At 43.6% G+C, this 144,179-nt stretch overlaps 1 protein-coding gene and 1 long non-coding RNA gene across 3 annotated transcripts; one reads left to right on the top strand and one right to left on the bottom strand.

Annotated features, from left to right (window-relative positions):
* Positions 1–63,273: 63,273 nt before the first annotated feature.
* On the bottom strand, positions 63,274–64,999 carry LOC120750884 (uncharacterized). Its single transcript, XR_005700190.1, has 2 exons — positions 64,904–64,999; positions 63,274–63,595 (listed from the first exon to the last, which is right to left on the bottom strand). It is a non-coding gene; the product is annotated as an uncharacterized LOC120750884 (long non-coding RNA).
* Positions 65,000–78,365: 13,366 nt separating this feature from the next.
* Positions 78,366–135,587, top strand: SYNDIG1 (synapse differentiation inducing 1). 2 transcript variants are annotated; one of them, XM_040059181.1, is made up of 5 exons: positions 78,366–78,690; positions 84,761–84,885; positions 88,207–88,772; positions 103,832–103,969; positions 134,034–135,587. In XM_040059181.1, the coding sequence occupies exons 3-5, from the start codon at positions 88,293–88,295 to the stop codon at positions 134,190–134,192; spliced, it is 777 nt and encodes a 258-aa protein (XP_039915115.1). In that variant the 5' UTR covers positions 78,366–78,690; positions 84,761–84,885; positions 88,207–88,292; the 3' UTR covers positions 134,193–135,587. The 2 variants fall into 2 exon arrangements, with proteins under 2 accessions (XP_039915115.1, XP_039915114.1); XM_040059180.2 differs by lacking the exon at positions 84,761–84,885.
* The last annotated feature ends 8,592 nt before the right edge of the window (positions 135,588–144,179 follow it).

Raw genomic sequence — 144,179 nt, 5'->3', positions numbered from 1 at the left:
TTAGCAACACATACACTTTTCCTTACAAGGGTCTGGAGCATCACTTCTTGGTTTCTGTTCTGTGATTTCAACCACGTCACACTAAATACAGAGGGATGCACACTGCTTAAAGGAGCAATTTAGTGAACTCCCAGAGCTATAAGCCCAGACTTCTGCCACAGAATGGCTTGTGAGATTTTTTTAAAAAGAGCATGTGGGTTAATTTTGTTTTGCCTGCCAAATGCCTCTTAAGGCTTTTGTCTGTTTTCTCTCTCTTGCCAATTTTGGGCTGTGACAACAAAGCTAAAAAACCAGAACATAAAGCTTGCCATTGATTTCTACAATGGTTCCAAAGGAAAGCTCGGGAAGGAAAAAAAAAAGCACATTGGACAAAAAAGCAGCTTCAATTATGTATTGCTGGTGGCACCTATGGAGCTGCCCCAACACAAACAGACCTTTTATATCACCTGATATGAGACAAAGGCTCTGGAAGGGATGGTCCGAGCAGCTCATCACATCTTCCTCAGGGATGAGGCTGAGGTGTGTTGGTCTTGTATTTGCTACTGCACAACCAGCCCAGCCATGCCCCTCTAGAGGAGGAAGACAGAGGAGACATGACTGTGGGAAAATAATCTATATAGAAAAAGGGAAATAATGGATAGCATTATGATAAGGAGACAAAATAATACTGGATAATACATGAAAGGCAAACAAAGTTCTTGTGATCTGAACATCAGGAAAGGAGCAATTTCAGTACCAATAACATTGTCATCATAAAAACATTTTATAGGAAGGGCAAAGAAAGTCTGGGATACAAAGGTATTTATGAAATCGGATGCAGTGTGTTCTGCATCCATCCAATAAATTCAGATGCTTCTGTCACAGTTTTTGTTTTTTAAATCTTTGTAGTAAATAATTTACACGTTATTTCATATTGTCTGCTAGTTAGAATATGGTTCAAATTGAAGCCCAGTACCAAGTTATTTAATAGAAATTTTTGAGATGAAAAATTCTTCAGGTACTGACAACATCCTTTACATGAAAAATGAGGAAGGCATTTATGAGGGGCTGCTCTGTGGTTTAGATAATAATGGTAATGATTATCTTGCAGTCTTTCCCCACCCTCACATTGCTATATGTTAACTAATGAACGAAATAATTAATCTCTTTTCCTGCCAAGGAGAGAGGCTCTGCATGCACAGCTGGAGGAACCATGGAACTGCAGTGGAGTTGAGTATGTTCTTCCTCTCACGGATTACTCACCACCAACTTTGACTTTCCTTTCCTCTCCTTTCCTCTCCTTTCCTCTCCTTTCCTCTCCTTTCCTCTCCTTTCCTCTCCTTTCCTCTCCTTTCCTCTCCTTTCCTCTCCTTTCCTCTCCTTTCCTCTCCTTTCCTCTCCTTCCTCTCTCCTTCCTCTCCTTCCTCTCCTTTCCTCTCTCCTTCCTCTCCTTCCTCTCCTCTCCTCTCCTCTCCTCTCCTCTCCTCTCCTCTCCTCTCCTCTCCTCTCCTCTCCTCTCCTCTCCTCTCCTCTCCTCTCCTCTCCTCTCCTCTCCTCTCCTCTCCTCTCCTCTCCTCTCCTCTCCTCTCCTCTCCTCTCCTCTCCTCTCCTCATCCTCTCCTCTCCTCTCCTCTCCTCTCCTCTCCTCTCCTCTCCTCATCCTCTCCTCTCCTCTCCTCTCCTCTCCTCTCCTCTCCTCTCCTCTCCTCTCCTCTCCTCTCCTCTCCTCTCCTCTCCTCTCCTCTCCTCTCCTCTCCTCTCCTCATTATCTTAAGATAGCTGTTTGATTGCTTGTAATGTTTTTGTTTTATTTGCTTTATTTTGCAGGCTAAACATCAAAGCTGGGAGTACTGGAGAAGTCAGGCTGAAAAGTGACATTCCTGGTTCAGAGTTACTGGCCACCCAAACCTCTCAATTCTGATGAAATGGTTTCTTAGAGGAGAGAGGAATTTTCTTGGATACCTCTCCACAAGGCTGGAGACAGATTCAAATACTACATCAGGACACCATGTTTTGTCTCTAGAGCTGACATCTTTGTCTGCATGAAGCCCAGCTCATGGTGATATTCTATAAGTAAAAGTTTCTTCTTACTATCTCCATGCAAAGACAGGATAAATATTCCCTCAGGGCATTTTGATAGCAGAAGAGAGCAAACAAATTCAATATTTTATAAAGTACATACATTTAGAAGCCAGATAGCTCCACACACTGTGGGAATAACTGGTTATTTGCTCATAGACCTTTAAAATCTGCAGAACAGGACCTGAATATTTCTCCTTAGAACCCAAATCTTGACTCCTTTTTTACAACCACACGGGCCTTACTTGAGTGCTGGGATAACTGTTTTTGCTGATTGGAAAAATATTCACATTTGAGACAAGACAACTTAATACTTCTTTTTTGTGTTTTGAACTTCACATTTGAACTGCTTTCTATGCTTTCACAGAAAACAATTATGTATAGCCATAATTCTATTACTCTGCACCCCCTCTCCCAAGGGTTTGGGATGTACACAGATACCCTATCACAGCACAGCATTGCTCTTTGATCTGCCAAAGATCTGACTGCGACAGCAGAGAATTATACTCAGCTCTCTCAAGTCCCAGCACTTCACCTATTATTTCAAGAAAGTTAACCCTGGAGGTATTAAATAACCACAAAGTGCCACTGCAGCAGAGCTAAATATTTACTAATAATGTTAAACTAACACATCGGGTTTTTTTGCAAGGCAACATTGGCTGAGCTCTGCTGTAAGCCATAAGTACGTCTCAAGAAACCTGTTGATGCCAATGGGGACATAATGCTTAACAGACTGAAAATTTGCCTCCTCTTGCCTGGTGTTTCTAAAAACCTATTTGGAGCTCCCCAGATGCTCCAGCTGGATCTCTAATGTTGAGGAAGAAAAAGGTTTTTTAGTAGCTCCTGAGGGTAGATCCAGTTTGTAGAAAATGTCAAACTGGAAATTCATGTGTGTGGTACAATTGATGTTGGCACCTGGACGGGTACAAAATTGGTGAGGATTTTCCCTGCTGACCATCCATCTGCTCTCCACAGGAAACATCTTCATTTCTGGAAGAGAATAGAGTTTTTCTCCTGTGATTTGTAAAGGAAGGCAATTATTTTTTGTCTTTTTCCCACCTATCTTTACAAGTGGGCAGTTTTGTATCTGCCCTGCTCTGGGCAGCATTGCCAGTCATTTGAGCAGAGAAATAAGACTGAGTGGGTGAAGGGTTGTGGAGAGGGACAATGGAGAGGGATCAGCACTTCCTGAGAAATGCCAAAGGGAGAATACACATTTTGTTTGCTGCAAAGGCTGTAAGATGGGAAGGAATATCTCCTTTCTTGCACAAAAGAAGAGGGCTGTTTGTGAACCTCTCCTGAGTCTTTCCTGCCACTGTCTGGTCTTGCTGAGTCTTACCAGGTTGAGGAGTCTCAGGACACAAAAAGCAGCAGGAAAGGAGCTTCACTCATCTCAGGATGCCCAGAACAATTCCCAGTGATGCTGTTGGTGATCCAAGTAATACTGAACGCCCCAGCACAAAGCAATGCAGAAGAAAGGGAATGCAGCATTGAGGGGATAAATAATTAGAGAATGCAAATAAGGTTTAATGACAGCCACTAAGGTTGTGTGGAAAATAGGCTTTGTCATAGAAATGCTGTTTTTTCCCTCATTTGGGTTTTCTGAGTAAAGCAGAACAAAGGAACCACATGGACGAAAAAGTACACTCTAAGCTGAACTGGAACATCTTAGAGGAATCTGGTGTTGGATGTCATAAAATAGGAGCTTAGAGGATTAGTCTAATGCTCAAAACACTTTCATATTCTCACTAAAGCTTTTAAAGTAAATATGAATTCATGGCTAATATTTGCCATGTTGTTGTATTTTCTCCTCTCTATCCACCCACTTATATTCATGGTGTTTGACAGAAATCAGCATTTTTGCATCTTTCATATCAAACCCGCTTGGGACACAACACTGGAAAAATGTTAAAGTAGGGAAAATGACACAACAGTGGCTACTGACAGACGCAAAAGTGTTTCCTCGGGAAAACTGGGCAAAAGTCTGTCCTCATGTATTCTGTGTTACGTTCTTGATGTACACACTAAAATATGGAGCACTTTTTGGTCTGATTGGCTTTTTAGCCATGTTAATTACATCCTGCCATAGTAAGGCAATTAAGAATAATTAAGCTAGTGATAAACACTGTGTAGTTTGACATGGTTGCAGCAATAGATTTTAAAGGTTTGCTTGTTTACATTAGGACTTTAAAGTGGAGCCAAGTTACAGACAGGAAAGCAAGGAGGGACCATTATCAACATGACCCAGCAGAGATTAGGATGGAGGTGATTATGGTCTATGGAGCATTTCAGGGCATGCTCCAAGGCTATCTTCTCTTCTTGAACACCTACTAGCTACTTCTGACTCAGGTCTGTGCTCCAGGTACTGCCGAAGCCTTTCCAGCCCTTCCCAGCTACACCTCCTGTTGCAGTCTGTCTGGGAGCAAGGCACCTGTGCCTGCCAGGAGCTGTGTGTCAGAGATCCTGACAGAGATGCCTTTGCAAACCCATCTCTGTCATTACAGCGGCCAGCTGATTAAATGAAAATTGCAAAGGCATTCTGATGCTGACTGCTGCAGCCAAGTGTTTCATGGCTTTACTTAGAGCTTCCAGTAAGTTACTGTCTGCAACATTGCCAAAGAGGCAGGGAGGTGATGGTCAAAAAAAGTTAATTTAATTTTCATCCAAAATATTTTTCTGAGTGCCTACTGTTGCCTATACAGTTTCCAAAGGTAGGGGCACATTGTGGTTGCAGGTGCTGTCATTTCCTTTGAGAGCTGTTGGAAGTTTCCGCACAGTTCACTTGCTACTTTGCTTCTCAAGATAAGGAAATGCTCCAAATCAAAAGTAGAACTTTTAATGACAAATTGTATGAAAATTAAATCCCCAGATCTCTTCTTGCCCAGCTTTGGTATGTTGACCATGGCATTTGGCCAGGTGTGCTACTTAAAGAGACATTTCTCACAGTACATTTCTGTCATCCTGAGGGCAGAAAGCAAAGCCTAGTGCTGTCTGAGGCCTTCCACATCCTTAAATTCCATTACTCATCAAATATTTTTGTACCCAGCAAAACATTGTGGCAGATGTCTTGTTTTTCAAAAGGCTGTACTACACCTTGCAAATTCTACCCTGAGTGACAGTCACTGTGAAGGGTGGGACTGTGAGAGGGAGAGTCACCTCCTAGGAGATGGGCATAACTTATATTAAACAGGAGATTCTGGTGCATCCTATGCAAGACAAGATGGATGGCATAGGGAGGGGGTTGGAGAATTTCTGCAGTGGACCCTTCTTTACTGCCCAAGCTGTAGATCACACCCCTTTCTCCACCCCCTCTTCAAGGAGAGAAAGTAAAGCTTCTCCAGCTCTACTTTGAGTGTGGAGGCTGAGCCTGTTTTCACAGCCTGTTCCAGATGTTTGCACCTACTCCAGTAGATGTGTCAGTCCTGGAGCAGAGAGAGGCCCTAAAGGAAGGAACATGGGCACCTGACCCCTCTGGGATGCTTGTCCCATGAGTCAGTGTGCTGGGGATCAAGGAGGAAAGGTGTTAACTTCTTGTTCAAGTGCATGTGAGGGTGGACATGCCATTGGCAACCTGGGATTGCTGCCCTAAGGTACTTGGTGGTGTAAAGGTAGAATGAAACCTCAGAAAAAGGCAGAGGAATAGAGTCTGAGTAAAGGACATAAAGGCTACAAGCCATTGACTAAGCCATCTTTGTCCAAAATTTGTTTCAGCAGCTGTTTCCAACAGTGGTTTGGCTGTAAATGACATTGTGTCTGCTGTCACCATTAGCTTCAGTGCTCTCTTTGCCTTAAGTGAGAGTTGAATGTGACAGAGAGGAAAGAAGAGCCTGGTTTATTTATTCCACACTTGCCAGCCCCATGGCTGCAGCCCTCTCTGAGTAACAAGATGAGAAGTTTCAGGTCACTGCCACTATCACAAGCATCTGCTCTGACTAGTGGCATAATGGTGTAGCCCTTTTGGCTGTGTTCGAGGTTGCAACACTTTGTATTCAGTCTGTCACCAGTCCTATCATTTGCAGCATCTCTCAGAGGAAATGCTGCTGAGCCATTCCCTTCCCCAGCCTGTGGGCTGGAGCATGCTCAGCCTGCAGAGCCCAAAGCCCTTAGGCACCCCTGGGGAGCTGTGTGGACCCAAGACTGGACTGATGACTACAGCAGGGACACAAGAGAGAACGTTGAGTCTTGCTGCTGGCCTGTGGCTGCCCTCTCCTCCTCCCTCACTATGCTTTGCTTGCAGCTCAGGTCAGCTCTTCAGATTCCCACATGCTGGGCTGGCATTTCACACTTAGATTTTCTCAGCAGCAGAGGTGCACCAGCAGTGTGCCCTGGATGGAGGGCTGGGTGTCTCTCCAGTTCTGCTATCCCATCCCACACCGTTTACTGTGTCAGTATCAGGAGCAGGCCAGGCATGGCACAGAATTTTTGTGCTGCATGGCACCCTGGTGAGTGTACAAGCCAAAACCCAATGTTGATTCATCTCCCTTTAAATGCGTTTTATCTGAGGCACAATCTCCATTCAGTGTGGAGGCTTGATTGCTGAGAAGCCTTTCTGAAATCTTGCTGGGGAGTTGGTGTTCCTTAGCTGGACCACTTGGCAAAGCTCAGATTGACATTCCCCTATCTCCCCAAGAGGCAAGAAAAAATAGAAACTGTGGGGCTTTCACATTTCTGTCTTCATGTTGTGCCTCTTAAAAGGACTTAAAAAATAGAGCTGCCTGTCTGAAAACAGTCAAAGCAGAAGGAACTTACCATAAGATAAGCCCCCACAGAAGCACCTTGAGCTAAATACAGATGGCAGAAATTCACAGCAGGGAGGTGCTAATTGCAGTCCCAGCTGAGCTGAGGTCTGGTGAGCACACCCTGGCTAATGCATCCAGACAAAAACTACTGTGTCAAACTGTGGGAAAGGAAGCAAACAGCTTATGCACACGTCACCTCAAGGTTTGGGGAACATTTGTGGATACCCTGAACTAAGGCTCTAAAAAGGTGACACTTCTAGGGTGAAGAAGGACCAATGGGATGCCACAGGGGTAGTGATTATTTTATAATCTTCTGACTGATCTCTCTCTCTCTCTCTCTCTCTAGCTCACATTTAGTGCTAAATAAAATCCATGCAATTGAGTTTGGACTATTGTCTGATTTACACCTGGATTTGGGCAGAGGCATCTTCCATGGATCCTAACAGTCTCACATCTGGGCTGCTCTGCACCTGAGCACTGTTGTTCACACAGCACAGCACTACTTTGGGAAAAAAATATCTCTTTCTCAGGTTATTTTTACAGATTAATCTTGCAGTAGCAAACATCAGGCTCAGCCCAGTCCATTTCCCCCTAAATTTGCATCTCAAGTCAGATTTTTGTACTAGAATACAAGAACTTCAAGTGCTTTTTGCTGTAGATGCATGATAAAGTGTCCCTCCTACTTGCCTTCTTTCCCAAATGATTTTTTTTTTTTTTTTTTTTTTTTTTTTTTAACTTAGGATTTCAGTACTTGCTCAGCTATCTCGGTACTTTGCTCCGCATGGTTTCCTATTTGCAGGAAGCACAGGAGGAGGGTAATGACCTCAGAGACATCTGATACTGTGTTGCTTGGGCTGCAAGGTGATAGGGAGTAGAGACTCAGTTAAGTAAGTGGCAGTGCAATAAAATATTCTTCTTTTATCAGGAAAGAAGGTTGAAAGGAGGTGTTACAAATTGCCAAGTCTTTTAGACACCCAGCTGAGATATCCTGAGGAAACCTGATCTATAAAAAAAACCTGAAAATTTGATATCTGAAAATTGGAACCTTTAAAGCACATCAAAATTCAAAACCTCAAGACTGTTATGTGAATCATAAAACATTCTGGAAATTCTTAGCTGATGACCTTCTTCAGGAGGTCCCTGCAGGAGCTAGGGCAGCCCTTGGCCCTTGGCATTCCGCAAAAGGCTGAGGAGCAAACGATAATTTCGAACACAAGAGCCTGATGGATTTCTCTACTGGAAGCAGTGAAAAATACTTGTTAAACAGTCCAAGTAGTTTCTTTTCATGTAAGTTCAGTCTAACTTATTGATTATGATTTTATTCATTTGCTGCATGACTCTGGCTGGTCACTAGATGTCACTAATAAAGAATAAGAAGGAAGAACCTCGAGGGAACTTTTTGGGGAGGCAAAATTTAACGGACTATAGTTCCTGGGAGTGCCTCAGCTCAAACTTCGGTTAGCAAAAGAGTGATGCTCAAGTGTTGCTGTGTATTATTTGTGTTTATATTGTATTTCATTTCCATATTGGGTTTTATAATGGTTTGTTCTGTACTCCCCTGTTCCCCTGGAAAATGTATCATCCCGAGGTTTGTCCCTGCCCCTTTTCCCTGCCCATTCTCCCACACTGTTCCCTTCCTGGAATGTAATCCAACTCTGCTCCACTCCCACCTTATCCCTGATTGGGTAGTGGCTTGTCCCCGTGTTTAGCCCCTTCCTCTGGATATAAGCCAGAAAACCAGATGGAAATCTCTCTTGGCTGGGGGACAGGGTTGGGGGTCCTGACCCAGTCAGGGGCAGGGCCACAGAAGAAAGACTGAATAAAGCCCTAATTTCCGCCCGGATCAAGTGCAGACCTTCCTTTGCCATTGACAGGGACTTGCTCTCTCTAAAGGAAAAGGTTCACAGCTACTCCTAGGATTTCTGGGGCCATGAGGAAAAAATCCTTCCAACTGTGGCTTGTCTCTCAAGCTAGCCAAGCAAAAAACAGAGCCAGGGCTCCGAGAGAGAGACTAACCACACTCAAGCATCAGGATGGTTTGAGCAGTTGCCATTGTAGGATTTGCAAAATACCGCACTTATCATTAACCATTTTTTCCAATGCATGGAAACCTTCCTGCCCTTTTTCCCACCACTGGAAGAAAAAAGAGTGGACTTGAGCAGGCCAGTGTAAAACGCTGCCACATCATCAGTCCTACAGCTTATGGGGTCTCCTGAGGAGCAAGGAGCAATCACATCTGAGACTTTGGCATGCAGGCATGGCCAGCATTAGTAAACTTTTGATCTGGCTTCTTTACGATATGTTAAAAAGTCTGTATTACATTTGATGGTGCATCTTCTGACATAGTGTCCACTGCTTTTGGAAAAACAACTAGTACACATCACACACTTCAAGGACTTTGAGGAGCTTGTTGCTTGTTAGCATAAACCCATGGCTCATTGAGGATTTAATCCAATACGCCCAACTACCATCTCACCATTAGTTTGATGAATAGATACAACCAGAGCCTTAGATGTGTTTAGCTCAGGAGTGAGTCCATCAGGGAGTGAAGGTCATCCAGCTTCCCTCATCCACATGTTAGTTCCATCCAGCTCACATGTTTGAGACACTTTGTAATGTTTGTAATTCAAGTTACATTTCTTTTGGGTTGTGTCTTCACTGGGCATATTTAAGTGAGTTGTGCCAGAAAGACAGACAACAGAGGAATTAACTTTCTGTGGGAGGTAGCTTGTCAAGCACAGCCTTAGGTCAGACAGCCTTGGGTTAGATATTTACAGGACTCCATGAAACACCTCAGGCCTGCTCAGTTCCAGCCTGATGCCTCACTCCTGCATGCCCAGCAAATTTGGCTGTTTATGGGGACACAAGCCTGTCCCTCATCCTGACCTGCTCAGCAGTGTGCAAAATGTTGGAAAGCCTCATAGCAAGTGTGAATGAGATGACATTCTCCCAGTCTCTCTCTCGGGGCAGCAAGAACTCAAGCAATGTCATTGTCACAGGGAAGGGAAAAAAAATGGCAATAAGATGTTGAAAGAGAAGTTGAGACATTTAATTTGTAGAGCTGAGTACCCTTATTTTCTGACATGCTACAGTGGCTCTGCTTCATCTACTGACCTGCAAGGAAACCTTTGCAGTCCCCAAACAGGACCATCAGCAACCACTTTGTTAACTTTGTGCCTAATTTTGTCTGCTTCTTTGTTTCTTGGCAGAAATACCTGCCAGATGCCAGCATTTTTAGCCAGTGATAAAATCCCAGCATTTCAGAAGTAATTTTTGTTTTAAATCAAATTTCAACATAAAATGCACTTCCATCTCCCTCCTCTAGAAATGACTAATGAGAATAATCAAATTGAATGGTCTTGAAAACATCAAATAATTTTGTTTCAAGAATATTTAAATGCACCATAAGGTGCACACATTGTTATTCTATAATAACAAAGCATTATACCAGCAAATATTAATAACACAACTGAAATATAATATTAAAATTAATGTTTGATAGTATCCTAAAAGTTCAAGTGAAATGAATGGAAATGAGTGAATTGAAAAAGGAATTTATTTACATCACAAGGATGAGACCATTTGGCATCAAAACCAACTTACCAAGAGCTTTTTTCAGGGGTTTCCTTGTTCCATAATGTTGCATTGTGTTCTGTGTTATTCATTTTCATATTGTATTTTATGTTATTTATTTTCCTTATAATGGTTTGTTCCGCAACCCATGGTCTCCTGAGAAATGTTGTGTTCCAATATTTGTCCCTGCCCCTCTTCCCTGTCAATCCTCCCATATTCCTCCCAGTCCCCTCCTATGGGCCCTGCCTGTCATTCGATTATTCCTTCTGGCTTCTAGAGAGTTTGGGTAAGGACATCAAATGATAGGGCCGGAGCCGAGGAGGTTCTTCCCTTTATGTTCTCATTGGTTTCTTTAAATGACACTACAACCCTGTTCCCCTCCCACCTTGTCCCTCATTGGATGTTGGTTTGTCTCCTCCCTTAGTCCCTCCCCTGCATTTAAGCCCAGAGCTCATTGCCCTGGGCGCTCTGCTGGAGCAGCTCCCCTGAGGCTCAGAGGTCCCGGCAGGGACTGGATAAAGGTCTTGGACTTTGCCCTCAACTGAGTCAGGCTCCTCACTCCATCTTTGGCGAGGTCTCTCCCGTGACAAGGGGAAAGTCCCCTTAGCCGCTCCTCTGGTTCCCAGGATCCAGAGGAGTGTTCCCCATCTGACCACAGTGTCAGGCTAGCTCAGGTGGATGGAGCCGCTGCTCCGTGAGGGACACTGTGATACCATAACCTCCGTTGAGGAGAATAATATTGCATTTCAGTAAATATGAAGTTATAAAAAAAACCCCAAACAACAACAACAAACAACAACAAACAAAAACAAACAACCCCAAACCAACAAGAAAACCCAAAAACCCCATGACTCCAAAACATAAAAAGACACTTACTGGGCTTCCCAATAATCTGTTGGCCAGTGAGGGGCTGACAAGCAATGCATCACTCTTCCTACCCAGAATGAATTGATTCTGTCACCAGCAAACTAAATGCAATCAAGCTCTTGACTTGAATCATAAATCCTATGTAAGTCACAGTTAGAAGTAAATTGAACTGCAGCAGATAAAAGAGTCTGACAACAGACTGGTCCAGCAAACAGTCTCTGTGATATATGTGCTAAAGTTAATTCGTGTTATCAAATTATAAAGGGTAAATGTTCACTGTATAAATATGAGTGTTAAAGATTTGTTCAAACTAATATGGGTAAAAGTAAAATGGAAAAACCAAAATAAAAGAATTTCCTCAACTTGGGAAGCACGGGAGGGACACGAGGAAAGTATGATTGGAATTACCAGAAAGGGGGCCTAGAAACTATCGCTGCCGGGAATCCCTGAAAGGATACAAAAGACAATGGAAAACGGAGATACAAGTCCGGAGACCAAGATAATCACTTCAGATGGATATCTCTACTCGTCTCCGTCAAAAATTAACATATCCACGACACACCCGGGCCCAGCCATCAGCTGCATTGTTCCACCCTACCGGTCCATTCAAACTCCCGATACCGGGACTTGCATGATTAATGAAGACGCCTCGGAGGGAAGAATGTCAGAATCCCGGACTTCACTCCACAATCCAGTGTATAAAAAGGGGCGTCTGGAGACCGAAGTTGTGAACTTGGGGGATAACAGACTGGCAGAGTGTGTTATCGTTGTTCACCCGGCGCCGACCCCGGGCTCGACGCTGTCCTTTTAATTGTGGCTTTCTGAGACTGATATTTTGTCTCACAATAAAATTCTAAATTTCTGATAAATCAAATCTGGTTGATTTTATTTATAACAATTCTGGTGACCCCGACGTGATTGGAGTGATACCGGGACCCCCGTGGGACCCCCGTCTCTGACCAGGAGGCGCCCTGCTGAATTCAGCGGCCTGGCAGAGCTGGGGTAGCCGGGTGGAACCGATCAACCACACGACGAACAGAAACCGCAAAAGCCACACTTAAAAGGGAGATAGGCGAGGTCAGAGCTCTCGGGGAACTCGGGGAGGTTTTTCTTTGGAAGCAGAACCTCCGGAGCTGCGGCGAAGAGATCTACTCATAAAAATCTACGTGCACGAAGAGCCCATGCAGGAAAAGGATCGTAAGTATTGCGTGGTTGAGTGGGGGTGACCGAGCGTGTGAGTGAGACGTGATTTTATCACGAAGCGAGTGGGACCCCAAAATCGCAGTTCCATTGTCCCGCGAGGGGCGTGGTCGGTTGCGGGGGAAGCGAAAGTTTCGGGGGTAAAACGCACCTCACACGTTAAGCCCTGAAAACTCGGGGAGTTTTCGGAAAGGGGGGATCGGTCACAGGAAGGCTGAAAGGGAAGGTTACGTCCTTACAAGAGTTCCGGGGACTGGTAAACCTTTCAGCCTTGGACCAGGAACGGTCCGGGGAGGAAGTAAGGAGAAGGGAGAGCTCGTACACACCAGAGAAACCCCGGGGGGGGAGCGATCACCCACAAAGGGCAAGTATCTGGTAAACCCACACCATGGGGCAAACAAAAAGCAAAACTAGTAAAAGGAATTTAAGAAAAACAAAACAGGGAACCGGTAAAGGAATCCCCGAAATCCCAGTTGGGAGCCCGCTGGGATGGATGTTAGAACATTGGGAAGAATGTCCCATAAGGGAAAGAAAATCCAAGAAACAGATGATACACTATTGCATAGAAGTGTGGGGAGGGGTGGAAATACGGGATCACGTAACTTGGCCCGTGTTTGGAACATTTGAGGAATGGATGTGTAAGGCACTGGTGCTTTATGTCAGAGAGAAGGGAAATGTGGAGGAACAGGAATATGCTGGGGTCTGGGGAAAAATAGATGCGAGGCTGTTACCCGTGAAGATAGAAAACCCTACCGCTGCCTCAGGGGATAAATGGGAACCCTTAGACAATTTACCCCCACCTTACATCGTGCCCTCGTCCCCTCCCCTCCCAGAGCAGAATAATCCGCAAAACCCTGGGAGATTGGGACCTCCTTTAGGATGAGGAATCCCTATGCCTCCGTCTCTTCCATCTGCCCCTCCGCTAGAATCACAATCAGGGGCCCCGTTCCCACCGGTTGGGCTCCCTCCCCCGCTAGAACCTGTACAAGCCCGTCAGCCACTGGGAGGGAGGACACAAACTACACACACCCCTGCACCAACACGGGATGACCTGCTGCCTGAGTTAGATTTGGCGGCTTTCTTTAGTTCCCCTGCAAATACACAGCAGGGTTGGGCAGAAGCAAAACACACCCCACCCGCTAGGAGGACAAGGAGACAGCTAAAGAGAATGAATGAGGTGGAGAGTGAAGGGGAGGGTGAAAAGGCTAATCTTCTCCCCCTAAGGGAAATACCCACCGCTCCGGGAATTATCGGGTACGTAAACGTCCCGATTAATACCAGTGATGTAAGAGCCTTCAAAAAGGAGATGGGGAAGCTTATGGATGACCCTTTAGGGGTCTCCGAAAGGCTAGACAAGTTTTTGGGAACTAGCATCTATTCATATGAGGATCTCACAGCCATTCTCAGGTCTTTGTTCAATACGGAAGAAAGAGAAATGATCAGACAAACGGGGATAAGGGAATGGGAACGGAGAAACCCTCAGAGCACTCCCGGAGATCAGAAATGACCAAGCCAAGATCCCCGATGGAATGCTCAGACCGAGGAGGGTAGGAGAAGTATGATTGATATGAGGAACATCATCATACAGGGAATCAGAGAGGCCGTGCCCCGGGGACAAAATCTGAGTAAGGTTTTCGGGGAATGTCAGGGGAAAGATGAGACTCCCACCGAATGGTTAGAAAGATTGAGAAAAAGCCTCCAGATATATTCAGGGACAGACCCCGATTCTCCCGTGGGGGAGGTACTGTTGAAAACCCAGTTTGTAGCAAAATCGTGGGAGGACATCAGGAAAAAGCTGGAGAAGATCGAGGGATGGCAGGAGAAGGGACTGCAGGAATTGCTGCGGGAAGCCCAGAAAATCTATATGAGAAGGGATGAGGAAAAACAGAAAATACAGGCTAGGGTGTTAGTGGCTGCTGTAAGGGAAGCCCAGAAACAGGAACGCCCACAAGCTTCGGAGAAACCCTTAAGGAAAGCACCACCGAAGGGGCCAATACGTCCACAGAAAGGAACCTCAGGGAATCGAATGGAGGGGTTAGAATGTTTTTATTGTAAGAAAAAGGACACATGAAAAGGGATTGTCCAAAGAGGATAAGGGATGAAAAGATGTTTCAGGAGGACTAGGGACGTCAGGGGCTTTATCTTTTGGGGTCCATAACATCGGGGGAGCCCTTGATAACATTGAAGATAGGACCCAAAGGAACAAAAATGGATTTTTTAGTAGATACTGGGGCTGAGAAAAGTACATTTAAACAGTTGCCCCCAGGGTGCCAAATAAGCAAAGAATCTATGGTGGTTATAGGAGCTAAAGGGGAACCGTTTAAGGTCCCCATTGTAAAGAATGTGGAAATAGAATCAGAGAATAAAATTTGCTTGGGGGACATGTTGTTAGTAGAAGAAGCTGATTACAACCTGCTGGGTAGGGACCTGATTGTTGCACTGGGTATTAACCTCATTGTAAGGAATTCACAGATAATGGTTAGCATATATAAACTAACCTGTGAAGATGAGGACAAAATTAACCCCAAGGTATGGCATACAGGGAAAGAAGCCAGGAAATTGGTTATGGAACCCATTTCAATTGAAATTGAGAGGCCTGAAGATCCCATAAGGATCAGGCAGTACCCAATCCCTTTAGAAGGGAGACGGGGACTGAAACCTATAATAGAGGATTTAATAAGGAAGGGCATTTTGGAGCCGTGTATGTCCAGGCATAATACCCCAATTCTGGCTATTAAAAAGGCAGATGGGAATTATAGGTTAGTGCAGGATTTAAGAGCCATAAATGAAAGAACAAGAACCCGGTTCCCTGTAGTGGCTAACCCCTACACACTTCTGAATAGGATATCCCCGGAGGATACTTGGTATAGTGTTATAGACCTAAAGGATGCATTCTGGACCTGCCCTTTAGCTGAAGGCAGCAGGGACTTTTTTGCATTTCAATGGGAGGATCCAGACACTAATAGGAAACAACAGTTAAGATGGGCCTCCCTTCCCCAGGGATTTGTGGACTCCCCAAATTTATTTGGACAAGCATTAGAATAATTATTAAGTCAGTTCTCCCCTAGGAAAGGGACAAAGATCTTACAGTATGTAGACCATTGATTTATTGAACTTTCTAGGGGAAAAGGGATTAAAGGTAGCAAAACAAAAGTTAAAGTTCACCGAATCAGGGGTGAAATATCTAGGGCATTGGCTGGTAAAAGGGAAAAAGAAATTAGATCCTGCAAGAGTAGCTGGGATTATAGAATTGCCTCCCCCTAGAACCAAAAGACAAGTACGTCAGCTATTGGGGCTGTTAGGATACTGTAGACAATGGATAGAAGGGTATAGTGAAAAGGCTAAATTTTTGTATGAAAAACTAACTGCAGAAAAGATAAAATGGACTGAACAGGATGACAAAGAACTGGAACAATTAAAGGGTGCTTTGGTAACTGCCCCAGTATTAAGCCTCCCTGATATAAATAAGAAATTCCAATTATTTGTAAATGTAGGGAACCACACAGCACATGGGGTGTTGACACAAGAACGGGCTGGAGATAGAAAGCCTGTAGGTTACCTTTCCAAGCTATTGGACCCTGTAAGCAGGGGGTGGCCTACATGTTTACAGGCAATAGTAGCTGTTGCCTTATTGGTAGAAGAAGCCAAAAAGATTACTTTTGGGGCTCCCATTACAGTTTATACCCCACATAATGTAAGAACTGTTTTGCAACAAGAAGCTGAGAAATGGCTCACGGATGCAAGGCTTTTGAAATATGAGGCCATCCTTCTCCATGCTCCAGAATTAGAATTAAAAACAACACAAGCAAGTAACCCTGCTGGGTTCCTGTTTGGGGAAGCATCATCTGAGCCTATACATAATTGTACGGACCTAATAGAATTACAGACAAAGATTAGAGCGGATCTGGAGGACGAGGAACTTGAAGAAGGGGAAAAATGGTTCGTAGATGGATCAGCCAGAGTTATAGAAGGGAAAAGAAAATCAGGATATGCTATTATAGATGGGAAAACTGGGAAAGTAGTCAAATCAGGCCCCTTGGGTACTTCTTGGTCAGCCCAGGCATGTGAATTGTATGCTGTATTACAAGCTCTCAAAGAACTTAAGGGAAAAATAGGGACTATTTTTACTGACTCAAAATATGCTTTTGGGGTACTACATACTTTTGGAAAAATTTGGCAAGAGAGAGGACTAGTAAACACCAGAGGGAAAGGTTTAATACATGAGGATTTGATAAGACAAATCCTCAAGGCAGTAAGGGAACCCGAGGCTATTGCAGTAGTATATGTAAAAAGTCATCAAGCTGGATTACAATTCAGAATACGTGGCAATAATCTGGCTGATCAGGAGGCCAGAAAGGCAGCTCTCCTCACCCTAGACATCCCGGAGTGCAGAACAGAAAACCCCAGAGAATTTTCTCCACATCCTACAGAAAAAGAAATTGAGGAATTCAAGAAAATAGGGGGTATTTTAGTAAATGGGAAATGGGAATTGGCTGACGGTCGAGAATTGATTCCAAAGGCCTATGCCAGGACCATATTGAAGAGATTACATGCACAAACCCATTGGGGAACTCAAGCCTTAGCAGAACAATTTCTAAAGTTCTTTGGATGCAAAGGTATTTTTGAGTTAGCAAAGCAGGCAGTTCAGAGTTGCTTAGTGTGCCAGAAAATTAATAAGTCAAGGGTTAGGCAAAATGCATTGGGGGGACGCCCCTTAGCATATCGTCCTTTTGGGAGAATACAAGTGGATTTCACAGAGTTACCCAAAATAGGGAGATATAGATACCTGTTAGTAACAGTAGATCAATTAACACATTGGGTAGAGGCATTCCCTAGCCCCAGGGCAACAGCTCAAACAGTAGCACACAGGTTACTAGAGGAAATAATACCCAGATATGGGATCCCTGACTCCATAGATTCAGATCAGGGAACCCATTTTACATCTAAGGTCATAAGAAACTTGGCAGAAGCCCTGGGAATCAGATGGGAATATCATACACCTTGGCATCCTCAGAGTTCAGGTCAGGTAGAAAGAATGAATCAAACTCTGAAAGCACAGTTATCAAAACTTACGCTGGAGACTAAAATGTCATGGATTAAATGCCTCCCTCTAGCCCTCCTAAATATTAGGACTCAACCCCATTCAGGTTCGGGATTATCTCCATTCGAGGTGCTATATGGAATGCCCTATGAGCATGGAATGCCAATTGGACACCCCCGGGTAGAGGATTGTCAGATCCAGTCTTATATTGTCTTGATTAACAAAAATTTACAGGAACTACGGAGACGCGGACTGATAGCACAAAGCACCCCCCTAGGATTTGCTATCCACAAAATCCAGCCGGGTGATCGGGTGCTAATCAGAGCGTGGAAAGAAGCCCCGCTGTCATCGCATTGGGAGGGACCTTTCCTCGTCCTCCTCACTACAGATACTGCAGTGAGAACAGCAGAAAAAGGCTGGACCCATTCCTCCCGAGTGAAAAAGGTGGAACAACACAGCAGCTCTCCGCAGTGGAAAATCACCTCAGCGCCTGGAGATTTAAAGCTGAGAATCCATCGAGACACCCAATGACCAGCGCTTATCGGATAAGTTGTAACCAGGCAGGATGTCCCTGCTATCCTTTTGTTCATTTTAAGTGCGGGTATTGTTAGCAAGTTTGGGTGACTCATTGTGTCCGGGGAGCTAGGCCTTGGAGTTTATGTGTACCTTGTTACGAGGAGGAAGCCAGGCTTACCAATCTATTCCTATACGTTGCCACAGAATTGGGATTGTTCGAATTGGATTCTCCTGAGTGGTTCCACTATTTCACTAACGGGATAAGGGGAGGATTAAATAAAAGGGCAGATCCACTCGTAATTGAGTGCAGGAGAACGTTGAAAGTACCCTGTGGAGCGGATCAAATAAAAATAACTAGGTGGGAACAGTACGAGAGGCGATACGCTCAGAGGAGCACCGGCAGGGACCCGGAAGAATATCCCTGCTGCCAGGAAGATGGTTTACCCCGCCGCTGGTAGCAACCCAACGGGCGAAGGGTTGAGCAGAGGGATAGGCCCATGGGTAACTCTGGTGATCCTGAGTCTAGCCATGTACCCCACGAATGGCCTCCACAACCCCCAAGAGAGAATGGGGGAGGGAACTAATCCCTCCAAGGTTCCTTCAAACTTTACCAGGAACGGAGTTTTGGAATCCAGGGTACGAGTAGACTGGTTTACACTAAAAAGGGGGGAGAATCACAAATGGAATGAAGGGGCTAAATTGAACAGATCCCATCACCCGATGGCAATATCTAGGAGGAGAAGGGAGGTAAGCAGTCTTCCTCTGATCCCCACCTGCAAAGAATGTAACAAGACTGTCTGGATTGGAGGAAAAAGAGAAAGTACTTTTGTAGGATATTTACAAGTTAACCCCTTATGTTATGATAAGAAGAAACTGAAAATGTGTGCCCTGAATGGGAAAACATATTGGGTGGGACAAAATGAGAAATTACAAACAGCTGCTTTAGCCAGTGGACCTATATTACTCGATATGTTGGGGGAAAATGATGAAAGGGTTTGTTTAAGGATGGACAAGGTTTTCTGTTTTTCTAAAGATGAGGAAGGGTTAGACCCAGAGAACAAGATACAGAAGGTAGCCTTAGAATTTAAATGACAGGAATTAGCGGCTAAGAAAAAGAGAATGGAGCAGGAAAGAATGAGGACACTAAGTGAGCAATATGAACAATTAGAAAAACAATCTAATGATTGGAGCCTGGCTACCTCCAGCAAAAACCTTTTCCTGGATTTGGTGCAAGAAATTGCTACTGAATTAGGGCTAACTAATTGTTGGATCTGTGGAGGATTGAAATCCGCAGAAAGATGGCCCTGGAAAGGTGAGAGTTTAACCCCTGAACAATTGCTAAAATGGGATAACAAAATCTTAAATACTTTGACCCGACCAGGAGGATGGACACTAGACGAACGAGTAATAGGGACAATCTGTATAAGCAGAGAAGGAAATGTTTACAATGATGTAGTGGGATACACTCCTTGTCTATCCACTCTAGCCGTAAATTCCAACAATAAATCCAAGATATGGCAACCAGAACCCCCTAATGGGTACTGGGGAAAGAAAAAGGAAGAGAAATGTAGTTGGGTAGAGGAAATTGAACTCTGTTGGCATGAACTAGCTAACGCTAAACCTTATTACTCCCTAACTGAGTTGGTAGAATTTTGGGAAAAGCCTGAAAATATAAATATTAAATGGAAAACACCCAGCGGAATTTATTGGATTTGCGGGAAAAAAGCATATAGTGAGCTACCCCGGAGATGGAAGGGGTCTTGTACCCTAGGTATGATTAGACCCTCTTTCTTTACACTCCCCAGAACTGGCAGCAATTTACTAGGGGCTCCTTTGTATGAGACCCTCAGCAGGAGAAAGCGAGAGGTAAAGAAGGAACTTCCACAAGTGGGAGGGAATCAGAAATGGGGAGAGGAAGAATGGCCTGCAGAGCGCATCATAGAATACTATGGTCCAGCCACATGGGCACAGGATGGGAGCTGGGGATACAGAACCCCAGTATACTTGCTGAACCGACTAATTAGGTTACAAGCCGTAGTAGAAATAGTGTCTAACCATACCTCAGACGCCTTGGAATTGTTGGCCAGACAGCACTCACAGATGAGAGTTTTCGTGTACCAAAATCGAATAGCTTTAGACTATTTATTAGCAGAAGAAGGGGGCGTTTGTGGAAAATTTAATGACTCAGAGTGTTGTATCGAAATAAATGACTATGGAGAAACTATCAGAGATTTGGCTGCAGAAATCAAAAAAGTGGCACATGTCCCAGTGCAGAAATGGAATTCGATACTCAAAGCATCATGGTGGGATCAAATATTTGGAGCAGGAGATTGGTGGAAAAAGGTGGGATTCTTTATCCTGTGCTCTGTAGCTGGATTAGTATTCTTGCCCTGCCTAATACCCTGCCTAATAAGGCTAATTCACACAGTAGTCCAGGGAATGCAAGTAGCAGCCCTTCCTATGGACCCTGAATTAGCCTCAGGGGGATTAGCCAAAAACAAAGCTACCTCGAAAATTATGAACCTAACTGAGGAAAAGAGTACTGCTGCCCAGGTGTTAGAAAGATTTGAAGCCCAAATACAGGAGGGAAACATGGAAAGAACATATTGGAGTAAAACAACAGGGGAAAGGTTAACAGAATAATGGTTAAGAGGCTTTTTTATCTTGACAGAGAAAAAAGACTATAACCGGAACACGAATTAAATTGGTGAATTTGGAAGAGGGGGGATTGTGATATATGTGCTAAAGTTAATTCGTGTTATCAAATTATAAAGGGTAAATGTTCACTGTATAAATATGAGTGTTAAAGATTTGTTCAAACTAATATGGGTAAAAGTAAAATGGAAAAACCAAAATAAAAGAATTTCCTCAACTCGGGAAGCACGGGAGGGACACGAGGAAAGTATGATTGGAATTACCAGAAAGGGGGCCTAGAAACTATCGCTGCCGGGAATCCCTGAAAGGATACAAAAGACAACGGAAAACGGAGATACAAGTCCGGAGACCAAGATAATCACTTCAGATGGATATCTCTACTCGTCTCCGTCGAAAATTAACATATCCACGACACACCCGGGCCCAGCCATCAGCTGCATTGTTCCACCCTACCGGTCCATTCAAACTCCCGATACCGGGACTTGCATGATTAATGAAGACGCCTCGGAGGGAAGACCGTCAGAATCCCGGACTTCACTCCACGATCCAGTGTATAAAAAGGGGCGTCTGGAGACCGAAGTTGTGAACTTGGGGGATAACAGACTGGCAGAGTGTGTTATCGTTGTTCACCCGGCGCCGACCCCGGGCTCGACGCTGTCCTTTTAATTGTGGCTTTCTGAGACTGATATTTTGTCTCACAATAAAATTCTAAATTTCTGATAAATCGAATCTGGTCGATTTTATTTATAACAGTCTCCAATAAGGAAGGGGAATGTAAATATTTTATTTCAACATCTGGAATACTTTCTAGTTTTCAGAACTTGATGTAGTAGGAATGTAGGGAGTTGTAGCATGTCAATATGACAGATCCTGTCACCCTGGGCTTTTCCCATAACACCAGAGTGACTGACCAGGTGACTATCAGGATGTTTAGGTCCTGGGGGCCTGTTAGGGCTGAATCTGCTGAGAAATTGTTTCCAGTTTTTTGTTGTTGTTGTTTGATTTTTATTTTTTTTTTTTTAGCAGACCAGTCTGCTGGGTAGACAGACACTGAGACAAAGGAAGCCAATGGATGTGATCTTTAGGATTTCAGTAACGCTTTCCATACTGTCTCTCACAGGATCCTTCTGGGCAAAACATCTATCCCCCAGATGAGTAAACACATCCTGTGATGGGTGTCAGGGTAGGTTTAGGTTGGATAGCAGGGAAATGTTTTTCCCCCAGAGGGTGTTTGAGCTCTGGAACAGGCTCCCCAGGGCAGTGGTCACAGCACCAGCCTGACAGTCCAAGAAGCATTTGGACAATGCTCTCAGGCACGTGGTGTGATCCTTGGAGATGGTCCTATGCAGGGCCAGGAGTTGGGGTCAATGTTCCTTGGGAGTCGCTTCTGTGATTCTGTGAAAAGTCCTTGCAAAAATCCCTCCACACAGGGAAATTCTATAGAGTGAGGTACCTTCTGTACACAAAGCAGTTCACACAGCTTCATACAGCAGCTCACCTAACACAGATCTAATTGTCTCTTTTTCTGAAAGTTGTGTCTGAAGAGATGTGACCAGGCACCTTGTCCTAGAAAGCGGTGCAGAGGAGCTTCAGTGTGGTAAAATATCCCTCCCTCACCAGCAGCAGCCAGACAGCGATGGCATCCTCCAGCTGGAAGCTCTGTGTCTCTGTGAAATGGCATTGATGAAGATGGTGTTTGCAATGGGTCAAAAGGATAGGAAACTCTGGATCACAGCACAAGGAGTTGGGAGAGAGAGGCAAACACACACAGATGCACTGAAAAACTTTGCCAAGGCTTCCTCTGCTCGGAAGTCAGGCAGCGCCTGACCCACCTTTGCTAACCATAGATGTGTGCACTGACACTGAGTCTGCTTTTTATGGCTTGGCAGGGCTCAAAAAAGCACCCAGTGCTCTGGTGATGTGAAAAATTAGAGTAAGAAAAAGGTGTTGTAAAAATTGACACAGGCATTGAGCATGGGCAGGCAAACAGTTCCCTGAAGATCTGGTTAAACACCCAGAGATCACCAGCGCAAGAGTTGAGATGGCAAACACCAACCAGATATGTTGATTAACACAACCTGAGCATTGACCTAAAGGCTGCCATTTAACAAGGACTTTTACATTAAACATCTTAGGCCCAGCCCTTGGAAGGAGATGGCACAGCTGAGACTTTCTGTGCTGATCATGTAGTCAGATTTTATCACCAAGCACTGAAAGGCTCTTGATTCACTTGATTTGTGACAAGTTCAAACATTTTCTAGACTAACTGCTCTCAGCAAAGATAATTATGAAATCCCCCTTTCATTTAGTTCTACCCAAGATCAGTTAAGGTTCCAGTGTTTAGTATTTTAAGATCTATTGAGACCAAAGTCCTTCACAGTCAGAGAACAACAAACCAGGCAGCATGATTAGGGGAAGTACAAGCTTCACCTCAGCTTTACCAAACAAATTCTTCACCTCAGCTTTACTAAACAAAACAAAATGAAAAATACTGCATTATTCCCCAAATGAGTTAGGGAGAGAGCAGGTTAAAAAGTGTGTGACAGAACAAATTTCTCCTTGAAGATGGTATTTCATCAAAATGGGCTAATTCTGAATGCATTAATATTAAAGAAAATACATTTTTTGAAACAACGCTGGGAGGAAAAAAGGTTCAAATATTCCTTTCTAAACTTGTTGTCTCTGAGATCTCCTGGGGCATAGCTGCAAGCCCACAGCTCCAGAGATGGTGGGGGTTTGTGGTTGGTGGTTTTTTTTTTGTTTGTTTGGTTTTTTTTTGTTGTTTTTTTTTTTTGTTTTTTTTTTTTTTTTTTTAAAGGAAGGAGGTAGACTCTCATAAACTCATCAGTCTAGCTGTGATGCCCAGAATGACACTGATATCCACTCATTTCTTTCACAAGCCCTTAACAAAGACTAATTGGAGGGTTAAAAGCAGTCAACTCGCATTTATCAACTCGTGCCAGAACAATGGCAGTGCCAGTGATGGCATTTGTTTTCCTGGGTGACCTGCCTGAAGGGGAAGGGGAAGTGGTGGATATCAGTGAGTGTATCGGCTAACATGACTGACATCTTCTGATGCTGCCTCCAGCAAAGCAAGTTAAAACACAGTGTGGGTGAAGTCAACAGGAGGTGCAAACAATGTGTGATTCTAATCAACAAATTTATTAAATACAGAAATATTTAACTGACATGTCCCAGAAAAAGTCTGAGAGGTTTGGGATGAGATCTCTGAGGGAGAGGATTTGGTCAGATTTGCCTGGTGAAGTAGGAAAATGGTTTGCAGCCTTTCAGGTGGCATTGGCTAAAGACTTGGTGTGACACACAGGGCAGGAGAATTCAACAGTCTGAGATGAGGGCATGGATTATAACACTGAGAAGTGAGACAGACATTTAAAAATTCTGGCTGATCTCTTATAGTAAAACTCAAGAAAATGGTATTTTAGAAGACATTTAGTGAATATCGAATGCTGTCACCCTTTGCATACTTTAAAGAACTTTAAGCATCTGGGACCCCTCAATGATAATAAAAGGCTAACCCAAACGCAACAGGATAACCAAGCTAAGAATGAAGATAAGGAGAACTCAGACTTTTAGCTGGCAGAAACTGAGTTCTCCCTTGAAAAAGTGCCAAAAGGGCCAAAGCACATGTGGGAGAGATAAAGGTGAAGAGTTCACTGAGGAAGACTCAATTTCCTTCATCTCTTGGAGACCCCCAGAGACCACCACGATGAACTGAGCATGCCCAGAAAGGTGAGGAGTTAATTACCATTCCAGACGAGGATGGACGGGGCCAGGGAATGAATAGCTATGAGGCGGATTGTGCAATGTCATGCATATATAAGACCTCAGGGAATAATAAGGGGGGCAAGCTCTCTGGTGTTCATGCGTGTCTTTTATGAAATTATTCCCCACGCATCTCAAAGTTGATTAAATACATACCACTCTAACAACTATTATTAGTTGTGGAGCTTTTTCCACCCGTTTCAAGAAAAAGTGAGATGCAAAGGACAGACACTCTTACGGATGCAGGATGCTCTAGCAAAAAGGCAGAACTGATTTGGAACAGTGAAAATGGGAGTGGAGCTTGAAAGACAGTGTGTTTGCTCTGGTCACTTCAGGGATGGGAGGGTCTTGAATCAAGTGTTGTACCTGATGGTGAAGCTGTAATCCAAGAATGATGCTGGGGCACTGCCAAAATGCCAGTGCAGAGAAAGGAGCAAGAGCGAGACAGAAGCTATCTGTAACACACAGTATGAGAGGAAAGAACTGGTTATCTGAGAAAATAAGAGACTGAGCGGAGACTTCAAATTATTTTTTAGTGGGTAGAATGTGGTAGTGAAGAGGTAAGAGGCTAATTGCTCTCTTTGTTGGGCCTAGGAGAGGTAAAATGGAAAAACCAGCAAAAGCTTCTCATTTCCACAAGAACTTTTTGCAATTTCTGTCATCCTAACCAGCTGATCTCAGAGAGGGTGCTGATCCCATTAGAATGGGTTAGATTTATTAATCTGCAGCAATGCAGTCCTGGTTTCTTTCCAGTTACATTCCTCTTGGGTGTCAGAGCTGAGTGTGTTTCAGAGTGCCAGATTAGCTGGAGGTGACAGCTGGTCTGCTAGGAGTTTCTGTGAAGATGTGCATCAGCCCTCTCCTGAATCAGGGAAGTGCTGTAACGTGTGAGGGTGGTAAGGATGCCTCAGAGGTCTCAGTCTTTGTGGAACTCTGTGTTTGCTGTTGCAAGAAGTGGTAGAACAGCCCTGAAGAGAGGCTGCCTACACAGCTCCCACAGTGGGCATTCTTTTCTCAATGTCCACTGCAAATACATCTCACTGTGTAACACTGTTGGGAACCCTAATTTGTCCTTGGTGCTTGAGAAAGGGAATGATCTGAACCAGCCCCCTTTTGTTTGGCATTTCTTGGCATAACCCCAATTAGTCTTTAATTATAAGATATATTCCAACTTCCATGGCATGCCTTGGTGGGAACAGGGATTTGATTGTCATTACCTAATGCATCCATGCTAACTCATCTGTGTGAAACTCAGACCCACTATGATTCAGACAAGCTGACAATTCCCCACAGCCAAAGGCAAATTTTCCAATATACATAACTGTGAGAGGTATTTTTAACATGGAAGATTGCATCAATTCCAAGTATTCAGAAGTATATCAGATTCTCTTGTCTGACACACTTCCCTTTGAGATGAGCATCAAATGAATTGTCCACAGCTTCAATCTTCCCTCAGATTACCTGCTTCTTTGGAGAGGCATAATGAATATAGATTGCATTATAGCTCTGACCTCTGACGCCTCTAGCCAGTCAACTAACACATGGTGGCAGTCCAGGTAGAGCCTGCCAGTCCTTCTTCTGCAAGAGGAAATAAAGAAATGAGAAAGTGAGGAAAAAAAAACAAACCTGAAAGTGGGAAGAAAGAAATAATTCACAGGTGTTGAAAGGCTACTCTGAATTGCAGCAGCACCGCTGGTGCACCAGGACAGTGGAAGAAAGGAGAGTTTCTGGCTTTCAGCTGGAGTTCAACATGTGAAAGCTTTTTCCACTTCAAAAGATGCTTTTTGGACAGGGAAACAAAAAAGGAAGAGACACCAAGAAACCCTGCTTCTGCTGCCTTCTCACAGAGCATGTGGCCACGCTGTGGAGCTCTGTGCCACTGTCAGTTGTGGCTACTGAAAACATCAGGGCATTACAGAAAGAAAGTTGACAATTAGAGCATTTACCTTAAGATTGCAATCCATATTGCTGAAGAAAGGTTGGTGTACTCACATTAGACATTGTTTCTGTCCAGCTAAAATTAATATTTCCCTCCAAGTTAGAACACTTTATTTTCTGCCAGACATAATGTGTGATGTACAACCCTGTCAATTAATGAAGAACTGTGTCCCTCCAGCCTAGCTTTTCCTGCTGAGTCTGATAAGTGAATTTAGTCTTCATTTATATACTCAGTTAAGGTAAGCTAGGAACTGAGAGTGTGACTTCATTTATTCTTTGGACAGCATGTATTTTCTTTGTACTACATCAGTGGTAAAGTGCATAACCTTGTTTCACCCTGATCTTTTGAACCTCTCTTATTTTCTGAGAATAGGGAAGAGAAATGAATTGGCACAAGCCAAAGCTTGCTGGAAACAGCAAGGATCTTCCCATGGGAGTCAGCATGCTTTCATTCCGCTCTTTTCATAGCAGATTTTCTGCAAGAGTTGAGTTCCCCTGCAGGGACCAGACTTAGAAAAGAGCTGAGCAGGTGGGACACCACCTGGGAAAATCTACTAATAAACCTGGAGCAGAGAGAGTAGGAAGCTGAGATCTCTTGAGGGGCTGAGAAGAGATTTTTCTGAGATCCTCTTTCAGGCATCCCACCTGTTTTCCTGCTGTCAAAGTGCAGTGACCCCTGAGAGATACTCTGAAGACTTGTTTTGGAGGAGGAATGTAGAAATTGCTTCACTGCTGTAGACTCCAGGACGGTGTGGATGAATGTAGGTGAGAGATCTCTGAAGTTGGGTTTTAGAAGATGAGGTTTATTGTAAAGGATATGAGGCCTTGCTTTGAGCTGCAAGGCGCAGCTCGTGGCAAGGCCTAGGGCGGTGGGGGAAGGGAGAGGTAGGGAGGGGAAATTCCAAGAGAGGAAAGTCCTCTGGGAAGGGTGCCAGGCAAAGAGGGAGAGGGGTAAGAGCAAAGAGACCAACCCACCCTCGCAGCCCCCTGATAAGGGGGCTTCAAGGTGGGCTGGAACAGGACTTGGCCCAATGGGGTTACAGATACCTGATACTTCAGGGGAGGGGTACAGGTGTCATGTAATCATGTGTACATGTGTCATGTAATCATGTGTACAGGTGTACATGAATCATACATTGGGGGTGAGACAGAACATTCCATTTGACCTCTGGGTCTAGCTGCAGGTGACCTTCAGCTGGTCACATAACTGTTCTCCCAGACATCCAGTAGCTCTCAAACATCAAAACTTGCTTTCAATTCTATCTTGCTTACAGGTTTCACATTCTCAGAGTCTAAGCAGTCATATTTATAGGGTTTTATGGCTTCATCCTCCCCAACAGAGGAGTCCAGCACAGATTTGTCTACCGTCAGCTCTGCTGAAAGAGTGCAGCTGCAATCTCACTTTATTAATTACCTCATCTCTAAACAACACAAGGTCTACATTTACCTTCTGGCTTTACTTATTGCTCATGCCTAGTCCAAAGGTCAGGACAAAAGTCCAAAATTGTTGGATTCTGAGGGTGACTGACACAAAACTCCTTTTCTGTTCTTCACCACTGCAGTGATGATGTGGTCCTAACCTTCATCAGGGTGATTCATCCACAGCTCCAAGTAGGTGCGAAGCCCTGAGACACAGGAGTTAGTGTGCACCTTCCTCCAGAAGAGGGTCAGCTCATCAGCTGCACATCCCAGACCAATTATTACATCCTGGTTCACTCCTCACCATGGCTGCCCTGAGTAAGGCTGAGAAACCCACCAACCTGAAGATTTGTTGCTAACTCTCTGCTTGGAGGATTTGTATTTCATAATTTTTCCAGGCTCGCCTCCAGGTTTTTTTCCTCTCCCCTTCTCTAGGATCCTCTGAGGGCAGTGAGGTGGTGGCACCTGACATATGCCTGTAGTTTAGGATGTAACTTCCCTCACACAGGTCACCACTGAGCACTGCTCTCCCAGGAGATGGAAAAGCATTTATCCATCACTGGCCTGCTTGCAGACATCAGGTTTGGACCCACCTCTCCCCGCTCTGGGTGCAGCATCTCTTGTGACCAATTTGCGCAGAACTACACATGGAAGGGGCTGCTTTCCCTGACTTGTGGCTACAGGGCTGCTAATCACCTGTCTTTGCGGAAGTCCAGCCCAACACTGTAATTATCAAAGTTGTTAATAATTACAGAATATCTCAGAGGATGGAAAACCGTGCATACTGTTGCTGGGAAATTCACCTTCTGTGGAAGGAAGGAGCCACTTATCTGTTTTTAAAGATGGATTTCTATGTCTGCAGTAGCATCTTGGATCTCTCCTGGCCTATGAAAGCTCCCCAACCAGATAATTTAAGGGAAAAAACCCAACAACAAAAACCCAAGCTGAAAACCAACAAGGCTCATAATAGAATGGAAACAATTTGCAATAATACCAGTGTTACTGAGTAAGGAAGGTTCAGCAGCTCAGTGCTTGCTCTGGTGCTCCTCACTGTTCTTTCTTGCTGGTGCATTAGGTAGAACTCTTACAAAACAGTCAAAAACGGTTTCCCCTTAGAAAATCTGTTCAGCAAAATTATCCATCCACGAATAAATGTCAAGACAAATCTTTTCACCTTGCCCAGGTCATTCTGATAATGTCAAGCCAGTGTGTTTCAGTCCTCCTGATGATTTGTTCCAGTGACAAAATATCCTGCTTCACAGCTTTCTCTGTTAAATTCCATTTTGGCTTTACACAAACATATTAACATTCATTTTCATTTAAATGGACCTTACAATTTGCAGCATTAGTGTTTTGGCTTCAACATTTTTAAAGCCAAATTTGTGCTGCCTACTTTGCTATGGGTTGCTTTGGCATTACTGGATGCAAAACAACCATCAATATTATTATCAAGTTTGTGAAACATATTTGTCTGGCACTGAGCTGTACTGAGAGCTTGTAAGAGGGATTCTGCAATAAAATTTCAACCTTTTTGACTGTTTCATTTATGAATTAAAGAGAACTTGGAAACAATAAACCTTGCAGGGTGATGGAAGATTCTTCTTTCATGTCCCTTCAGTTGCAAACACCAACAAGCGCTTTGGCATTCAAAAGTCTTCAACAAATTAGCATATTGGTGCTAATTTAGCAAAGATTTTTAGCATGTCCCAGTTCTGCTGTCCAAGCCTTCCTTTGCTGCCTTCAGCCTGATTGCCTCCTGAACTCACTGCTGAGTACTGCTCCCAGAGCCATGATTCATTCCTCAGCTCCTTCATGGTGGGGTCACCTCCCTTCCTCACAGCTCCCTGGACATTCTTTATATCTGTCTCACACCCAGCTGGAAAGTGGCACATAGGAGACACTTGGTCCATCTTACTGCATGTTCTGGGTGGCAGGCAGTACCAGGGTATACAGCTCAGTGAGTTGTTTAGGGGAGAGCATTTTCCCTTTCTTCCTTTTCTTCCCTTTGGCAAGCCCTGCACTGAGTCACCAGCTTGACACTGTAAGAAAGGTTCCTCACAACCAAAGTATCAGATGCAAAGCTATTCTGAAACACCAGCTAAGGAGGTATCACACAGCAGGTACAGAAGGAAATTTGCAATCCCACCCTTGGCCTTTTCAAGTCTCTGCCCTGGAAAGCATCTCTGGCCCTTGTGGACCAGAGTTTGTTAGTTAGATGAGAGGATTTCATCCCATGTAGGCATTACATATATGTCTTGGAAAAAGACCCCTATCTTCCCTTTACTGCACTCCCATGAAATCCCCAGTCTCAGATGGGGAGGGGGGACACAAGTCTGAATGCTTACGAATAACACCACTGGAGGTGTATTCCTCCAAAATGGAGATCTACAGAGGCACAGCTTTTCACACTAATAAAGCACCCTTTCCTCAAAACCAATGCTCTGGAGAGGCAGAGGAAGTTAATGCCTGTGCTTCAGACAGGCTGGGACATCCATTTCTGTTAAGTACATGTGGGATATATTTGATATGAATGCAAACTCTTTCTAGCAAGCAGCAATGTGGTCTTAATTAGCAAGATTTAACTCTGTAAAAATTAAGAAATTTATCTTCCCTGCTCAGTGCTTACTGCACAGCTGGCTGTGATAAGTTGCCTGCATTTTAAGACCAACAAATTAACTTTTTTATGGAAGCTACTCTTGTGAAATGCCTGTGCTGATGGCAGTGAGACACTTATTTCTCATGAAAGCACCTACTCCACTCCTTCTAAGGGATGGTGCAGAGTTCCAAACAATTAAGGGTTTTTTGCACTTTTCTGTGCACCACCCGCCCCCCCCAAAAAAACAAAAACAAAAAAACCCCAACAACAACAAAACAAACAAACAAACAAACAAAAAAACCCAACCCAACAAACCCCCAAAAAACCCCACAAACCAACAAACCCCAAAAAAGTATATCTCTGAACTTGAAGAGGTGATCTCAGAAGGCAAAATCCTCTTTTGCCAACCCAAAACCCAGAGACATGTGCTGAAAATGTCTCTGCACTCTTGATCAGCCCATTGGACTGGATTTGCCTCCTTTCTGGCCATTTCTTTTGCTTCTTGGCCAGCTGGGACAGTAATAGATAGAGCTGGAAATACTTTGGCAGCCACCCAGGTGCAAAGTGTGGGGTGAGGATGTGTGAATCACATCCTTCCAGGAGCAGCAAATTTCCTCCTGGCCCCTTAAACAATGCGGGAAAGTAGGGATTTAGTTTATATCAAAACTTACCCCTTCGACTTGCAGCTTAGTGGGGACAGCCTTGGAGGTGAGCCAATCCCTGATTTGTTCCAGGCTGTCTTGGTTTGAAAAAGAGAGGTGTCTGCTAAGGAGAGACAGGCCTCTCTAGAAAATGAGGAATTCAAATCCTTCCCTCCGTGTTATTATAATTTGGAAGATTAAAAAAAAAACAAAACTTTTCAGTCAGAGCTATGGGGAAAAAGAATAACAGTCCTTTACTAGTAAATATAACAGGACAGACAAAAACCAACAGCAATTATAATAATAGTAAAACAGAACCAAGAACCCCGAGGGCAAACGGTGGAAGCTCCGGCGCTGATGGCTGGAAGCTGGGCGCGGTGGACTGTCCTCCGCAGGCACGGGGAGGTGGCTGGGCAGGTGAAGTGGGCAGTGCCAGAGAAGCCGCAGCGGCTGGACCTGGGCTGACCCAAAATCCAGCAGGGCAGTGAAGAAAACTCCAAATTCCTGGGCGCTCCAACAGATGGTAGAATTCCCAGGACCAGACTCCTCCGTTAACCGTGGACTCCAGGCAGCCAGCAGTCACCCGATCTGTGCTCCCCGGAAGACTGAGAGCCGTGAGACTACCACCCTCAGCTCTCCGGGAGCTTTCTCCCTCCCCCAAAACTAAGTGATCAGCTTCCTTTGTCCAGGTTAAGCACTCTCTAAATATCAGTATTTAGTCTCCTAGCAACTTGGGGTGGGGGGGGGTGTGTGTGTGAAATTCTACAGGAAACTTAACCCTCAACACAGACTATGATGAAAATTGCTATGCAAGTGCCAGGGGTTCCAGCTATTGCATGCTCCTCCCTGGAGAACGCTGCTGGATTTCTCTCTGCAGCATGTCAGGGTTTGTCTTACACAAACCTTTCCTGCAGAGATTAATGCAGAGTGGGGCTGACTTGGTAATGTTGCTTCTGAGCCTTTGGTAAGGCTTTCCTGAGCGTAAAAGATTAGGTTAGTGAATATTTGAATATGTAAACTGGGAGGTTTCAATTGAGAAACAATTTTCTCCTGCATTCACATAAATGTTTTCCCACATGGGTTCCTATTCATGTACCAATGCATTTCCCCCTGGGAAAAGCCAGTACTGGCTTTATGACCCATGTTCTTTTGCTAAGCAAGCTAATTTTCCTCAAGATACAACCGGGTGGGCTTTTTAATGCAGATGCCCACTTAGAGTTTTCAGCCTTCTCTGTATATTTAAGAAATCTCAAATGAACAAATGTGTTGTGACATTCCCTATGTTCACAACAAACAGCACACCCGCTGAACTAGAACTAAGTGAGCTGGCAGACGAGATTTTGTTTTGTTAAAAAAAAAAAAAAAAAGTTTGAACAAAAAAAATGGAGCTTTGACGGAACAAAAAAATCTGCTTATGAATTTACTTCAGCAGAAAATATGGGAAAATATTTTAAGTCACAAAAATACTTTCACAGTATCATTTCAGCTGCATCAAATGTTGACCATTTCTGAATTGCATTTGGAGCTTAGAATTGTCTTTGAGGAAAGAAGAAAAAAGAACAGAGGAGAAATGAACTGGGCTGAAAAGCTGTCAATCCCTTCCATCTGAGATCAAGCAAAATAAATTCAAGATAAGCTTAATTATTTTGTGCATTTTTTGTTTCAGGCACTAAGCTGAATGTCTCTTATTCATACACGACAGCTTCTTTCTTCAATTAATCATAAGAAATTGGTCTGTGTGTGTTGGGATTGGACAGCAAAAGTGAGACACACAGGAATCCCAAAAATCAGCTCTGGACAAGGGGACCAATGTCTCCTGTCACCCTCAGGCAGGATGAGCTCTGTGTTGTGTCCAGATGAGTACAGAGGGGCTTTGGGCCATCTGTTGATACTGCCCAGGTCTATCTCTGCAGGCTTGGTGGGGCTGCTTGTCAAAGCACTCAGGCTCACATCCCAAATCCTCCTCAGATGTATCTATCTATGTGTGCCAGCCCACTTGGGGCCAGCAGTGCCGGAAGAGGGAGGTCTGTAATGCAAGGATGTGTTGGATGCACTTCCAGTGATGTGACACAAAAGGCCCTGACTCCATCAGACCACCTCTGGAGCAATATCCCAGGAATGCCTAAGAGTCTCAGGCAGGGGGGAAAAGCAGCAGGAAGAGGCCATACATTGTGCCAAAGCTGCCCTGTGGATTATGATTCTGGGTGCTTCTGCTGCTCCAGCTCTGATAGCTCTTGGTGGACTCAATGAGAATGGCAAGACTGATGAGGGTAGATCCATGGGATGCAGAATGGCACCCCTTAGAAGGTTTTGGGAATGCAAGGAGAGCCTAATGTTGGGCCCAGGAGGTGAAGGAAGGGATGCCACAGTTTGAGTTCATATTTTGTGGGCATTGAGGTGAGGAAACAGTCACAGTGAAAATTATGCAGGAGGCTTGTCTTGGTTTGAAAGACAGGTATCTGCTAGGGAGAGGTGGGGCCTCTCTAGGAATGGGGAATTCCAATCCCTTCCCTCCAAGTTATAATTTAGAAGATTAAAGAGACTTTTCAGTCAGAGCTATGGGGAAAGGAATAACAGTCCTTTACTAGTAAATATAACAGGACAAACAAGCGACAACAACTACAGCAATAATAATAAACAGAACCAAGAACCCTGAGGGGCTTTGTCTCACAAGCCCCAGGCAGTCTGATCTCTTGGGACCCCTAGAGCACCAAGCTGAAACGGTAGAAACTCTGGGGCTGATGACTGGAAATGATGGGTTGTCCCAGCAGGCAGGGGGGTGTCCCGGCAGGCAAAGTGAGCAGTGCTGAAGAAGCCGCGATGGCTGGACGAGTCTGACCCAGATCCAGCAGGGCAGGCGAGGAGCTCCGAATTCCTGGGTGCTCCAGCAGATGACAGAATTCCCAGGACCGGACCCTCCATTAACAGTGGACTCCTCATGCAGCTAGCAGTTGCCGGACTGTCCTCTCTGAAACTGAGAGCTGAAGAAACCACGCTCAGCTCCCAGAGCCCCTGAGCCCTTCCCTCCCCTCCAAACTAAGTGATCTACCTCCCTCACCACTTCTTTTGTGTGGGTCAAGTACCCTTTAAGCATCAGTGTTTAGTGTCTTAGCAACTTATGGGGGGGCAAAATTCTATAGGGAAAGAAAAAAACAAAACTAAACTTAACCCGCAACAGGGATGCAGGGTACAGAGCTCTGTTAAGAGCTGTCCATCTCCTTGTCTCCAGATTCACACCTTCCAGAAGAAAACTTTTCCTGATGGACGCCACCACATTTGGGAATAAACCTTTGGGTCTTCCAGTAAGGCTTCACCAAGTGAAGGCCCCCACTGAGCAGGGATTTCCCTGTGCAGGTGTATCCCTCAGGTATAATGCCTTTGATCACACACCTTCTGGCTTCTGCTTTGTCTCTCTCTGATTATTGCTTCCCTCATGTACATATTCTATGTAAGACACATTGGGGACACAGTGGCAGCAAGATACGCAGGATCTGAAGAATCCATTAACACTGACAACATTAATTACACTGCAAAACAAAGCATCCATGAAAACATATCCCACGGGATCTAAAGCAAAGATTCATTAGTTCAAGCTAAATAACTTCTCCAAGCTGTCTGCCAGGGAGAACACTCTGTTAAGGGCAGCCAAAGAAATCTAAATTTATCCTGGCCATGAGGAGCCACTGCTCCTCTCAGAGTCTGTCACCAAAGAGGAACAGAGAGACTGGAACTTCTCAAGTCATCAACACCACTGAAAGTATTGGGAAAGGTCCTGGAAACAGAAATTATATTTGGTTTTGCATAAAGTGCCTGTTGGATCAAATAGGGACTTTAGCATAATGCCAGGCAATTAAGCAGCATGAGTCCCCTGGACACAGGTAATTGTAGCTGGAAATCAGTGTAAAGCATGAAATGCTAACGAAAGCAGAATTGTTGGATTGAATAACTGCTCGTAACTGTTTTGCTACTGGGAAGGCATAAACCTCCCCTAGGAAACAGCAATCTGTCAAAACCAAAATTATTTCCTGACTTTCAACAACTAGTAGATACTGTAATACTGGGAGCTCTAGATTTCTAACCTTTCCAAAGAGTTATCTAAATTTTCTTTGCTGAAAGTCAGCACTTTCTCCTTAGCCGTAAAAGCAGCTAATGAGGGCTTGTCTCCTATTACATTATTGGCATTAATAGTATCTCCTAGTTTCAAAGGCTTTTTTGATGGGAAAAGGAGAGGGGCAAGGATGAAATTTATAGTTTTTGTAATTGTGGCTGTTCTGCTTCTCAGATTGTCCAGTGAGCAAAAAGCTGAAAGTCTGGCTTAAGCTTCTACAAAAAGCTCTCCTAGAGCCGCAGAAAAGAACCAGCTCTGAACTCTCCAGGCATTGAGGAGGTGTCTGCAGAAATCAGTCCTACAGGCAGAAGCATCTCTGGGTCATACAACAGGAGCACCTGGGTTATGATTCAGCTGTAGGACGAGCATACAGGGAAGAAGAAATCCAGGCTGCAGGTGTTTTCTCTGAGAGAAAAGCAAAAAAGTTGCAAAGTCCAGTGACACAAAAGACAGGGCTCAGCCTGGGGCTTGAGGGAACAATTCTGGACATTTTTTTCCACAGTGCTCAGGAATACGTAGTTGGTTGGAGAAGTTAGTTCTTTCCATGGCTCTGTGAGTGACAGAACCAATTATTTTTAACTTTATTTTTCCAAAGAAAGGAAGAACCTGCTTCTCCCAAAAGAAACTTGGCATTAGATAATCCAGGTTTTCTTTGACCCAGATATAGGGGGAGCAAAGCTGAAGGTGAAAAATGTATTAAAGCTTGCATGGTGTGGACTTGGCAGGAAGAGCTCTTCCAAGGCTATTTTTACCCTTTGCTACCCACATTTTCTTGCTGTGGGTGTGATTCTTTTTTCTTCTTCCTTAGAGAAAGAAGCTGAACGAAGATGATGGGCATTCAGAATGGGCTTGGAAAAGTACCTTACACCAAAAATACCCAAGAAGGGCCAGCTGACGAGCAGCCAGTGTGACAAATTCCTTGGAAAGTGAGGTAAGGGGGAGGAAAATTGTTTGGTAGTGCCATTTCTTTTAAACAATTCTGTCTATTTTCCAGTCACCTGCTGGGATGGCTGGGGCTGAAGATCCTCAGATATGTGAAAAATATAAGAGAAAGAGGGGATAAGTGAGGAGGTGGATGGATAAAGGGATGGGCAAAGCCATGATGGTCTCGAACTAGTGCAGGTGTTTTATTCATGGAAACTGATTTCTCAGAGTGCCCCAAAAGCACTGCGTGGGAATGTTAATGCAAAGTGCATAAGTAGATATGAACCATGGAACAAGGCATGGATAGAGTAGAGACATTTCCATCACAACTGAGTGGGTTTAGTGGATAAGAAGTAACTTTAATCTACAACCCCAAACTGCAGCAAATCCAGGGTGTGCTGTACCTCTGGCTGGCTGAAGCAGGAGGTCAGAATTTCCTGTTCTAGCTGGGAGAGGGGTGCAAGGCTGAGGATGCAGAGGGTCTGTCAGCCCCTGGATTTCATCTTGCTGTTGAAATGGATGGCAGCTCGACATCTTCCATCTGAATATCAGTCCAATTCCTTGCTCTGCCACTTGTGTAAAGCAGTCTGAGAGGTGACCTGGCAGCCTGGACATGAAGGGTATAAACCCTGGGGATGAGATGGGCCATGATTAAGGGCTGAAGGGACCACAAAACCTAAAATCCACCCAAGCCCTTGTGCTTCTGATTACCTTGTGGTATCCTGGAAACAGCCAGGAGGGAACAAAATGCCTGTCACACTGATGGAAATTTGATAGCCTAAGTCGGTGCCATCCATATGTCAAAGTTGCTTATGCTACTCCTTGAAAGGATTTCTGAAAGGATATTTGTAGGAAGCTGGGAGCTTTCCTGGCACTTGGGGAAGATGTAGAAATGCATGAGATTGCCAAAAATAGCCCAGAGGCTTTCCAAAACAAAAACAAGGAGACTTCACTCACCAGGAAAGCAAAACGGATTTTTCTGCAGATGGGTTTGCAGTTTATGAACTCGTTGGAAAGACAATGATGGCTGGCCCATCCATCCAGGTCAGAGCTCCTCAATACAGATGAATAGACATGTAAAATGGCTTATTTCCAGAGGCATTCACAGGAAAAAGAGGGTCTGTCTTCTCTCAGAGTCCATTGCCTTGCAGTTTGGTCTTAAGACTTGGGCAAATTTGCCAAGACGGTGGGAACGATCCTCTAGGATAAGTGCTGATGGGACTGGTAGATGATCTGGGGAAATACTCAACAAACTGAGCCTCAGTTTCCTGACTCTGAAGAGTTTCAAGCCTCATTGGAGCCACTGTGGGAAGCAAAGTTGCATCTGCCCTTTGTGTCAGCAATTTACTGTGTCTGAATAGAGGTGCAGAGAAACTTGTCTGTCCAGAAAGCCTGAGCTGCTGTGACAACAACTTACACAAATCAAATTCTTTGACACAATTCTGAACAAGCAATTGGGGTACGTTATTCCAGCTTCCTTTACTCTGCAACAATGACTAATGCAAGGTTTAGGTGATCTTTAAAACAAGGCTTTCATACTGCTGTCCATGCCACTGAACCCACTGAGATTGATTGCAGATGCAGCAAGCAGCCTTGAAAAATGAATGTTCCAAGTATAAACATTTGGAAAGTCAACAAAGGTAATAAATCTGTGCAGCATATGGGGAAAAAAAGAGCTGAATAAAGGTTTTTGGGGATGCTTGGCCTGGACACTGCAGAGCTCAGACAGTTCTGGAAACAGCTATCATTATTATACATTGCTTTTGATTGCTTTATTTCATCACACAGACCCACAGGCAAAGCATGATGTGCTGCAGTGTGCATTTAACTGGGAGATGGAAAAGAATATGGGAGATTTTTTTGCTCTTCTCCTGCTTGCTTTGTCTAGGAGAGTCTGCAAGATTTTTGAAACAGGATATTAATGTCCAAGTTCCATTTTTGAACTGATCTATGAACAAAGCTGATAAGATTTTATAAATGTCCAAAGGTGCAGGTAGATCTGCATCCTTAGGCTTTTGGGGTGCCCAGAAGGATCAGATGAACCAATTGGTATCTAATCTATGGATGCCTTTTGGGTATCTCAAAAGCTTTCCTGCATCTTACAGCATTCTTAATGATCCAAACTCCAGCTGACCAGAGTCAGCTAATTCCTGACATAGAGGTTTGGCCATCTTCAGACCTGATCATAAAGCTGCTCTGCAAGCCAGGATTTCTATGCAAGATGCAAAGGTTCAAAAATGCATATTTACAGTTCCAGATCCTTGCATAATTTCTCAGAAGTGGTCAGCTATACAGATCTTCCCAGCAGAGCCAAGGAAAAGTGAAGTTGCACTTGGTAGCAGACTCTGTCCCAGTGAGAGGAATGACAGATTTGTCCTTACAAACAAGCCCTGCGTCTGCTGGTAGGTAAAACTAGCACTGAGAGATAAGAGAAACAATGGGAAGGATTCTACTGATTGGTGAATGGAAAAGAAAATATTTGCCTTTACAAACAAACTGTAAGTATGCTGATAAATGAAATTGGATATTGAAAAATGAAAGAAACAATAAGAATTGAAAATTAAAAGGGGGTTTATACATTAAAGGGAAATCTTAGGTTTTAGGCACTCCGGGAAGTCTGTACCTCTCAAGTACCTCAGCCAATGGGGAAAGAGAGAGGGAAATGTAGCTGGGAAATTAGGATAAAAAGGAGGCTTCATCCTCTGAAAATTTGAGAAACCCCAGGGGAAATTCCCCATGGCCTCTCCCGTTATTGAAATAAAGTAAAAGGACTCCTCTGTCTCCTTTTTGGACATAAAACTCTGGCATTTGTGGATAAATATTCCTAACACCAGAAATTTAATAACATTTATTCTTATGGGCATATCAAAAATTATAGGCTCCAATCTGGTGCTCCTGAAGTCGCTGGAGAGAGGACAATAAGCACTAAGCTGTCTCTGTGAGCCCAGCATTCCATTGTTAAAATCTTCTTTGCCTCTGGATTTAGGTACACTGCCTTGCCGTCATCTTAGTGATACAAAAATCTTGACAAATGTCAACAAACGGCACAGAATTAGAGTACTTTGTTAGCGACTTGTTCTAGTTTTTATTTTGCTTCTCCCTGTTCCTCCCGTGTCGTCCCGCCGCCCCCAAACCCTGCATGAGTTTCCATAGAAACAGGATAAACGGGTTCCTCTGCATCCTCCAGTGGGATTCAGGCAGCAGCAGAGATTCTCAGCGTAGAGCCATTGTTGTAAACAAAAAGAACACCTTTGTCAAAATCAGTGTTTCACCAGAGAAAAACAAGAGCAAGCTGCCACCCTCTCCATGAAGGAGTTTGTGTTTTCTGCCCCAGCTCAAAAGGTGCTTCCTCCTGTAAAAACAGGCAGTGTGGGTGCACACAGTTACTGACCCACGCCTACCTCTCCACACATGCCAGGATGCACAGAGCAGTGTGACACTGCTGTGGCCTGGCACTGAGCACAGACATTCCCTCCAGAAGCCAGGAGCCAGCTTGGACAAGACAAACATTGCCAGGGTTGTTTTGTAAAAACTCATCAAAGCTGGAGATGAAGCAGCCCTCTTTCCCTACAAATCCATGCAGGGCCACAGCAGGCATTGCAGTGCCTTCAAGATTTCACTTCCCATCTCTTCATACAGCTCTTAACTGGCACATTTCTGGGTATTTTGAGACAAAGCTTCAAATTATATTTTTATTAAATTATGATAATTGCATTTGAGCTGGCATCTTAACCAAGGAAATAACCTGTAATGTTTTAAGATTCTGTGTAGCACTTTAAAAAAATCATTTATTCATAAGATCTTTTTAATATATTGATGACTCTTGTCAAGATATAAGCTTTACAGTAAATGTCCGCATGGCCAAAGATTTGAGGTCAATAGCTATTCTCACAAATCTTTGCTGCCACTTTTCAAAGCCAACAGGACCTATACATTGATTTTTAAAATTTCAGTTAATTCTGCTGGTTTAGGATAAGTATTCTAAGTAACTTTTACTTCTTCCACTTCCACTTCAGTTTTCTTTAAATGGAAGGGTTTTTTTTCTTTTAAAAACGTCTGTTAATTGCAATGCACTATGAGATCAACCTCTGCAGACTTGAAGGCACCAGTTCATCCACTGCAATACCTACAAAGCACAAAGGATTCCACTAAAAAAATTTAATCATTACATTCTGCCAATTATAGTTCCTTCAAAGCTAAAAACTCCAGTTTTCTGGGTAATGCCAGGAATGTTTACAGGGATTGGACTCTTCATGACTTATCAGCTGCTACAATTTTCATATTTTTCACTGGGTGCAGAAATAAGCCTTGTCTCTCAACAGAAAATTTACATGCCTGATAAATAGAAAGGGAAGTAGGAAACTTAATTAATTAATTCTGATTTGTGACTCTACTTGGAGGTCGTGAGCTTGCCAAAGACATCTGACAGCATCACAAAAAAGAAATAACCAACTCTTAAAATGCAATCTGCCCAGAGTCCTGACCCCACCTTTGATTTTATTTTCTGCAATCCAATATATCCATTTGCTATTGACAGTCACTCCCTCAGAGAATGTCCCTGTTATTTCAGGGACACCCCAGACATAAGCAATTCTAGCAGACAGAGCTCTATGGTTTCTTTGCAGAAGGATGAATGAAGCTCTCACAGAGCTGCATTTCCTGCTTTCTCTGCTGGTATCTCCAGCTGCCTCCAGTTGCCTCCAGCTACCTCCAGGTTTTTCCACAGCACTGTCCCAGACCTAATAAAGTAACCCAGCTGAAAAATCTCATGACACGCTGATGGAATGCTACAACTGCCTTCAGCCGTGGCTCCATGATGACAGCAGCTTCCTCTCCTCTAAGGGTAGGAACCCAAACTTAGTTTACTCAGAATCCAGGCACAGCTGCTGCTCAGATTTTTTTCCATTTTCCCCCAGTTCTGTGTCTGGATGCAGACTACTGCTCCTTCCCTAGACAACCTGCTATGTGGAGATCTCAGTTCTGTCAACCACTTGTGCTGTGTTTGTAAACTGCAGGTAATTTCTGTTCCTCTCTCTGTGAAGGTTTTAATATTTGGAGGCCAACATTTTGGTCTGGATTGACTGCTAAAAACCATTTTGCTCTCTTTTGCTAAAAAATCATCTGCAGATGACAGATCTGTTCTGCATTTCCATTATCTGTGCGCCTGCCAGGTGACCTCCTTTGACAAATGCTTTACCATGGCTCCAGGACAAGCAGAACATCCCTTTTGCTCTCAGATCCCATTCTGTCTGTGAACCTTCAGCCATTGTGCCTTGCTTCCCACAATTCTTTCACTTGTTAAGGTTTTATCTCTTGATTATCCAGTCTAATTTTAAATTTAATCTGTTGCAAATTTTCCAGGACATCTCATCCCCTTATAATATAATAATCTGGGAAAGCTGTGACAAGCATGTTTATCCAGAAAAAGCATCTGATTCCCAGGAAAGTTAATGAGCATTTCCAGTTTTGCCACAACAGCGTAATGAAAAGTACACATCCCACTGTTAAATGAGCTGAAATAGCTCCATCCTGATAAGAGAACACTACAGTGGTGTTCAGCTTTCCTCAGTAATATTATGGCTAATGATCCAGTTCTTTATAAGGCCATATTGATATGAGAACATCCAAGATATCACCATTTTTATTTACTGGAACATGGATTCTTCCATAGTTCGCCAAGAGATTTGCATTTCATTGAGAGCTCTAAGATCAAGCACATGCTTTATTCTCTATAACTGCTCCTATTGGCCAGTGAATACCGTGATTAAAGATCAAATCCCTTTTTACAGTGCTTTGTGGATGGAAAGCCATAAGCTTTTATTTTACTGAGAACACAGAATGCCAAACTTCTTTTCCCAACTAATTTGCCTACTCTGATTTCCTGTTCAAATGACAAAAATCAGCCCAGCATTTGCAGAGCTCTCAGCTTCCCCTTTTCCTTCTCCATGCTGGAGGAACTGCTGTGATCTTCCCAGCTTGTATCCAAGGCCATAATCACAAATGCAAGTATCACCAGACCTCACTTACATTTCACATTTTCTCTGTGGTTGCCCCATTCCAGATGCCTCACATGATTATCACTGCCTTGGATACCTGTGTGGTCTTAGCGTGCTTTTAACAGGCCAAGTCATGATTTTGCACCTGTAATTGCACCAGAGTCGGGTTGCCTTTTGTTCCCATGTCATCTCTTTCACTGGATTTCCTTTAAGGATGATTGCTTTGCAAGAAAGTTCAGCATCATCATCCAGCCAGCATTTCCTCCCCATGTAGAGATTGTTCCTCCATCTCATCAATAACTGATATTTTTTTTCCTTTTTTTTTTTTTTTAAAGCATAGTAATTTATATTGTGAGCATATTTGTTTGTTTGTTTTTTTGTTTGTTTTTGTTTGGTTGGGTGGGGTTTTGTTTGTTTGGTTGTTTGGTTGGTTTTTTGTGCAGTAGGTACTACTTTCTGGCCCAAATCAAGAACTTTGAGCAGGAAGCTGGTGCTTGCAGTCTTCTGGAGAACAGATGCCAGCGTTTGGCTGTGTGTCTTGTGAAACAAAAACCTTAAGATGTATCTTGGCATCAACAAATACATATCAGTTTTCCCTCTTTAAGGAATGTCCAAGATTCAGCCTAAAATACACTGCTGGATTACAACTTGCAGAAGGCCTTTGGTTTGAAGCATCCTGTCACACTCACTTATCACTTTTAAAACACTCACAAAACTAGTCTGCTTCCCAGGCTAGCACAACAGCTTGCTCACAGCACTTTGGGGTTTAATTTTGATCAAGATTCCTTGAAATTAATTCAAGCAAATTTCATTATTCATGCTACTCTTTGTATTGTCACTACATAGTTTATACTCTGTTCATGAACAATAAAATACAGCTTTCTAGTTCCAGCAGTTTAGGCAGTTGCCACTCTTATCTATTTACTCTATACTGCAATTACCATTTCTTGTAATTTCATTAAAGCACAGGAGGTTTGTGGGGGTGCTTTATTTTCTGTTATAATGCTGTTAAAATCTGTTCCAGAAACTCAGTGTCAGATTTTTTTTTTTTTTCTGGTGATTTAGTTGATGGATTTTTTGTTGTTGTTGTTTTTGTTGTTTGCTGCTTGCTTTTTTTTAAAATCCCTTTATCTTTAATCTGCTCTAGAAGTTCTCCCAGCTCCAGGTGAAATTTCTTAACTCTCTGCCAGCAGTCCTGCTGGCACACAATTAAATCTTCCTTAACCAATGTACTCCAGGGCTTTTAGAGGTCAGATGTAAAAAGGATCTTCTATCATTCTCTTCTAAATTGATTGCATTTCTTCTCTCAGATAGCAGAGAATTTTTTTTTTTAACAAACCCCTATTTACTTTCATTGCTTGCTGAAGCTTTCCTGGAACTGTAGTGTCTACGCTAAGTTAATTTCTTGGACAGCTGAAATCACAGTGGTTCACTCCTCTCCCCCACTACTCTATTACACAGTTAAAATTTTACTACAGCCTAGCAGCCACAAAAGGCTTGTCTGGAGCCAGTACTGATGGTTCTTCCAGGAACCACCCATTTTCCTGCAAACTTTTTCCCACTCCTGGGGGGTGAGCCCTGTACCAGCAGACAACACCCAAAGGTTTCATTATATTCCAAAATGCTGTAGTTTCATTGAGGCTCTGTCTCAGGCTCCCTTAAGCCTGGCTCCCAGCCTACAAATGGTTTCTGTGTATATTTATTTACCCTGGAAGGACTTCACCTTCATCTATTACCTTCTTCCCTTGAAAACCATACAAGCACATTGCTTTCACAACATTCTGCAGCTTGAGCTTCACCACCCATGTTGGATGAGGTTTACATCCTGATAGTTTTTGCATCTACCTCCTTTTGGCTTCATATGTTACTTCTTCTGCAATTTGAAAATTAAGGGAAATTCAGGCAATCCCCACTCACATTTCCATGACCTGCCAGTCATCTCTCACTCTCCCTGCCCTCTTCCTCAACCACCAAATATCACACTCTGCTCCAAAACCTCCAGAACCTTTAGCATTATTGTTATTTCAGGACATAAAGTGGAGGAGCAAGCTCCTGATGCACAGATAAATACCCCTTCAATGGATGAGCCAGTGGAAAATCATTAGTGTGCATCTTGTTTAATACAGATGGGAGATGCCAAGTGTTGTGGACAATCCAGAAAGTGAGGTCAGATGTGAATCACAGTGGGTATGCCCAGTTATGATGAGAAAGTTATGCCTAGGGGCCAAGGAGAAGGATGAGGGAACACTGATGAGCAGAAAAAGTCTGTGATATGTGGGACAGAGAAAGAGAAGGAACAAATAGCAGACAAAACAACAAATGCAATGGAAAGCTAGAGAACTGGAGGAAATTCCTGGTGCCAGCACCACTTTCTCTCTTACAAAAGAACTTGAAGTAAAGAGAAAAAGAACTTTTACCTTGCACTGATTTCTAGCATTTGTAGTACTTAATGGAGCACAGATGGACTTAGTGTTTCCATTATACCAAATACCTTCAAGTCATATAAACCTGTCCTCTTTAGTATGAATATAAGGATGGAGATTTCCACTCCTCTGGGAAAAAGCTATTAGACACTCTTTATTGAGGAGAATTTGACAGCTGGAGTAAAAACATTTCAGTGATGACCTCTCCCACTCCACTCCTCCTGGAATTTTCTTTTTGAACTTTCCACTGCCCTGCCCCCTCACATCAGTAATGCCACCAAGTGCTGTATTGCCAGTCAGGCCCTCATCCTGCTAAACTTTCCAGAATCCTCAACCAAGGACAAAACAGTTTTCTGACTTTCATGGTCATGGTCCCTCCTGCAGGTTTCCTCAGGACACAAAGATAACCTCTCCATCCAAGCTGTGCAAACCCAACATCACTCTGCCAGGGAAGGTGTGGTTGTGGAGTGTCCTTCCACCTTCTGCAACATCACAGAATCCAGGGGTGTGCAAGGAAGGATGATGTGACTTGGGAACATCATCAGATTGCATTTATCTGCGGACAGGGAACCAGAGCATGATTCACATTTATGTCATGTCTATTTCTTATTCTGAGAGGCAGAGCAAAAAAATTAATTGAGTTTCACTGCATCACTGGCATGTAATAAACTCATCTGATCGTTAGTCTCTTTCAGAAAGAGCCAGTCGCTAGAGCCAAGATAGGACAGAGCTAAGCCTTGGGAATCAGGCAGGAAAAGGAGGTTCCTGGGATGCCACAAATCCAGAAGATACAGAAAAGACCGCACCTTTTCTAGATATTTATTTTTGAATTCATAACTGGTCAAAATAATCTCTTGAATCAAGACCTTCTGAGTCAGAATCTCAGGAAATATCCCAGAAAGTACTGTGTACTTCAACTCTGTCTTGCTCATTATTCTCTCTCCCAAAGGAGAGACTGATAAATGTAAGCAGGGAATTCCTTACAGGAAAAAAAAAGGAAGGGGCATGAGGTCCAATTGCAGTGTACAGTGGTCATCACAGATCCCACAGTCCTAGGCCAAAATAATCTGGATTTTTTTTTCACCTAATGAAATGTTTTTTACTAGCTATTTTTAAATAGAACAGATATTCTTTAACATAACATAAAAGAAAAAAGAATGGGGCTGTAGGAGCAAATCACAGCTCCTGGGAGGCTGTTGGGATTCCTCAGTCATAAACTGTCCTGACCTAAGCTCTTAGGGACAAGGAGGCAGATTCAGATCTGGGACTTTACATCTAGGACATTAAAGATGCGTTGGGGCTGGAGCAAGCATCAGGGATTTCCTCCCCAGCACCTGACAAGGTTCCACAGGTACGGGGCAGTGTATGCAGCTGGTGATGCTCTTTCATGCCCCCCCAAAAGTTTTGGCCGGTCAGTGCTGAAAACAAAAAACATAATAATGTGTTTCTTTCCGTGACAGCTCTCTGCTCTCTCTCTCGGATCTCTGTGACAACAGCCTGCTCCTCTGAATCCAGTCACCAAAAATGTTGAATTGTGCACATGCAGGGATATCACTGAGATTGGGCCCAGAAGAGAGTGTAGGGCTTTAAGACACTTTTCTGTGTGAAAAAAACTCTACTTGTGAGAAATGGTCAAGCATCGAGCAGCTGCTTCAGGTTAAATTCAAATGCCAACTAAGGAGAACAGAAATTACTTCAGAATGGTTCAGCTTTTGTAAATGTCACAGTGAATGACATCTTTGACAGCCCACAGCTGCAACATCTATTGATGAATGTTTTGAGAGGAAAACAAAAAAAAAAAATTAGCCATACCTGTATCTATTGGTCATTTGTCATTTGAGATGTGTTTTAAAGAAAGTGGAGGAAGCAAGCAGAGCTTTAACATTCCTGCATTAGAGATGGACTCTTTTTTTCCCTGATGAGCCCCAGTGCCTGCAGGCAAAATGACAGAACAGCCAGCTGTGCTAAAAGCTGGGTAGAGCTCTTCCATCTACATTTCATAAATTTTGATTCCTCCTGCCGCTCCTAAACAGCTTCCAAAAACTTCCTTGATCCAGGCAGCCCTGTTCCCGTCTCCCCATCCCATGTGTGCTGCACATCTCTGAGAGATTCCCTCCTGCCCCTTTGGCAGAGGGGAAAGGAGAGTGCAGCAGAGGACCCATGACCATAGCAGGGGAAAGAGAAACACAGGACACGTTTCCGAGTTTTGTTATTAACCAAAACATTGCAGTTTTCAGCTGAAATATTACCAGTATTCAAATCTGCACCCTTTATTTCCCTCTCTCTGGTTCCAGACTCCCAGGCAAGCCAACACCAATGAAACATTTAGGAATGAGGGCAAGAGATGTGGAAAACCACAGGGTGAGCATGGAAAAGCAGTGCAATTATTTTTGTTTAATATTAATATGCTACTGAAATGTGGCTAGTAGGCATGGGAGAGACAAAACATAAATGACTTTTATGTCAGGAAGAATCTCCCAGCAGCATTCAGAAGCCTTACCCTTACATGCATATTCAAAGCTTTTTACCAAAGTGGTGAAGAAAAGATAAGCAATACTTTCCTTTGATTTGAAATTCCCACTTCTGTTCAGCTGGGAATAGAGGCATAATTAATCAAAGTACTTAAATAAGTTTCTTTCTGCCTTAATCAAGCTGTGCAAATAAATAATTTTTCCAGTTCAGTAGCTAAACCAAAATAATAATTGTAGAAATATTTTTAAGATTTCTGAAATGAAACTTCAGGCTCCCTCAATTTTCAGTGAGCAGAGATATTTCATTTAACTGAAACAAGGTGGTGACTCCTCACATTAAGTGCTCTATATTTATTTTAAACACACAGAGCTAAATTTGTCCCTAAAAGGTTGCTCTGTTGGAAAAAAAAAAAATTAAACAGAACTTTTGGTGAAAAACAAGAGTAGTTTTCTTAGAAAAATTCATAAGTTTAATAAAAATAAAAAGCTGACAGTTAGGAGAGATGAAAGCAAAATACATTTTCTCGGCCGAGGATGCTTGGCACCTAGCCAGCCAGCATACCTGCTAACAAAAAGTTTGCTCCTTAAAACTATCAGCCTGTTGCATATTTATAAATTCACATGCATGATTCAAACATTCCTTTTGAGGAATCCCCCCCCCCCCCAATCATTTTATCTGGTAGATCCATCTGTGGGTGGCTCCATTCTGTCTGATAGCACAGGTCCCATAAATTCTTCTACCAGGGTTTTGGTCATCTTCATTTGGATAAGATACTTGATAACAGAAGTTCAATAGCTTTTTGGTCAGCAATCTTCATGCAGGAATGAAGGATGACTCCCCCTATCTTCTGGTTTGGCCAGTTTAGATGTCAAAAAACCCCCCCCAAAAACCAAAAAAAAACACACCAAGAAAAAAAAACCCAAACAAACAAAAAACCCTCAACCAAACAGTCTTTTACTTTTAGCACTATGTTACAATCATAAAAAAGTATACATTCATCACATTTCTAAACTCTATTGATAAAAGAAAATACAGTACAATCTTCCCACATTCTACATACAGTATTCATTTTAATATTTGCAAAAAGCCAACTACATAATATTCATTTATAACATTTTGAAGGATGTATCCAAATTAACAGTTCTGGCCTAATGAGGGAGAAACCTTCCATCCAGACAGGCTGGTTCAAACCTGAGCCTCCCTCTGCCATTCCCAGGCTCATCTGTGGGAGAAGCCCAGGGGTGCTCTGCACTTCCTTCACCTGTGCCCAGTGATTAGCCCCTGAGGAGACAGTGGGATTGATCCAGTGGTTGGTATTAAAACCTGTGGTAAGAAGTGACCAATCTTGGAAATGAGACCCTCTACACATTGTTGGTAGTGCAGGACTAACTCACAGCCCCCAGGGATTGGTCACCCTCACCAAAACCCCACAGACCCAAAAATCATAGACCAGCTCTGTACGCCAGAAAAAGTTCCAAGTGCGGCTGCCAGTCCTCCATCACCATGGGAATTCTGCCTGCTTTATTTAGGTGGCACAAAGCCAATTTAAGCATAGTACATTTTATTAAAGCAACTGATGCATACAGTGTGAAACAAGCTGATTTTCAGGCACACAAACATCCCTGTCTTTGGATCTAGGTTATAAATGCAAGTTGCAGTACAAAGTACAAACTGAGAATAACTGCTCATCTTAATTTTAGACTTCAATTTGATTCATTAACTTGGTGATACCTTGGGTGAGGAAAGGTATTTGGTACCCAGGAAGTGGAGGAGGAACATTTTTAGCATGAAGAGAAGTAAAGAAGTCACTCAGATCTCTGCGAAAGAGAGTAAGAGAGAAAATAAGAGCAGCAGGTAATTTATTGCTGGTCTAAAAAGAAGCTGTAACCTGAGAGGAGGGGATAAGAAATATAAAGTGCTGTAAAAACAGTATCTTTATGAAGACCCTGATGTTCAGTGTCCAAAGTTATGAGTTGCAGTTCCCTGGCTTGTTTCTTGCTGCTCCTATTTCAGACATGAGGAAGGACCTAGGAGCTCTAAAAGCTTGTCCCTTTTATTCACCTCTGTGAATTGCTCTCATAAAAATATTACCTTTCCTGACAAGTCTTGCCTCTAGAACATCCTCAGAGCCTGGCGACTCTCAGCACAGCAGAGCAGAGCTCACAGCTTGGTCCTGCAGTCACTGGAGCCTGCCACAGGTAGGATCAGGGAGCTGGTGGCCTGTGGGGTGTGCACACACATTTAGAAATGAAGTGGAAAATCCCATGGAGATGTTGCTTTACATTGAGCAAAAGTTCATTTTTTTCTGGAAGTTGCAACTTCCCACAGACTGTCTTTGGGATCCTCCAAAGGTAGTTGAGCATGGGGCAGGGATCCTGGAGAAAAGTCACTGCCTCCTATTCCCTGAAAAAGCCTTAGGATTCTAGACAGCCCCACTCATCTTCCCAGTCACCAATTTGAAGTGTTTTAGGGCTCTTTTGTCCAACTTCAGATTTGATAAGAACACTCCCACACATTGTTAAGAAAATGAAGATGTTAGCGAATTAAATTCTTAGCTCTCACAAATGTCCTCGGATACCTTTGGGGACACAATGGTCCTGATATGAGGGGCTGTTTATGCTGCTGCTGCACAACAACAACAACAACAAATTGCTATCTAGGCTTTGCTGTAAATCCAAATTAGGCCCCTTATGCTGCTGCTGGGGAGAGGATTAAATTTATCATGAGCAATTGGTATGTAATATTTTGTATTCCCCAAGCAAATCCTTCCAGAGCAGAATAAAAGACCATACATTGCATATGTAATCTAAATGGAAGGACTCTTTTTCTTAATGTTAGACAAAATCTTAAAAAAAAAAAAAAAAAAAAATACTCCTTTACAACTTTCCTGTATGGATAGATATTTCATAATTTATTTTCATGCCAAAAGAAAACAAACAAAAACTAGTAAAAATAATTACCAAGGCTTCCCATGGATCCAGAGCCTGATTAATTCATTAGAGTGACAAATGGCCCTGAGATTGGCTCAGCTGGTCAGAGCAGGGTGCTAATAATGCCAGGGTCTTGGGTTCAATCCCATAAGAGTTATTCACTTAAGAGCTAGACTTGAAGATCCTTCTGTGTCCGTTCCAATGTGCTCTTCACCAAGTCCTCAGCCCCTCTGTCCCTGTACAGAGCTCACAGCCCAGCCTGGCTCACTCCCTCCCTTCTTCTCTCCCTTCTCTTGCATAAAAGCAAGTCAAAATAACTTGTCAGCAGTCCAATTGCATTCCATTGCTTCATATTTATTCATGCTGACTTCTGAACCAGACACAATAAACACACCCACTTTAAGCTCTGAATACCCCCTCCTAGGATGTACAGCACGTGGTAACCAAGAAATATGCAGAACTTGCTGCTTCCACTGCTTGGAAAATCCACATTCACCTCCTCCAATTCCTACTTCAGTCCTACTTCGGTTTACCTCTATTTTAAAATACCCAGGCTATTGGGAGGGAGGTATTCTAGAAGGCTCTACTTCTCAAAAGATAGTCTAAATCTTCATCGTGCTTCTGGGTTTGATCCTGAACATATCTAAGTCAAAGCAAACACTGCCAGAGGTGGTTAAGAGCAGCTCTGAGGGGCAAGGGTGAAACCCACACTCCAGAACCTAGTCCATGCTTCAGTTTCGGAAAGCCATACTGAGGGTAGTAGTTCAGAGAGTTCCTTAGCTATCATAGTAGGAAAAAAAAAAAAATAATCAGAAAACAAAGCAAAATCCAAACAAACAGCAAACAGAACACATAGGCAGAAAAGGGAAAACCCACCAGAAGAATTTCTTCCTTTCAAAAACTAACACTGCAATTTCAGAGGTGTTCCCAACCACATTGCTGAATTTATGCCCTGAAAATACCGAGCAGTTTAGATGGTTTCACTCCCAAGATGAGGAAAAAAAAAAACCAGATTCAAGCCTAGTACTGGGACTCACACAGCTAAAGGCACTAAAAGAAGCACTCTTATTTGTCTGTGAGGAGCTAGGAGCTGAGAAATTCTCCATCTGTTTCAGGTAGACTGCACCCAGCTTCTATCAGAGCTTCAGTGGGTATCAGAGCCACATGCATGATGGAAACTAATTTATATTATCACTGTAAGACACCCCAGTGTTTAGACAAACACTTCATCTTCTTTTCTTGCAGAAGCCAATTTGGGGAAAAGGCAAAGGCATTTATATCTAGTCTAAGGGGTTTTAAGGCTTAAAGCTCTGGTTGATGGTGAGAGGAATGACTAGATTTGTCCTTACAAACAAGTCCTGGGTCTGCTGGTAGCACTGAGAGATAAGAGAAACAATGGGAAGGATTCTACTGATCGACAAATGGAAAATAAAATATTTGCCTTTACAAACAAACCATAGGTTTGTTTATAAATGAAATTAGGTATTAAAAGATGAAAGTAAGAATGGGGAAACCCCATAAATCCCATAAGAATTAAAAATTAGGGGAGTTATACATTAAAGGGGGAATCTTAGGTCTTAGGCACTCCGGGAAATCTGTACCTCTCAAGTACCTCAGCCAATGGGGAAAGAGAGAGGGAAACGCAGCCAGAAAATTAGGATAAAAAGGAGGCTGCATCCTCCAAAAAATTTGAGAGACCCCAGGGGAAATTCCCCATGGCCTCTCCCTTTATTGAAATAAAGTAAAAGGACTCCTCTGTCTCCTTTTTGGACATAAACCTCTGGGGTTGTGAATTAATTTTCCCTAACACTAGAGAGGTCTAAAGATCTGAGGCGTTTCATACCTTTGTAGCATCGTTGCAGTTGCCTCTAAAATACAAGGAATAGAGCAAACTCGGTGTGGGAGCTTTCAGAAATGTCAGAGGAGGTTTCCTTTTCAGAAAGAATTATGTTTACAAGCATCTAGCAGAGAATAAAGTGAGCAAGATGAGAACTGTTATGGACAAATCAGTAGCCAATTTAATATAAAGTAATTTTATTTTGCCATTAAAAATAAAATAATAACAGTCTGAAATAGTCACAATAAAAGAGACAACTTTGATCCCAGGCTATCAAAGTTGGGTGAACATAGAGATGGTCACGAATGAACCAGTTTCACGATTGCCTAGATCCAGTGGTCAGGTTTTATAGGGATTTTCTCCCCGAGGCAGTTTTATTGTTAGTTCATATCTGAAGTACATATTCATGTGTTTTCTTTCTCTGGCTTGGTCCTGAATACTTCTTCCCGGCAGTGTTGGATGCCTGAATGAGGTTCCTTCCCAGAAATCGGTATTCGGATGCTGATGGTGACATTTCTGAGTCCTCCTCTTCTAGATTGGTATCATGTGTTAATCACCGGAGGAGGCAGGTGGCTCTTCTTTGATGAATGGGACTTCTCTGGCTTGGCCACTTCTTTTGGTTGCTAATCTGGGCTTCGCCCTGCTATTGTCTGGAGTCTCTACAATTGCAAATCAGTCTTGGCAAACAGGAGGGTTTTCACATCTTGGTGGAAACCCTCTGCTTGTAATACAGTTTATAGCTTATAACATACAGAACACGAATTTATCACAAAATATCTATCACAAGAACCTACTTTCAAAGTCATGAATTACAGATTCCTTGATCGTTTTCATCTGCCAATTCATCCGTTCCGCCCCCGCCCCGCCCCCCCGGGAGTTTTTGTACTGCACTATTGTTGGAAATTAACCATGTTGCTAGGAGAAGTACAAGGAAAGAATGTGCTGACAAACGAAGCATGAGGAACGGACCAAGACGTCGCGGTTAGGTGATCACGGTAGTCAAAGAAGAATAGAATTTATGGTGGGAGCCTTTGTGTAAATAAAGATAGGGAAGCAGGTGTTGTGGGAATGGGATATAGTCTATAGAAATTAGAAGATTAATGTTAAACTGAAATGTCATGTATAGCACGTACGTTGATGATGTAATCTATAAGAAATAGTATAAAACCTGTAAGAAAATGAGGGTCGGTGGGATTCTGATTTGGGACGCTAGTCCCCGGGTCCCCGGGCCCGAATAAAGCACCGCATAAACTACTTTGTGGTTTGTGTTTCTCTTCGTTGGGCAACAGTTTTCTGGCGACCGCGGCAGGACTCCGAAGGTTGCTGGGGCGGTTCGCGAGGTGATCTACTCCACGCCGGCACCAGGTGATTTCTGGGGAGACATCAACCCGTGCCCGACCCCGCGCCTGTCGGACAACTACGAGGTAAGCCCAAAAGGTGCTTTATTCTTAAAGGATTTTAGACGCCTGCCGATTAAGACGGACCTACGATCCGCACGGTTGGACTTGGACGTCCCAGGTTGGTGGAAAAAAAATTGACCGTAAACCTCGACGAAAGTTGAGTAGGATCAATACCTGCTAGCAGGATATAAGGTGGTAAAGGATATAAAGTAGTAAAGGACATAAAGTGGAAAAAAAAAAAAAAAAAAAAAAAAAAAAGATGCCATTTAAAGGGTTTAAAACGTCCTCGACAGGGATTGAAATCCCGGAGGACTCACCACTAGGTTGTTTAATAAGGAAATGGAAAGAAGGGAATTTTGGTCAAGAATTAGCTAAAGATAAGTTGATTGATTTTTGTAATCATGTTTGGCAGCAATATGACACCGCGGGAATGCAGTGGCCTAGGAATGGGACGCTGAATCATGATATTATTACTCCAATGATGCATTATTTACAGGATAATGGTAAATGGGAAGAGATACCATATTTGGATTTGTTTTATTACTTGGGACGGAGAACGGATTGGCAGAAGGAATGTGGAATAATGGTTCTAACTGTGGCAAATGAGAAGTGTCGGGGTTGCGAGAATCGGGATCAAAAGGCGGACTATCTAGTTAAATATAAAGACCCTGAGGAGGATGTGTCCCTACTGGTCTCCCCTAGTGCTCCCCCACCTGAAACCGCTTCGGAAGAAGAGGGAGAAGAGGGTGGGGAAACAAGGGAAAAAGGGGATGGCAAGAGTAAACGGCATACACCGATATCTAAACGAACAAGGGGTCACCTAGTCTCTAAGAAAGGGGGCCGGGAGGGGGGAACACACGTAATGGCCCCGCTGAGAGAGGCGGTGGGACCCCAGGGAGATCAAGTAATGGTGAAAGTTCCATTTTCCCCGAATGACCTGATAATCTGGAAGCAATCTGCAGGATCTTATAGGGAGGATCCCGACCGTACGGCCAGGGTAGTAAAAATGGTAATAAAAACTCAGAACCCTGATTGGAATGATTTACAGGTTTTATTAGATACTTTGATGGACTCTACTGAAAAGGAAATGGTGTTGCGGGCTATGACGGAAAAGGCGAGAGAAATGATAAGGTTGCGGGTGGCGGATGGAACTCTGAATGAATTAGTACCAAGGGAAGACCGTGAATGGGACCCCAATACAGCACGGGGACACCAAGCATTGAAGGGATACCAGGAATTGTTAATTGAAGGAGTTAGAACAGGCATTCCAAAGACGGTAAATTGGTCCAAACTTTATTCAGTGAAACAAGAAAAGAATGAATCCCCTTCTGCTTTCTTAGAACGATTGAAGGAAACTGTGAGACGGTATACTAGTTTAGAAGTAGAGGGGGAAGCGGGAAGGTTACAATTGGCATTAATCTTTATGGGACAGTCCCAGGAGGATATTAGAAAGAAATTGCAGAAGTTAGAAGGTGAGGATACCCGTAATTTAGAAAAATTGTTGGAAGTTGCCTGGAAGGTCTATAACAATCGGGAAAAGGAATCGGTCAGGAAGCAACAAGCTAGCATGTTGGCAGTACTCCAGCAAGCTGTGGGGAGAGGTAATGGGAGGGGGCGTGCTCGAGGCAGAGGAGGATTTGGTAGGGGTCGTGGCGGGGGCCAGGTGAGATTGGGATATGACCAATGTGCCCTTTGTAAAAATAAAGGACATTGGAAAAATGAGTGCCCATTGAATAGTGGGATTGGAATTCCGAGGCAGTTTGGGAATTCGTCGGCAGAGGTCGCCCAGGCGCTGGTAATGGGAGAATATCAGAATCAGAGCTGACTAGACCGGGATCTCAAGGTTATCATAGAAGTAGAGGGAGAACCGTTAGAATTTAGAATAGATACAGGTGCCACATATTCTGCAATTAATACACGGGTAGGGTCATTAAGTGACACAAAGATACAAGTAGTGGGGGTTACTGGAAAAATTGAAGAAAGGGCATTTCTTCGGCCAGTAGATATAAAGTTTGGGGGAAAGGAATTTGATCATCAATTTTTGTACATGCCAAATAGCCCTGAATTATTGATAGGACAAGACCTATTGTCGATGTTACAGGCCAGAATTATTTTTGAAGGAGGTAGGGTCAAGTTAGAAATTCTGGAAGAAAATATTGGTAAAATGTTCATTATTAAGGAGGTAGAGCCCCAACCCATTACAGAAGAAATTGAGCAAGCTGTAGTTCCCTGGGTATGGGAAACTGGGACCCCCGGAAAGTCAAAGGCAGCACAGCCAGTAGTAGTAGAACTAAAAGAGGGGAAAGAACCAGTACGACTAAAGCAGTATGCAATCAAACCTGAAGTCAGGCGAGAGGTAGCCCCAATTATTGATCAATACCTAAATTTAGGCATTTTGCAGGAGTGTGAATCCGAATATAATACTCCTATTTTTCCAGTTAAAAAGCCTAATGGAAAGTATAGGTTAGTGCAGGATTTAAGAGCAATAAATGAGATAACCAAAGATATTCATCCCGTAGTTGCTAATCCTTATACCTTGTTAACATCTGTATCAGAGAAATTTGAATGGTTTACCGTGATTGATTTAAAAGATGCCTTTTTCTGCATCCCACTGGCACTTGAAAGTAGGAAATATTTTGCATTCGAATGGGAAAATCCAGACACAGGACGAAGAAGGCAGCTGACTTGGAGCCGACTACCACAGGGATTCAAGAACTCCCCTACCATTTTTGGAAACCAACTAGCTCAGGAACTAGAAGAGTGGAAGACAACCCAGGTAACAGTACCAAGCATGTTCTATGTGGTTCTCCAATATGTAGATGATATTTTCCTAGCAGCTACGGAACGAGACATCTGCTCCCAATTAACCATAAGCCTTCTGAACATGCTGGGACAAGGAGGATATCGAGTTTCGCGAGACAAAGCACAGCTGGTAAGAACAGAAGTTGTCTATTTGGGGTGTGAAATCTCTAAGGGGGTGCGGAAATTGGGGACTAACCGCATAGTGGCTATCTGCGCCATACCCGTCCCCCGAAACCATCAGGAACTCCGATCTTTCCTCGGAATGGTAGGGTGGTGTCGGCTGTGGATTCTGAACTTTGGACTGCTGGCACGGCCCCTATATGAGGCCCTCAAAGAAGTGCACTGGACTTGGGGACGTGCACAGGAAAAAGCCTTCCTAGAACTAAAGCAGGCCTTAAAGGAAGCCCCTGCGCTGGGATTGCCAGATTTGAGCAAAGATTTCCAGCTATATGTTACTGAAAGACACAGATTGGCATTAGGGGTACTAACACAGAAAATAGGGCCATGGAAGCGGCCTGTGGGGTATTTCTCTAAACAATTGGACACAGTTAGCTCCAGCTGGCCAGGATGCCTGCGAGCAGTAGCGGCAACGGTGCTGCTAATACAAGAAGCAAGGAAGCTGACTTTGGGAAGGAAGCTGGAAGTATATGTGCCCCATATGGTAATTGCAGTCTTAGAGCAAAAGGGAGGTCACTGGCTCTCATCCAGCCGCCTGTTGCAATATCAGGCGTTGCTGCGGGAACAAGATGATATAGAACTGAAAATAACACCCCATTTAAACCCAGCAGAATTCCTCAGGTCGAACCGAGAGGAAGGGGAACTCGTCCATGACTGTGTGGAGATAATTGAGCAGGTCTATGCAAGCAGAGAAGATTTGAAGGATGCACCCATCGATAGCCCAGACTAGGAGTTGTTCACCGACGGGTCCAGTTTTGTCGAGAACGGCACCATGTATGCGGGTTATGCGGTAGTCACAACTCTTCAAGTAATAGAAGCAAAGGCTCTTCCCCCTGGAACCTTGGCTCAAAAAGCAGAAATTAGAGCCTTAACTCGAGCCCTTGAATTGAGCAAAGAAAAGAGGGTCAATGTTTGGACTGATTCAAAATATGCCTTTGGGGTGGTGCATGTACATGGAGCTCTGTGGAAAGAGCGGGGATTGTTAACATTTCAAGGGTCAACAATAAAACATAGGGACGAGATCCTACTCCTGTTAGAGGCTGTAAGAGAACCCGAGGCAGTAGCAGTAATGCATGTGCCAGGACACCGAAGGGAAGATGGAAAGATATACCAAGGTAACCAATTGGCGGATAAGACGGCTAAAAGAGTAGCGAAGGAAATAAGGATTCAATCAGCTCTTATTCCAGCTAAGGGAAATCCGGCGGATTCCTACATGAAAGATGAGCTTCCATACTTACCAGATGACGTGAAGTTGGCCCACCTGGTGAAAGCTCAGAAGAATGACAAAGGGTGGTATGTAACAGCAACCGGGCAAGTGGTAGTACCTGCGAAGATAATGCGAGCAATCTTGGAGACTGAACATTACAAGTGCCACTGGGGAGCGGAGGCCTTGGTAAAATTTTTAAAGAATGAGGTAATCTCTAATCAGATGTTAACAATGGCAAAGCGGGTTAATGCAACCTGTCCCACTTGTGTGAAAAATAATCCCCTAGTGCGAAAACAGGTTCAAATGGGAGGGTTAAAGGTAGGCCCACAGCCTGGAGACTACTGGCAAATAGACTTTTCGGAGCTGCCTAAAGCCCAAGGTAATAAATACCTTTTAGTGTATGTATGTACCTTTTCAGGATGGCCAGAAGCGTTTCCCTGTCGCACGAATCAGGCAAAGGAAGTAGTTAAAACCCTTTTGAAAGAGATAATCCCCTGGTTTGGAATCCCGTTAGGAATGTCATCAGATAGGGGACCGCATTTTGTGGCAGGAATCATTCAAGGTGTAGCCAAGGCGTTAGGGATTAGATGGGATTTACACACTCTGTGGAGACCGCAGTCTAGTGGCCAGGTAGAAAGGATGAATCAAACATTGAAAAATCAGTTGAAAAAGATTTGCCAGGAAGCCAAAGTTCAGTGGCCCCAAGCTCTGCCAATAGCATTATTGCGCATCCGAATAAAACCCAGGGAGAGGATAGGAGTCAGTCCGTATGAAGTATTGTATGGTAAAGCTTATCATGCTGCAACCTATCAGGGGGACCCCCATTTAACAGGGGACCAAGTATTATTAAACTATGTGTTGTCTTTAAATAAGACTCTTGCAGCTGTACGGGGAGCCTTGCAGTGGAACCGCCCGCTACCACTAGAGAACCCAGTTCATGACATCTCGCCGGGAGACCATGTGTACGTGAAAAATTGGAGGGTGGAGCCTCTAAAGGAGTCATGGAATGGCCCCTACCAAGTGCTGATGACCACGTATACCGCCGTCAAGGTCGCTGGGATTGATAACTGGATACACTACACCAGGGTGAAGAAGGTACCGACGAGATGGGAGGTGCAGCCCATAACGGACACCCGGGTGGTATTCCAAACAAAGCCCTGATCATCTTGATACTGATTGTTTGTCAGTTAGTAGCCTCAGCAGTTATAATTCATGTACCAGACCCTTTAGTCTTAGTACTGGAAAGTGGAAATGTTGAATTAACCTGTTTGTTTTCTGACAACCAGAAAGCTGGATCCCATGAAATTAATGTGAGATGGAGAAAAGGCCTTGACATCATAAGTAAAGGAATAATAACACTTTGGAATGACCATCAGCAATCAGGAAACACTACCTTAAGGATTCCTAAAATCACAACTTCTGGAGAAGGTAGATACACCTGTGTAGTATGGATAAAAGATAGTTTTGATTATGGGGATTTCGAGTTGGAAATTATAAATGAAAACTATACCAGTGCAGGTTCAGTAATAGTAGCACCCTTGAGAACAAGCCAGGATATTTGGTTGGGCCTGCCATTGAGAATTAGTTGTCAATACACCTTGAAGAATAATTGCAAAAGAAGAATAAGGATTAGCTGGTGGAAAGAGAGAGAGATGGAATGGGATCAATTGAAGGAAGGAAGTAGTGAGTGGAAGAAAGAGTCTAAAGGGGTCGGGTGGTATAATATCACATCTTTTGCTTCAACAACTATGGCAGGGAATTATCTGTGTATAGTTAAGTGTGGATTAGATGGAGGATTTGGACTTCGGGAAGTAGTCGCTAGAACAAACCCGGATCAGGGAATAGGAGCAACTGAAAGAACAATCTTAGCAGTAGAAAGAGAAAATATTGCTTTAAATTGTACAATATCCCAAAATTACACTGAGTATGGGTGGTGGCATGAAACAAGGATTAGGCCGGGATCAAAGTATAAAATCACAGCAGGGAGAAAGGAAATAGCATTGCAAATTACTAATGTACAGAAAGGGGATGACGAAGGAGAATATTGGTGTTGGATAGCCCGAGATAATTGGTGGGGTCACAGTCAGGAAACGTTAAGAGTAAGGGACATACGAGTTACCAGACAGGTCCCAGAGAGAAATCAAACCCTAAAAATAATAGAAGGACAGGAAAATTTAATAGTAGGACTAATTCGAGACTTCGGAAGAATGCAAAATACAACTTCAATAACAGCCTGCCTGCCTCTTCCCCAAGCGGCTGGAGACCTGATCCCGTGGGGAATTATACCCATAAGGGAGATGCCAAGCGCCACCGCGAATGTGACCTGGAACTGTGAAATAGTGTCTAAGGAGATTTTAGGCTGGGTAGAGGTTTGTATGTTACGAAGAAAGATTAGTAAGCAAAATTGTCAGCAAATACCAGGATATTATAGATGGATAGAGGATCCAAAATTGTCAGCAGATACCAGGATATTATGGATGGATAGAGGATCCAAGCTTAAAGGAAATTGTTTGGTGATTGGAAAAGTGTCCGAGCCATGCGATAAGGTCCGAGTTCGGAATAAGAGAAAGAAGATAGAAGAAGTATGTCAGAATACCACTGAGACAATGACAATGGAGGAGTGGAAAACAATCTGGGGACCTAGTCTGTTAGAAACTTATAGTTATCTAGGGAAAGTGAATTGGTGCATAATGTGGGAAGGGAGAAAGAATCAAGATTTTGGGCAGAAGTCATTATTCAAAGAACAATATAGGAAAAAGGTAGAGATGATGGAGTTATGGAATTGTACACAGGTACTAACCTGTGACACTCCACCAGTGCAGATTGGACTTGAACCAGTGCGAGTGCTGTTGCAGTAGGGATGTGAATGTAGAGGATATAATCACACCCTTGCAAAGAAAGAAAAGGAGCCCTGGGATTGCAAGATGACCACGGTTAGGAGCCCGGGAAATTTAGTTTGGGTTATGGGACATGGATTATGGACTACGCACATGCCCATAGATGGTGCAGTTACATAAATTACATTAGGGGTTCCTACCTTATGCCCATTCTGGAAAACTTCTAAGCTGCAAGAAAAGGAATTGGTAAGCAGAAAGAAAAGAGAGATAGAAGATGATGCTTCGATTCAGGAAGATTGGCATGAACCTGATGATGGAGTAAAAGTAGGATGGATGTTAGAATCACTGTTTGCCCCTATATCATCTTACAGAAACAGGGAGATGTTGTACCGATTATTAGGACAGACGGAGAGGCTTGCAGCTACAACTAAAAAAGGTTTTAGAGACTTGAATCTTCAGCTGCAAGCGACTACTAGAATGACATTACAAAATAGAATGGCATTAGATTTGCTGCTACTTAAGGAACATGGGGTTTGTGGATACTTAAGAAACAGAGTAGACCATTGCTGCGTGCACATCCCAAACGTGACGGAAGAAATAGAAAAAGATATAAATCAATTAGAACAAATAGAATCCAAAACAAAGGAGATACAAAAAGATGCTGAGCATAATTGGGTAGGAGCCCTGTTGAGCTCCTTAGGGATCCAGGTTTCCGGTTGGGTATCATCTATAGTACAATATGTAATAATGTTTGTAATCATGATAATTGTAGTGATCATTGTATATAGATGTCTTTTAGGAATGATTCTGAAAGAAGGGGCTCACACCAAAAGGGTAATACAAGCAGTTACCCGAAGAGAAGTGACACAACCTCGTGTAGCTGAGACTCAAACCTAAGAAATTGAGCATCCTTGCAACAGAATTGAAGAATGCTCAAGAGGGGGGACTTGTTGGAAATTAACCATGTTGCTAGGAGAAGTACAAGGAAAGAATGTGCTGACAAACGAAGCATGAGGAACGGACCAAGACGTCGCGGTTAGGTGATCACGGTAGTCAAAGAAGAATAGAATTTATGGTGGGAGCCTTTGTGTAAATAAAGATAGGGAAGCAGGTGTTGTGGGAATGGGATATAGTCTATAGAAATTAGAAGATTAATGTTAAACTGAAATGTCATGTATAGCACGTACGTTGATGATGTAATCTGTAAGAAATAGTATAAAACCTGTAAGAAAATGAGGGTCGGTGGGATTCTGATTTGGGACGCTAGTCCCCGGGTCCCCGGGCCCGAATAAAGCACCGCATAAACTACTTTGTGGTTTGTGTTTCTCTTCGTTGGGCAACACTATGAGCCCTCAGATGTGTCAGGAATAGCAGGGGACAGCATTATTGATATGCTCCCCTACCACCAAACCAGTTGCAGGAGCTTGGAGGGAGCAAAGTTTTCAGTCTTTCTGTGTGCAGAACAATGCACAGCCACAGAGATTCAAACCTGAGTAATTCACATGCAGACAATCCTGCTCCACACAGCTTAACATTTTACACAATGTGAAATGATGCATTTAAGAAATGCATAATTGTTAATGGTACTGTTAAAACTTTCATGGTGTTGTTTGTCAGATGAAGAAAGGTCATTCATCCCACTGCTAACAGGTTCCACTACCATCACTGCCATGGGGCAATGTTGATAAGAAAATGAAGGGAGGGCACATCACACCCTCAAAACCTCCTTTATCTCAAGTCTTTCCCAAAGATAGTGTATAGAGTTTGAGCTTCCCTCCCATCATTACTTATTTAGATTTAACAGGCAACTCCACCCATCAGGCTGGACCTATCTTCCCAACCAGAGGAGGGGAGCCAAGCCACAGGTTCAGCCTCCCAAATTTCAAGCCTTACTTCTGAATCTGCTACTGATAGAGGCAGTGTTAGCAAGATACCAGGTGTTCTCCACACTTGCAGCCTATCTGGTGAGAAGTAAGACGGAAACAGGCTGGCAGGAAGAAGGGGTAGCTCTTCTTGCTCCTGTTTCAGTTCCTCCTCTTCCTCCCATTTGTTATTTTGCTGTCTCCTCCTCCAGTCCTGTTCCCCAAATATCTCCTCTGCCTCTGAAACCTTCACAGACTTTCAGAAATGTTGTATGTAAAGTTCATATAACATGATAAAAATATGATTACATTTATTTATACAATTTTAATATTAACTATACAAAATTTATTTAGATATAGTTTTATATTAAATTTATATACTTTAGGGGAAAAAAAAAGTGGGAGGCAGGATGGAGAACTTGATGTTTTCTGTTTACCCTCTACAGCTGGTCATTCTCATGCTCCATTGAGGAGCACCTGGAGGTTGAATTTCCTTAGTCAGCTTCTTCCCTGCCTCCATACAGCCTCTCTGCTAGGCACACAAATGTGAACCTATGGAAATGGGCGTCCAGCAGCCTGGGGACACAGACCTAAGGACACTTCTTCAACTGTAATATTTCTTCAATAGAAAACCAAAGTTTTGAGTTGCTTCAGTCCACATTCATAGCATTAAAAAGTAGGGAAAGCTACCTCAGAAAGCCTTTGCCTTTCTTTATGGTTGGGCTCCTAGAGCTCTGCTTTGCCATGAAAAGTGTTCTAATTCCCTACCTCCACCCAGAGCAGGGTCTGTTCCATCCATACCTGTAAGGCTCCTTGCACCAAGAAGCCTTCATCTCATGTGGGAACCAAACAATTAGTGGCTGCCTACAGAGCAGCCAAAACCTGGCCCCAGTAATGAAATGAAAGTGAAAATGGTAATTAAGCTTCCCTAATGAGAAAAAAGACAGACTCAAAGGAACTGAGCATAAAAAGAAAATAACAAAAGCTCTGTCAAAATGTACTATACGATTTTTAGCTTTTCTTTATTTTCTGGGGACAATCACTTTGTATTAATGTAGTGTCCTCCATATATTCATCAATTAAGGGTTCAACTATCAGCCAGAAATATTATTGTCATCCTAAAGATGTGAAGAGTCTGTCTTGGCCATAGAATACCTCCTGAACCACATACAGAGCCCAGTTTTTGAAAATTCCACATCCTGAAGTTCCCTCACCATGGTGTCCCTCCCTTTCTTCCATCCCTGTTCAAAGAAAAACTACATTGCAAGACAATGAACTCAAACAGCTTTAATGCAATAATCTCCCAGAATTATTAATATCCCTTCTCCAGGGAAAAGGAGAGACTGGGGACCTTCCTGAATGTCCATTATCATACAGTCACAGAACCATAGAATTGTTTAGGGTGGAAAAGACTCTTAAGACTTCTTTGGTCTGCTCTGTAGGTGGTTGATGTGTTGCAGAAGGACGATGAAGCAGGGATGTGAGAAGGCATGGAGGGAGCAAATTCCAACTATCCAAGACCAGGAAATCCTGCTCTGGTGTCAGCACCTGTGAGAGCCAGGGAGGTCTCACCTCCACTTCTGTCCTCCAGCTCCTACACTGAGAAAACACAGAATCATTGTAAAAAATGACCTTAGCTGGAAGGGACCTTAAAGATCATCTGGTTCCACTCGCCTGCTATGCTCCCTCCTATTTCATGATTTATTACTAATCCTGTAGGTCTGTCCTACCTGCCATCCCAATGTTACACTACCATCCAAGGCCCCAAATTTTGCTCCTTTATACCACAGTGGTCAATCCTGACTTCTGTAAAATGGCTCAATATGGACAATTTCCCACATTAATTAAGAAGAAAGGAACAATGCAAGAGAAGTGTTGTGGGGATTCACCTGCCATGGTTCCAATGACATTACTAAAAGGAGCTGGAAAGTGAGGTGTTGAAGAAGGAATAGTGCACAACAGTCAGCTCTGTGGGCTGGTTTAAAACCCAGTGAGAAATTAAACACACTCAAGGCTGCTCTCCTTATCAATAACGGAGGAACACTGGGAGAAATTATAAGTTGGAACCCAAATTTACTGAAAAATCACAATAACTACAACAAAAGAGTATACAAAAGTGAGCGAGATTTTTACCAACTAAAGGGGGTTATTCATCACCAAACAAATGAAAACACTTCCTGAAGAGAGTGCATGGTATAGAATAGACAGGGCTAAAAACTTCACTCCCCCCCCCTCCCCCCCCCCCCGCCCCTGTACCCAGGACACCCTGTCAAAAAAACCCAGAATGATAACACATTGTATTTAATAGTAGCTTTCCAATGGCTAGAAATGAATATTTTAAAGGAAGCATGGAGATACTCTCAAGGAATGATTTAATTATTATTTTGAACACTAGAGCTTTCTCTTTTTGTCAGGGATTGTCTGTTATTTGCACAGTGCCTAAAACTGCTTCTCCTCTCTGGCCTGAGCCATTATTGTAATAATAAGAAGAGCAGCCGCTGTGCTCTGTATATTAATGGCCATGTGCCGAGGTGAGAGTGGGTTACAGAATGCTGGCAAAGATGTAGAGAATAAAACAACAAGGTTTGGATATGAAAGGTATGCTTAATGATAACTGTATAAGCAGGGGGGAACTGACAAACCAAAACTTTGGTGAAGAAGCATAATCCTGCTGCAGGGATATATTAGAAAGACAACACAGTGATGGAACTGTTGGAGAAAGAGAACGTCATAACGAGAATTTGTATTTGTGCCTGGCTTGAAGGCAAAACCAGAGAGAGACTCCAAGTCAGAAAAAAACAATTTAATAGGAGAGAGGGGAAAAAAAAAAATAAAAATAAAATAAAACAAAACAAAACACATGCTATAGTACAAAAGATCACTGACAGAGTCAGAATACAACCTGAAACCATGGTGGTAGCAGTCCAGATGAACTGGTCTTGTTGAAGCAGTGTTCCCTCAGAAAGGTCTGGTAGCTCTTACCCTCTGAGAATCCAGTAGGTAAGACTGCCTGTGCTGCCCCAAAGCCCAGATTATATCCAGGTGGGAATGCTTGGCTCCTCCCCCTGGGCAGAGCATTTCACAATGGGCTGATCTCATTCTATGAGTCCTGCAATGGGTCCTTGATTGCCAATTAAACAGAGATAGCTCCTGGAGGGAGTTATCTATGAGTCATGCAGCAGGGCATTGATGGGCCATTAACAGAAGATAGTCTGGAGGCAGGGGGCAAGGGAAACACTGCCCAACCTAGTTTCAACAGCTCATGTAGATGGTGATAGAATACATACTTCGGACACATTTTACATTGCAACCTAGGACAGTATTTTTCCCCCTTTCTCTTTAATTTTCTTTAATTCTTAAGAAGAAGGTAGAAAACAAAAGATCCTTTCTCAAAGAAAGGATGAAGAGGGTTTTTTATTGGTACCACAAGAAACAGGCTGTGAACATGAAATTCTTTAGGACAAGGGTGACCAGCAGACTGCGGGATTATGTGAGCAGGCCATACTAATAAAACTGAGGTACTCAGGACATACTTCACTGGAAATAAAAGAGAAGATTTTTAAGTAAATTAAATGAAAATTAAAGCAAACTTGTAAGATGGGATGTTTAATTCCGCACTGTTCAGGAGGTATAAACAAGAATCCCACACAAAAGAAAGGTTTTGATAAAAGGCAGGATGCTGCTTACCTCTGGTCTTTCCTTTGCCTTTTGAAGAAGCTGTCCCATGAGGCACACAAGTTTGTAAGAAAAAATGGGCAAATCTGAACAATTTTAGCAGATGCAAAGATCTTCATAAAGGCAAGAGGACAATAAATAACCAGGGGCCAATCTCAGAGGGTAAATGGCACTGCCCTGACCCCACTAAATTATCTTTTCATCCCTCATGCTGCTGCTTGGGAATATGTCAAAGCCATGATAGGGGAAAGTGCCTGGAACGTTGTGCTAGGGAGTCAGAACATTTTTTTGATTTTATGAGGGATCTTTGTAGAGGGACTTTGTTTACCGTAATTAAAAAAAAAAAAAAAAAAAAATAGACCAAGTAAAACTCCCTATTATCCAAAATCCTCCCAAGAACATTACTTTATGATGTTCTGTTGATATTTCTCTGACCCACTTGTCCTGGTGTTTACTACTTCCACCCCACAATACAGCAAACCTCTTTTGCCCCTTCCATTTCTCTGGGATGAGTCCAGTTCAATCAGGCTACTTTTCCTGGCATATCTATTGCCTAAAGTATGAAAAAAAATTGTAAGTAAGTTGCCTCTTCATACTCAATGGAAATAGCTAATCTATTTGATTTTTATCAAATAGAATATTAATCAAATTTGGATATTTATCTGTTTGACCTCTCTGTGAGGTGACTCTCATCAGCCCCCCCCAGCAGCTCTGCAGTAACAGCACCCTCTCCAGCTCTCCAGGCCACTCCTGTCAGACAGCAGCTCTTCCTCCAGGCATCTTCCTGCCTGGTCCTGCAGCTAAGCACGAACCCTGCTGTCTTAGTGGAAACCATGCAAAATGCATTTCTTGGAGATGTTTTTATTCCAGATCCTTTCCTTTGTGTGAATACCTTTTCACACAAAATACAAAAATCCAACAGTGTTTGTCTAAAAAAAAATTATGTGAAGGGAACAGCTTCATGAAGCTAATAGTTTTCCCTCATTTATCTTCCAAGTCACTCCAGAGGGTAGGAGGATGAGGAGTTGGAAAAGAGCTGAAAAAACCTTCCTAGGCTGGTACTGAGGGACCCAAGCTAAACCCACCTTGGTGCACCTGGAAGATAATTCAAAGCAAGTTTTGGGCTGACAGCAGTTGCCATCTCCATGCCTGCAGGGCCCAAAGAGACATCTTGAGTCCTGTTCATTGGACTACCACACAGAGATGGATATGGCCAGGTCTCTAACGTGGCCCCTGGAGAGCAGAAGGCTCCCAGTCATCCAGTCAGTACAACTCAGATGTTTAAATATTAATCCTTCTTATGCTGGGGTCCCTCTTGCTTTTAAGCATGGGGTTAATCACCTCCCAGAGAAGTGCTGAAGATTCTGCTATCCCTTGACCCTCAGCCACAAGCTGGGGACCAAGAGAGCTGAAAGACCAAGTTGCCCAAAGAGCAAACATTAGAAAGAACTGATTTAGAAATATATTGACTGAAAAATTTTAATTGCTAAATACAGCATATGAAGTAAAAATAAAAGAGGAACACAAATGGGGTGGGAAAATTTTCATCCTGTCAAAAAATTACTTTTCTGCCTACTGAAATGTTTCAACAGATACATTTAGCCCAGCCTTTCTTTGCATACTGAGACAATTCAGAAAATACTTCCTGAAATGGATAAGACTCCCCCCAATGCTCTTTATTTAGTTTCTTCTTTATAACCAGATTTAAAACAGCAGTCCCATGAAGATAACCCTTAATGTGATGATTAGGGCAGATTTATTATTCCAGCTCATCTTCTCCCCTTTTGCCAGTAATTTGGTGGCACACAGAGCTGAGATTGATGGTCTGCTTAAGCATGCAGCTAACACCAGTCTCAATTACTGAAATGAGCTATTGAGAAAAGTTTAAGAAGCTTCCCCATGCTCCTCATCATCTTCTAAACAGTCAAAGTTCTCTCACCAAGAGAAAGAGTTGGCTCTTCCTCGTCTTCCTTTAGGTAGTGCCATCAGATTGCAGCTGCCCAGTCAGGTTCCCCTTAGAAGTAACAAATTTACAGTGTGCCAGGGAGCTTCAAACTCCAGCATGACAAAAATTAATGGCATCTCACATCAACAGCAGGAAACTGTTGTTCTTTGGAGCTCTTCTTCCCAGTGTACAAGCACATCAGTAATGACAAAAGGCCGATCGGCAAGTCAAGAGCAAAACTTCCCCTGCCTGCAGCAGCCCCAAGTTTCTCCATAGCTCTGATGGGGCTGTGACTAGAAACCTAAAAGAAATACACAGAGGGTGCTGTAGGCTGCTGCAGAGGCTGGGAAAGCTCTGTTGTTTCCTCCTTGTGGCTGTGCAAAGGGCTGAGGGCTGCCAACATCTCTGCCTGGCCAGGGCACTTCTCCTGGCAGAATGCTGGGAAGAGCAAGCAGCTGTACCCTGAGGACTGATTGACAAACACTGTCATCCTTTGCAGGTGAGAGGCTGGCCCATGCTGCTGGCTGTAGTGGTTGGTTCTTCATCTTTTAAATGGACTGTGAAAAAGTGTAATAACAAGTACATTTTTTTCCCCCCCAAAATATAAGCTTTTCCCATTTCACACATCAAAGCTGCTGTTTTGCAACTCGGGCAAGTTTGCTATGCCATCCTTTCTCTTTCCTGAGACTTCTCAGAGACTCTTTATGAAAATCTGGCAAGACAACAACTGATCTCACCAGGGTGGCATAGTTTGTCTCTCCTTCTCTCTTACTGTAGATAATTAGGCAAAACTTAAAACAATGAAGTTGTGTGGTATTGACAAGGGATCTTTGGAGGTTTTTTCTCCACCTGAGAAGTTGGCCTTTTCCCAACTGAACATCATTTTGAGTACAAACAGGCTTGAAGCACTCCTCATCACATGTGAAAGTGATTTTGAAAATTCCTGCAACAGTAGGTCTCTGCAATCCCAAGAGGAGCCCTACAATGCTTTTTCTCACGCAGTCCCAGTGGAGTGGAGTACTTGCCACTTGAAAGCAAACACTGCCGTTTTCCATAAACGAAAATCACACTCTAAAACAGTGCAGTTTTCCACAAATGAAAAAATGAGAAGTTGCAACACCTAAACATTGTGGAGAAAAGTTAAATTTTCATTTTGGAAGCCACCAAATTTCTCAATGAGAACAAACACCTGCTGAAAAGAAAGAAAGAGAGAACAAAATGACAAAAGCCCCCAAAACCTCAAAGAATTCCTGCTGAAAAGCATTTTTAATAGAAAAATTCAGGGCCAGATGGTGCCTGCAATACTCAGCCTTGACTAAAGGAGAGTACAAAACTCTACCTAAGAAATGGGGGGGAAAAAAAAAAAAAGTTCATCTGGAAGAGGTGGCTGTTGAACATGTACACATTTTCTGCAACCATACAACAAGATGATATAAGTCTGGTACCTCTTGCAGTTTGGGATGCCACAGGAGCTTAAGAATTTGGGTCAGATTGAAGGAATGCCTCCAGATGTGGCCAGGAAGGCAGGCAGAAAGCTAGAGGGCTTGAAAGAGGAGGACAGGATGATGAATTCTAAATCAGCTTTTTTTCTGCCCACATAATACAGCATTTCTGCCAAACAGATCTGTGAATATTTCTGGTAGGCTTGGGTATAAAAGAAATAGGATACAGAGTGTGCCCATTTGGAAGAAACTACTAGCATGTTATTAAATATTTAACCTTACAAATTTAATTTGTTAAATCCACTAGGAGCTGTTTCCAGATTATTTGCAGTGTGCTCTGGGAGTGGTTCCAGGTGAGCAGTGAGTTTAGCCCTACTTGCTTACCCTCACTCTGGGGCAGAAGGGCCAACATGGAGTGACGAAGGGTTTGAGTTCTCTTTCAGCTCTCCCTTTATAGAATAAATGGCTCTGTTTCCCAACTGGTTGTGAAAACAAATCATTGCAGTGTAGCTGTTCTGATTTACACCCGCTGAAGGCCTGGACTCCAGTTCAGAGGAAATGGGCTGCCAGTTTAATTACTTCATCCTTGGTATGGTATTAATAATCTGGGAATAAATTTTATGACACTAAGTAACAGCAAGATTTTGTCACATGCATGACATTTAATGTGTGGTGCATGGTATTTCGACTCCTCCTGCATTCTTTTTTAAATTATGCCCCTTGTGATTTGAATTTCAAAGAGTACTTCTATTTATTGATGGTGACTGGTCTCAGGAGCAGCTCAGTGATGCTTTGTTGGCTCATCAGATTTGATTCCATGCCCAGATGCTAAGGACAGAAGCATGCAATTAATTTGGAAGCACAACCCTTGACTGATTTCAGATGGGAGATTTTTCTTGAACACCAAAGCCCTGATGTGTCCCTGTCTACCTTTAATATTGTCTCTACATGGAAAATATCTTCCTTTTCCATTACACATCTCTTTCCTTAGAAGGTATCTCAAAATTTTGCTATATATAAAAATGTAATGTACAAAGGAACTAGCAGAGAACCACAAGCTGTAGGTGATCCCTTCGTTGCAGGGAAAAAGAGATCTGAATTTTTGGGACACTGATGAGTAAGGTGAAAAGGAAAATTAATTTGGGATCCAGACCTCTTCCCATAAGCAGGAAGGACAAGAGACAAAAAACTGCCTTTTTTTCAAGATCATGCTTATTTTTATTTTCCTAGAATGATAAGAATCTTTGAAGCTTCCTGAGGAACTTTCCTGTACACATCCCACCCCATGCCCTGGTGCTCTGAGCCTGCAAGTTCTGGCTAGGTTAGGACAAGAGGAGCACGCCTACCTCAAAACATCTCCATAGCATGATGTAATCTTGGGAGTTAAGGCACTAGGAACACAAGCTTCTAGGCTTTCTGCATCACACAGGATATGCAGAGAATCTTCAGAGTACCCCTAGGGTATTTGTTGGGACATTTGTTTTGGGAAAAACCTGTCCTCTCTCTTAAGAAGTACTACATGTGAAAAAAAAAATTCTCATTATATATAAAAGACAGGTAAGCACAGAGAAATTAATATGAAGGATAAATTTTCGTTCCCCTCTGCAATCAATCAGTTAATTCAATGAGCATTCCTGGCAGCTAGGTATTTTTCAGCCAGAGAGATTAATTCTTTTAGTCAATCTAGTGAAATGCTGTGGGGCCACTGAAGAGTATTCAAGACATTTCTCCTCAGCTACACTACTTACAAGTCATGATGTCCTATTCTTCTGGCCTGTCTCCTCACCTTTGCCCTTCCACAGGTTTTCATATCAGTATCTTTCTCCTCCCTACCTGTGAAATCTGACTGTTTCTCATGGAACTATCCGTAACTCTCATCAGCTTCTCACTCTTTTTCTCTCTCAGGTTTAGGACCTTCTCTTGTGCCCAGTGGTTTTCCATGGAGGACAACACTGAGATGAGGCCCTGTCACTGCCTCCATGCCTTAACAGGCCTGCAGGCTCTTGTCAAGCATCCTGAGGAGAAGAGGGACTGTGTCCTTACCTGAGGAGACTGGAAGTAGAAATCTGAACTCCTCTTTATTTTCACAGCCTGTTAGTGCAGAAAGAAAAAGGCTTTTTGTTGCGGTGCCTTATGCGTGGTCTCCATGCTTGCCCGGGCTAGCTCAGGCACCGCGGCGTGGAAAGGTACAGACAGCTGGCCATGCCAGCTAACCCGATCCTGCAGGGTCTTGGCTCCCACGTGACCTCGGCAGTAGGCACAGGTGGTGCAAGGCAATGACAGCAGAGATAGAAAGGCAGACTCTACTGAGCAGGTCACAAGAGTTTATTGGAGCCCCGGCACGGGACCTCCTCACCTCCAAGTAACTGCCCAGGCAGAGCCCCCCAGGCTGCTTGCCAGCAGCTTTTATTTGTGGGTGGAACAAGGAGAAGAGGCAGTGGGTGAGCAAATCAGGGATCACCAGGGAGAGATCACACGGCTGAATGATATTTTCATAAACCATACATAAATGATGGGGATGGACCCCCTCTGGATCTGACCTATCACTCAATGCCCTTGAAAGAACTTTCTAGCTCCAGGGGAAGGCCCCGAGATGACAGGCAGACCACAGAGGAGGGTGGCAGTGGGGGATTAACATATAACGGTTGGAGGGGAGAAAAACAGGGTAAGACCATTAGGGACAACAAACCAGGGTACATAGAATGAATCATAAACTAACAGCACATAGAGCACATAGAATAAAACCAAAACAAATCCCACATCACTACAGCTTTTTTTTTCTTTTTTCTTTTTTTTTTTTTTTTTTTTTTTTTTTTTTTTTTTTTTTTTTTTTTTTTGCCAACACTAAAGTTTTTTTTCTAATGTTACAGGACAGGCACTGTCTAGTTTAAATCTGAAGGATGATGGAGAATTTGGAACCCATCATGTCCTTTGTGCACAGCTGCTGTTGAGGCTTCTAAGCTATGGGGCTTCACCCATGCTGTGTAGGCTGCAGGCAACAAGAGCCTGGCATTCTCCTTAAATCGTAATTGCCAAGGTGGAAATAACACACAGAAGGCTCAGCTCAGCATTTTTCTGCTTCCAGCCACTGACTCAGAGTGTTGTATCTCCCTCAGATGACTTGTGTTGAGTGCCTTGGCACTGCCTGGATGATCCAGGGCTTCTTCACATACCCAATTGTTGTAATGCATTAATTGGGTTTATATTGTGTTTCATTGGATTTGTAATCATATGGTTTGTCCTTGCTCAGCTATAACCCAACCCTGTTCCCCTCCCACTTTATCCCTGATTGGGTGTCTTGTTCCTGCCTCTGGGCCCTGCCCCCTGGGGAAAAAGCCCCTACACGGGAGGGGCCTCACTCTCTTTGGCACCGGTGAGCCATCGGGAGGAGCTCCAGCCAAGCAGGGCAGGACTCAAGAATAAAAGCTGTTATATCCCACCCAGTGATAGAGAGCAGACTCTTTCCTTTTGCCATCGGTGGTCGTCTAGTCTCATTTAAAAACAAACAAACAAACAAACAAACAAACAAACAAACAAACAAACAAAAACAACAATACCACACCCAATAATCTTTCTTTAAGGGGGTGAAAATCAGAAACGTTAATTTAACTTTACCCATCAGCAATTAATTTAACCCATCAGCATGCCCAGATATAAATCCAGGTCTGAGATCCCCTACAGGACTAGGTTCCTCCAATCCCTACTTTTACTCTCCTGGCTCCTAAGGTATCAGATTTTTGGGGAAAGTACTCTCTCTTACCATGTTTATACAAAGGTCCCTACATAGTGGGTGCCTGAGCAATCCATAATGGGTCAAATTTCATGGCACTCAGCCTCAAAAATGTGTCTGATTTCAACAAAGCAGTTTCACTGTGGATGAAAAGGCATTTAAGGTGAGATGCTAGATAACTCAGGAGATCCTTAATCACATCCAAGAGGAACTTTATTATCTGAGTTATATAGCTGACTCGGTTCAATGTCTGCAACACCTAAATATTTCACCAGGGGCTGGTTCCTTCCTTTATAAAAAAAGTCACAAGGTGGCCTTGGCATGTTTTCTGTCTGACAGATGGCCACATCTCAATTAGCACTAACCTGTACCTTTGCTGTCTACCTTCAAAAGCCAGTGTAAGGCAGCACAAAAAAGACACAATTCCCTCTCCCTTGGAGGTGCCCATACTGGTCAAAGATCCACCTTTTGAACAGGAAAGCATTGCTGCCAGAACTTGCTGTAAGGCTTCCTGGAAGAATCCAAAAAAGTTCAAATGCGAGAGCTGTATGCAGTGAGGCAAGGCACAGATGGCAAAATAAAAGCAGCACAGGTTTTTTCTGAGCCTCTGAGTCTCTCAGCTCCTGGACCTATCAGAAACTGGGCCAATTTGGCTGAATTCAAGCAACTTGTCTAAGGCGAAGGAGATACAGGCAACCTCTTCTAGAGTATAAAATATATAAAAGGTTAGTGCTGTCCCACTTTTCCTTACAGGTCCCTCCAAATTAACTTAGCACCAGATGCAAAGACCTCCTTCAACCTCCTGGCAGATGATATCTAGTTTCCACTTCTGGTTTAATTAGGCAGAGGGATTGTGTTTAGATTTTTCCTCTGTTGCAAGTAAGTATGCATATCCAGTTTAAAAAGAAGAGTTCAAAGCAATGAAACATTTGACCTTGAGCTAAGCTATATCATTCTCTCAGCCAAAAAATTGTATCTTTTGCTTGTCGATTTGCTGTGTGTCGGGTTTGATTCCCCGGCATTCAGGTGGTTTTAGAGTCCTGGCCCTCTGCAAAGCTCTGTGCCAAACCGAAGGAAGAGACAGAGTCTTCAGATTTAGATTTTTCAAGGTTGCATACTTCATTTATTGTTTCTTATCTTACAATTTTCTCAGTCCAACAAGATGTTTGCCACGGCTTGGACTTCTCACGTCTCCCCCCGAGCTGGGTTGTCCTTATCTTTTATATTAATTGCTACGTATTTCTTATTTACTATTTCTCACCAATGTCTATCACTATTACTAAAAAGGTCATCTTTACTCTGACCCAATCCTCACTAACTACTTTGTGCCATGTCACTGCTGAAATGGAGTGAGGGAAGGAGAATGAAGAAGAAAGAGACAATGCCCCAGATTCTCCATCTTGCTCCCATTCACTTCAATGCTAGGAATCTAATATTACTGTTTTTTCACCCTGTGATATACTAAACTACTATTTTTCACACTCTTGTGGTCTGCAATGCTTCCTGCAGTGCAAGAAGCCTTTCCCACGGACTGAAATCAAAACCAGTGTCTCTCTGAGATCTGGGCTGGGGTCCAAGACCCCCCTGTCCAGGTCTCTGACCCTCCAGGGCAACCAAAGGAATGCCCTGGACTCCAACAGCTGTGAATACACAATAAGAAAAAAAAGTGCTCAGCTTGGCTTAATCAGACTCTTATTTTTATTCTGGTGTTACCATATTCTATTAGCTTTCTGTGAATGTTTACATCTTATATTAGAGTCTTCTCATGCTTCTAACATAAACAAGTAGTTGTTTTTCACATTCCTCTCTGATAAGGGACAACTGATTGACTTCTAGCCTGGCCAGTGGGATGGAGAGGTAGTAACCTTGTTCTCCAATCCCTAGTCACTGTCCAGAATCTATATAAGCAAGGTAATGAAAATAAAGTTAGCCTTCTTTTGCCTTAGAGTTTGAGCATGAGTATAATTTCTCTTTGTGTCCTCTAGCAACATTCTGGTTTCAGAACTACCAGCAAACAAATCAACATAAACCACAGCACCCACACAGCTCAGCCATTCCAGCTAACCAGTATTTCTTTCCCAGAAAGTTAAAAACACTCCTGGCTATGCCTTTGGGATTGGATACAATTACATGGAAAGATTATTTTTGCCTTTGGCAAGAAGAAATTACAGATTTTGGGCTACTTCTTGATTGTTCTGTTCCATCACTCTGAATTGTAATCATACTACTTATGGTTCAGACCATACCAATAATTCTGGTGGCAGAATTTTTTGCCTGACAGAACCCACAAGACAAAAGCTTTGCACAACTTGGAGCACAGGGTCCTAGGGCCTAGGTGTGCCTTCTGAGTGATGAGCAATTCTTTGGGTACTGTAGACCTGAAGGTTATTTTTTTATTCTGGTTCATTACCACTGTGAATTCCAGCTCTCAGCTCTTCTCCAAAACCTTCACCTTTCTATCTCCTCCATCTCCTTCTGCTAGGTGTGCACCACAGGAAGATGTAGCAGAAGGTGCGCAGTGAAAGATTTAAGCTAGGTTCTTCTGGTAGAGAAGGAAGTTTCTCTGCAGTGAAAATCTAGGCTTCAGTCTTGTACTGAGAACAGACAGGAGGAGCAGCACTTGGTCTGTTCTCTCATCTTCCCTCTCCAGTGATAGGGGGTGCTGCTGCTCTTCCTACAGATCACCAATGCATTTGCAAGGCACTGCCTTTCCATTTCTTACTCGTGGTGTCCTAAGCATGCATCATATCTTAGATTCTGACTTTGGACAGCTGAGGACCACAGTGTAACATGACATTCCCACGAGCATTTTAGCACATCAGTAGATGCACCAGTTAATGATTCTCCTGAAATCCTTCTGGCTATCACAAAGCTCTCACACTCTCTCTGCTCTAACGCTGTCCTGGTTCCCACATGCTTTGGCCCTTTTTCCCACAGGCTTTCAGAGCAGCTTTGTCTCCAAGGTCTCTCCCAGAGCACCCAGGGGAGCAAAGATCAGGACTGTGTGACTCCCCAACCAGGTGCTGTTCTTTAAGGTGCTTCCACTGAAGGCAGTGGCCAGTTGTTGGTCAGCACTAGCCCTGTAACAACCCTTCTCAGAGCGACTCCTGGTTAAATGATTTCCCTGAAGCTATAGTGATATGTGCCTGTGAAGTTTCATCCCTTCCTTGACTCCTACAAACCTCCATTTTGTAAGAAAAGCTGTTTGTACATGTCTGGTCATTCCTGCTTCCAGGTGGCATTTCTTTTTTGACATCCTGCCTTGATGGCTCCCAAACCCCTAGCTCCTCACAGACAGAAACTGGAGGACCATGGAGGCTCACAAGCCATCGTGGGCTTCTCTGCTCCAACAGCCATCACACCCAGTGAAGTGGACTTTCTTCCTCCCCACCTTTGCCCCTTTCAAATATCTCCTTATGTTGCTGTCTGTCAGTGCAGTGCTTTGTGCTTTTGTCTGCACAGAAGCTTTCCTGCTGAGTTGCTTCTCCATCAGCTGTGGAGGAAAGCACCTTTAGGAAAAAAAAAAAAAAAAAAAAAAAAGAAAGGGTTAGTTACCACTGCTAGACACATAGCATCAACCTCCCAATTTCTTTCCATGAGAAGCTGTGAAATGTGCTGGCACTCTGCATTAAAGGTGCTTTGCACAACCTAGTATTGAAGAGGACTCTCAGCGATGCTGCTGCACTTGAAGAGAAACCACCAAATCCCTAACGAGCCTGCTGCAGTTCACCTGCCCCACCACAAGCCCCTTTCTTTTGCTATTTGAAGAACTTTCTCCAAAAATCAGCAGGGTACCAGTGAGCTGCAAATATCTAAATCAAATCAGGCAAAGTCATCAGCTTTCCAGAAAAGAAATAGTACAATTTATGGCAAATGTAGTGCCATAATTGACACTAGTTAATTATGAATTAATTAGTGTATTAGTAAATTCTTTGATGTTTTGGGTAAGAGAAGAGGCTGACTAGAAAAAAGGGAGAAGCATGCCCTCGTCTGTAGCAATGGTTACAGCCCCTGTCATTATGATAACCCTGTTGGATTACGATTGTTACTCTACTTAGATTTTCTTGGTTCTGCTGCAAAATTCAAGTAGAACAAGTGAAGCCAGATTGCCTCATGGAGATGAAGTCCCATGGTCTTCCCAAACTGAAGGAAGAATGTGTTTAGTTTAGTTCAGGGAAAATAGTAAAGGCAGAGGAACAGTGCTAGGGGAAATTATTACTTCCCTAATGACACTGAATCTCACATTGATAACATCATGGAAAAAACCCCCATATTTTAGAAGTGTCAGAAGGAAACAAACTGCCTGGAAGCAAGAAAATTAGACTTGATCCAGAAATCTCTTCCCCAGTCCATTCTGCAGAAATGAAATTTTTTTCTTAAAAAAAAAAAAATCCCAGCAAATCTGCTTGGATTTCCCCTTATTTCACAAATACATTTGGTCACTAAAAATGTATTTCAGCAGGAATTCACCATCCATCCTAACCAGATGGTATCTCCAATCAGTAGCAGTGATGACTGATGAATTTCCTCTGTAGGAGCTGAAATACCTTTGGCTGCAAGCCAACACCCCTTAAAGTTATGTGCCTGTACAAGCAGAATGGAAAGACTAAAAGTGTTACTTGGTAAAGGCATAATGATGGTGATTTAGAGACTTCTATTCTCAAGAAAGTAAAGGTGAAAAACACTCTGGAGAATCAGGGTGATCATAATTTGGGGCTATTTCTGCTGATTATGTATGAATTGTCTCCCAGTGCCTATTACATTAAGGAAGAAATTGTTTTCTCTAAGATACAAAACCTCCCTGAAGTCCAGATCAACTCAGGAATGAGCAAGGAACCAGATATTTAGGAGGAGAGAAAAATCTTCTGTGAATACCACTAGGATATACTAAACACAAAATGTTTAAATAAAATAATTATATAGAAGAGCAGAAAACAGGGCTGGAGAAAATCCCTAAGACAGTATCAAGTTAGTTAACATGTTTTTTAAATCTTGAACATTCTCCTTCAGCAAAGATTTGGCATGCCTTCTTTTGGTAGTATGAACAACAAATTATAAGCAAGCAGTTAGAGAAAAAAAGCATAACTCAGAGAGGTGGAGGCAACAGAAATCCATCAGGGCTTTATGTCCTCTTGTCTCTCTCCCTGTAGAGGCAAAGGGAAGCAGTGATCTGAACGGGACATGTGATTTCCCAACATCATTTTGAGCCGTGGATGTTGAAGCGTCTAGAAAGAAGTGGTGACGGAGAATCTTTAAAGCAAATGACTTGGCTAGGAGGCCTGTTGGGAATGGAAAGAGTGAATGAACACTGCAAGATTATTAGTAACGTGGGGAATACCCCTCAATGCCGTGGGATGCAGCCCAGTGCGTTCGTCATTACGCTAAAAAATAAACCACAAACATCTGAAGTTGTCCAGAGCTTCTGGAGCTTCCCCATCGTCTTGGGGAGCTGTCCCGGGATGCTGGCAGTGCCCTTGTGGCTGGGGTCCCGAGGTCCCTCCGTGGCAGGCAAGGCGGGGCGGGGGTTACACACCGAGGGATGGGAGGCTGTTCCTGCTGCGCTGCAGAAGGAAAGTTGGCCGCGCTGCGCGCAGGGCTCGTTTTCCTGCCTCTCTCTTTCCATCTGCCTCTCTCTCTCTCTCCTTCCCTCCCTCCTTCCCTCCCTCCTTCCCTCCCTCCTTCCCTCCCTCCTCCTTTTCTTCCTCCTCCTCCCGAGCCCACAGTACCGCCGAGGCGGTGCAGGCGGTGCAGCCCCGTCTAGCGCTGTGCAGACCCCAGGGCTGGTCCCCGTCGCCGCCCCCGCCGCGGGGATGCTGCCAGGCGGAGCGCCCGGGCGCTGAGCAGCCTCTCCGGCCGCTTCAGCGGGAACACCGCGCCGCGGGTCACCTTGCAGGGAGGTGAGTTGACACCCATCCCACCCTGTCCGATTCCCTGCGGGCAGCGATGCGCCAAATACCCGCTCCGCCGCATCCTCCGCAGCATCCTCCGGAGCAAGGAGCGGAGGCGGGGACACCGCGGCTCCCGCAGCCGCCGCGGCGGAGGGACTCCGGGGGGAGCACAGGAAAGCGCAGGGGCTGAGCGGGGCCGCCCGCAGAGGTGCTTCCCTGATGCCCTGCGGAAAGCCCAAATTACCACGCCCGGTCTTGCCTGGCGGGGTCTCAGGGGAGAAGAGGCTTTTCCAGTGCGGCGGCGAGTTTGGGAGCACTGGAAGCGAAAGTGCGCGCGGGGTTTTCGTTTTCCCTTCCCTCCTCTTCCCCGTGAAGAATCGCATCTAGCGCACTGTGGCAGAATAGCTTTTGCTGTCAGACCCCGTTCGCCCTGCCAGCCCAGGGAAGGGGAGAGGGGTTGTGCAGGGGTATGCGGGGGCAGAGCCCGAGCCGGGGGCAGTGGAGATGTTGAGCTCCTGGCATCCGCAGCTGCCCGTTCCCCTCGCTATGCTGCTCTAAGAGAGGCGCCGGAGTGAATTTCTTTTCCTTCCCGTCCTCTAGTTTGAGAGCAGTGGCATTTAAGTTGGAGAAAGGGATGGCTGGGTCAAGGAGGCAGCAGTGGTCCCTGCTATCGGTGTGTCTTGGTTTGGTGGCAGTGGGGTGATGTTGGATTAGTCCCCCGTACCTGCCACGTCCTTCTGGATGGGGTATCCAGGTATCACTAAAGTATCATGCAAGGGGTCAGTTCTTCAGTAGGAAGAGGCTGGTAATGTACTGAGACCTTTCTGGAATTGACACTCCAGGAGTACAAGCTTTCTTGGAACAGGTTTGGTAGTGCTACCCCGTCAGAAGTGTGTTGCAGGGGGAGAGGTGCAAGGGTTTGTGCGGGACTGGTGGTGGTGGTAGGGTATGACCCACCACCCCGGATAGAATATGGAGCAGGAGTGGCAGGAGTTGCTCCAGGGTGCAATCTGTTGAACTGTGCCTTCAAAATCACTGGAGGGAAGCTGTAGCCTCTGTGTGTAATGAAAGAGAAAGAAAAAAATAAATCCACAAAAAAGTCTAAACTTTCTAAATAGACTAAATATGCAAATTACAATTAATTAGATATTAATCTAGTGTAAACAGAACATTAGCAACAATTAAAAGATGCTTTGATGGTCTTAAACTCAAGATGATGCATTAACTGGCACATAGAGGGGGATTTTTGTGTATTCTAAAAGGCAGTCAGAACAGAGAATACAATTTCCTACATTCATGTATTTAAATTACTTAATTTAATTATAGTTAATTAACTGTCATCTTTAAGGTAGCTGCAAGTAGATGGTCTGTATTAATTTCAAATTACCTTGCTCCTAAGACAAAGACTGATTTTACTGGACAAGGTCACATTTTATTGGCAGTTTTGGTAACTACAGGTCACGCCAGGGTGTGTCTCGGATAAATTAATTTGTAGGAATAAAATGAAATCTCCTCTCATTAAGTGGGTAGGCAGATGTCTCACTGGTGCCATACTCTCTGGAATAAATCTCACACACAGAGGAGGGCTCTTCCTTATACAAATGCAGATGTAATGCAGTACTGGTGTACACAGGCACCACCACAACACATTTAACTCAAGGAAGGATGCTCTGAGGATTTAAAATGTTTTTACTTCTGAGGACAGTATTAGAGAAAATGTGCAACTTATTTTGATAAGGTGTTTTTGTCTTTCTTTCTTTCTGCAGCAAATTCATATCTGCAGACATTTGTAAAATGCTTCCAGTAGAATTTTTTAATACTGCCTATATGGTTATTAAGATTGCAGATTACATATGTGGTTATTAAGAGTCAAAATTTTATTGTCTTCACTTTGAAGACTCGGATTTTTACAGACTATGGTTTGTACTGTGCAGTTGAGGGGAAAAAATTGGAAAATAACTGCAGAGATGTGCACAGGAGATGTTCATTGACTTTGCTTTAACAAACATGAATAATGGCTGTGTGTGAGTGTCTGAATACACATCCTCCAGCTATCGTGAATTGTTGCTGAGTACCCTTTCTCTGGCAAAAAGCTGGAAACTACTTTGATGGGATCACAGCAAAATGCTCCTCTTCAGATGTAGATGCCTGTGACCCTGAGGATTCACATGGAGTTGGTCTAACCTGTAGCACCTAAGAATCAAAAGATTCTGTGATTTGAATTTAGTACTGTGGTTGTTTTCACTGCACAAGCAAAGACTGCATTTTGAAGCAGTGGTGCAGTGCGTGAATGGTGTGAGTTCATGCATGCCTTTAGCAGTGCTAGTTTTATACCTGGCATCCCTATGGATGTGTATTTGTATGTGTGTCACTATAAAACCTGAATGTGCAAAGTTCCCTCATTTAGCAATAGCTCTCCAAATCTGTGCTGTATTTCTGTCCTTACACTTTGAGGCTTCACCGAGGCACAAGAAGAATGAACTGACTGTTCACACCAAGTTGGCATAATTCTAGCAGAATTTTGATGGAGTTTGTGTGCTTTGATTGACTGCTTACATACCTGAAAAATCCCCAGGGAGAACAAAGAAATCTGAAACGGTATTTGCTAAAGGACAGAATCATAGAATGGTTTGGGTTGCAAGGGATATTAAGACCATGCAGCTCCAAACCCCTGCTATGAACAGGGATACATTCCACTAGCTCAGGTTGCTCAGGGCCCATCCAACCTGAAAACTTCCAGGGATCAAATAGTTCGGTTTCTAGAGAAAGGATCTAGGAAAGGCATCCAGCCTGGTGCCAGGTCCTGCAGGGCAGCTGTGCTTCCTGCAGGAAGCTCAGTGTGCCACTTCAGGACATATCCCACAGCAGCTGCCTGCTACATGAAATGACTTATCCAGTCCTCTCCCAGAGGGTGGTGTCCCCATGTCACCCACCCAGCTTCCAGCTCCTATTCTTGTGCTCTTTGCAACAGAGCATTCTCCCTTCTTCCAGCTGCATGTGGCTCACAAGATAATGGAGGTAAAGTTGTGATGTGGATATGCTACCAGCCCAAAGCCTGTGCCTCGCATAGAGAAGTCCCTGAGGGCCTATATCCCTTCTCCCAGAGAACAGAGAGGATAGGATTTTTCTTCATGTTCAAATAGTGCCCTGAGACTAATAGACATCTGTATTACTCATTTCCATTTTTGTCTCTGCAGGGAGGGGAGAGTACAGGGTTAAGAAAGGTCTGTGAAAGTCAAACTATGCCCCACTGATGCTACTGCTCTGTTTACCCCTGCCTGCTGTCTGCCTCCAGCAACCACTCTCACCATGGCTAAATCACTTACTTTGTAAAGATTTTGTCCCATGGTATAGTTCTGGCTCTGCAATTTTTCTTAGTCTTATGGAGCACAGCTGATTTTATGGCCCCAGAAGTGTCTGTTTACTCTAATCATCCTTGCCCAGATGAACTGACTCGAGTAATTTTACAGTGTTTTCCTAGCAAAGTGACTTACAGCCCTGGGGTGCTTTGCTTGGGGCAGGAGGTATGGAAACTTCCATTTTGCACCAAGTCTGCACCACCACACCATCTTCCTGTTCTGTCACCTCTTTGTCTTCCATCTGTGCCTCAGGAATGCCTCAAGTTCAGCCTGGAACACAGTACTGTGGATACATGTAGAGCAAGTGTGAGGCAGTGTCTTGTCCTGCTTTGCTTCCTGGATGCAGTGAGGGAAAGCAAGTAGAGCCAGATTAGCAGCGTGTGTGCAAGAACTGGGCTCTCTAGGGGCTCGGCTGCCAATCAGGAATGAGACTGGAGTGAGTTAGTAGGGCCAGTCCTGGACCCACCTTTAGCTGCTCCTGTCTGTGGGCCAGCCTGGTCACGAACACAGACAGGGATTTGAGGTCCAGGGGGAGGCACAGGATTCAGTCAGCAGGCAGACCAAGAGGGCCAGGGGATGCTATGATGCTGGTATTTGTGAAAGAGACTGTCAGGATTCTTTTGGAAGCTCTTAAAGTTAGAATCGCTCCTCATGGTTCAATCTCCCCTATTCGAAATGGGTGTGGGGAGCTCATGGGTGATTCTGGATACATTTGGGGTTGTATGATGCTCCTGGTCTGCAGTATTGGGGAGCCTCTTGAAAACAGAAAAGAACACAGTCAGGCTTTCGAACTGCTTTCACTCTGCAGAGTAATTGCCAGAAGTGGTCCTGGTGTCAAAGGCATTTTTGCACTGGTGCCTTCCACAACTGCCAGGGTTATATACACCACAGCAAGATGCTGTTAGTCAGGCCAGTTATCTATTATCTGGAAAGTGCAGTGAATGAAAAAAGTTGTGAGTTCAGAGTGAACCCCATTAAAAATTAAGGCTGAAAAAATTAAGTTGTGAAGGAGAATTGCTAGAAAAGTCGGAATGTGTCTTTATTTTTTTTTATTGGCAGCAACTTGAGGCATGTGAATAAAGCCAGCTTGTTCAATTAAAAATAAATAAACATTGCATTTCATTTTAGCTCAGGCATTATGCTTCCACCTGCTCTAAAGGAAATACTTTATTGAAGAAACAGCATTATTATATATTTGGTCAACGCAAGGTAATTCCTCCTTTCTTCCCCAGTTCATTCTTTAGTTCAGGTACTGAATTAAGCAATCAATTATTCAGGCAGATATGCAGATGGTAATTGTTTTAACATCTATCTCTGCACAGGCAATCAAGAGACCTGGATTTTATTTCCAGCTCTTGACATGACCTTGGGTGCATCACCATTCTCCAAGTTCCTCCTTTTTAGAGGGACAGATCACACCTCACAGTGGATTTGCTGCATATTGGTAATACTAAAATAGCATGGAGGGCTTTTTAATTCCACTGTTAGTGATGAAACATTTAGCTATCACTAATGCATGCATTCCTAATTTTCCCAGTGTTAGTTAGTTGCACTGCCTTACGAAACTCCCTGTAGCTTGCTTAACAGGGCAAAAGGAACTCCAGCTGCTGAAATATAGCATTCCCTTAAAAAAAAACCCTACTTTAATAAGCCCAGCTAAATCAAAGAAGAAAAATACAAGTGGGAAAGGGTTTTTTTCCTTCATTTTGTTAAATATTTCACTTTGTAATCAGCACTCCAGATCCATACACGGCCTGTGATTTCTCTCATGCATAAGGTCTGTATTTGTTGTTGCAGTTTCTAAATGTCTGGAATGCCTCAAACAATGCTGAAGCCTATTGCGTTGTGTTTTAGAATCTCCCTCTTACCTGGTAGCTCATGCCAGGAAATCTGCAACTTCCTTTCTTGATGTGAGGCTTGACTGCTGTTCATGAGAGCTTTCTCCCCTCTGCTTTCTCTGTACTGGCAGAGAGGAAACCAACTACAAACCCAGGGGCATTTTGTTGAATCTGATAATCCTGGGGCTGAATCAGCTTCTGCTGGTTGCACAAAGGGTCACTATTGCCACTTCTTGCTATTCTGGTGATTTAGAATGACTAAAAGATTTAGGAGCAGTAGATGTGTTTTGGGGAGCATGGGAGACAGGTGGGAATCTGTAGGGATCAGAGAGATTCAAATCATGGGATAATCAAGTTGAAAGAATCTCAGTAGGTCTGCAGGTCTATTTCATGCTCAAAGAGAGGTCAATTCTGATCACACCATGATCCTCAGAGCTTCATTCAGCTGGGTCTTCAAAAGCTCCAAGGATGGAGACTGCAAAACCTCCCTGGGCAGCTTTTTCCTGTGCTTGACTGTCTCCATGGGGAAAAAATTTCCACTGATATCTGGTATCCCCATGCAGAAGCACATGAATTTTTGAGCCTTTTTTCCTTGCTGATGACCTGCCAGGTCTGCAGGGAATGGCACAGGGTACAGCCTCAGGCTTTGACAGCAGATGGGGACTCTGCCTTCAGCTTCACTAGCCTTCATCTTCCAGTTTTCTTGCCAATAAACCACTCTGCTGGGCCAGTGATGCTTGGTCTGTGTGGATGAATGTCCTTCTGGTCTGCTATGAGAAGATGGCTAGGGCTTTTCAGCCATAGCCCAATGTTCCAACTGTACAGCTTGTTCAGAATTCAGGGGGTTTGTATTCAGAGTTTCCCAACTGCTTATTCACACAGGACATTGGGTGCCTGGCAAGGGCCTCCAGAAGGCTGAAGAGCCCTTAAGCTGTGCAAAGTCCCATGGAGAGAGGAGGAAAACAGCATCCTGCCAGGTCCCAGGAGAGCAAAGGAGTTTTGGGATGGTGGGTAGTAATGGAGCTGGCTTCTGCTCCTTATCTGCTAAAGCCTGGGGTACACCTTTTAGTGGTTCTCTCCCTGTCTCCCTACACCTGGCATTTCTCTGTTTCACACCCTCTTCTTAATTAGTTTGTTAGGCACTGTCATCATAGCAGGAGGCTGTGGAGCACCCAGCAGTGTGGCTCTCAGTGCAGCTACTTATTGTAGCTAGGCTCTGCTGTAACACAAATGATAGCTCAATAAACCACAGCAATGCAGACTAAAGATCTTGGCACTGCTTGCAGCTTCTTATTAAAATAAAAAAGGAGAAGGGGGGAATCCAAGAAATTGTAAAGAGTGAATGTTAAAATAATTAATGGACTCACTTTTTATAGTAGACTGGAGTAAAAATGTCTAACCCTGAGGTAAACATTAGATTGAAGATTGTTATATTGATCATATATATATATATAACTGTTAATAACTTGAACTTGGTTTCTCCTTCTGGTTCCAGTCTCAAGTGTGAAAATGCAGAATTATCTCTAGTTGGCCTCAGTGCCAGTGAGTGATTTGTGGGACAATTAAAACCATGCAAAGACAGAAGAAATCTGAATCCAACCAACTAAAATTAACTCTGCATCTTGGAGCAGACTGAAAAGCTTTCTTATTTCAAGAGTTCTGATGAATTTCATTTTCCTGTCAACATAATTTTGAAATCTCACTGTAGTCATAGGTACTGAGAGCTTTTTTCAGCTTTGAATGTTGACTCCCTGCAGAGAAGGCGCCCTCCAGTTTCCTCAAGTGGCCTGTCAGAGGTTACCTTCTCTGGCACTGCCATCTGGGGATTCTGGGCTGCAGGGAACCTGGAAACTGAAGCAATCTTAATTTTAGGACATGCCTGTGAATCATAGGCATGTGAGCCTGGCCCAGGCCACATCCATGAAAGTCCCTAGTGAAAGTGGAGTGGCTGGATTCATGTCCAAGGCAGGACAAAGGTTCTGAGCTACTGCAGAAGCACAGCTGCCTTTTGCCCCTAAGCATCACTCGTGACCATATGCCACTCTCTGTCACACCTCCACCTCAGCCTGGAGGATTCAATTTCAGGAGTCATAGAATATAATTATTTATTTCTCTTCCCCCACCTACCCCCCCCCCCCCCCCCCCCCCCCCTCTTAATTTATTATACTGAAAAGGCCTGAATCTCATCAACCTCTTCCCATTAAGCAATACTCTTCAGGGCCAAGAATATTGGGTCAGGCTCTGGTAAGGCAGGCAGCCAACTACAGATTAAAATGCACCTGGGGTTAAACCATTTTCCTTGATTGCATGCTGCTATCCACATCTCCCTGCTGACCTTACCTGAGGCATGCTGCCTGCACTGCTATGTGGGACTCCAGGGAGGATGTCCTGAGCAATGGACTATCCCTATTATCAGAAGAGCTCTGTGAGGGAAAGATGCTCCCTGTCTTGTCCTTGCCTCATTTTGGATGCTTTTTCCCACTTTTTTCCTATTACCAAGGAGAAAGTGTCATTCAGAATCTGCAATATTGGTTTAAAAGTCTGGTTTAAATGCACAGATGGTAAAGACCTGCCATATAGATGTTTAGATCCATGGTAGGACTGAACAACAATGTTTCTCCAAGGCATGCAATAAAACTGCCCTAAAATGGCATTTTTCTGAGTGCTACTTAATACAGACTTTGCTGAAATGATGTCACTACAGGGAGGTGCAAGGCCTGACCCAAGTTTTCCAGCCATTGATGCAGTGATGAAGTGTTGACCGCTTCATACATTTCTCCAGGAGGGTATTTGTTTGATTTGTGAGTCTTCCTCCAGTTTTTGCTACATCTGTGGCATATTCCTCCTGACCATTTCACTTTGCTTGACAGGGGGCAGGGATAAGATTGTTTGCAAGAGGGTTTGCAGGTTTTGGGTGAAGTCTCTCTGGCTTCAGTGGAACTGATGGCTGAAGTGACACATCAGAGGACTTCTTACATTTTCCAAGCTAGCTTGGGAGAAACTGAGCGAAGTCTGAGAATTTACTCTTTAGTTGATGAGTGTTTCTCATCTTCTGCCTGTGGGGATGTACTTTCATATAGTTTCTTTGGGGGAGGTGGGAGGAAGAAGTGGAAGGTTTGTGGTCAAGCAGCTGGAGGCCCAACAGGATGCTCCTGCTAATTGGATTGAACACGTAACTTCCATGGGATCCCACCATGGTGGATTTTCTCTTGTGTAGCTTTCCTGTTCACTTAAGAGCAGCACTGAACTACTTGACAACAAAATAAAATGAGGCTTCTACATGTTAAACCAAGTGCTGTGAATGTAAACATGTCAGCGCTCTGGGTCAAGCTCTCTTGTATGTTAAACAAGTTTCTTGCTTAATTGGTAGTGTTAGAACAGCTCTTAGCAGTGGTTTAAAAATCTCTTGCATCCAAAAGAGAGACTGAAGGTATTTGAAGTCTGGAGTTAAGAGGAACTAATACTGGACTTTTGCTAGACATTGCTCTGTTAGAGGTTGTCTGACATAAAAGGGAAATAGAGAGAAAGCATTGAGTAAAAAATTACATATGTTTATGTGTTTGTGTATTTCGTTCTTGGTTTTCTCCAGACTGCACAATGGGGACAGGTAATCTTACATAAATAACTTGGTCTTAGAGGATCTAATATGAAGAACTTTGAAGACACTAGCATGCCTGTAATTTTTATGCTCATGCCCAGAAACAAACCCCTGAATTTACTGTTGCTGTGGCCAATACATCAGTATTTCAAAAGGTGTTTTCCTTTGGCTGCACCTGAGAAAAATGAGGAGCCTGGTGAGAAAGTGTTTGGGCTGGAAAAAAATGGGTTTTCAAAGGATAGTAAAGCACTTGCCAAGGGCAAAGGGTGGCTGCAGACACCAGCAGGTGAACACAGCACCTGCCCATCTTTTGCAGCTGCAGATTTCTGAGAATTAAAAATGGTTCATTTAGGAAATTTCCACCTTCCCCCCCCCCCCCCCCCCCCCCCCCCCCGGCCCTCATCTCTTATCAAAGTGTTTAGAGGAAAAGGATGTCCCCAGGATGACAGCTGTGTACCCGTGGGAGGGTAGAGCAGGCATCAAAGCCATTCTTTGATGGGGGTCCATCACTACCAAGACATTTCACCTCATGTGCTTCTCTATATCCCATAGATGTGGGGCAGGTGTTCTTTGCCTCACTGACAGGGGGCATATTTGGAGAACTAAGTCAGGGTATGCACATATATGGGGCTCTATTTTCTCCTGAGACTGTATGGAAGACAAGCTGAATTGAGTCCCTCAATTCATTGCCTTTGTCCTCTCCTTGGTTTCTGCTTCCTTTCTTCATCAGGAAAATGGGAGCCACTCACCTAGCATGAACTCTAAGGCACAGCAAAATAAAGGCAACGGGTCCCACTGCCTCGGACACCTTCCAGTATGGATGGCTTGGTTGAGCAGAACAGTGTGCTTATGCACAGTAAAATCACTGAAGCTGGGAAAAGGAATGGTTTAATTAACACAAGGAACTTAGTGGCAGACAGCCGAGATGGTCTGGTCTCTGTGTATCCCACCCCTCAGTACCAGAGCCACAGAGCAGGCAGCCTGTCCTCTCTGAGATGCCCGGAGAATGGCAGGAGTGACCCTGTGCAGCAGCTCCTGGACCCCAGCATGCTGCAGCAGACAGTGGAGTCTCACTACAGGCCCAACATCATCCTCTACTCCGAGAACGTGCTGCGCTCATGGGGTGAGAGCCTGGGCTCAGAGTGCTGTGAGACAACATTCATCGAGGAGCGCTCACCCACCAAAGACAACCTGGAGTACCCTGACAGCAAATTCATAGACCTCTCTGAGGACGACATCAAGATCCACACCCTCTCCTATGAGGTGGAGGAAGAGGAGGATTTCCAGGAACTAGAGGTCAGATATCACTTGGGATATGTGGGGAAGGCTGGGGGGAGGAGAGCATGTTTGAAATTAAGTGTACAGCCCCCTAGAGCTGAACAGCAGGGGATCAGCTGCTTTTTGGGTCAGCAATACTTTCTCCTCTAACTAGGACAATAAGTGATTGCTCATCTTTATTTGTTAGTTAAGGTCCCAGATCTGTGGATACAAATGGCAAAATTCCCTCTAGTCCTAGTGGAGATCAGCATTCCCCTTCTGTCTCTGAAGGGGCTGGTCAGAAAGAAGACCCATGTGCTTAAATGCTGTGTAAGGTGGGGCTTGGGAGCATCTATCCATCTGCATGGAGCGCATCTTACTCAGCAGGCTAGCATCATCTCTTGCCTTCACCTGACTTGAGCAGAGTGTTTTAAATTACTGGCTCAGACACAAACCATTTCTGTCTCAGAGTAAACACAGAAACAGAAGTCTTAGGGTTTCAAGCTGCAATGAATCCATGTCTCTGAAATAAATGATATTTTTCTAATGGAGCAAAACATTTTTTAGACCCAAATACAATGTTGTCTTCTGGAGTCCTGTGCCTCATTTATTTCTCATTGTAAAGTAACAGGGAAGACTAAGGAAACAACTTCATTCTTTCTTAAATGATGCATTTAATTTAATGATGCCCAAGTGTGGCAGGCATTTGTATTTGCCAGTGTTTGTGGGGATGGAGGGTGAATGCAATGCTGGTGATCTGAAAACTTCCTGCATCATTGGTCAGAGACTCCTAACCTAGCAAAGACCCTCTGGCTGTCTAGAGCAAAGCCATACCTTCAAACACGAATGTCCCAGATGAGATAGGGATTTTGGTTGTGCTTCTCTGTTGCTGTGATTTTCATTTAGGACCGAGACCTAACAAGCCCTAAAATTTCTATTTTCACCTCCTCCAATACCCATGTCTCACCCTGTGATCAGCACAAGGGAAACCCAGCAAGAACCTGACTTCCCTTTTATTCTCTTTTCTCTCTGTATTGAGAAGGTGGGAAGAGGGAAGTGTTTTTCCCAGTGCATGCCATTAATGCAGTATTCAATGCCTCCACAGGGAGACAGAAGGCTTCTCTCTGAAGCATGTGAGAGTATTAGCTCAAATCACACTCTTCCATAGAATTTCAGAATTGACCATGGGAATTATAATTTCCTTAATCAAAACAAAATTACTGGTTGCTGTCTTTTTGCCCCAGTTTCTCTCATGCAGTAGTGACACAAGTGACTGCAGCACACATGGTGTTATGGACACATCTGGCCTGACATTCAGGCAGCAAAAAGAAAAGTCTCCCTCTCATCAATTCAAGTCAAGAACACATTCTTAAGACAACTTTTGGAGAATGAGATTAAAAAAAGGCTAGGAAAATGAGCAGCATAAGGAAAAATCCTCTTCAATGTGGTACTGGAGGAACTAGATCAGCTTTTCAGAGAACATTTGTGTCTTAAAAACCAGCTCTAGAACTTCATCCTCCTCTGATCTTAAGGGAAGAAATGAGACAGTAAATTTTGGTAACATGATCTGACAGTGTGTGCACCCTTTTCCTTGGTCCCTTCTTCTTTCTGACCTGTTTCTCTGGAAACAGACCTGAGTCAAATGTGGCAGTTCTTGAATGGGTATAGAGCATCTGGAATCACAGATTCCCTGTCTCATTTGATCCTTTGGGGTGACACTGTACTAACAAACACAGATGTATGGACAACCATCTTGACCTATGTGTACAAGGTGCTCAGAATAAGAAGACAGTTTCACAAATACACACCACCCATGGATTGTCCTCTTCATCAAAATTTCTCCTCTAGTAGGAACCGGGGCGGAGAAAACCAGGCATGGTTTAGACAAGGACCTGGTTAGCTGGAAACACTTGCTTTGCTAGAAGCCTCTGCTTTGACACCAGGATCTGTCCCCATTGCTGTGCTCCCTGACCAACCCTGTATAGCACCGTGATTTTCACTCTTTTCCATGAACTTTTCCGTGATCCCAAAGGATCAACCTGCTAGGTAGCTGTTTTCAGCAAGAAGTAGCTCAGCATGGCAAGTAGCTTCCATTCCAGGAAGGTCCAAATTCTGCAGATGCAGCTGGTCATGCAGGAGAAGAGAAATTAATTTGACAGCACCAGACCAGAAAAAACCCCATGTCTGCTGTGTTGTACTCTTCTGGTTCACAAAGGCTGGTGGACAGAGGCTATGTCTGTGTAGCCAGATGCATGAGGGCCTCCTGGGCTTTGCTAGAGCACAGCTTCGTTAGGGACCTAAATTCATGTGTGGAGACTCTGGAAATGGAAGAACACTATTTCAGGACAAGCAGTCACTGAGTAGGTGATGAACCATGACAGATTGTTAACTACACATAAACTACACATTAGCATCTGAATCACACAGCCCAAGTGTGTCACACGAGAAAGAATTTTTTTCCCTGTCAGCTACTGACAAGAAGCAAAAGATTTTTTAGGTTACTAATAGATGAAAGAGTGAGTGCCAGGACTGGTAGCAGAAGTTAGAAGGAAGAGGGTGACACAACAGAGGTGCAAATTTTGCTTCCCCGCTGTGAGAGTCCTAAAGGATTTGAGCCTGTCACTGAGGATGGCGCAGTGTATCTTGTGTATCAGTGTAACATTGCTGTGTATCTTGTCACATTGACTGTCAAGCCACAGCTCATCAAGGCACGGAAGCTGTGGAGTGTCAGAGCAGACCAGGGCTCATGTCTGCTTTTGCATTTCTTTTTGGGAGAAAACTCTATAAAGTAGCCCCTTTTTGGAAACACTGGCAAAGGGGGAAGCTTTGTGCAGAAGAGCTCTTTTCTCTTGAAAACTGAGGGCTACCTCCTGTTCTCCACATGTCAGTGCAAGGTGAGTCCCACTTGAGCATCTCTGTAAAATGCCTTCTGGAAGACACAGCAGCCATGGGGTTGTGAGTCATTGCTCTTCCCCCATGCCTCCCTGACACTGCCTGCTTTATACCAGAATGCCTGCCTAGGGTTTTTCACGATGGATATTTAATTTCTTAGAAATGCCAAAAAATTGATCTCCTCCCTTTGTAGTGTCTTCCACACCTCAGTGCAATACTTTCAGGAGGGACACATGGTGAAAATTAGTTTTATTGCAGGTCAGACTGCTTCTGATACGATTGTCTTTTTGAAAAGAGTTGGGCTCTTGGTAACTAGAAAGGTTGCTGTTCTCTGGCAGAAAACTTTGCAGTAGAGAAAGATTCTGAAAAAAATGGCTTTTTTGATTGATTTGGTTTTGGTTTGAAGAATTGACCAAGCTGAAGGGTTTGCTACTCTGCTAGCTGTCATCATCCTCAGGATGGGTCTATCCAGCTCAACACATCTAGGACAATTTGCTGGCAAGGAGACACCTTCTTCCTTTCCAAAGCTTGGGGACGGTGAAGAGCATGGGAGATGGAGCAGAAGAGCAGAAGATATCCTAATCATGGCTTGTACCATGCAGCAACATTTAACCAAGTATTTGCTGGAACTTTTTACTAGCAGAGCTTCTCAGGTCCTGGTAGTGTTGTTCAGTGTGTCTAAAAAAATCATAATTGTCTGGAGGGAGAAACATCTGAGAAACAGCTCTCATTAGCATATAGAGCCCTGCTTTGTTCCAGCAATTACCAGGCATGAAAACAGAAGGCTGCACATTCTGTCAGGGCTTTAAACTTCTCTCTTCCATGCCTGTCCCTGAAATCAAATTATTCCCTATTTAGGTATCATTGGAAAATTTATAAATATCTTATGAGTTCTTTATACTGCAACTAATGGACAACTTGTCAAATGTGGCAGCAGTGAAATACAAAATGAGTTACAAGATGAAATACCCTCCTGTTAGAGTTCACGTGCCATCTTTTATCCAAAAATAACATTTGTCATATTATACTCCTGCTAGTTTCGCTCTAGCCACTAGGTAGATTGCTTATTTAGAGAAACCCAAGATATTCATGGCAGCAAATTTAATTATTCATATACATTGCATAAAAGAATATCTTGAAGCTCTCTCTTAAAACCTTCTTACTTTTTCCCAGCACACAGCAATGTCTGAAACAATCTCTAAATGCAAAATTAATAGAATGTTCTGGGAGTGAAAGAAGAAAAGAAATTTAGTGCTTTCAAGGTGTACATTACTTCTTCTTTTTCCACTAGAAATTGCTGGATTCTGATGTGAAAACTCACCCTTTGGAACTGAGCATAAAATTGTAGAGACAGATTTTGGATCCTGTTCCATCCAACCACTCCTCTCAACATTCCCAAGCACCTCCTGGCAAGTTTTTTCCACAACATGAAGAGAAGACCCTGAGAAGATTTATGTCCATCAAGTCCTGTGACATCATGCATGCTTTCTGTCAGTGGTCCTGCACTGGGCTGTGTCCTCAGCCTTCCCTCGCTGTAGGTATCCAGAAAGTGTGTTTGAACACCCCTTGGGGGGCTCTGGCAGAGTATGGCAGAGTTCCCTTTTCAGAGAGCTCTGCAACATGGGCAAAGACAGGGTCTTGCAGCCTGGTTATACTGATGAATTCACTGGCCATCACAGCTCTCCTCTGAATTGGGTGTACAGTATTTTTTCTGTTCTGCACCTGAGCAATGGAGGTAAACAGCACCATAAATACCTTGTCCAAGCTCATCTAGAGCTGTGTTGAGAATAGGGGAATGTAATTTTCAGTGGTTTTGTCCCATGGCATATGCTCAGAAGAGCGCAGGTGTGCTGTCAGAGGTGTGGTGCCCAGGTAGGAGCTCCCAAGAGTATGCAGTCAAGGCACTGAGTTATCCTACCTATAGGACACACTTTATATATCTCTGAGTTCCTTCAAAGGCACATTATTAACAGATTACAATAGTGATTACACTTTGCATTTCATTTATTTTTCTCCTTTGAAGGAGAAGCCACTCAAGTCTGAGCACTGCCAAGGGATATTAACCTCTATTAGCCAGCTCCAGATGAAGGGAGCATGGCTGGGAAGTCACCTTCAGCAGTGTCCAAATGCCCTCCTATAAATCTTGTAAAGAGTAGCCAGGGCCCATGGCAATTTCCTTTCTCATCATCACTTCCCTGAGTTTTCAGACTGAAGATCAGCAGTGCTGTCTCTGGAATCCAGCCTGTGAGTTGCAGCAGCTCTGGGTGAGCTGCATGCTGTCATTTGTAGAGGGTAGATATTTGGCAGACTTCTTTGAGGACTGCTGTGTCAACTCAGAAGCAGAAAGAGGACAATCATGAAGGGTCACACCACTTGCTGCAGCTTGTTTTAGTGTGGATCTGTTCATTGCTGTCTGCAGTGATCTCCTTCAAGTGGCAATGTGCTGGATGCCAATTCCTGGATCCTATGGGCAGACTGGCTGTGGGTGTCTAGAACACATCACAAGGGAGATGATCAAAGTCCAGGGCTCAAGGTAGAAGAATAGGCTTGGTCAACTACATCCAGGGGTGTTTGCCTGTTGCATTTTGGTGTCGCAAAAGTTAGACATGAAAAGTTTTCCAAGCAAGGAAAGTGCTCTGTGAGCGTATTCTGCAAGGCTGGTTGGCTGCCTGACAGGGCAATTTTTAGACTGGGAGTTGGGGAAACAAGAGGAGCTGCAGCAGGTCAGTGTTAGACGATTATGGATCTTTTAAATGCCTTTAAAACTGAAAGGGAATCAACTGCAAAACTCAAAGCTGTGAACAGCAAACAGGCAAAATTAAATAAATAACAGACTTTAGAGATATCACCTCTTAAGAAACTATCAACAAGATTGTGCTCAGAGATGAATGAGTGTGTGGAGGCAGAGCAGCGATAAACTATAGCCTTTGGTGGAAGAGTCCCCAACCAGCTACTGCCTTCTAGCATCTGCTGCACGGATGTGAACTGAAAACACTTGCAGGAGAGCAGAAGGATGCAGAGTGCTGGTCAGAGCAGGTTATCATGTTTAACTGCATTACTGCAACAGGCATTGTGGGGAGGGAAACAAAGCACTTATTAATTTGGAGCGGCATTGTGTTGGTCTTTGTCGAACCAGACCACTGGACTATCTAGATTTGAAGGCAGATCCCACAGGGCCATAAGAGAAATTAATTTTGTATGCAGGGTGTGCATATTGCTGAATTGGTTGCTTTGAAGGAAAAAAGGAGAAGGGCTGTTTCTTGAATATCCATCAGAGGTTGCTGGCAGGTGTAGTTCAGAGCAGACCCTGTTGTCTGACATCTCCAGTGTGCTTGGCAGGCTGTCTGCAGAGCAATTGTAATGTCTCGATTGAGGTAAAGCACATAGCTTTTAGGGATAGTGAGCCTCTATTTAAGAAAAGGCTTTTTAAAATAGAAAATCCATTACAACTTGTCTTGGTTTGAAAAGACAAGTATCTGCTAAGGAGAGGCGGGGCCTCTCTAGGAATGGGGAATTCTAATCCCTTCCTTCTGTGTTATTATAATTTGGAAGATTAAAAAAAAAATCAGTCAGAGCTATGGGGAAAGGAATAACTGTCCTTTACTAGTAAATATAACAGGACAGACAAACTACAACAGCAATTATAGTAATAATAAACAGAACCAAAAACCCCGAGGGGCTTTGTCTCACAAGCCTCAGGCAGTCTGATCTCTTGGGACCCCAAGAGCACCAAACCAAAATGGTGGAAACTCCGGCGCTGACGACTGGAAATGGTGGGTTGTTCTGGAAGGCAGGGGAGTGTCCCGGCAGGCAAAGTGAGCAGTGCTGAAGAAGCTGCGGTGGCTGGACCCGGGCTGAACCAGATCCAGCAGGGCAGGCGAAAAACTCTGAATTCCTGGGCGCTCCATCAGATGATAGAATTCTCAGGACCGAACCCCTCCATTAACTGTGGTCTCCACGCAGTAAGCTGTCCCCCGACCATCCTCCCTGGAAAACCAAGAGCCAAGAGCTGAGAGACTACCACCCTCAGCTCTTGGGAGCCTTTTCCTCCCCCACTAAATTAAGTAATCCACTTCTTTTGTATGGGTCAAGCACCCTCTTAGCATCAGTATTTAGTCTCTTAGCAATTTATGGGGGAGAAAAATTCCACAGGAAAACTTAACCCTCAATATTATCCACCCCAAATTTTTTTCCCCATACCAACATATTATATTGAATTTAAACCTTTAAATAATATTCATATATACATGTGAATATGAATACAGACACAGTCACAGTGTTCATTGAAAAACAAGGTCCCCTTGAGGTATGCAGCGGGTATCTCCATTCTTTTGCATCACCCACCATGTGTAGCCAGGTCCCTGAGCAAAAACAACCCCAGGAGCGGGATTGTCTTTGCTGGAGGCAGAATTAATCCAAACAGTTTTCCCAGCATACCTCTCATGTGTACCACTGGAACCTTTTCTCTGTCTCTTGTTCTCAAGGGCTCAGATTGGGCGGGGCCTGCTCGGTTGGTGGAACCTCAAGTGTTCACTAACCAGGTGGCCTTTGCTAAATTAATCTCCCAGTTCTTGAAAGTCCCCCCACCCAGGGCCATCAAGGTGGTTTTAAGCAGGCCATTGCACCGTTCAACTTTCCCGGCTGCTGGCACATGATAAGGAATATGGTACACCCACTCAATGCCATGTTCTCTAGCCCAGGTGTTTATACGGCTATTCTTGAAATGAGTCCCATTGTCAGACTCAATCTTCTCAGGACTACCATGTCTCCACAGGATTGCTTTTCAAGGCCCAGTGGTGTTCCGGGCAGTAGCGTGGGGCACAGGATAGGTCTCTAATCATCCAGTGGTGGCTTCCGTCATGGTCAGCACAAAGCGAGTTTAGGGAAAGGTGATGTAGTCAATCTGCCAGGCCTCCCCATACTTATACTTGGACCATCGCCCGCCATACCATAGGGGCTTCACCCACTTGGCCTGCTTTATTGCAGCTCATGTCTCACAGTCATGGATAACCTGAGAAATACTGTCCATGGTTAGATCCTCCCCTTGGTCTCATGCCCACTTATAGGTGGCATCTCTGCCCTGATGACCTGAGGCATCATGGGCCCATCGAGCTAGGAACAACTCTCCCTTGTGTTACCAATCTAAGTCTGTCTTTGACACCTCTATCTTTGCAGCTTGATCTACTTGCTCGTTGTTTCGGTGCTCCTCATTAGCCCGACTCTTGGGGACATGGGCATCTACATGACGGACTTTCACAGGTAGCTTTTCTACCCAACTGGCAATGTCTTTCCACTCATCAGCAGCCCAGATTGGCTTTCCCCTATGCTGCCAGTTGGCTGTCCAGCCAACCCCACAGAGCATTGGTCACCATCCACGAATCACTGTAGAGGTAGAGCTTTGGCCACTTCTCTCTTTCAGCAATGTTGAGGGCCAATTGAACAGATTTGAGTTCAGCAAGTTGGCTTTACCCACCTTCTCCTTCAGTGGCTTGTGCAACTTGTCATGTGGGGCTCCATACGGCTGCTTTCCACTTTCAGTTCATCCCTACGATGAGGCAGGAACTGTCAGTGAAAAGAGCGTAGGGTGTTTCTTCTGCTGGCAGTTGGTTGTATGGTGGACCTTCTTCCGCATGTGTCACTCCTGCTCCTCTTCATCCGTGAGACCAAAGTTTTCACCTTCCGGCCAGTTTGTAATTATTTCCAAAATCCCAGGGCAATTTGTGTTTCCAATGCGGGCGCGCTGAGTGATGAGGGCAATCCATTTGCTCCATGCGGCATTGGTGGCGTGATGGGTGGAGGGAACCTTTCCTTTAAACATCCACCCCAGCACTGGTAGTCGAGGTGCCAACAGGAGTTGTGCTTCTGTGCCAATCACCTCTGACGCAGCTTGAACTCCTTCATAGGCGGCCAAGATTTCTCCTTGGAGTGTAGTTGGCTTCGGACCCTCTGTAGCTTCAGCTCCAGAATCCCAGTGGTCGGCCCCGAGTCTTCCCAGGCACCTTCTGCCAAAGGCTCCAGGACAGGCCATTGTTCCCGGCTGCTGAGTAGAGCAGGTTCTTCACATCTGGTCCTGTCCTGACTGGGCCAAGTGCTACCACATGAGCGATCTCCTGCTTGATCTGGGCAAAGGCTTGTTGCTGTTCAGGGCCCCAGTGGAAATCATTCTTCTTGCAGGTGACCAGGTAGAGAGGGCTCACAATCTGGCTGTACTCAGGAATGTGCATCCTCCAGAAACCTATGGCACCTAGGAAAGCTTGTGTTTCCTTCTGCTGGTCGGTGGGGACATTGCGGTGGTCTTGTTGATGACCTCAGTGGGAATCTGATGCCGTCCATCCTGCCACTTTACTCCCAGGAACTGGATCTCTCGGGAAGGTCCCTTGACCTTGCTCTGCTTGATGGCAAAACCAGCTTTCAGGAGAATTTGGATGATCTTCTCTCCTTTCTCAAACACTTCCATTGCTGTGTTCCCCCACACAATGATGTCATCGATATACTGTAGGTGCTCCGGAGCCTCACCCTTTTCCAGTGCAGCCTGGATCAGTCCATGGCAGATGGTGGGACTGTGTTTCCACCCCTGGGGCAGTCGGTTCCAGGTGTACTGGACGCCCCTCAAGGTGAAAGCACACTGAGGCCTGCATTCTGCAGCCAGAGGAATGGAGAAAAATGCATTAGCAATGTCAATTGTGGCGTACCATTTTGCTGCCTTGGACTCCAGCTTGTACTGGAGTTCCAGCATGTCCGGCACAGCAGCACTCAATGGTGGAGTCACTTCGTTCAAGGCACGGTAGTCCACAGTCAATCTTCATTCTCCATCAGACTTGCACACAGTCCAGATGGGGCTGTTGAAGGGTGAGTGTGTTTTGCTGACCACCCCTTGGGTCTCCAGCTCATGGATCATCTTGTGGATGGGAATCACAGCATCTCGATTTGTCCGATACTGTTGGCAGTGCACCCTCGAGGTGGGAACTGGAACTCCTTGCTCTTCTACCTTTAAGAGTCCTACTGCAGATGGGTTCTCTGACAGTCCAGGCAAGGTATTAAATTTCTTAATGTCCTCTGCCTCCACAGCTGCTATTCCAAAATCCCACCTGAGTCCCTTAGAGTCTTTGTAATAGCCATTCTGGAGGAAGTCTATGCCTAAAATATGCAGGGCCCCTGGGTCAGTCACAATTGGATGTTTCTGCCACTCCTTCCCAGTCAGGCTCACCTTGGCTTTCAACAGAGTCAATTCCTGTGATCCCCCCATGTCCTAGGATAACTTTATGATGCTTGTATCCCCAATTGTCTGTTCTGTTTGTGCTGTATATTGAGTCCTGTGCCTTTAAGACTGGTTCTAAGAGCAAGGAGAAGCACGGAGTTTGTTTTGAGAAAACTGCCTGACTCCTCCACATTCTTCTGCGGACAGCGTGTTCGGCAGAAGCTTGGAGAGACTGCAAGACTAAGATTTTTTTTTTCTTTTTTTTTGCTTTTAGTTAGTTTCAGCTAGCTAGAGCAGAGAAGTTCCCTAGACTGTTTTTTTTTCCTTTTTCTTGGAACTGTTTAAACCTGCTCTGGACTGAAAACCCAGGGGAGCACTGGGGGCTGCACCTGCGGCCCACCGGGGCCTGGACTTCGGCATTTTCCAGCAGCGCCGGAGAGACTGGGACTGAGGAGAGACTGAGAGAGAGAGAGAGCTGAACTACACCCACGGCAAGGACTTTCTCAATTTGCCTTCTCACTTCAGAAGGAGAGGTTTTATTGTTTCATATTATTCATTCTTTATATTTGTATGCACTTCATTTGTTAAGTAAAATAGTTTTTTCCACTTTTCTCCAAAGAGTTTTTTTTTTTACCAGACCTGTTGGAGGGAGGGGCCACTTGGGCTTGCTTCCTTAGAGGGATCCTCTACAGGGGTTTTCTCCCAAATTTGTCCCAAACCAGGACACCCCATCACCCCGGCAATGGAAATAGGTTGTGTCCCCACATGTTCCGATGGCAATAGGGTACACTGTGAACCAGTATCAACAAAAGCTTCATATTTCTGTGCCTCTGATGTGCCAGGCCATCGGATCCACACCGTCCAAAAGATTCATTTTTCCTGTGCCTCTCCCTGGCTAGAGGCAGGACCCCTCTAGCACTGGTCATTATTCCCTTCCTGGGCATACATGATAGAGGTTCCTTCAAAGGGATCTGACATATCATCCTCACTTCTATAATACCTGGCAGCTTGGTCATGCAATGCTGAGGCTACTTTCATCTTAGTGGAACCCCTGAGGTTAGTGTTTCTCTCCTTGAGCTCACACACTCGTGCTGCCAGGGCAGAAGTGGGTTTCCCATCCCACCTTCCCATGTCTTCCCTACGGTCATGCAGAAAGAACCACAGGTCAGCTCGTGGGGTGTACCCTCTCTCTCTAGCTGGGCGCCGTTGAGCTCTGACTCTGGGGCCTGTAACTTGCACCGGTGCCACATGGGAACTGTTACTCCTCATCTCCTCCCTCATCTCCTCCATCTTCTCTGTCATCTCCTCCATCTTCTCCCTCATCTCCTCTCTGAGTTCCTTAGCCACGGCAGAGACCTGAGCCTGCATTGCACCACTGATCATAATCTCATAATTTCTGAGCTTGTTGGCTACAGAACCCACTGTCTCTCGGTTGTTATCAGGATTATTGTTGCAATGAATGTGGCGTATTGAGATGGTCCTAGAGCTGCCATATTCCACAACATTTGGCCTGTGTACCTGACTTTGTCGGGGTCATTATCATGCTGTCCACCCCTCCCAAAAAGGACCTCCAATACTTCCAATACTGCCACTTCTCTCAGCTTTTGGATCCCCTCCTCAAGGGTCTTCCAGCGCATTCTATGATGGTGCTCCTGCATTCTGTCTCTGTGGACAAACCTCTCCTGTACACTCATTAAAAGCCACTTCCAAAGGGAAAGGGGCCCTGGCTCCCTTATGAATACCTGATTCACACCTGAATCCTGGGTCAAGGGTCCCAAATTCCTTGCCTCACTATTATCTAGTTGCACGCCTGTACCTATAAGGTCCCAGACCCGAAGTAACCAGGCTGTATAAGCCTCACATCCCCATCGTGCAAGATCTTTTGCATATTACGGAGACGTTCATATGTCAGGGACTCAGTGATGATTGCAACCTCTGGCTCCCCTGCGGGTTATGAGGGCCTTCCTTTCTTATCCTTGTTGCCTGGGTGCTCTGATTTCACCTTATACTTCTTTGTTTCCACAGGGGCAACTGCTGCTGGCTGTGGCTGCCCCTGTGGTTCAGCTGGAACCTGGACAGTTGTAACGTCTGTGGGTTCCACTGCTGCACCCTCAGACTCTCCTTTGTCGGGGCAGGGGGAGGGTTTCCCACCAGCTGGGGCTAATGAGGCTACTACAGGGGAAATGTGCTCCCTCAGCATCTCACGTATCTCCTTCACCAAATCTGGTGGTTTATTCCTGAGGCAGGCAGTGGGGCAGGGTCAGGCTGTGGGTCAGGGTCAGGCTGTGGGTCAGTATCCTTATTCCCTAGGGTAGGTATCAGGGTGGTTATTCAGGTCAGTCTCCTCTTATCTTTAAATGCTAAACAGAACAGGCATACCAGCAACACCAGCCACTGTATGATGTCATTAACATTCAGAGATTTAAACCCTTCCAAAACTGGTGGGGTAGACCCAAAGAGCTGGGCGAAGGGTTGGGAAAAAAATTTCCCCCGGTGTAATTTCTTCACAGTAGGTACCGTTGTTAAAGTAACCCCAGAAACACACAGTTAGCGTATGATAGCCCTGAATCCATGTGCCTGCCTTCTGGAGGAAATTAAAAATCCACAAATTCCTCACCTTGTTAACCCATATAGCAAACTGGATGACAGCCACAATAGCCTTAGTTACAGGGCCCATGTTTAGGTAAGGGCCCGCAAATGGGAGGAATACGGTCACTACCACATGCCACCCGAACCAGGGTGAGCCAGACCTCATGATATCCAGTACACAAGAATGTAAGCACTTAAGAACTGTTATTCCTTTTTCTCTCAATGCCCTCATGCCCCACTATTTGGGCACTAAATTCTGTCTTGGTTTGAAAGACAGGTATCTGCTAAGGAGAGACGGGGCCTCTCTAGGAATGGGGAATTCCAATCCCTTCCCTCCATGTTATTGTAATTTGGAAGATTAAAAAAAAAACTTTCAGTCAGAGCTATGGGGAAAGGAATAACTGTCCTTTACTAGTAAATATAACAGGACAGACAAACTACAACAGCAATTATAATAATAATAATAATAATAATAATAAACAGAACCAAAAACCCCGAGGGGCTTTGTCTCACAAGTCCTGGGCAGTCTGATCTCTTGGGACCCCAAGAGCACCAAGCCAAAATGGTGGAAACTCCGGCGCTGACGACTGGAAATGGTGGGTTGTCCTGGCAGGCAGGGGGGTGTCCCGACAGGCAAAGTGAGCAGTGCTGAAGAAGCCGCGGTGGCTGGACCTGGGCTGACCCAGATCCAGCAGGGCAGGCGAAAAACTCTGAATTCCTGGGCGCTCCATCAGATGTTAGAATTCTCAGGACCAAACCCCTCCGTTAACCGTGGTCTCCATGCAGCTAGCTGTTGCCCGACCATCCTCCCCGAGAGAGACTACCATCCTCAGCTCTTGGGAGCCTTTTCCTCCCCCACTAAATTAAGTGATCCACTTCTTTTGTACGGGTCAAGCACCCTTTAAGCATCAGTATTTAGTCTCCTAGCAACTTATGGGGGAGAAAAATTCTACAGGAAAACTTAATCCCCAATACAGCTGCAGAAAAGTGTTCATCACCATCTCTGTTAAAAATCTGCACCTTGTATCTGCTTTTCCTCTGTTCTTCTTTCAGTCACTTCAGCTTTTCTACAGAATAGAAGAGCTGCCTCTGATCAGAAATTATCTACTCAGGCACTTACAGGCTGTGATGAAACTTCATCTTAAATGCATCTTACAAGTGGAGTTGGCTTCTCTTTTTCTTTCTGTGTAGATGTTTTCCTGTGGCTTTCTGCCTTCCAATACCTGGTTTCTCCAATAAACTCTGGAAATGGTCCCCAAGAGCTGACAGGAAAGAAAGGGAAGGGAAGGGAAGGGAAGGGAAGGGAAGGGAAGGGAAGGGAAGGGAAGGGAAGGGAAGGGAAGGGAAGGGAAGGGAAGGGAAGGGAAGGGAAGGGAAGGGAAGGGAAGGGAAGGGAAGGGAAGGGAAGGGAAGGGAAGGGAAGGGAAGGGAAGGGAAGGGAAGGGAAAACCTAACTGACAAACATAATTCTGACTTCTCAACAACACTAATATCCAGCTTCTTCAGGGTCAGGGTGCAGCTTTTGCAGATCCAGGAATAAGTGAAGAGGTAGCCAAATTATCAATTATCCAGATATCAGAGGGGTTCTGAATAGAATTTTCTTGATAAGTTCAGGGTCAGGTGTTCTGTTGTAAGAATGTTAGGAAGTAAGGTTTGCTTGGAGAAAGGAAGCTGGAAGAATTTAGCTGGAAGAATTAAGAGGTACCCTTTGCTGTTGGATTTCCTTAGTGATTTTTAACTTTTTTTTCACCCTTCTGGTTGGCAATTGGTCTGCATGGTCAGGACTTAATGATTAGAATTATTCTCTTACTCTTGGTAACTCATAAGCAAGTCAACTTGGCCTTTGGGAGGCAGCATCACTGGTAATTTTGTGGTTCAGCACATGATCAAAGTTACTTGAGGAATCTTTTCACCATTTCATCTTTATGTGGAAGAAAAGGCAATTTGAAATATCAGAGAGATAGTCTCCACAGATACTAACGCCAGCCCACAACTCAGCCAAACACCTGAAAATCAAAAGCATTTTTTGTTTTAGTATCTCACCTATTCAGATGAGTGGACAATTTGAAGGGGTGGTTTCAGCAATACTGTGGATCTTCTCCCTCTCTTTCTCCTCCTTCTCCTCCTTTATTTTTGGAAGGAAATATTTACCCTGGTTCATCTGACTAGAGAGCCCCTTCCTTTCACAGCCCCTTTTCAGCTCCCTGCAATGATATCTTTACATTTGTCTTTTCTTACTTTCAAGCTCATGCAACAGTGATGGAATCTGACACAGTGGGTGAGGAAGAGGAGACCTGCTGGCCGCTGCTGTGATGGAGTAGGAGAAATGGGCAAATGATCAGGGAATTAGCTCATAGCACAGGAAAAGCAATAATGTCATTAACCAACGCACCTGTGTTTCTCTCTTTTGCTGTTCCAGAGTGATTACTCAAGTGACACTGAGAGTGAGGACAACTTTCTGGTGATGCCACCAAGGGATCATCTTGGTCTCACTGTGTTCTCCATGCTCTGCTGCTTCTGGCCACTGGGAATTGCAGCCTTTTACCTATCCCATGAGGTAATGTTAAAACATCTCCTGCCAGACATTTTTAAGGACAGTGGAAAGTAGTTCAAGGGGATGACATCTTCCCCACCTGGATGTGTCTCTGTGGTAGTGGTGGCTGCTTTTAGACGTACTTTGCTGAGAGTGGTGTTTACAAAATACTTTCACTTTTAGCTGGCAATGGTCATGTTCCGTGTCAGGCTATATGTCCAGCTAAGAATCCTCTGTGGGCACGGCTTTTGAATAGAAAACACCCTTGGATAGCTCAAATACTTGGCTTTCCCAATGGAAAAACAGATCTACATGTCCCAAGCTGATAAGAATATCTTCCCAGGAGTAGAAAAATAATTTCTGTTCTGCAGATGTGAATTTGCTTTCCAGAAACAATTTCTTTTCCCATGGAAAATATTGTTGAGCCAATTTTTTCTTTCAAATTTTAATATGCAAATATCGTTTTACCAAAGAAGTGACTGTGTTTTGGTTTGTTTCCTTCACGAGATAGTCTTAACATTGCCTAACTTGCAATCACCTCGTGCCCATCATTTGTTTCGACAAGTATGTCTTCATAAGCGACTGCAATGTAATTACTGAGTTTCCCAGCATGGGAGATAATGTGAGGTGACAGAGAAGGCATCACACTGGCAGCCTCATCAGTGATTGTGACAAAACATTTGATTATATTTCTCTCTAGTGCCTATTGGAAACTACAGTCTCTGCTCCACAACACCCTTCACATTCACCCTCTCAGCTGTTTTTCTAATCCGCCTGCACTAAACATCTACCAGCCCCGCTGATTTGTCAAACCAGAGCAGGCTCCTCAGATCTGAAGAATCCTACCCTTCAAGATAAAAAAAAAAAAAAAAAAAAAAAAAAAAAAAAAAAAAAAAAAAAGAGAGAGAGAGAGAGAGATATGAAGAACTATTTTAGCTGTCTGTCTTTGCGCTGGGAAGTCTCTGAGACAATTAGTGTTTGTTCAGTGGAAAATAACAACTTCTGATTGTTGGAGTTTTGATTGTTTGTAAGATAGTTTTATCTGAGCAAAGAAAGCACAGCACTGTCCAATAAATGCAAAACCCTCCAATGTAATTAATACTAAAAAGCAATATGGCTGAGAAGCTAAATGTGCTGAGAGCCATTGTACAAAGGCCAGGGCATCTAGCTGTGAACCCAATGCCAGGGGCCAGCACAAGTCTGTAAGAACCTCTGACTTCCATGGGAGAATACACAAGGTGGAAAAGGCATGAATACAGGGAAAAATTTTGATACTATGCTGAAGGATTTTGACATTTGAAAATGAAAAAAATTGTGTGGTTTTTTGTTTAGTATAATGATGAAGAATAGATGAATGTGGCTGCCTAAACTCAATTTCCAAATCTCTTGTAGAAAGATGGTCTAGCTAGTTCCAGTCCAGCAGAGACACGTCTCTCTGTTCTCTCCCTGAGCTCCCAGGGAGCTCCTTTCTGTCCTGCCTTCCCGTTCAGCAGGTCCATCACAGCCCTGAAAAAACATGTGGAAAAAGTGGTTCTTCTGCAAAACCCCACATCCAACAAACTGACATTTTCTGGGGGAAAAATGAAACCAATATTAAATCCCAAACCTCCTGTGGCTGAGAACTTGCTGAGATAGATAGTACAAAGCATCAAAACCCTACACCTTTCTAAGCTAATATTGACAGTAACATCTACTCAAAATTTGACACATAAACCATATATGTGATTTCTGTTTATATAGGTCATTGAGCTTAAACTCCTTGATAACATTTGAGATCACTTGTTAATTCAAAAGGCTAGTCTAACATTCCCCCTTCTTTATCAAAAGCCAGGAAGTATAGCTAAAGATCAACTCTTGGTACTCATGATCAAATCTCTTTTTTTTGCAGTTGCTTGAGCTCTTGAAAATTTTGTCTCCCGAGCAGTTCTACCAAAAAGGCTATCTGGGAATAAACTGTAGCATGTAGGAAATTCAGAGATGGTGGATGGATTCTTTGATGCAGTATACATCACTGGCAGTGAATTTTGTTTTAAAAATCTGGTCCGCTCTAGGTGTGGGATGCATTTGAAGTTGAAACCTTTATTTGCAGAGGATGTATCTGCAGTACAGCTCATTCCAAAGGCATAGGTGTTCTGTTTATTCCTGCATCAGCTGCCAGCACATTTATGATGCATTTGCCTGTGACGTGCTGCAAAACAATTACACAATGCCGTAAGACAGCAGAGGTACTCTTTACCAAAAGAATGATTGAATTTCAGGAGTTTGTGCTCCATGAAAGCCGAATTTTTCCTGCAGGTGATGTTTCTGCTCTGTGTGGGACTTATTTTCTCCACCAAGGCTCTTGCCAATGTGCTGCTGACATGGGGCTTCTTGCAGAGCCCCTGTGTCAAGGGGTGCAGCTGTGTAGGGTCTGCCTCTGTGGTGGAAATGAAGAATGAATCCACAGGTGAGCCAGCAGGGAGGAGCAGTAGATTCAGAAATGCTATTTATGAAAGCCCAACATGTTTTTTTCCTGTTGGGAAATCCAGTTTTCCAAGCAGTATGTCAGCTGGTGATCTTATCCCAAGCAATGGTGAGACTTGCTGCTTTTCATCTTCCCTCAGAAAAACAGAGAGCCTTGAGGCCATCACTGTGCTGTCCACTTGTTATTTCCTTCTGGTTTTGTGTTTTCCTTCCCACAAATCTTGCCCCCTCTTCCTGTAGCTGCCCAGTCATGCGTCCCCTCTCATCTCCCCTCTCAGGATGGGGCCCTGTGTCCTGTATTCTCTCACATTTGCTTCTCCAGAATGAAGCATTCCAGTGAGTTTTTAGGCTGGCCATTTTTTTGATTGTCTCACTAGTCAAGAGCTGAAGAGCTCAGCAAAGGAGGTTTTGTGCATTTTGCAAGGAAACTTTAAAAACCCCTCATTACGTTTATTTTTTTCATAAATCTCCACCCTCTGGAGTCTTGCAGGTTCCTCAGTTTTTATTTCCAAAGATATTTTTAGCATTGTAGATTTTAGGCAAGTGTGAAGCCTCATAAAACAAAGAAAGAACTTTAAAAATATATTTTTTTGTTTTGTCAACTTTACTGTTGAACTTGTCAGATGATTTTTCAGGGGCTTTTGGGCTTTCTGCTGAGGGTGGGGTGGTGGTAACAATCTTGAAAGATTGTTGATTCTTTCTGCATGAATCCTCTTTTTCTCTCTGCTTTTATTTTTAGGAAAGAGAGCAATACCTTGTCATACATTTCCTCCCCTACTGTAAACAGAAATGCATTATGAGAGAGATAAGCCTTTGATGATGGTATGAATGAGCTTCACTTTGCACCTGCTCCCTTACAGGCAGAAAAAAGAGCATGCACAACACATCCAACCAACTTCCATGAACCTTCCAAGGACCTGTGTCACTGACCTAGACACACACCTGAAAAAATCTCTCTGCACACTTCTCCACATGCTTAGGGTCTCAAACAGCCTCCACACCCTCCCTCCTCCCTGGCAGCAGGTGAGACCTGCCAGGCAGCAGACTGCACTGTGAGCACAAGGGAACAATCACTTCCCATCTGCTGTGCTGACTCTGTAATGTAATTACCTCCCTTGCTGGGGGATGCAGGGATGCAAAGCTTTGTAATTATTTGCTCGCATTGTCTCACTGGGTAAAGGATTTTCTACAGTTTCATGTGGAAACAAGGGATATGTGACCGGAAAAAAAGAGTAGCTCATCTTTCTTTGTGATAACTTCTGAAAAATTTGGTTACTTTTAATCCAGTTTTCAGAGATGGGCTTTGAGAAAAAAAGTCTGTATTTTGACATATTTCAGTAGTCACTGGAGAGTAGAAGGAAAGAATGTTCACGTTCCCATTGGAAGGTAGCAAAACAATATGAATTCTAGCTTTTATCAGAGTTTCAGTTCTCAGCATACATGTATCAATTTCACTGTCATTGCTTTTCTGGCATAAGGTTTTGATATCTAACTTCAAAAGAAGTAGACAGAGAAATAACAGTTAGGTGTTATCTGCTGTTTATTCCTTAGAAAGTTGGCTCATAGTCCCCCTATCAACAGGGAAAATAATGACACAGAATAGCAGTATGATGTGCCACACTCCACCAGACTGGCTGGTGATGCCTTGCTCTTATCCATCCAGCCTGCTTTGTTTCCTCCCTGTCCCACTTTACTCCATAAAAAAAATTAATATGGTCTATTATAAAGAGCTTGACAAACAGCCAGGAGCACATGTTTGTACAGGGGATGCAGCAACCTCTTATATCAAAGAAGAAAAGGCAGAAGAAAAGCAAAAAATGTGGTATTTTTCTTTACTTGGCAGTGACATGCCCAGATCTATACTTGCAGGATATGCTGGTCAGCATTGCTGAAGAAATTATAGCAAAGCAGACAGGAGGCTTTTGGATTTTCAAAAGATTTTTCAACACTGTATTGTTTCTTGGTCTAACTGATGCTTGAACTGTCTAAATAACTGTCTAAAGATGATGAGCTTTAATGGAAATAGAAGGCCTTTGTTTTGCTGTCTTGGACCAGATACCAAGTCACACAATTCTTTTGCTTAAGCAGGGCTGTTGCTTTGAGTCACACAGATTGGGTAAAGGGCCCTGGGTGTACTCTGGGGCTCCCCAGCCCCGTCTCTGCTGAATGTCATACAAAGGTTTGAGCTCTCTGTGCTGCTCACTCAGAAAGCAAATCCCTGAGTTCTTTGTCCAGCTCTGTGCATGTGAGTACCGGCACACCCAGGTGCCCTTTCACCCTTCTGAATTGCTGTTGTTTTTCTGCTGCAAAAGGTGATGTGTAAAACAATTAAACCCATTTGTGCTAGGAATTAGTGAAAAGAAGTTAAAATGAGTTCCTCCTCACAAGGAGCTGCAAAGGTCTTTTGTGGCAGAGGTTGTCCTAGAAGAACCAGGCCACGGACTTCTTGCAGACCGTCACAGCTGGCTGGTGGCCCAGACCAGCTTCCTTCCCTTACTCCCATCAGGAAGGTGACAGGTCTGCCAGGCAGAGGAGAATAAAATAGCAAGGCTTCTGTTCCCAGCCATGACACAGAGAGCAGCTGCCTGCTGAAGGAGTCAGGCACGTGTGAGAGTGCTGGCTTTCCTGTGCTTGGAAAACTAGCTCAGAAATAGACAACCCTGGCCCCTGATTAGGAGCATTTGGGTGACATCCTTTGCTTCTGCAAAAAGCTTATGGTGTGGTTTAATACATTCAAGAAGTTTGCAACTTCTGGTCCTTTGGGAGAAGAGAGGGAAGCTTCATCCTTGATTGGGTAAAAGAGGATTTCTTCCCCCCTTCCCCCAGGCAATTCCACAGATGAAGACAGCCACTCTGAAGTGGGGCTGATGAATTACCAGCATCTCCAGTTCTCAACTTTCCAAGTGGGAGCTGCGGTGCTTTGTGTGTGTACCTGGACATTGCTCCTGCCAACTTTTCTCTTTGTGTAGATGTCTCCAGAGAAGTGCTGGTCTGCACAAGAAAATGGCCATTTAGAGTGTGTTGTGTACCAGCAGAGATTGTGCATCCTGGGAGAGGTCGTGGGCCAGGGAACTTTATAAATGTTTTGTACAATGTCCTCTTCATTCCTTTGTCCTTTTGATCTTGTAGTTTTTATTTCCAAGGCACAAAGTGCAGCTACAAAAAGGAATTAAATTAATGAATGACCTGATTGCTTTAACCCTTAAGCTAATTTTAAATAATTGAAAAAGTAGCTGGCAAATAACATTCCCTGGAGAGTTTAATTCATTATGCATGTGTTTAATTACAAGGAAATTTTGAGATAAGAGAGACCAACTTGAAGTATTCAAGGAGATGAGGGACCTTTTTTTTTTTTATTTTCAAGAGCATCCTGCACAATAGCAAATATTGTTACAGGATTTTTTCTTTGCCAGTTTTTATGCCTCACACATTTTGCTAAGCCAGATTCAGCCCCAGAGATTTGTCAATATAGTCATACTGCAAGGGTATAAAATATCCAGGAGGACACCCTCTTCATCCTGCTGTTACTTTTTGTTGCTTTGCAATTGACTTGTTATGTCACAGTTTTATGAGAATGTGAGGATTGTTTCAGTCCCCAGCTGCCACTAAGCTGGAAGTGAATTCACAAATTCCCTCAGAGGCCTGTGATGGAATCATCTGAAGAGTAGGGCAATGAATCTTCCACAGGACTTTATCAGGGGTTAGTCTCTCTGACATTTGAATGGCAATTCTGACTAGGTTTAAGGAACTTTAGTCTTAGGTAGTGGGGTTTTAGTGGTGTGGGGTTTTTTTTGTTTGTTTTTTTTTTTTTTTTCTCCTTTTAATTTAGAGAGAAGGGATGGTATTAGCAGGATTATGGAAATGGACTTGGGGCTTTTGCTAGTAATCCTCACTTATCTCAGCTAAATACTGCAAGTATTTTGCATCTGCAAAGATAGATTTTCCAGGAAGAATATTTTTTCAGGAGAGGAAACAGAAAATGTTCACAGTCTAAGGGCAGAAACAATGCACGTTATTTTGCACCTCCCAATGTCTGACCTGCTGAAAGAGGAATGAGAAAAAAAAGAGACCTTTTTGCAGGTCTGGGAATGGAACATGGTCCCTTTCCTTTGACCATCTCAATGTCTTTTTCTATTGTCAGGAAGGCCAAAAGGTTTTGGATGCTTTGTGATATGCTGACAGTCTTAACATGCAAGGTGGTGAATGATCTGCTTTGAATTCTGCTGTGGCAAGGACAACAGTGTGTTCATCTAGAGCAGTTCATTGGGTGCTGTTTACAGAATAGACCTTTCTTTCATCTCATGCTGTGGCAGCACCATTTAAAAAACAAGATGAGTGAAAGGAAGCTCTCCCATTTGAAGTTCAGTGTATTCAGCAGTAAATGGATGGGGATTTTTTGAGGCTTCAAGGTTAACGTTTTATCAGCCTGCAACATAGTCAGAGCTTTTTTATTCTTATCAAATATTAACATCATGTACCGGAGACTTGGCTATATTCTAATCTTGAATATACAGCTTGCTATCTATCAACATCTCTTTTGGTGAGGGCTTCTGAATTACTTTGTTTGAATACATAGCAAAGGAAATAGATCACTTCTGATTGCAATCTACGTATCTCTTTCAAATAGGCTGCAGAGTAACTCTCTGAAGATTTGAATCTAGTGAGCTAGGAACCCAAAGATGCCTCCCAGACTATGGTAATTCTCCATTGAATTGACTGATGTCCCAGCAGTAGGAAAGAGATCAAGTTTTTCTATATTTATTTTGGGACAAACTACAATAACAAGCTAAAAAGAAATGGACTAGGATCTACCGCATCTGTGCAGTTTGCATCTAAAACATTCAAATATATTTATCAAGACTTTTTTTCATGTTGGAAATAAATTTTTACTCTTGGTAATAAAACCAGTCTACAATTTTATCTGCTTATGGTGAAAAAACATCAACTTTTTCATGCTGGGAAAACCTTCCCCCATGCCAGTTTGGTATTAAATACACTCATTATGGTTGTAATAAACAGGTTACCAATGTTGCATTATTGCCATTTTTTGCATTATTTCTAAGTAGCACAGAAGAGTCAGGGTTGCTCCTGCCAGTCCACAGCTAAGTCTGTAGGAGGACTCAGCTTCCTCCAAGAGGATGGGCAAGACCAGAGGCAAAATAAGAGGTCTACAGCATCTTTTCTGGGAAAGATGGGCTTGGCAGTCTCTGCTTGACACCATTCTTCATCCTTCTATCATCATGAAATCCAGGCGAAATGGTGCATTTCTAACCAGATGTTACCCAGAATTCCCATTCCCAAAGGTGGCCAGTGGACGTTTCTGTCTGTCAGAATTAGGAGGTGTATCACCATGAGGAATCTTTACTTACAACTACTGTCTCTACCAAGGGGGGTAGAAACGTAGTGGTGGGAGCAAGAAAGGCAATTTTTCTTCCCAGTTCTGTTCAGAGAGCCTTGCCTGGCTTAGATTTGAACTTTTTGTGGCTCATTCATCTGATGGGGTATCTGTAGAAGGAATTGTGGAGAATTAATTTTCCACAGATCCAAACCAAGTAGCTTCTCCCAGCACTTCCCTTTGTTCTGACAAGGACATGCTGCAAAAACTGGCAGTGGTCCTTGGGCTGATAATGGCAAATCCTCACAGGTGTGATAACCCAGGAAGTGGGATTTGGTCCAGAGGCACATGAGATTTTGTACTAATTTAAATAGTAATTGTCCCAGCCTGAGATTTCTTGAATTAAGTTTAGAAACACCACACTCAGTCATTATTCCAAAAGTGTCCTCATTCCTTGACCTTGTCGCACATGGCATTGTTCTGAGCAGGTTTCTACAGGTGTAACTAATTAAGGAATTAATTAAAGCCCTGGTTTACACAGGGCCCTTATTGTAAAGCAAGAACTTGGTGACCTCATGGGACCTTGTCACAGTGTTGGTCCCAACACTGTCCAAATTATCTGTGCTAAAGCTTCAGTGTGTTCACCTGAGTGTCACCTGGACCTTTTCTGATGTGTCCTCAGGATTCCACACATCTTTGAAAGATTCACTTTGTTAAATGTGGTGCAGACCATGTGGTCCTGTGATATTCAGTTGTTCTCTCTATGTAGTTGAGTGCACAAATTTCTTGTTTCCCAGCACATTCAATATCCCCCACTGTCAAAATCCACATTTAAATGCCAAGGGCATTTTCTCTTATTTTTACCATATCTGACTTTTTTTCTGTCAAATTGAGCAATTTTTCCTCAATCAACCTTGTTTCAAAGCCTCAGATATTGTGATTCTAATTGTGCCAAGTAAGATCATATTTAGTAGCAATTTGCAACCTGAGGATCAATGGTAAAATATAGAAATACCTCCATTTGTACACTCTGGCAAGGTGACTTTCTATTTTTTCTTTCACTACATGCATAGCAGAATCAAGGAGTCTGTTTTAGGAGAAAAGAGGGGAGAAAAATAAAAAGTGGAAAAAGGAGAGATCTGCAGGGAGGGGGTTTTTGTCCCCTTGCATTTTTCCTTTAATCAGCTCAAGGCCTCTTTGGTGAATCCTGTAAAACTGTGCCACTGTGAGTTCTGATGTGTCAAGGAAAATCCTGACTTCTCATGGTAAAAAGAAGCAAGCCAGAGACAGCAGTACTCTGAAAGGCATAAACAGCTATGCCCAGGCAATCTCACCATGGCATTTCAGCCAAACCAGATGGAAGGGATGTTCAGTTAAGCAGCCAGAACAAGAACTACTGCTAAAGCCTACAGTTAAGTATTTTAGTTGGTGTTTGGATGTAGCTATGGTGGAGATATTGCTAATTTGTTTCTTGATGATGCAAGTTCAAGTGGCTCAAAGACCAAATTTTTCTGCTTTGCATATTCAGTAGAAAGACTCTCACTTTTCTCTAGTGATTTGATTTCAGAGAGAGGGGGCACGTATTTTGTAGAAAGCAAATTAAAGGGGTTTTTTGATAATGATAAATGGCTGAGCCTAATTTAATTTACTACTAATTCCAAAGAAAGGAAAGAGAACCATGAAGTCATGTCTTTTTAGCTCCATTCATGTGTTCCATCACCTCCTTTTCTGACTGAAATGACTCTAGATAGTCATAGATCATAGACACTACACATGGCAAAGACTTTTAAATTCATCTTGTCCATCTGTCGGTCACTACCTTGTTCTTGTTCAGAATGGTAAACAGGGAAACTACGGTAGAGACAGACACAGTGTCCTCTTAAAGAGTGGGGAATACTAAAAAGTTCTTTACTCAGTTTTGTACATCACCCTGGGTGTGAAAACAGAACCCATGAAGTCAATGTGAATTAATTCAATGCCATGTAGCACCAAGTAAGGCTTACATCACTTCACACAACTGCTTTGTAATGTGTTGTTTTGCTGATTTCCTTTTTTATTTAGTGGGCTACTTTTCAGAGCTAATGGCTTTCATGAGTCACTGTGAGTAATAAAGCCCAAGAGCATCCCTGATGTAAGATATCTATGACTGGGGACATCAGGTTGAAGGGTAAAAAAAAACAACTGCTGGAAAGAAAGGTGATCTGCTGGAAATTCAGAGCATGAAAGGCAGGCCTTAGAACAAAAGCTAGTGGAAGAGAAAGGGTCTGTTATCACACCCTTTTACAGAACCTGGCATCCTCTGACCCTGAAACCACTAAGAAAAGGCTGAGGGACACACATCAGTGACTTCTCAGGAGCTGCAGTCACATGCAAGACAGCCATCTTCTCTGCCTTTCCTTGCACATTCATTACTGCGGTTGTGACATCTCTGTTGTCACTGCTGACTGAAAGCCCTGCGTGCTCTGGCTGTCCTGGGAGCATTTCTGTCAGAGATGACAGTGTAGCTTTGCATGAGCAAATGCCATCACCTATGCTGCTGGACAGCTATTTTTTCAACTTGTCTTATGGCACATGTGTACTCTAACATCATAAGAACCCACAGGAAATCATTATCCACAGAGAAGCATGTGAAAATCCAATCCATCTCCTATAACATGTGCCTGCTCAGCTCCCAGGAAGACTTTCACTGCAGCCTCAGCAGCTTGTGGGCATGGGCTAATCCTTCCCTCTGAGCAGAAAGGACAGGGACAGCTTCTCTCCCTCCACATGCATTCCCTGACTTCCTTGATTAGCTGTCTGTGACAGGGATCTCTGGGAGAGCTCACTGCCTCTGAGCCCCAGCAAGAAAGGATCATTAGCCTTGAAGCCTGTCTGCCTGTGGAAAATATCTCTAGACCTACTAGCAAAGGATAACCATATCAACACCCAGCTGGACTCCATTAATATGGCTCTCAGGAGGTAAATGTCTCTTGACATGAAATTATGTGCCACTGATAATTTCAGCTGCCAAGGCTGCTCATTAGTTCACAAAACTTTTTTTTTTTTTTTTTTTCCTAGTGAAATGTCTTCAAACAGCATCTTACACAGTCACTGAATCTGCTTCCTTGCTTCCTTGAGTATCAGGAGGTATGTGGAAGGGACATTTTTGTACCGTTAGGAGCAGGGATCTCATGTCTGGTGCAAAATCCCAGCTATGAATAAAGGTCTTGAGGTCTTAAACCCATTTTGTCATGGCCTCATAAAATTTCTTGAGTAAGTATCCTTATATTTGGGATATATTGGTCTTGTACTGGGAATGCCCAGTACCTTTGTTCCCTTTCACAAGCTCCACCTCCTCTTCATTTTTCTCTTATCTCTGCAAGCAGAGACATGCCACCAAAAACAATAATTGCACACCGCCCTGCGGCCGCCCCCCCCCCCCCCCCCCCAAGCTTCGATAGGGCTGATGGTGCTGGATCACCATGAGGGAATATTACATGGCTTTATGTTTGTGATTCATACAGACTGCACTGTATGGGTTTACAGCCCAATCTGTGCATTTGCTGCTCTGCAGAGAGCTGTAAAGAAGAAAATTGTGTTATAAAAAGCCTTCTGGTCCTGAAGTAAAATTCAGAACAATACATCTCTGCCTGTGCCAATTCTTCCTTCTTTTCTTTTGCCTACACTTCTATTGTGTGGCACAGTTACCCAGATCATTAAATTCAATGTCTGAAGGGCAGCTAAGGCTCCTCAATGCTGCTGAGCAGAGCAGGGAAAAAGGCTGGAGAAGAGCTGAACAGGGAGAAATTCAGGAATGCTCTCCAAGCATGGGAAAGGCAGGAAGTATTTACATTCTTTTCCACACATACTTCACAACGACTGAAACACCCTCAGTCCAGTGAAATGGGTTTGATTTCAGAAAAAGCTTTCTAGAGGTAAAGAGGGTGAAAGGCAATATCACTTCACCTGGGCAGAGATGGGCAAAAGGTTTAGATGAAGAGCCAGGAATGGCTTTGCAGCTTTTATAGACACAGACAAAGTTCTCTACAACCTTTACACTTTTCCTTATGCCTGTTTGCTATGCACCAGAAGTGATTTATTAACATGCCTCTTCTCTGTGACTAATTTCAACGGGAAAAAAAGCATAGTAATTTTTAATTTCACACAGCAGCAATCAATCTCCTTCTTAAATTAGTTTACTGTCTGCTTTGATATCTGGTGCATTTGCAGTCTTTTCGCAATGATCTTATTTACAAATCTTTGGGTTGGTGAGTACTCTCCTGTCTGTGTCTCCTAGCCAACTTTATTAGAAAATGTAATGCCAACATTCTTTCAAGGCACAGAGAGAGGTGAGTAGGCCTGCCTTTGTGACTTGAAAAGTAGCTTATTTCTTCAAAGAGCAGAAAAGTGTTGGCAGCAAATACCTAGAACCTCTTTTCTCTCACCATTAATTTCTCCTTCAACAGAAGAAAAAAAAAAAACTAATTTTTCAACTTAAGAGATCTTTCCAGACTTCAAAACCCTTCCTTAGGATCAAATTCAAATTCTGACATTTCAATTTTTTTTTTTAATTTATTTTTTTTTAATGAAGAAATGATAAAGAGGTGGGATTGATGATTAAAAATCACTTTGCAGCTCTGGAAAACCTGCATTATGAGATAAGAGGTCTCCATTTCCCATAAATAGGTGCATTTAAGGCTCTAGAATTTAATTTTCTAGGTAAAGTCTATGCTTTGTTCCTGAATAATGGGACAGATCAAGACTCCAAGCTGGTTCCTTGTGAATTATTCTTACTATCCATGAAATGCTGTGTTTCCTTTGCATTCAGGTATAATATCCTTTTTGTATGATTTCTCACTTCTTCACACAACTTTTGTGTCCTTCAACTGATAAAGTCATGTAAGATCTCTGTCACAACAATTTGTCTTGTGTTTGTGTTCCCTTGGTCTGATGTCATGTTTGTAATATTTTGGTGAGTTTCCTAGATGGTGACCCTTCTGCGTTTTGGGATTGCAAAGACCAGGTCTGTGCATTTTTAGACACGTATTAATTACTTTGTGCTTTGTTTTATTAGCCCCCCTATACTCTGAAAATAATCAGTAGTCTCCTCCAGCAGGAAGTAGACTTTCAGGGGTTTCGTAATACTCAGTAACTCTAAAGTGAATATCTAAGAATTGCTACAAGTTCATTCTAAGAGGCTGTGTTGAGACATTTCCCGCCATCAAAAAGGGTTTGACAGCTGGTTCAAAAGCACAATGTTTCCTTTTTCCCCCCTCCTTGCAGGAAAGAAAAAAAAAGAAAAAAAAAAAAAAACAAAAAAAAAAAAAAAAAAAAAATAAAATAAAAAAAAAAAAAAAAAAAAACAGAACTTAAACCAAACAAAAAACACTGCAACAAAAACACACTTCAAAGAAAAACAAAAGGAAACCCAAGTCTGCAGCTAAAAGACTCCATGTCTACATACAGAATTGCTACCAACTAGTTTTTAGTTGTGTTCATTAGTGGTGGTAGGAGCCCCTGAAGGAAAGTCCTGGAGCTTCCTGGCCATGGAGCATCCTGGTGGAGCAGCCTTTGAGCCACAGTACAACAGAGAATTAGAAACAAAATATTTCCCTTTTCTCAGAACAGTTTTACACATCTCCAAGAAAATCTTCACAGGGAGCTGTCCTATTCTGTCAAATGTCATAATACAGGCAAACAAACATAAAACATGTGGTGAAAAAATTCCCAGCCAGGCCCTGCTGGTTGCTTCTGTAAATCTCAGGTTCTGCCTTGCAAGATTACTGGTGAAGAAAGGGCTGTGAAAAATTCCCCCTGGGATGCTGGAGCTTTATATCTATGTCAGCTGATAGCTATCTCCTCTATTGAAACTTATCCACTTCGAACAGGAGCACTTTTAGCCCGTGCTCTGCCAGCAGTCACAGATATTTTAAGCATCCTCTTCTGCCAATTTTGGATCCTGCACATCATCTTGACATCTTCTTCAACCAGATCATGCAAGCAAACAGCTGCTTTCAGAGCACCCCTATCTGGAAAGTTGCTCCAAATTACAGAAGGCAGATCTGTTCATTAATATTTAAGATCTGTCATTGACTATGTCAGCCAGCCTGATGGTTCTGCTGGGATCTTCACTGCACAAAGGAATGAACGAAGTAACAAAACAAACAAAAGGGATCTGAGATCTCTAAATTGTTCTTTTTCCATGGCAACCTTCCTTGAAGACTTAAGGCTGTTTAAAACAAATAACTTGGTGTATTTTCCAGCCTTTTTATACTTCCCAGGGTATGTTTTTCACTGATGAAAAGCTACTGTCCCTTCAAGTGTCCATTTGATGTTATGCAAGCTCAGTTTTCCAGCCTCAGACTTGCTGAGGGACAGCAGTACTGCTAATGGAGCAAGCAGTGACCTTCAGCCTTTTTGGACCCCAAAGAGTGGTCTCTCATCCAAGCGTGATAGCATTAGAGATGAGATTTCCAAGGATTCATAGCAAGACATCTGTCATAAGAATACTCTAGTAATCCTTACTTCAGTTCCAACAAAGTAGTGTGAACACTGGATTTCATTTCATAAAACAGAACCACATAAACAAACTTGTCTGGAGGTGTTCTGTCCTTGGACCACCTCAGGTCTGTTCCACTGAGGGCTCTAACATCTGCTACAAATGCAAAGTCTGCCTTCCCATCACCTTCCTCAAACTTCTTGTTATTTTCTTGGTTATCCCACAAGGATATCTCACTTCTGCTTGTTGTGCCCTGTATTATTTATTTTCATATTCTATTTTATGTTATTTATTTTCATTATAATTGCTTGTTCTGTACTCCCCTGTTCTCTTGAGAAATGTTACATTCCAAAGTTTGTCCCTGCCCCACTTCCCTGTCAATCCTCCCATATTCCTCCTAGTCCCCTCCTACGGGCCCTGCCTGTCATTCGATTATTCCTCCCAGTTTCTAGAGAGTTCGGTAAGGACTCTGGTCCTTAGGGTAAGGACATTGAATGATAGGACAGGAGCCGAGGAGGTTCCTCCCTTTATGTTCTCAATGGTTTCTTTGAATGTCCCTCCAACCCTGTTTGACTCCCACCATCTCCCTCATTGGATGTTGGTTTGTCTCCTCCCTTAGTCCGTCCTCTGTATTTAAGGTCGGGTCTCCTTGCTTGGGGCAGGCTCAGCTAGAGAGATTCCCTAAGGTTCAGATGTCCCTGTGTGGGACTGAATACACACCCTGGACTTTTCCCTCCAACTGAGTCTGACTCCTCCCTCCGTCTTCGGCAAGGTCTCTCCTGTGATAAGGGGAAAACCCCCTTTGCTGCTCCTCTGGTTCCCAAAATCCAGAGGAGTGTTTTCTGACTGATCACAGTGTCAGAGCTAACCTGGGTGGACGGAGCACTGCCCCGAGAAAGGACACAGCGACAGGTCGACACTGCTGTCTCTCAGAAGGGTCCGCAATGTGGAATTCTATGGGGGTTTTGCGCCACACTTATCCAGGCCTCTTAAAATAGTTGGTGTGCATTAGTTCTGCCTCTCCCTTTGTCTGCTGTGGGAAGATGTCCTCACCTCTGTGTTCATGGAAGGAACTTGACAAACTCTCTCTATGTCTCTACACACTAAGGACATGGACAAACCCTAGTGCAGGTTAGGCTGGTGCTTTCCCACATATGTATCCTCTCCCAGCTTTAGTTGTGTCTTGTCACCAAGTTTTCTTGCTCTGAAGAGCTTAATTTCCACTCATTTATGGTGGAATACCAACTACAGGAAGAGCAGGTCACCCAGGCTCAAGTCTAGGGCTGGGGGGATCCAAAGCTGTCCTTGGCCCACTGTGTGATCTGAGATCTTGCTTTGCCCCTGAGTTTGCACTCTGAGATGATGGCTGATCATATTCTTTGAAGCAAGACCTCTGACAAGGCGTGGAAATGTTCTTGGAGATGTGGAATGGAAGATGGGGAGAAGAGCTGGTACAGGCACTGCGAGGTGCCTCAGATCTGGCTGCTGTTGCTACCCGTGTGTGTTTCTAGCAGTAAAGTGTTGCTCAGTTCCCCATGCAGCCCTGGAAGCGTGTCATTCTCTGCGTGGGTGGGTGTAAAAAAGCTGTTGCAGAAAGTTTCAAAAGAAGCTCAGCAGTGAGAGGAGCTGCAGCTCAGACCCATGTTACCCTGTTTTTTCTGAGTTTTTTATAGCCTTTTTGAATTTCATAAATGGAGTCAGGTTTTAGTTACTGCACGATATTAAGAGCAGTTTACTAACTTTTCCCATATATGTAACATAAACAAATCCTTTGTTTTTCATTCTCTGTCCTTTGTTTGCATATTTCTAACCTGAAAACAATTGTAACTGATGGCTGGTCTGGCCAGTTGGCTTGAGAGGTGAAAATTCTAAAAGCCAACCTTCTGCTAGACCCACAAATGTATAAAAAGTAAGCAATAAAAAAAGAGGCTCTCTCTCTCCACCTGGATTCAGCTTTTGAACCGGATCGGAGGAACCTCTGCTCTGCGAAACCTCTTGTCTGCGTGTAGCTGCTTTGTGTGTCTCAGTGACAGACCCATTTGCAAAACACAAATGCCACCTCTGCTCTACACAGGGATCAGCTGACACTGGCAGGATCAGTGCCACTTCTTCAACTGCTCTTGCAATTTTTTCAGTTCTTCACAAGTATTATTTGGCTCAAAACACAGGTCAATTAATCAGGATCAAGACAAGGGCAGGGTAATACACCTACTGCCCCTGGTGCTGCAGAGAAAGGCTCAGTGCTGGCATTCTTAGGGGTTTAGGAAGTTGCTGTAGAATGGGGTAAAAGTAGGATCTGACCAAGTTCTCAATGCTTTTCTGAATCAAAGCACCCTTGCCAGCCCATTCTGTCTTGTGATGACCTTCATGTTCTGTTGAATTTGCTGAGAGGAGGTTTTTGAATAGAACATACAAATGACAATAAATTTCAAATTCCAGAGAAGTTAAAGGCCACTTAATATTGCTGCTTGAGTTCTCCAGCTATTCTTGTCTCTTCATTGCAGCAGGGTATCTTATCTTTCTCCTTATCATCTGCTTTCCCATTCCCAGTGCTCTTTGGCATGTTGCCTAATACTGAGCTGGAGAAGGAAGTTTCAGTCTGCAGTACTGCCCAAGAGGGGAGACAGCACAGAGAAGAGATTAAGCACCACATCCAGCCCACTCTGGAGTCCCCCACAGAACTTCAGTGCACACCACTGCCAATCTGTCCTGCTGCCCAGAGCTGCCAGAATTACCAGCAGTTGTGGCTATTCCAGAACACTTGACAGAGATGTCAGGAGGCTTCCTGGCTTCAAAACTTCCTTTTTCCTGGAACTCCACTCCTTCCCCATCATCCCAGATGTCTCTGGACATTTGAAGGCCCTCTTTCTGGCTGGTGCTTGCCTGTGGGAGGTATTTGATGACATTCCCTGAAAGGCTATCATCAAATGGATGCTTTTTTTCAGCCCCCTGTATGCAGACACCACAGAGCACGTCTTAAATCTGTCTCAGTAGTAGGTTTGAGATGTCACCGAGACATTTGCTGAGTGAGTTAGGGACAGAGTCCTGCAGTAACCACTGCCATCAGAAGTGGGCAGAGCTGTGTCCTGGGAGAGTGATTTCCTATCTCTGCATATTTTCTTATGACGCTGCTGTTGGCACAAGAACCAGAAGTCATTCTGAAGGAGCAGGAATAACTATTTTTGCAACAAGGAAATATCTCCTCCAGTAGCAGACAGCTTTCCTGTAGAGGGAGACGGAGATGTAATTCCAAGTGCCATATATCTTACCTTAGAGTGTTTTAGGGGTCGGCATGCTTGCCACTGTGAGAACCTTCTCCCTGAACTGAAGGGCAACAGAGGGCCTCAGAGGGCCGCATTTTAATAACATTTGTGCCATGTTCCAAAAGTGTTGAGGCCTTCTGCTATTTTCCAGTGGAAGAGAGAAGTGTGGACAGTTAACTTCGTGTCACTAGGATGCTCTTGATAACATCTGTGTCTCTTTTACTGCCATCATCACTTATCCAGGAAAAGGGTCCCCCATTTTCCTAGGAACTCTACAAATCAAAGACCTTGGAAATATTAAGAAAAATGCTTCAGCCCATCCCTGAGGACTTACGGTTTAAAAAAAAATGAGACACAGAGAGGGAGAAGAAGGCTACAATGGGAAAGTGCTGGTCATCAAGGCAGACAGTTGTTTCAGACCTCTAGCAGAGTAGCTGCCATGAAGTCATTAAACACTGAGCAAATAATTAAAACTGTTGTTCATGAATATTTTAGTGGAATATTTTTGGAGAGAATGTATTTCAGTAATGGAACACGAATTAGACCAGTGAGGCGGGGTTATGACAGAGAAAGACAGAAGGAAGGGGAAGGAGAAGCAAACAAGTAAACTCTGAAATAATTAATCATCAAATCCTTTTCCACTTGCATGACTTCCGTCTGAAATCCTCTGATGGATGAATGCAATAGGTTACATCAGACCAGGATAGATTTTGGGCCTCACTGAGTAACTCTCCTTTTGCAGCTCCACATCTACACTGTGGAAAATACTTAAACATTCACACTGTTTATATCTTTGCATCCAAACTCTCACCTCGCTTGACTTGCTGTCACCTGTGGATGGGACCCACTGTCCTGGTTTGGGACAAATTTGGGAGAAAACCCCTGTAGAGGATCCCTCTAAGGAAGCAAGCCTAAGTGGCCTTTCTCTCTAACTGGTCCGGAAAAAAAAAAAACCTCTTTGGAGAAAAGTGGAAAAAACTATTTTACTAAACAAATGAAGTGCATACAAAGTATAAGAATGAATAATATGAAAACAAATAAAACCTCTCCTTCTGAAGTGAGATGGCAAATTGAGAAGTCCTTGCCGTGGGGTGTAGCTCGGCTCTCTCTCGGACTCCTCTTTAGTCTCAGTCTCTCCGGCGCTGCTGGAAAATGCCGAGGTCCAGGCCCCAGTGGGCCGCAGGTGCAGCCCCCAGTGCTCCCCTGGGTTTTCAGTCCAGAGCAGGTTAAAACAGTTCCAAGAAAAAGGAAAAAAACAGTCTAGGGAACTTCTCTACTCTAGCTAGCTGAAACTAACTAAAAGCAAAAAAAAGAAAAAAAAAAATCTTAGTCTTGCAGTCTCTCCAAGCTTCTGCCGAACACTCTGTCCACAGAAGAATGTGGAGGAGTCAGGCAGTTTTCTCAAACAAACTCCACGCTTCTCCTTGCTCTTAGAACTAGTTTTAAAGGCACAGGACTCAATATACAGCACAAACAGAACAGACGATTGGGGATACAAGCATCATAAGTTACCCTAGGACAACCCACCATATTCCATAGCCTTTTGGGTAAAAACTGCAACTGAGTGAATCAGACGGGTCTGTTTATCTCCACAAGATGTAAGAATCACTCTGAACGGCTTCTGAGAACTTGGTCCCCAGAGGCAGAGCAGATCTTCCTTCACTACTCTGCTCTTAGGAACCTACACAAGAGGTGGATTTTAAAAACAGCTTGGCATTGACTGCCCCTTCCATCTGTTCCTTGGTCTTGGGAAAACCCTAGCACAAGCAAATTCAAGATACATATCGTGAGCTGTCAGATCCTAAGGCACACTGATTCCTGGCCTTCCCCAGGCTGAGGTGAAGCCCATGACTCATGTACTTTCAGTGTCTCAGCTGATAAATGGACATTTTTGCTGTGGCAGTTTGGCATGCGATCACTGTCAGGAAAAGTGACATCCCATATTTAAGAAGGACAGTCTTCAGCTGGGTTTTGCAAGAAAAGCAAAAGCAAGTTGAGCACTCCTCCTCCTGTCTTTATGTGAAGGAGTGATCTTGGACATGAGACAGCCCAAATAAAGGGACTTACTTACGTCTGGAAGGGTATTTCCTTCCTAGGTGCTGCCATCCTGCCAGATGCCCAGGGTAGTACACTCTGCTCCCCATACCTTAAAAGAAAGGGACTGGATAACAAGAAGCAAAAATCCTTTCAACATGAGGGCTTGCCCTGATTCCCTGAATGAGGTTTGCATTTGACAGGATGAGTCCTCTGTTTAGCCAGGGTGTCCTGCCAAGGCTTTTACCCTCTTCACATAGCTCACTCTATGGATTGGCTGCTCCCACAGGGAATGTATTTGTACATTCCTGCCTCTCCCCAGCCACTCCCTCAGTGCAGGGTGTGCAGGCAGGGACACGGACAAACAGCTTTTCACACAAGGAGCTGTAGCTGTTGCTGCTCAGGCTTGACCCACCTGCTGCTAGACAAGCCGACAGGCTGGAGAGCAGAGCTCTTAAGTCCTGTTATTAATTTCTTTGGCATAACATCCAGGCCTATTAATAAATCACAGATTAGGAGACACTTTCTATATGGATGTAAAAGAATGAGAGGGAAAGAGAAAAGAAGCAGACTTAAACTTTTGTTTGTTGGTTGGTTTTGTTTGTATATACTGGAATAATTTTATAATAAAAACTTGAGCAGGTTGTTGATGACTACTGATAGGCATGAAGAAAGTCCTTGTTAGCAATCACTGCTCTCTCTGTTGGGCAATGAGGACTTATGTTTGTGTGCTAATGCGTTTCCACTGAGGAAAAACCTTGCTTCTGTGGAGCAATTTGTTAAAGGGAAAAGAGACCCCTGGGATGGCCTCTTTCTTCCACAAGCTATGATCAAAGCAGCAATATTCTGACTTGGGGCCCTGGGAAGCAAAAAATGAAGTGGTCCCAGAGTGCCAGTATAGGAAGTGCTGCCGCACTATTTCATCCTTCTCCTTTCTCTTAGTGCAGCAATAGGAGATTCAGGAAGAAAAGGCTGCATGGAGAAAACAATACCATGAGATGGATACAGCAGGCATTGCTGAGATGCTGAATGAAAAGAGCACCAGAGTTAGAGACTCCTTGGAGATCCATGCCTCAAGGCAGTTTACTTTCTTCCTGAGGTCAAGAATAGAAGCTGAGTCAGGCATGATAGAGGCGTATTAGCAGGATGGTTCTTGAAATCATGGAACTTAAAACAGTGGCTGTATGCTACAAGAACTGCAGGGATTCCTTAATTTACTCTTTTTCTTATTTCCCTGAAGTTGTGGGGGTCTTTCTAGTCTGCCTGTGATGCAGGCAACAGACAACTGTTGGGAGTAGCTGTTCCTTGTACTTGGGCAGGTGACTCATTCTTCAACAGCATCTTTTCTGGAGAACTCCCCTGATTATCACCAGCTTTCTGCCCTGCTAACTGTGGCAGTGGAAGGAAGGGCAAAGCCTTTCTGGCTCGTTCTTGGTGTGGCTGGTCTCCTTGCCGGCTGCACACCTGACTGTCTTCTGCACACCTACAACTCAGCTCTTCTGTGGGGGAAGAGATAAATCTCCTTGAATGACACCCACACTCGTGCAACCCTGCCCATTGAAACCCAGCAGTGCTTGTCTCTAAGTGCTGCAGTTGTAAGAAATAGGGCTTTTTGTTCAACAAGAAATTTGCAGCTGGTATCTGCAGGCATGTCAGCTCTGTGATGTGTTTCTGCTGGAGAACATGGAGTTCTTGTCTTGCAGATGCTGAGTCATAGAAAAGGCAGAGCAGTAATTTCCGGGTGCTGACAGCTTAACAAAAGGTTAGACCTTCAATTTCCATGCCAACGGCAATGGTGATGCACAGCAATTAATTGCTCCAGGTCAGCTGGTGAATTTTCCCATTGTGAAAAATGGGATCTTGTCAGAGTCTTCCTGTACTGAGTAGAGTTGAATCCAGAGATTCCAGAACACGTGCTCCAGTTTTTTCAGCCTGTGCTACTGGCATGGGTAGATGTTAATGGGTGTCTGGCTATGGTGCCTGTCTTATGGAACATTTTTTTCTCCAAATTCTTTACTTCCTCATCCAAGGATGGATTTCTAGACTAGGCAGGAAGGATGCCAGATATTTTCTTCGTACTGCAGTGATCACACTAAGTAATGCAATTACCAGGTCTCCCCTACAGAATGAGTATCCTGGACTGGAATAATTTCCCTAGTGTCTCCCTTCTCAGCTCTGTGTTTTCCTCAAGTCTGCAGTCAGCAGCAGAGAAAATATCCCCTAGGTCCAGAACATCTCTTCCCAGGAGCTTATTCACTTAAATCTACCAGCCTCAACAAGCGGAGTTGATTCCTCAGTAGGATCACATTTATGCAGAAGGAACATGTGTTGACTACTTAAAAGCAATTAAAAATTGAATGCTTAATCACCCAAATAGGAATTTATGCATCATTTTTTTGTTGATTTCTTAAGACTTTGTGTGTGTGTGTATAGATAGATAGATAGATAGATAGATAGATAGATAGATAGATAGATAGTTTTCCAGAAAATAGTTTCTTTGAAAAATTTATTGTATCAGGTGTCTGAAAGTATTTTGGAAATATTTTATCATCCCATATCAGTATATTTTCAAGCAGAACAAAACAAATGCTTTTTTCAATTGGAAAGAACCTTTTCATCTGCAAGATTTGGTTTATGTACATATATATAGAAACACACAGAAAAGCTCAGAAGCAGCAAGAAATAGATCAAAATTATGTCTAGAAACTGCTAAAATTAATTCCATAATTAAAAAAGAAATCTGATGGCATACATTTGTGTTCAACATATTTTTTTACAATGTTTCCTGCTCTTGGTCAGAAAGAAATGAAAATGTTTATCCCAGTCCCTTGTCTTTGTCTCTGATTAATCTTTAACAGAGTTAGACTTACAAAAAAAAAAAAAAAAAAAAAAGATTAAAAGATCTCCCTCTTCTTCTTTCTTCTCCTCCAGAACTTTAAAACTTTCCTTTTACATTTTTATCTTCTGCAATGTCACAGGTTGTATTTTTAATGCAATTAAATTAATTGACAAAATCCAGTTATTTTGTTTATATTGGAAGGAAATGTTAATAATTTTAATCATAAGAGAAAGGTAACACATTAAATTTTTGAAATAAAAAAAAAAACCCAAACCACCTAAGTGTCTGCTTTGAGACATCTGAAACACAAATTTCCTGATACTCAGCTGGGTTTGCTGCTGTTGGCTGGCTGGGAGCCAAAGTCAGGAGGCAGGAAAATGCTGACTGAGAGAAGGCAGGTGCTGCTCCTGTTAGGGAATAGTTGTGGGTATGAAGAGAAAGAACTGAAGCTCCTGGGGTCCTGTTTTGGTTTGTTGTTGTTGTTGTTGTTGTTGTTTTTTTTTTCATGGACTGGGCTTTGTGGAGCCAAGCTTGGCACTTCCTACTTGCCCTGGGGACTTTACACCACCAGGAGTTTTCTGGAGTTGAATTTAGGGCTTCCTGATATTTATCTGTCTCCTCTATAATCATCTATCTTCAGTGTTTCCTACTGTGTCAAATGCACCCTTCTAGCACCAGATCCAGATTAACTGAGTCACTTTCTTCTTGACACACATTAGTAAAGCTCCTTGCACCTTTTCAAAACCAAAGTCTTTCTTTGCAAGGAAGACAAGCCTTGTTCATACCCTGCAAAGTGATGTATTGCAGAGCTGGCTGTTACTAAAAGCTCAGTGCAAACTGATTTGCATCTTAAAGCAATACAATCAAACCAGAAAATATTCTGTGTAGACACTTTCTGTATCCTAGTGACCCTGTGATTTAGTTAGATTTCTCTCTAATTGATGTTAAAATAAAAGTGTAGTGGAATCCACATACCTTGCAGAAGCCTGAGTTTGCTGAATCCTCCACCTTCCTTGCAGGATTTTCCAGTGAGAAGCGTGCAAAGACAACAGATCCATCTCTAGATGATCTTGCAAGTTTTGTTCTGAAAACAATGTGATTTTGAGCCCCATTTTTGTAGCCACTTTGGAAAAAGCATTAATTCTTCCATTGTATCCAAAGGTATATTTGGTCTCAGGCTTTTGGAGAAAATTTCCAGCTTTCTCTAGGGTTGTGATGCAGTGGGTGAGAGATGCCCCTGTGCAAGTTAATGCTCAATAATAGCACATGCCAAAGTCAATAACACAGATTTTATTTAATAGTTAATGTGAGGTAGAGAGATAAAAAGAAATAGCAAAGATGAGGAAGTGAGAGAGATCAAGGGAAAGGTAATCACAACCTGTGGATCCAGAATCATCCTGTTGGTCCTTCTTCACCCTCCTTGGTGGGGGGGGGGGGGGAGGGTCCCAGTGAGTTGTTTTTCCAGGGATTCTAGGGATTCCACTTTTCACAGTCCAGGTTCTGTGTATCCATGCACACATCCATCCATGGAGCACAGATGCCATTCCCATCATTTAAGGTGATATGTGTATCACACATTGCTTCCTTTCTGACATCATGCCACAGGGGGACATTTTATCCTAATCAGATACATCCTCAGGCCTGGAATTAGCAACTTTCTGTGACAAATTTCTGCAGCCTGTGCTTATTTCAAGTTGCCACTGTGTTGACTTATCTTATGGCAAATTCCTTCTGTGGCGTTGGACAGTGTTGGAAGACAGGGAACTGTATTATATCTTTACACCTGGCAATAGCGAAATTGAAGCAGCCTGCTAATGTTAATTCAGACAGGAGTCTAAGTGGGATGTATCTCTGCTGAAGTTGTTTACCTGGCAAGGTGCTGTAGAATCATCCCCCCATTCACACTATTCTCTTGAACCTTTTATGGATTTCCAGAGATAAATATTGTTCCCAGTATATCTCCATCTGCCAACACAGCATCATTGAATTTGGTGGCAGTAGAAGTACCATCTCAGGCCACTGCTTTTCACCTGCCACATCAGGAGCTTGACAGGAAATTGTAAAGGCTGGAAGTTAACATGATATTGCAGGGAAAACAAGGAGATGCTCACAGTGCAGATGTCACTTGAAAGGCTGGATGAAGAAAGGTCAGATTAAACTACAGAGGGACTTAAATGGTTTGGATCTGTTTGGAAATACCCGCATTTCAGGTAAGACCTGTTCCCCATTGTTTCCTCAGTAAGTTCCAGATGGATAATACCTGTTTGAGACTCATGTCCATTCCCTGGGCCATCCTTCCAGCACAAGTTATAGGAACTTCTGGAAGAGCTCTTTGCCACCACAAGCTGAACTTTCCATTATACCATGGGCATAATGGAATTTTCAAATGCCTGGCAGAGCAAAGGACAATCTGTCCTTTATTTAGTTCAATATTTCTGACTATGGAGCTGTTTGGTTGGGCTTCATTGTCCCTTTGATGCTCTCCTAAGGACTGAAAACCATTCTGCCATGTCCCAAACCCTGTACTGAGTGTCTGCAAGCCGCATGCTTTCCCCAGCTGACTGGCACCTCCCTGCTGGCATTCTCAAGGTCCAGAGCCAGGTCCTGACTTCACCCTTTACCCATCCATGTCTTCAGCAAAGACACTGGAGTCTTTTTCTCACCATCAGTGAAAATAAAAGGTGGAATTACTGCCCAAAAATTGGAGATCAGCAGAAGTAAAAGTTTAGGCAAGTTAAAAAGATGAGATAGAATGTTTGACTGGAAGAAAGATAGAAGACACAGGAACAGAAGCATTGTCTGCATGAGATACTCCTCATTCTGTGCCTTTTTTTTTTTTTGCTTATCACTTGAAGAAGTAAAATGCCGAATCTGGCCAGTGGCTGCATGGAGCCTGTGCATCCCAGGCCTTTGTGATTCTTTGTTGCCATGAAGTGAAAAGAAATCCTCTCACCACCTGACCAAAGGGGTCAGGATAATCTCCTCTCCTCCTGCATGGAGCCAATCTTGCTTTCTCTCTTGGGGAGATGAAGCAGGATTAATAATTGTGATCAGCGTGTTTCCAGATACTGTGTACCATAAGATATGTGAGAGTATGATATATGAGTCACTGTGGGATGCAGCAGAATGTCTTAGCCTTGCAGCTTGGAGGTACTTTATTCATCTTCTCTTGGTCTATGAAACATGCAGCCCAGAGACACCCTGAATATGGTCTGCAGAAGCTCAACATTAATCTCCAGAGAAGTTCCTTGAAAGTGTTTCTTAAAAAGATTTTTTTTTTTAGTTAAACCAAAGAAGATAATCCTTCCAGATCTCCTTCCAGATCTCCTTACCCCTTCTTCCCCCACCTCTATTCAGTTTTCTGGCTTACTTCCAAAGCCTCTAAATAGAAGATTGGCGGCTGGTATTTGCAAAAATCCCTCTTTTCAACCTTGTAGCACCTAAACTTCCTTACAGGCTCTGCCCCCTGCTCCTATTCAAAGGCTGCACTGAATTGTTATATCCATCATCTGGCTGCCAGCCACAGCCTTGCCAGGGAGGAAAAGAAGTGAGTGGACAGAAGTACTACAAAACTCCACAGATAACATAATTTTGATCAGGAAAAACACTAACTTTTGCAGAAACTTTTGAGCATATTAGAAAAGGTTTAGACACTTGTTATTGAGCCACGTAGCTTGATGAGTCTGTAGTGAATTAAACTCTTGTTGGTAGAGCATATGGGTCTTCATTCTTGCACCAGTCCTGGCTACACTGTTCTCTGGAACAGATGTTCCTGAAAAAGCTATGGAAAAGCTATGGTGTATCTCTGTGTGATTTGGCTCTCTGATCTACACAAGACATTTCTTCACCTCATGGGTTTTGCCAAAGTACAGATATTTCTCATAGAAAACTCAGCAGGATGTAGTTTCTTCATGTCAGATATGGCATGGGACAGTTGGATTCATCCCTGTAATGGTTCTAATTTCATGAAACTGGGAAGAAACACTAATTAATGAAGAGGGTTTAGTATTTATTCTTTTTCTGTGGGAGGGAGAGATTAGGAGAAAAAGTAAAGCAGGCTTAAGCTTAAAAATGAACTAAAAGAATGAAAAAAAAAAGCTGAGAAAAAGAAAAAACTAAAACAGAATGAAACTTTAAAACACACTCATCTCCCCTGACAAATTATTAACTTTCTTATTAAACAACATAGAAAGACACAACTTGTGATTTTCAGTCAGTTTCACTATTTAGACATAATCACTCATTACTTTAGGAGAAGAGCTTTTCTAGGGTTTTCATGGAGATGCTTGCTACAAGACAAAATAGTCCAGTGGCTCCTAAATGGTACACATCTGCTACCGCTCAGAGTTTTTGCAGACTGTGATGTTCTATTAGCAAGGCCTCTCAGTGTATCTGGGGTACTGTTTACAAATACTTCTTCTAGTCTAATATCATCTTTGTCTGAAAGGCTGAAACCTCTTTTTAACCCAGGAGCAGGGGCTTTAAAGTTCTCACTTAAATCTCAATTACATCAGTCATCAATTTTGATTAGAATTAGCATTCTCCCTAACAGCACTAAGTTGCTACAAAGAACAGTCCATTTCTCCATAGTTTACCCCAGAGAAGTCTGGTTAAAAATGTCCACTTCTTCAGTCCTATTCCAATAATATTATCAGTTCTTTCACTTCTAATCCACTGACCTCATGTGGCATCTGTTCTACATACCCTCTGTTTTCTTTCTTTTTTAAGGAAGGGCTGTGCTTTAGAAGCTCCATGTTGCTTGGAAAAGGTTAAATCTGCCTAGGCCTGCAAGGGCCACGTGCAGGCCCCGGGCTGCAGGGCTGAAGAAAAATGCAAAGCTGTGCTGATGGAGGAGGCTGGTAGATGTCTTTTTTTTCCACCCCTCGGTCTCATCCAGGGAGGACCGGCTCAGTGTTGTTATGAAGCTGTAGGCTTTCTTTCTCTGCTTCCAGTGGCGATTAAGCTGGGCTATGGCTTGGCCCCTTCTGCCACGGTCCTGAGCACGTGGTCAGCTCTGCTGAGCTGCAGTCACCCCTCTCCCCCGCTGGCAGCTGGGGAAAAGGGGGCTCAGCCGGTCCAGGCCCTCTCTGTGCAGGCAGCAGCCCCTGGAGGCCTGGATCGGCAGCCCAGAGTGGCAGCAGGGCCTGACCCGGGCCTGCCCGCCGCCTACGATGTTAACCCATGGCTGATTCTGAAGCAAGAGAGCGATCTGCTGAAGATGAGAGTCTTAAACGTCCTTTCCAAAGTTGCATTGACATCCTTATTGGTCAAACTAGTGGCCAATATCTTGGCTAGCTTTTTGATAGGTCTTTGTTGTCATCCCTGTCCACACGCCCCCCCCCCCCCCCCCCCCCCCCCCCCCCAAAGCACTCCACAGTCCTGGCAGAGAAAAACATTTCACATTTCTCTATAACCAGAAAACAAAACTGTGCCAACCACTGATAATCGCAAAACCAAGGGACTTTCTCAAGGTAATCAAAACGACCAAAGACCTGATCCCTGTAAAAAAACCAAACTGTTCATTATTTGCTAGATGCTAAACTGTTATTTTGGCCTCGGTTGCATTTTGTTTGGTAAGTATTTTCAGATCCTTTTAGCTTAAAGCTGCAGAAATGCTGTAATTTTCATATAATGAGGTTGAGTAGTAATGTGAGGGTTTTGCTAATTAGGAAACAGCATCAAAGAATTTTCTTATTACTAAGCAAATTCTTTCAGACTACTCTTTCACAGGTGAAAGTTGGTTTCTACGTGGTTGATTTCTCCATCTCAGTGTAAATCCTTCTGACTGGAATAAAAGAAAACTATAAGATTGTCCTTTCCATGTGCCCTTAGCAATGTAGTCTACCATTAAAATTCCATAGAGGAGGGATTTGATTCTCCTAAATCACAAAATATACATTAAGAGGGAAAAAATTCACTCAGATTAGGTATTTTATTGGAAACTAGAATTTCTGTGAAGATGCGGGTGTGTTCCCCAATCAAAATCCCTCTATATCATAATGTCTGGAGCTGCATAATTCAGAAACTTCATGGCAGCACACGACTAATACAAGACATCTGGTTTTCGCTGGGTGAACATTTTAACAAGGAACTGGATTTTCACCACAGATCCTTTGACAAAGGTCAGGGCTGTCCTCAAAGTGTTCATCAAGGAAGAACTGTTCTTTTTGAGAAGGGTTGTTGCTATGCTGAAGATTCTATCAGGAAAAAGACTACCAGTATTTGAAAAATCAGCCTTGTGAATCCTTTTTGGGTCTTTTGACTCATTATTTTTGGTAAATCTAACCTCTTCTATTGAAGCAATCAAGATTTCAGATCATTTGACATTTTAACTAATGGTTTCTTTTCCTTATGACTTGCCATATATTTTTAGGTGAAGAAATGCTTGTTTAAAGCTTTACAAAGTTTCATTTAAAAGAGGTCAACCCAAATGTTGCAGATTTTTCCCTTACATAAAGTGACATTTCAGAAATGCCGATTTCAAAATGTTCTATCATTTTTAAACTTTCCCTTCATTTTGGGGGGGTGAACATAGGTTTATCCAAAAGTTCTGTTATATTCATTGCTGGGCATTTAGCTCAGCCCAGCTTCAGTAAACAGAGACCTTCCAGATCAAGACTGGTTCTGTGGTGGGCAACAGGTGCATGAGAAAAGTCTCTGAGGGAAGCTGAAGGACCAGTTCTATCTAAAGCTTTCTCTACTTTCCTTGACAACACTTTTAAGAGACCCTTACATGATCCCAGAAGGCCCTGGTATTTTTTTTAAGAAGAGATCTTCTTTTGAGTCATTCGTGGTTCCAGACAAGAAGATCATGAAATCTTTGGTTACCCTGCTGAGAAATGAGTAAGATGCCTTCCCCACCTAAACCAAAGGACATGACAGCAGGTGTGTAAACCTGTGTTATTTCTATCTTGCTGTTTTGAAACAGGTCTCTCCAGCCTGCAGCCTCACCTGTATTGTTTGATATTGTTTCTGCCTGAAATATTCATAAAGCATTATGCTTAAAAAGTTAGGCTGATGAATGAGAAGAGACAGTTCTCCTAATAAAATCATTGACAGAAAGGCGTAAGCATTTTGGTGTTTTGTTTGTTTGTTTGTTTGTTTTGATTGTTTGGGTTTTTTGTTTGTTTGTTTGTTTTGTGGGTTTTTTTTGTTTGTTTTGGGTTTTTTTGTTTGTTTTTTGTTTTTTTTTTTTTATGTGTGGAAACTTGCCGTCACCTGTAGCAAATTGGTCTGAGTAGGAAAAAAAAAAAAGTTGTAGATGGCACTGAAGAAGAAAGTGTTCCAGCAAATCGATCATTTGTGGAGATATGCAATTACAGTGCTGAGGATTCCTCACTCATTGTAATGAGGGAACAAAGACTGTCTGAGAAATAATGGAGCTCATTTGTTTATACAAGCCCTGTCTTGTAGGTGGATCCCTTACTGCCTGCCAGGTGTCCCTGCTTGATACCACAACATGGTCTATGAAAATGACACCCTCCTTTGAGATGCTGCTGGTTCCATCACATTTCAATTGTGCAAATGACCTCATTTGACTAAAAAATATCTGATTGCCAGCCAGTTTAACCTGTCACATCCCAGGATTCTGCTTCAGCCAAGAAATTAGAGTCACATCTTTATTTCCAGGTAAAACAAATAAATATATGGCACTGTTATTGTTGTATCTCTTGCAGACAAACAAAGCAGTAGCCAAGGGGGATTTCCACCATGCAAGCTCCAGCTCCCGGCGAGCTCTCTTCCTGGCTGTCCTCTCCATCACAATTGGAACTGGCATCTACGTTGGGGTAGCGGTGGCTCTTATTGCCTACCTGTCAAAGAACAACCATCTATGAGCCTCAGGAAAGAGGGAAGAACCAGCCAACTTGGCTCCTGCAGAAGTCCCCAGCACATCAGACTGCGTGGTTTTCCAAAAAGAGACAAACACTTTCTGGGGGCAGGTACAGGATGAGATGGGCTTGTGCATTGTTGTAGGGTGGGAAACTGTAGGGGCTGGGGGAAGTTCCACCATTTGTGATGCACAAGTCTTGCTTATCTTCATCAACCTCTGTACAAAAAAGGGAAAGAAAGAGCAAAAGAGAGACAAAGAATAAAAAAAAAAAAGGAAAAAAATAAAAGGAAGGAAAATGGGGGATGTGTGGAGAAGGGTGTTTTGCCTTTGCCTTCTTTTCAATATGGTGTTTACAAGCATCTGGCAAATTGGGCTGTTCCCTCAGTACCTTCTTGGTCAACTGAACTTCGCCGCTAGCATGAGCTTGTGCTTAATTTGCTTGTTAAGCACTGCACTGAGACCTGGGAAAGCATGGACAGCAACTGGTTCTCTGAAAGAGCAATATAAAAACAAGAGGAAGAATATGGCTTGTTTTGTCATTTGAACGCAGGACTCATTTGCCTAAGAGAGAATCAGACACCTCATCACAGAATGGCATTGCCTATTCCTCTTGTTAGGGGTAGGTTTCCATGAAAGGAGAAAAGGAAATTAAAAACATTTTTACTTCCATTCCTTGGATTAAGGTGTGCCCCATAGGCCCACTCAGCGAAGAACAGCTGTGGTTACCGCCGCATGGCTTGGCTCTTCAGAGAGAATGCTATTTCAAATTAACATGAGACCCATCGTAAAATTAATTCCTCCATCCAGTCACATAGTGATAATGGCACTTTACTGTGGCATTATTGCTCATCTGGGCTGCTCCACCTTGCCATGGAGACCTGCACAGCAGTCAGCGCAAGAAATCTGGGGAAAAATTCAAACTGAAATACTACAAAGTTTTCACTTTAAAAAGGTAAAGCATGGGAATTAACCAGAGAAAGGAATGCTTCATGCATTTCTGGGGTCCTGCTCATATACTGACCAGTGATCATCACTCAGATCAGAAGCTCATAGCTCAGCTATGAAGGATGTGGCATAGCCATGGAAAGACAAGTCTGTTCCCCAATAAGCAGAGCAGTGGTAAATTGTAGGAGAATTGAGCTTTGTCCTTACTTCACTGACTGAAATGATACATTTATTTTCTTCTTTACTAGCTCCCCACACTCAACTGTTTTTTTGTCTTACAGATTTCTCTGCACTCAACTATTTTTTGTCTTACCATTTCGTCCCACCTCAGGGTGTGTGTATCAGCATAAGCATATACATGTATATATACATACACACACACACACACACACACACACACACACACACACACACACAGAGGGGAAAAACAATAAATGACCATTTTATTATCCAACTGCCTTATGTTTTACAAACATGGTTTCTTTAAATAAGGATGTTATCAAAGACCTTTTCCTCCAACTCTGTATTGTGTGTCATCTTTGCTCTGGGACAGTTTTTTCTCTTATTTTAGGTTTCCATTATTTTGGTTTGACTTTGACTTGTTTTAGGGGGGAGAGAACAATCACATGCAATCAATCCTATTTTTCTGGTAGCTATATGGTTTATTAAAACACATGATATACAGCTACTGGTGCTTTGTGTGACACTTTTTTTTGTGGTGGATATGAAGCATTAGATTGAGTGAAACTTGGCCCAGGACACCCAGTCCAGCTACCTTGAGAGGTGCTACCATGTCATGCTGTCCCTGGACCCAAAAACCTGTTGTAGTAACTGACAAGTTTTTTGGCATTGAATTTCCAGAACCATAGAATTATTTCAGTAGTTCGGGAGCTTAAAAATAATTTAGATCTAACCTCCCTGACATGGATAGGGATTTCTTCCACATTGGATGGGAAATTGTTGGGCTACAAGCTAAGCCTGGAGACTGGCTATGTACTCCTACTGCCTTCTGTGTATGTATTAGGCATGATTTGTGGGAAATCAGTCAGTCTTTCTCATAAAGCCTGAGCTTTGGAGTACATGGTATTGAATAAAAAAACCACCGATTATTCACTTAAAGGGAAAGGAACTAGTATTTCCTTGCCTTGATTTGAAGTTTACCTGGAGTTCAAAAAAAATAGAAAGGAAACACAGGTACTGTAAGGTCATTAAGCTAGTCTAACAACAATAATAGTAATGTAATTTTAAAGCCAATGTTATGGTTGAGGACTTGCCTTATGATCTTTGGTGATTGTCCTGGCTGATTAATCTGAGAGGCAAAAGCAGCTCTGGAGCTAGAAAAAACTTTCCCACAAGGACAGCCTTAAAAATACCACACAGGCCCTTGCACCCAGCCTTAATAACAGCATTCCAAACACAGGGAGTTCAGCTTTCCATGTTCCCAGGACCCCCTAGTGAACAGCAAACAGGAGCAGCAACACCATGTAAAAGGCCTGTATAGCAGGAGCGCTCCTGGAAACATCACCTGGATGAAAGTTGATGCTCTTGTGCTTCACATCCTGAAGCAACCCATGGTGTGACATGGAGCTGACACCTGGATTGGCAGTCCAGGGTAGTAAGCAAGGAAGCTAAAGGGGGCTTGCATGCTGGGGAGTGGACCTGGCCCTCACCTCAGATGAGAGTGGGGATAAAGCTGCCAATGATTGTTTTTGTGCTTTAATATGGGTACAGTTTGCTGATTGTCTTAGCTGTGAGTCACTGAGGAGCTGAACAGGGACCTGTGTCTTCCTAAAAAAAGTGATGTTGTCATGGTTATCTCTGGTTGGCAGAGCAGATATAATCATCTAAACATCTAAAATCCTCTAAGTCTATGGCATGAAGTCTAGAAACTGCCATCAACACCTGCTCTCTCCGAGACAGCAGCAGTTTATGCCATGTGGTCATTCTCTCCTCATCTTTGGGGATGAGCAGGAATGGTCCATATGCAGTGAGCTCCTATGTTTGGATACAGTGACATCTTGTTTAGTTTACAATGGATCTCTGCCTTCCCAGAGAGAGGAGAGAAACCTTTCTGAAGTGGGACTTTTTTTGCCAGATTGGCTCAATGAGGAGGTGTTAAAGAAATGGCAGTGGTGTCTTTAACCAAATGACAAGCAGTTATGATATCTAAGATCAGCTGCAAGGAAAAATCCCAAACTGTAAAATCCAGAGTCAGAAAGCTCCAACTTAATTGTATAATGTAGGATGTCATTGTGGATTAACCTCCAAAGATACACGAGGAGTGCTGGAGACTCACTAATAGGGAAGGAAAAATATCTTTGTGGAAGTCTCACAGTTCAAGGGAACAGAGACATTCAGCAAATAATTTGCTGGGTCAGAGACTAATATTGCATCTGTCATCTGACAGGATTTCATAACTCCATGTAGGTTGTGGGTTTTTTTTTTTTTTTTCTTTCTTTTCTTTTCTTTTCTTTTTTTGTGCCTTCACCTTCATTTGGGAATTTCCTAGCCTTGAGCATTTTTATAGCTCCGTCTGAAATTAATTACTCCCATCATCCAGCAAATTCGCACCAGAGTCAGCCTGCAAGAGCTCCCTGCTGAGGAAACAAGAAGGCATAGCTTGGAAATGTCTCTGTACACCAAGGCTGGAACACCAGAGGCAGTGACAGCCTCCTTCTATGGGCTGGCTGCCACACATCTCTCACAGTTTGGGAAATGCCACTTGCTGCCAAAGGCAGCCAGAACTGTAATGCAATTAAATGCCTATGAACTTTACTGTTAGGAGGATATGAGAAAGGGCACAAAGAGAGATTATCCTGTGTTTTAGATATCAGAGAACATGCACTCAGGCTGCTGAAAGCCCCAGCCAGTGTTGGAACCTCAGTCAGAAGCACAATAAGCCACTGTAGAGGAAGTGGCTCCAATCTCAGACATCATTACATTTGTCTGAGCAAGTCAAGACCACAGGATGAGAATCTGCAAAAGGGCTGAGAGATTTCTTCAGGGCAAGGTGCAATGTAAATATCTATCCTTGGCTTAAAGAGCTTTAAATCCAAGACAGGAGGCAGAGGTGGAGATGGGTGAAACAAACAGTGTCAGTTTTCTCAATTAAACGAACCCAGCCCATTTCAGCACCCTGCACCATCATCTCTCAGTATCAGCCAGAACAAAGGATGCTCTTTGCTGACTTCATGGCTTTGCTCACAAATGCCACTGTAGTGACACACTCAAAGCATGGTCAGGCAATCAGGTCACCAGAGCACATGGTCCTACTTCCCTTGTGCACAAAAGAACATCGGGTTTTGCTCCAGACATCGTGGCATGACTCAGTGCCACAGACATCAGGATCACAGCAGTGCCAAAGGATTGAGGGCAGGAGCTGCCAACACTGTTACAAGCTTAAGGCTGTGTGGTGAGCACAACATATGTCTACTTCTTACTAATCGTGAGGCAGCTCTGGGAGAACCTGCTCCATGCAATTGTCAGAAGGTGGGTGGTGCTTCTTCATGCCATCACATTTCCCTCTTTGGACATTTGGACATACCCAAGTGTACCTATAACCAGGTGATCTACACTTCAGGATCTGCAGGAAGAAGCAAAGGGGAGGAAAAGGCTCTGTGAGAGAGATGTTGTGAGGTGGGAGGTAGCAGAGAATCTGTAATTTGCTACATCTAATTTATGAATACACACAGCCAGAGTGCCACGTGGCTGTGAAGAAAGCCACCTTCTCCTGGCCGATAACTCAGCGTGGCTTTGGTCAAAACCCTCTCTTGTTGCAGTGGGTGGCGGTAGAGTTGTGCCACAACCTCCAGGCAGCGTCTTCACAGGGTAGTTGCTTGGTGGTGCAGGCACAGACTCACACAAGCACACACACACCAGATGTTTGTAATCCACCCAGCAGCAAGAAAGGGAAGGGTCTTCGTTTAGGGTTCCACAGAGAGGCCTTTAATCCAACAGATTGTGAAGGGGTCCGGGGGCAAAGACAGGGCACTTGTGAGGGACCAGGGTTTATATATGGGGTAGAAGGGGAGGAGTTGAGAACAGGGTCCAATGGGTGTGGGAGAAAGTATGCAGAGGCAGGGTAAGAAGAGAGAGGAGCCAATGGAGGAACAGGAGCAGATCAGCGGCAGAGGATTGCACCAAAAGAGGACCAATCAAGGACGGGAGAATGTTCTAGAGAAGGGAGATAAACAGGAAAAAGAGATGAGGAAGCCAACGGGCCAGCCGGGGAAATAGAACTGCGGTACATTTACATATCGACAAAGGAACTCTGGGAGACAGTGTTTTACCCTAGCTTGAAGGAAGTTCCCTGATCTAGGGAACATCCCTCCAAGGGAGCATCAGTGCCCCTTGCCTACCAGGCTTACTGGCCTCCACGCTCTCTCTAAAGAATTTCCTTGCAAGTAACAGACTGAACTTGAACAGAGGAAAAGCATCTGAAGTGATGTACCAGATGTGTTACAGTAGCCCTTCCTCCCCAAATCAAGATCAGGTGTTTGCACACAAATTCAATTTGTCCTTCCAGAACACTCAGTGGTGTTTCAGACTCCTCTTTCAGATTCCTGCTTTCTTAGTGCTTTGTAGGTACAGAGACACATCTATACATTTATATACGTATATACAGGTAACTGTACACATACATATCCATACTCACATACAGGCATATGTGAAATGCTGAAAGAGAATGGGAAATCAATTTTGTTCTCAATCAAGGGGCAAGCTGCAATTTCACCAATAAAAATAGCAATGCTGCTCAATAATCACCTTCAGAGGGGACAGCAGGCTGTGGTAGCTGGACTTTGCTGCTTCCGTCATATATATTTGAGTCAGTTGTTTGTCGCTTCTTTCTTCCCTTCTACATTGCCCAGTGCATATTTTGCTGACACTTAGTGGGGTCAAACTGGTGGCTGTGCATGGAAGTGGTAGTGGCACATCCTCAGCATCACCTCCTCATTGTTTTGCAATGGAAAGGACATAGCCCTAGGAAGGTAGGCCTTGATCTAGCTTGGCCATTGATTTAATTCTGTCTTTGCTAAGCCTTTAGAGCTCACCTAATTTATCTACCAGCTCTCTGGAGTTTTCCTGCCATCTAGAATCTCTGGGATTAAAGATGGTGTTTCCATGTACAGGACCTAGAGTACCTAGGGCTACATTTCTTTGTTCCATTCCAGAGCCTGTTATATCCATCATGATTTTAGACCTGCCATAGTCCTGGTGTATTCTTTCTACTCATTTGAGACATACTCAGAGGCAAGAATGATCACAATAAATAAATGCTCAAATGAGCCAATATAGGCTAACTAGTATAGATTTTCTTTCAAAAACAGCTTAATGAACCATCAGCTTGTATTATTACTATATTGTCAGTAACCAGTGGTAACCCACAAAACTGAATCATGAGTAAGTAACCCAAAACATCTCATTGAAGGCTGAACATGCTTACATACAAGGAGAAGATTTTTAAGATAACATCTAACAGTGGCACTTCTGAAAACAGTCTGAAAAGTGAACTCTCATCAGTAACTTTCAAGCAGCCAGTGGCTTGTTGAAGCATCAAATAGTAATAATAAAAAAGCCCAAATAACCACCCGTTGAGTCAAGCACACAGAAACTCTGGATAAAATAAACCTTCTTGATGGCACTCAGAGCTCTGAGGGGCTGGGTGCAGCTGGACCTTATTTCCATTTATTACCAATTCAGCACTATGAGTTTGGTCCTGTTCAACAAGAAATTTCATGATGACAGATTGACGAATAGTGAGATTTACTGATACCATAGGTCTGGCTGAGTTCAGTAATAACATCTAGAACACAGATTCACAAATAGTGTGGTTTATTGAAGGAAAGGGAAATCAGTCCAAGGTTGCTGGTGATAAATACAATAACTACAGAGTGTGTCTGGATAGAAGGCATAGTAACAGAGACTTATTAGTTATATACATTAGAATGTTTCTTGGTTTGTTCCAATGCAGCTGGAAGCAAAAATCTCACCTACAAGTATTCCTTTTATGAGAGTAAGAGAAGTGGAGGTGTTTTTCTCCTGTTTTAGTCTTCCTTTATCTCTTCTCTTTTTCTTTGCTGTGAAACCCCCTCTTTTTTATACAACAATTTTTAGCCCTTCCCAAAGAGAATGACAACTGTGTGTCATGGGCTGGGTGTTGGTGACAGAGGCCATACATGTAAGGCATATCCTCTTTTCTCTTCATTTGTATTCTAATAGGTGTGTGTTGGGGATGAGATTTGTTCCTTTTTGTTTTACAGAAATTTTCCCCATAAATTACTAGGAAACAAAGTCCTGATACTTAGAGGGTATTTGACTAACACAAAAGACGTGGCCAGGAGGGAGACTATCACACGAAGTTTGGGGGAGGGAAAAGGACAGGGCTGGGGGGAAGCTGCATTTCTTTTCTCCCTGCTCTCAGCATCGGAGAGGCACGGTCAGGTGGCTGTTTTAGTAAGTGAGGAGTCCACCGTTAATGAAGGGTCCGGTCCTGGGAATTCTACCATCATCCATAATCTGCTTGTGTGCCCAGGAATTCGGACCCCCTTCGCCTGCCCTGCTGGAGCTGGGCCAGCCCTGTCCAGCCATCGTGACTTCTTCAGCACTGTTCACTTTGCCAGGGCACCCCCCCTTTTTTTGCCGGAACAACCCCCTGCCTGCTGGGGTGCCTCGCTGTTCCATCCACCAGCCCGGGAGTTTTCTACCATTCCAGTTTGGTGCTCTCGGGGTCTGAAGGGATCAGACTGCCACGGGCTTTGTGAGACAAGGCCCCTCGAGGTTTCTGGTTCTGTTTATTATTAATGCTGTAGTTGTTGTTTGCCTTTTATACTTACTAGTAAAGAACTGTTATTTCTTTCCCCATGGCTCTGACTGAAAAGCCTCTTTAATCTTCTAAATTATAATAACTTGGAGGAAAGGGATTGGAATTCCCAATTCTTAGAGAGGCCCCGCCTCTCCCTAGTAGATACTTGTCTTCCAAATAAAGACAGAATTTGGCACAGTTAAAAATGTCCATGTAATAAATTTTCCAAGCCAAATTCAGTAAATCAAAATTTAGAATTTTATTTTGAGACTTAAACACAATTTCAGGTAGCCACAATTAAAAGGGACAGCGTCGAATCCTGGGATTTCGGCACTGGGTGAACACGGTAACTGACTCTGTCAGCCTCTGTTACCCCGCTGTTCACAAACTGGGTCCAATACTGTGAATTTTTATACAGTCCTCCGCTGAGAGCCGGCTGAGACTGTAAGACTCTTGCCTCGAGATAGCTTCATTAGATATTCATATTCGGGTCCGGGGTCCGATGAATAGCTCCTCAAAAGCAGAACAATATCCTGATTGCCGCGTCGGAGAACGTTTGGAAATGTTAACACCGGGGGGCCGGAACAGATAAGATATCGATCTGATGTAATCATAAGATCATCAGGGCACCCATCTCCCTTTTCTGTCCTTTTGTGCCGTTTCTAAAACGATTCCTGGCAGGAATTCCTTGTGTCCCTCCGTGTAGTTTCCGTCTCAGTTAACCCTGTACACACCTTTGAGTTTACTGATGTTAAACCAAACTTAAAGTGGATCAATGTTACATGGTACATTATTACATTCTGCGGTGAATGAATTACATATCTTATTACTTAACACGAATTAACTTTAGGACATATATCACAGTCCACTTATTCAATCCTATTCCAATATTATTAGTTCTTTCACTTCTAATCTAACTGACTTCATGTGGTGTCTGTTCCACGTACCGTCTGTTTTCTTCTTTCTCTCAAGGAAGAGTTGTGATTTAAAAGTTCCATGTTGCTAGGAAAGAGTTAAATCCACCCGGGCCTGCAAGGACCCACATGCAAGCACTGGGCTGCAGGAGCTGAAGAAATGCAAAGCTGTGCTGATGGAGAAAGCTGGTAGATGTCCTTTTTTTTTTTCCACCCCTCAGACTCATCCAGGGCTGTTAAAAATGGGCCAGGAGACCAGCTCCTTTTCAAAGGCCTTTATTAAGGACAGCTCTGGGTGGGGAACTCAAGGGGTTGTGCACACCACCACTTCTCTCGATGGACAATGCAAAGGAGGAGGTGGTTCAGTTTGGCCACACAGCAGAACTGGGGCTTCCATCCTCACGAGAGTCCCGGGGAAGATGGCTCGAAGTCCGGGGGTGTCCTTCTGGTCAAGAAACTGCTAAGGTTATGATGATGACACAAGAAGCTGGCTCCAATCAGTGATCCGAGGTTCCTTACCATTTTTGCCGAGTTAGGGTTGTTATCTGCAGACCTTAGTTTTCTGGTGGCTCATCAATCTTTAGGGGTCTTTTGTGTTAGGTGCACCTTAATTTGGCATATGACTTTCGGCTCACAGTCTCTTGGGAGCAGAGGTGGTGATATCCGACAGAAAGGGAGTACAGGCATAAAGAAGGAATAGGGAATGGGGGTACAACGACAAGTCTTTACTTATAACTGTTAACAACAATTAATTAACTTAGGCAAACTTAGAACAGTAACCCTTTAACAGTAACCAGAGCTCATATTTTAGGACTTTATTTCTTACAAGAGCGGCTCAGCTTAGGTTGTTATGGAGCTGCAGGCTTTCTTTCTCTGCTGCCAGTGGCGATTAAGCTGGGTCATGGCTTGGCCCCCTTCTGCCGTATCCTGAGCACATGGCAGCCGCCCCTCTTCCCTGCCAGCAAGCAGGGGAAAGGGGCTCAGCCAGCCCAGGCCCTCCCTGTGCAGGCAGTGGCCCTCAGAGGCCTGGCTGAGCCTGGCCCGGCTGCCCCGGGGGGGGCAGCAAGGCCCAACCCGGGACCACCCACTGCCTACGAAGTTACCTCATGGCTGATTCCAAAGCGAGAGGGCAACCGATCAGCAGCAGATTAGTTTTAAATGTCCCCATCCAAAGTCGCATCGACATTTCCCACTGGTCAACTTAGCTGCCAATATCCGGCCAGCTTTTTGATAGGTCCCTGTCCTCCCCACCCCCAAACCACTCCACGGTCAGGGCAGGGAAAATCATCTCATATTTCTCTATAACCAGAAAACAAAATTGTGCCAACCC

Source organism: Hirundo rustica, chromosome 3 (genome assembly GCF_015227805.2).
Source record: "Hirundo rustica isolate bHirRus1 chromosome 3, bHirRus1.pri.v3, whole genome shotgun sequence".
Classification (NCBI taxonomy): Eukaryota; Metazoa; Chordata; class Aves; order Passeriformes; family Hirundinidae; genus Hirundo; species Hirundo rustica.
Note: the sequence above shows the minus strand (reverse complement) of the source record. Positions and strands in the feature narration are given on the sequence as shown.

Excerpts from the sequence above, each read along its gene's own strand:
- SYNDIG1 (XM_040059180.2), top strand. The coding sequence starts at position 88,293 with ATGGATGGCTTGGTTGAGCAGAACAGTGTGCTTATGCACAGTAAAATC. Across the intron at positions 88,773-103,831 it reads AGGATTTCCAGGAACTAGAG|AGTGATTACTCAAGTGACAC; the intron begins GTCAGATATCAC and ends TTGCTGTTCCAG. Across the intron at positions 103,970-134,033 it reads CCTTTTACCTATCCCATGAG|ACAAACAAAGCAGTAGCCAA; the intron begins GTAATGTTAAAA and ends TATCTCTTGCAG.